A 144179-nucleotide genomic window follows, 5' to 3' on the forward strand; every position below is an offset into this window, starting at 1 on the left:
CGTGGGCCATGGAGAGCCAATCGGAGCAGGGAATGCTCCATTCCTAAGTCTGACAGGAAGACCTGTCAAAACTTAGAAATACTACGGGCCCCAAAACATCACAATCTTCAAATAATTTTTTTTTTAAATCACATTTTTAAAATAAACTATAAATTACATGAAATAACTATTTTAAACAATAATTTACATTTTTGAAAAATTAATTTTATTTTCTAACGGGGCTAAAACTAAACTTACCTTTCTTTAAAGTATTTAAAAATAATAAACCTGTGGAAAAAATGTTTTAATTTTAATTAATTCACCACTTACCTTGTAAAAAGCAGGCCTTGCGACTGCTTTTTAAAAGTGTAAATTCTGGAGGCTTACCCTCCCGGGAAAACCTGCCAAAAAAACTAATTTTGATGCGCACGCGCTGCCTCTCCCGCGCACGCGTTCGAACTCTGAACCCCTGCTTTCAGGGGATCGGAAGTGCCGGTTTCTCGCGCATGCGCAGTGCATGCAGGAAACCGGCACTTCCATTGGGCCTACGGGTGAGTACTCCGTGGACCCTAGGAAGTACAGAGGGTCAGAGGGACCTTGGTGTACATGTACATAGATCCCTGAAGGCAGCGGAGCAGGTAGATAAGGTGGTTAAAAAGGCATATGGGATACTTGCCTTCATTAGCCGAGGCATAGAATATAAGAGCAGGGAGGTTATGATGGAGCTGTACAAAACGCTGGTGAGGCCACAGCTGGAGTACTGTGTGCAGTTCTGGTCGCCTCACTATAGGAAGGATGTGATTGCTTTGGAGACGGTGCAGAGGAGATTCACCAGGATGTTACCTGGGATGGAGCGCCTCAGCTATGAAGAGAGGCTGGACAGGCTGGAGTTGTTTTCCTTGGAGCAGAGAAGGCTGAGGGGGGACCTGATTGAGGTGTACAAAATAATGAGGGGCATAGATAGGGTAGATAAAGAGGAACTTTTCCCCTTAGTGGGGGGGTCAATAACAAGGGGGCATAGATTCAAGGTAAGGGGCAGGAGATTTAGAGGGGATTTGAGGAGGAACTTTTTCACCCAGAGGGTGGTTGGAATGTGGAACTCAATGCCTGAAAGGGTGGTAGAGGCAGGAACCCTCACAACATTCAAGAAGCATTTGGATGAGCACTTGAAATGCCATAGCATACAAGGCTACGGACCAAGTGCTGGAAAATGGGATTAGACTGGACAGGGATGGATGGGCGGCGCAGACACGATGGGCCGAAGGGCCTCTTTCTGTGCTGTAAAACTCTATGACTCTATGACTCTATGAGTCACCCGTCGCCCCCGATTTCTAGGCCAATGTTTCCCTGAAAACAAGTATACCAAAACAATTCACATTCCAGGGTGATTATCTGCCCGTAACACAGGACCAAGTGAAACAGTAAGAATTTAACAGACCAGGTGTAAGGTTCTCAAAATTAACAGATCCCCCAAAATGGGAATAAAACCCTTGAAGAAAATGACTTTGGACCCTTGCTAAAAACTTCAGGAGTGATAAAAGGGCACGTTGGGCCTAACAAGGAGATTCAAAGCCAGAAACAGACTTGGCATTTTAAAAGCATGTTTGGGAAAAGGCTGTTTGGGAAAAGGCTGTTACAGAATTTAGGACCTACCTCTGCAATAGACAGTTTGAGTATTGGAGTTACTCAGCTCGTCAAGCTGTCTGGGGGAACTGTAACCGTCACTCAGCCCCTATCAAGAAATTTACATGCTAACAATAGACCCACGGAAGAACAGCCTCACAGAACCCATCCAAAAACGTGCATAAAACAAATCGTTTCGCCAATCTGCAAAGAATCTCAGGCCCCACAGGAAGCTCAAACACTGAGGACATTTCACTACAATTAAATAAGAGCTCAACAGCTCAGGAAACCATCCCGAAACCACTTCTCACATTTTTAAACAACTTCAACAGCTCAGGGAGCCATCCCGAATAACAACAGAAAATGCTGGAAAAACTCAGCAAGTCAGGCAACATCCGTGGAGAGAAATTTGAGTTGACGTTTCGGGTTTGACCCTTCTTCAAAACTGGAGAGAAAAGGAACTAGATCGAAGGCAGGGCTGCGATCGGACAAAAGAATAAAAGAACCAAAAGAAGTAAAAGAGATTAGAAGCTAGACGAGATGGTAATAGGCTGGGATTAGGTGTAAAGTGTACTGGCAGGGCAAAAGATAGCTGCCAGGTGTGAGAGAGAAACAAAAGGAAAGGGGGGGGGGGGAAAGGAAAGGAGTGGAAAAATATAAGTGAAAATGAAATGGGGGCCGAGGTTATGATCTGAAATTGTTGAACTCGATATTGAGACCGGAAGGCTGCAGAGTTCCTAATCGGAAGATGAGGTGCTGTTCCTCGAGTTTACGTTGAGCTTCCGTGGAACAGTACAAGAGGCCAAGGACGGTGAGGTCCGAGTGGGAATGGAGCGGTGAATTGAAATGACAGGCGACCGGAAGCTCGGGGTCACCCTTACGGACTGAACGGAGGTGTTCCGCAAAGCGGTCACCCAATCTGCGTTTGGTCTCCCCAATGTAGAGGAGACCGCATCGTGAGCAGCGAATACAGTATACTAGATTGCGAGAAGTACAAGTAAATCGCTGTTTCACCTGGAAGGGGTGTTTGGGGCCCTGGACAGTGGGGAGGGGGGAGGTATAGGGGCAGGTGTTACATCTCCTCCGCTTGCACGGGAAGGTGCCAGGCAAAGGGGAAGGGCTGTTTGGGGTGATAGAGGAGTGGACTAGGGTGCCATCCCGAAACTGCTTAAACAATTTACACAACTCAATGGTAACGAGCCCGCCAAAATCTAACAATAAACCTAAACTGATTTGGCGCGCAGATTAGCAAGCCTCGATTAGTATAATTGGAGGCCTGTTCCAGAAGTAAAGTGTGTTCAAAGGTGTTCAGACAGCAACAGTTCCAAGTACAAGTTGAAGAGCCATCATCGAGTAACATCAAGATCAAGGAGCAAGCATCTCAAAGCTGTTCTCTCTCTCTCGAAGAAGTAACACACCATCGGCCACCTTGCGGCACCAAGGGCCGCACGAAACAACCAACCGAATATTACCCTCAGCCAACCGGGTAATATTGGGCCACCGCGACCAACGGAAAACCAACTCGGAAGAAACCGAAGATCCGCAAGTTTTTCCACTCTACAACCTATCCTGACTTACCCCTGGGTAAGATTTTATTCAATAAGACTCTAAGCCCTACTTCTAACAGAAGAAAATTGGGTACTCACCTGATAGATCCAATACGCACCCTACCACATCAGTGGACTCGTGAAGACTAACCAGATACGCAGGTGAAGTCCTCTATCGCATCCAGGGTACGGCAGGCCCCAACCGACACATCCAGCGAACCCCCGAAATCGCGAACCAGCTCAACTGTCAAGGTGTCATTTTGGTGAGCATTATCCCTGGTCCTTTTAGAGCCTAACTTAGCTAGTAAGGTGGGATTGGGAGGGGTGAGGTATTTGTCTACTGTAATTTTCCCTCATGTATGTCGAAGTGTTTCCCCATTTTAGTTAGAGTGTTATTATTGTGTTGTATTTTCTTTCTCAAATAAAATTCAAAGTTCTTGCACCAAAAACCAGTTGTCTGCTGCACTTTTATCACAATCCCCAAATAAGTCCGAGGTCTAGAACCAAGGGAGTGGGAGCGATTCGAACCGCTCAAGTGTAGGATTCGCAAAATTGAACTTTATATTATAAAGGGTCGAATGGCAGAAGAGGCCATGATTTTAAAGACTGTTTTAAAAGAAGCCTAGGAAAAAGGGGCATTCAAAATGGCCACCAGACCCCGTGACCAACTTATTGGGACATTTTAAAATGGTTCCTGCAGTCCTCAGACAGCTTTGTGGATTCAGCCCACAGTAAGTTCTGGAAGCCGTTTCTGAGAGAACGAAACCAGACACCCACAAATACATATAGATTGGATGCAGATCCAGTCAAGATCGGCCTGTAGATAAAGGCCATCTAAATGTTTACCCAGACAAAAGGGAACAGTTTCATATTCATGAGAAGAGCATCAAGGACCCGTTAAGGACATCACCAGGACATTAAAAACAATGAAGGTCATTCCAGACCAGAGATGGCCCGTTACCGGCCATCCAAGAACAGTTTAAAATATAATAACTACCCCGTTGTGCTCCCAGCCCGCCAAAACTAAAACAAAAGACTAACCTGATTTGGCGCGAGATAAGGGCTTCTGATGAGAAGTATATCTGGGAACCCAGGGGTAGAAAGAAAAGGGGTCATCGTGGTGCTACCATCGTATCGGTGGCGTCATCGCTAGAAGAAGGAGAAGAAGACGGTTCGAGCCGGCGTCCCACCCCGGGGTAAAACATCGGGAGATCATCGACCAACCCCGGGCCGTTGACGAAACGGGAGGCCATCGACCCACTCCGGCTCGGGAGAAGAGATAATAAAAAACGACAGAAGAAACGATGGGGGCCAGCCCGAGGCTCCTCTGACCGGGGTCGAGCAGACGATCCCCGACCCCGCCGACATCCAGGCCAGCCGGTGTCCAGCCGTCCCCGACCCCCACCTCAGGAGAGAGGTGTGGCGCAGCTCGCTGGAGCTCCAACAACCACGTGGAGACGGGACGCCTGAAAGGATCAAACGCAGACCTGTTTCAAAACCTTGCACTTCCTAGTTGGATTGGTGAGCATGTTTCTGGCCCTTCATAATCAGATCTAGATAGGTTTAAGGCGGTGGGCATTTAAGGGTATAATTAACATGAGTTGTTGCCCCTCGATGTTCCGTGTGTTTTCCCCATTTCATGATGATCTTTGTAGAGTATAATATGCCTGTATTTGCCTTAGTTAGTATTGTGTCGTTATGATTTGTTTGTGTTTTTCCCTCCCATGTACTCTCTTATTTGCTTGCATTTGATTTCTTTTACATTATGCAATAAAATTCCATTTCGTTTCATCAAACTTGGTCTATAAGAGCTTTCTCTACATTGTAGTTCCTGCCACAAAGTCCAGAGTACAGAATCTAAGGGGCGAGTGGGTCGAACCACTCACGGTTTACTGTGCAAGAGAGAGAGGCCTCTCACAGAATCACAGAATCACAGAAACCCCACAGTGCAGATAGAGGCCATTTCGGCCCATCGAGCCTGCACCGACACATATCCCACCCGATCCCCGTAACCCCACGTATTTAATCCCCCTAACACTAAGGGTCAATTTATCATAGCCAATCAACCTAACCCGCACATCTTTGGACTGTGGGAGGAAACCGGAGCACCCGGAGGAAACCCACGCAAACACGGGGAGAATGTGCAAACTCCACACAGACAGTCACCCGAGGCCGGATTCGAACCCGGGTCCCTGGCGCTGTGAGGCAACAGTGCTAACCACTAGAGAGAGAAACCTCTGCGGTCTAAAACCCCTTACAATAAGTCAGAGGCGAAGCTGACCCCAAACACCACCCCCTACACAGGGGACATTCACATTGAAAACCGATTACCCACGGGTTTTATTTAATTTCATAATTAAATATAACCTATAAAAATCACAGCGGCAAAACACGAAGCTAATTCATTAAAATCGGCATGCAACACCTTATCGAGCAGAGCTCAGCTGAGTAAGAAAGTTATAACATGAGAGGGGGGCTGCAGAAGAGCCCCAGCTGTAAGATGTAGGCCTTTTAGAATCTCCATTCAGTGACTGACACACTGGTCCATGCTGGCTAGCAAAGAAAGCAATGTGGATTTATCAGGCGAATGCTCGTGGCTCTTGTTCCCTTTCGGTTGCCGAAGAGAAACATAGAAACATAGAAACATAGAAGATAGGAGCAGGAGTAGGCCATTCGGCCCCTCGAGCCTGCTCCGCCATTCAATGAGATCATGGCTGATCATCCAAACTCAGTACCCTGTCCCTGCCTTCTCCCCATATCCCTTGAGCCTTAAGAAATATATCTAACTCCTTCTTGAATATATTTAATGAATTGGCCTCAACTGCCTTCTGTGGTAGAGAATTCCACAGGTTCACCACTCTCTGGGTGAAGAAATTCCTCCTCATCTCAGTCCTAAATGGCTTACCCCTTATCTTTAGACTATGACCCCTGGTTCTGGACTCCCCGACCATCGGGAACATCCTTCCTGCATCTAGTCTGTCTGGTCCTGTTAGAATTTTATAAGTTTCAATGAGATCCCCTCTCATTCTTCTAAACTCTAGCAAATATAAGCCTAATCGACCCAATCTCTCTTCATACGTCATTCCTGCCATCCCAGGTATCAGCCTGGTGAATCTTCGCTGCACTCCCTCCGTGGGCAAGAACGTCCTTCCTCAGATAAGGCGACCAAAACTGCACACAATACTCAAGATCCATCCCACTATCCCCCATGGGCCTGAGTGCATGCAATTGTAAGTGTGGGGCCCATTTTCTCTGCATTTCTGTGTCCTTTCTTCCACTCTCTCTCTGTCACCCTCTGCTGTGCCAAGTGCCACGTTCGAACGTGGGCACTAAAGGTGCCACGTTTGGTATTGGTTCTACTTTGGCACAAGGGAGGAACAGGAAAAACGACCTGACTGAAAAGCATGTGACGCATTGTGCTTTACCGTTATCAGCGAGATTATCAAAGGGACAAAGTGTCCCTTTCTCTCACGGAGCTGGGCTATTAATCAACACTTTGCTTTAATCAAGCATGTGGCAAGTCACTGGGCACTGGTGGAGCTGGTGGCAAGTACCTTGCTGGCAAGTGGGAATATTTTTAGAGGGTCCCTAAGCCAGGGCATTAGAGTCCCCTGTACCTCGCTAAGTGGGGACAGTGTAGTCATAGAAACATAGGGAGAGGAGGAGGCCATTTAGCCACCCGAGTCTGCTCCGCCATTCAATGAGATCAAGTTGATATGTGACCTAACTCCATGTACCCACTTTTGCCGCATATCCCTTAATACCTTTGGTTAACAGAAATCTATCAATTTGTGGAAGAGTTCCAAACTTCTACCACCCTTTGTGTGTCGACGTGTTTCCTAACTTCACTCCTGAAAGGTCTGGCTCTAATTTTTAAACTATACCCCTTAGTTCTGGACTCCTCAACCAGCAGAGAGAGTTTCTCTCCATCTACCCTATCTGTTCCCCTTAATATCGTGAAAACTTCAATCAAATCACCGCTTAATCTTCTAAATGTTTGTGTAATCTCTCCTCATAATTTAACCCTTGGAGTCCGGTATCATTCTGGTAAAAAAAATTATTCGTTTATGGGATGTGGGCGTCGCTGGGCAAGGCCAGCATTTATTGCCCATCCCTCACTGCCCCTTGAGAAGGTGGTGGTGAGCCGCCTTCTTGAACCGCTGCAGTCCGTGTGGTGAAGGTACTCCCACAGTGCTGTGAGGGAGGGAGTTCCAGGATTTTGACCCAGCGACGATGAAGGATCGGCCGATATATTTCCAAGTCAGGATGGTGTGTGACTTGGAGGGGGACTTGGAGGTGGCGGTGTTCCCATGCGCCTGCTGCCCTTGTCCTTCTAGGTGGAAGAGGTCGCGTGTTTGGGAGGTGCTGCCGAAGAAGCCTTGGCGAGTTGCTGCAGTGCATCTTGTAGATGGTACACACTGCAGCCACGGTGCGCCGGTGGTGGAGGGAGTGAATGTTTAAGGTGGTGGATGGGGTGCCAAACAAGCGGGCTGCTTTGTCCTGAATGGTGTCGAGCTTCTTGAGTGTCGCTGGAGCTGCACTCATCCAGGCAAGTGGAGAGTATTCCATCACACTCCTGACTTGTGCCTTGAAGGTGGAAAGGCTATGGGGAGTCAGGAGGTGAGACACTCGCCACAGAATACCCAGCCTCTGACCTACGCCTCACACCCTCCAAGGACAATGTCTCCTTTCTAAATGTGGTGCCCAGAACTGAACACGGTACTCCAGATGTGGTCTAACTAGGGCTTTGCACAGCTGTCGCTTAACTTCTACCCTCTTGTATTCTAGTCCTCTAGATAAAAGACTAGCATTCCACTGGCATTTTTGATTATATTCTGTTACTGTCCATGACATTTTAATGATCTATGTACAAGTCGCTTTGGAGCTCCACTGTGTCCAATCTTTAACCATTTAGAAAGTACTCTGTTCTATCCTTTTTAGGCACAAAGTGGATGATCTCCGACAGTGCAGCACTCCCTCAGTACTGCCCCTCCAACAGTGCATCACTTCCTCAGTACTGCCCCTCTGACAATGCAGCACTCCCGCAGTACTGTCCCTCCAACAGTGCAGCACACCCTCAGTACTGCCCTTCCAACAGTGCATCACTCACCCAGTACTGCCCCTCCGACAGTGCAGCGCTCCCTCAGTACTGCCCCCCGACAGTGCAGCACTCCCTCAGTACTGTCCCTCCGACAGTGCATCACTCACCCAGTACTGCCCCGCCGACAGTGCAGCGCTCACCCAGTACTGCCCCTCCGACAGTGCAGCAATCCCTCAGAACTGTCCCTCCGACAGTGCAGCACTCCCTCAGTACTGACCCTCCAACAGTGCAGCGCTCCCTCAGTACTGCCCCTCCGACAGTGCAGCGCTCCCTCAGTACTGCCCCTCCAACAGTGCAGCGCTCACCCAGTAATGCCCCTCCGACAGTGCAGCGCTCCCTCAGTACTGCCCCCGACAGTGCAGCGCTTCCTCAGTACTGCCCCTCCGACAGTGCAGCACACCCTCAGTACTGCCCTTCCAAAAGTGCATCACTCACCCAGTACTGCCCCTCCGACAGTGCAGCGCTCCCTCAGTATTGCCCCCGACAGTGCAGCGCTCCCTCAGTACTGCCCCTCTGAGAGTGCAGCGCTCCCTCAGTACAGCCTGTCCGACAGTGCAGCGCTCCGTCAGTACTGCCCCTCCGACAGTGCAGCGCTCCCTCAGTACTGCCCCTCCGACAGTGCAGCACTCCCTCAGTACTGCCCCTCCGACAGTGCAGCACTCCCTCAGTACTGCCCCTCCGACAGTGCAGCGCTCCCTCAGTACTGCCCCTCCGACAGTGCAGCACTCCCTCAGTACTGCCCCTCCGACAGTGCGGTGCTCCCTCAGTACTGCCCCTCCAACAGTGCAGCACTCCCTCAGTACTGCCTCTCCGACAGTGCGGTGCTCCCTCAGTACTGTCCCTCCGCCAGTGTGGTGCTCCCTCAGTACTGCCCCTCCAACAGTGCAGCACTCCCTCAGTACTGCCCCTCCGACAGTGCAGTGCTCCCTCAGTATTGCCCCCCGACAGTGCAGCGCTCCCTCAGTACTGCCCCTCCGACAGTGCAGCACTCCCTCAGTACTGCCCCTCCGACAGTGCAGCACTCCCTCAGTTCTGCCCCTCCGACAGTGCAGCGCTCCCTCAGTACTGCCCCTCCGACAGTGCAGCACTCCCTTAGTACTGCCCCTCCGACAGTGCGATGCTCCCTCAGTACTGCCCCTCCAACAGTGCAGCACTCCCTCAGTACTGCCCCTCCGACAGTGCGGTTCTCCCTCAGTACTGCCCCTCCGCCAGTGCGGTGCTCCCTCAGTACTGCCCCTCCAACAATGCAGCACTCCCTCAGTACTGCCCCTCCGACAGTGCAGTGCTCCCTCAGTACTGCCCCTCCGACAGTGCGGTGCTCCCTCAGTACTGCCCCTCCGCGAGTGCGGCGCTCCCTCAGTACTGCCCCTCCAACAGTGCAGCACTCCCTCAGTACTGCCCCTCCGACAGTGCAGTGTTCCCTCAGTACTGTCCCTCCGACAGTGCAGCGCTCCCTCAGTACTGCCCCTCCGCGAGTGCGGCGCTCCCTCAGTACTGCCCCTCCGACAGTGCAGTGTTCCCTCAGTACTGCCCCTCCGACAGTGCGGCGCTCCCTCAGTACTGCCCCTCCGACAGTGCAGCCCTCCCTCAGTACTGTCCCTCCGACAGTGCAGCGCTCCCTCAGTACAGTCCCTCCGACAGTGCAGCGCTCCCTCAGTACTGCCCCTCCGACAGTGCAGTGCTCCCTCAGTATTGCCCCCGACAGTGCAGCGCTCCCTCAGTACTGCCCCTCCGCGAGTGCGGCGCTCCCTCAGTACTGCCCCTCCGACAGTGCAGTATTCCCTCAGTACTGCCCCTCCGCGAGTGCGGCGCTCCCTCAGTACAGTCCCTCCTACGAAAAACAATAAGAATAAAACCGGACGGACCACTCGGCATCAACCTCGACACCAGAAACGACAACGACAACGGCAAACCCAGCCCTGTCGACCCTGCAAAGTCCTCCTTACCAACATCCGGGGGCTTGTGCCAAAATTGGGAGTGCTGTCCCACAGACTAGTCAAGCAACAGCCTGACATCGTCAAAATTACCGAATCATACCTTAAAACCAATGTCCCAGACACCACCATCACCATCCCTGGGTATGTCCTGTCCCACCGGCAGGACAGACCCACCAGAGGTGGTGGCACCATGGTATACAGTCGGGAGGGAGTAGCCCTGTAGAATTCGCAAAATTAATATTGTATTATAATGGTCCTCTGGCAGAAGAGGCCGTGATTTTCAAAAGACTGTTTTAAAAGAAGCCCAGAAAAGGGACACATAAAATGGCCGCCAGACCCCGTGACTGACTTTTGAAAACTTTAAAATTGTTCCTGCAACCCCCAGACAGCCTTTGTGGATTCAACCCACAGTAAGTTCTGGAAGCCGTTTCTGAGAGTACGAAACCAGACACATACACATACATATAGATTGGATGCAGATCCAGTCAAGATCAGCCTGTTGGCAAAGGCCATCTAAGTGTTTACCCAGACAAAGGGGAACAGTTTCATATTCATGAGGAAAGCATCAAGGGCCTGTTTAAGACATCAAGAAGACATTAAAACATTGCCAGATCATTCCAGACCAGAGATGGCCATCACCGGCCATCCCGAAAGCAGTTTAAATATAATAACTACCCCGCTGTGCTATAAGCCCGCCAAAAGTTAAACAAAGACTTACCTTGATTTGGCGGGAGATAGAGGCTTCTTCTGAGAAGTATAATTGGTGACACCCGGGGTAGCGATGAAATAGAATAGCGATCGTAGCGATCGGAATGCCATCAGAGCCATCACAGAGCGCCATCGTGGCCATCGTGGCGATTGAAGGAGAAGAAGATGGTTCGAGTCGACATCCCACCCTGGGGTATTTGTTGGGAGATCGTCGACAAACCCCGGGCCGTTTGATGAGACAAAACTACCGAAGAAACCTACATGAAAGCCGGCTAGAGGCTTCCAACCGTGGTCAAGCAGATGGTTTCTGTCCCGCCGACATCCAGGCCCGCTGAGATCCAGCCTGTCAGTGATCTTCACCTCGAGGAAGAGAAGGCGTGTCGCAGCTCGCAGCCCATAGCGCTGACCACGAGGAGACAGGACGCCTGAAAGGATCAAAACGCAGACCTGTTTCAAAACCTTGCAATTCCTAGTTGGATTGGTGAGCATGTTTCTGGCCCTTCATAATCGGATCTAGATAGGTTAAAGGGGGTGGACATTTTGGGTATAATTAACATGAGTTGTTGTCCCTCGATGTTCCGTGTGTTTCCCCATTTCATGATGACTTTTGTAAAGTATAATATGCCTGTATCTATTTTAGCTAGTACTGTATTGTTATGATTTGTTTTTCCCTCCCATGTACCCTCTCATTTGCTCGCGTTTGATTTGTTTTTCCATATGCAATAAAATTCCATTTCGTTTCATTAAACTTGGTCTATAAGAGTATTCTCTGCATTGTAGTTCCTGCACCTAAGACCAGTGTGTAGAACCTAAGGGGCGAGTGGGTCAAACCACTCAAGATTTTACTGTGCAAAAGAGAGAGAGAGGCCTCTGGCGAGAGAAACCTCTGCGATCTCGGAGAGAATACCCCTTACAGAAAATGGCGACTGCGGCAGGACACTGGCAGCAGGATTGTAATGTATGAGACCCAGGTTTGAATGGTCGAAATGCAATGGATGAGAGGACAGCAGATTATGTCTTTGGTAAGGTAAATCTCACTAAGCAGTGGATTTCCGATCTCTTACTGGATGGGCATCCGGTAGACGAAGCCATCAGGTGGACAGAGAGCAAGGAGCATAAGAAGTCAGTGGAAAAGGCAGTATGGCTGATGTGCTACAAGAAACAGGTCCAGATTTTGGAACGGGTCTTTGCAGCACAGGCAGCCAAGATCACTACCCAGGCAGCAGAGATAGAGGAAAAGGCCATGGGTGGGGAAAAACTCATCACAGCGCTTCACGTGCTGAATCAGGAACGCCAAGTTGTAGCTAGTCAACATCAGGCTAGAATAGAGTATCTGGAATGCCAGGTTACTGAGGCAAAGATCCATGAAGTGAGAATACGGGAGAAAAACGCCCGCCTCGCACAACAGCTAAGAGCGCAGGAGGAGAGAGTAGTGGAGGTCAAGGCAGCTTACAAGCAATCCCTTGAGCACGGGTTCGAGAGCGCAGACCATGGCCCCTGCCAAAAGACCATAGAGGACCTAAGAACGGCCTTGGTTAAGGCAAAAGGCATGGTATGCCTCGTAAGCCCAAAAGCAAGTCAGATTGACTTTTTACAGGAATCCAAACACTCGATTCCTTGCGAAGTAGTTGCGACACCAGCCACTGAGCCCTCAGCCCCACCAAGCTATAGTGAGGCTTGGCCCGAGAAGGGGGTGGTGGAAGAAAGGGTAGCCGAGATGGTGCAGGAGGAGGAACAACCCCTGGTAGCACAGCCGGAGCCGGCACCAATGTGTCCGACTCGGCACCAGAGGTTCGGTCCGAATGCCGACGATGGCACGGACGGACCCCACCTGAATCAGCTCGTGGTGCCCTGCGCTGCCCCACAACTAAGATCCATGGTGAGCTACCTCCCAAGACTCACAGTAAAGGGAGATCCCTCAGTCCATTTCAAGGAGGTAGAGGAGACAGCCGCCATCAATGATTGTGATGATCTTGAACAGGCAAAGATGCTGCTTATCTCCCCGGATAGCACAATCCTTCAGTGCCTCTCAGACGAGAGTAAGAGGGGGCGAAAAGGGTATACGGATCTCAGGGATGAGGTCTTGGAGGTTCTGGGAGTGGACGACGGTAATCCGTTCCAACGGGTGGAAGGGACTGTGCAGCTAACTGGAGAACCCCCACGGGTTTTCGCAGAAAGGCTGTGGCCAGTGTATCGACGCAGTTGTCCGGGCATACCTGAACGGGTTGCAATGAGCGCCGAACAGCGGGTTCATTGGCTCCGTTGCTTGGTTACCAACAGCTTGCCACAGATACAGGCCCGAGCCAAATCTTGGTTTGATCCCCAAGGTCCCGGTGTCACGGAGGAAACGGTGCTCCGCCAGCTCACCGTGGCAGACAAGAATTGTAGAGGTCAAGAGGCGCCTCCCTCTAAGGGAAAAGTGCATGAGGCAAAACCCGCAGCCCCAAGTAAGAAGGAGTGGCGTCAGGAGGGGAATCGCCCTGCCCAAGCCAAGCTCAATTGCTACGGGTGTGGGAAGGATGGACATTGGCGCAAGGACTGTTAAAATCCGTGGAAGGATAATAAGGGAAAAGCTCCCGCAGCCCAAACCCAAGCCCAGACCGCCGCCCCAGCACCAGCCCAAACACAAGCCGCAGCTCCTGTCCCAGCAAAGGGAGCCGGTGCGGCTATGGATCCCGCTGCGATAGAATCGATCATAGAGACAATGTGGTCGCTGATGATCTCACAGGGGAAGATAGCAGCCACCACCGGTGGGATAGTTCCCTCGGCCCCCTTTGACAACCCACAGAATTGACTAGAGCCAGCGCAGCCTGTCGACCTGTGTCCTCGAGAAAGACATGCACAGGAAGAGACCTCCTGTAAAATGGAGGAGTACCTGCGGTGCCAGGTTGCGGAGGCTAAGTTAGTTGAGCAGGATTTAAGGGAGGAGAATCTTATGTTTATTAATAAATAGACATTCTTATTATGAACACAGCTAGCTTTTGCTAGACACTTTATTGAGCACATGTGGACTAGGTACAGTATCTGTAGAGGCATCCATTTTGACTGCTGCCTTGTGGGTAGCCTAGTGCCTTATGGGTAATGTAGTCTTAATATACATACAGCTGGGTAGTGTAGTCTTATATACATACAGCTATATACAGCTCTACACAGCTCTACAGCTCCACCTAGTGTCCACTATAGAATGACATGTTATTGATCATTACAGAGAACGCTAGGTTAACAGCGAGGGCTGGCAGTTTAGAGGGTCAGCTAAGGGCTTGTAGATGGTTTCACATCAATCAGTGCAAACTGTTTAAGTCGGGTGCAAAAGAGCCAACAACTAAGACCAGGTCTAAAGGTGAAAATCCTCAGCCTGAGGCGTGCAACAAGTCACAGACCACACAGGCTGGAACCGCAGCCTGCCTAGAGGGAGAAACTGTCCCGCCCACCTGGGAGGTTTCCCCAATGGCCTGGGACTCGGACGAGGAGGAGCCCGAAGACCAAGGCCCTCCTCCTGATCCGAACGCTATCAGGGGGGAACCCGAACAGCAAGGCCCCGACACGATCCTGGAGGAGGTGGAGTCGGAGGACGGAGATCCCGCCCACGACTCAAACTTAGGGGAGGTAGAAATTGGGGGCGGAGATCCTCCACCTGTAGGGACAGGTGAGGAGGAGTCGTCTGCCACAGACCCAAATCCCAAAGGGGTGGAGCCTGAGGAAAGGGAGCCGAAGCCGGCAGTCGTGGAGGTGCCACGGGCTGTGAGGGCTAAAGTCCCAACCGAAGGTCCACTCGCTAAGGGAGCCACGCCCAAAGTACCTCTTCGCAGGTCGTCTCGAATGCCTCAGCCGGTAAAACCTTGGCCCGATTCCCCCGATTTCAGTAAACGCCGACTTGGGAAATCCCTGGCAAAACGCAGTCCCCAATTGACAGCAAAAGGCTGCAGGGAACCCAAGCCACAGGTCAGTGCAGCCCCGCCACAAGGAGCGGCGAGCTGCAGGACAATCAGGGATTAGGTAAACCGCCTGGGGACGGGCAGCGCTGTACATAAGTTAAGTTTAAGGTTAATTAAGTTTAAGGTGTGTGAATATTAAAGTGATTAGTGTTATAAGTAGTTTTGGAATCTGCCCAGTATGTGTGTTGTTTTGGATCGAGGTCGAAAGACCCGATCATGCCTTCACCTAAGCCAGAATTTCTCGGGAGCCTGGCTGTATCGTTTAATTTTGTTACAGGAACCAGAGAGATGAGAGGGATTCTCGTCGCGTTCACGGTGATCAGGTGGAGCTGGGCCTATCGGGGCCGTACCAAGGACTCCACGATCTACGGGTGCTCCGGAGACACAGCCCCCATCGCGACCGATGGGTCGGGCGCGCGGGGCGTTGAGGAGACAGCCACCTATTTCCACGAAGGGAGGTGGCCAGGATGGCTGGGGTCGAACTCTACGGAATACTCCAGCCAGTCCGGGTTTGCGTACCGAGAGACTTCTCTGATGTGCCCCCGAGTGAGGGTCATCGCACCCAGAGTCAGCGTCACCGTCGGGAAGAAGATTTGTCTGAACTGTACAGGACATGTTCCTTTGGACCGATGGTGGTGGCCGCGCAAGTTGAGCAAAACCATGAAGAACTCCACAGTCAAGTGGGAGAGACTGGGTAACAATACCCATCAGACTATTACGGGGACTCAAGGGGGGTTGAGTGTCTGTTGGGACAAATGGTGGGAACCAGATGAGGGAATCTACATCTGTATGTGGGGTTCAGAACGCGCCTGCCCCACAGGCGTCTCCATCTTTTCCCAAAGGCAGTGGCAGGATGCGGGGAAAGGAATGAGGTGGGACGTCAGCACACGGGCGTGCGGAGTCCCATACTCTCAGATCCCAGTAAACGCCACTGAGCTCATCACCCGCCCCTGCAGGCCCCTGCCCATGATTCCGGTAGCCAAAGCCCGCAAGGAAGGGTGCCCCACCACTACCAAGGGACCCGGGAACGGATTGGTATTAGCACCCACAGGTCAGGTGCTGTACCAAGGGGTGCACTACACGGTGGCCTCGGTGATTTTAAACCTCCGAGGTGCCCCAAGGAAACGGAGCAATTGTACCAGGTCCTGTTAACAAACATGTTCAGACAGTTTTATGAATTTTACTTTGCTGATGTAGACAGAGCCGGATTGAACACCACACCACATGAGGTTTTGGACAGGGTAGGGAGACAAAGAAGGGGTACAGTAAATGATATTTTTTACAGCTTTTAACACAGGGACTTCCGTCATCAACACTCTGGATGACGTGGAGCTGCAGACTCAGATCAATGGTTTGAAAACACAGTTAAGAAAGATACTGACGGATGAGAATAAGGTAGTGGGTTCTGAGTTACATGAGGACCAGGCCATGACACTACACTTAAAAGAAATTATTGCTGAGCTGGAGAAACACGCTAAAACAGTAAATGCTCTCATCAGGGAGGATCAGAATGTGTCCGATCAGGCTGCGCAGAATGAAGCTTGCGTGCTGTACGGGGCGTGGTTACTGGGCGAGGGCCGCAGTAATCTGGAGGATTTAAAACAAGGTTTAGTCCCCTCCTGGATCAGCAACAAGCACCTCGCAGCCCTCCACCCTTTTGCGAATGCATTAATTCCGTGCCAGCTCAGACTAGCTTCAGAGGCCTACCCAGTCCCAGTGGACTGTGGGCGGTCTAATCATACCATTATGGGTATAGTGATAAGAATGCTGGTGATGGGAAAGACAGCTAAACCTGCCCCGGTATACAGGGTGGAGAACATTGGAGTCATTCAAGGGGGTGCACACATTCGCTACACAGCGGTCCCACCGTACGTCATTCGATGGGAGCATGCAATGTCGGGTACCGACCTCTCGGGGTGCCGGAGCCGGGGAGCACACATCATCCTGTGCCCCCAGCACTTGAATGCCTATTCGAAACCACAGTGCGGGTTTAGAACTGCTGGCGCGAAGCCTATAAATTGCACCATGGAGGCAATGGCACAAGGCCATGTGCCCCCGCAGGTGGCATATATAGGAGGTGGGACATACTGTGTCACCACTGCAGCGCCCCACTACCAACATGGACAGCACGGCTGGTGTCCGGTGAGTGACAGCAGTTTCTGCTTCAAGCCCAAGGCAGAAGTTCAAGTGGCCCAAGAGCAAATTGTCCCCATTCCTGAATCTTCCACTGTTCATATTACTGTTAAAGAGAATTTCACCGATCTACAACGATTCGTTGCACATTTTGGATATATCATTCCCCCTCTCCCTGAACACCTCACCAGGATATTAAAAGCCGCTGTCGTTTCACAGAAACGTTTTTACACACTGGAGCAGAAGACTTTAGAGATAGGGGCAAACATATTGGATATAGTAACCCCACCATGGTGGGACATGTTCACTCATATAGAAGTCCCTTCTTGGATTAGGATAGCCTCTCACATCCTTGTAGTGTGTCAGGTTTTTATTGTGATTTATTTACTGTTTGTACACTGTAAAAAGGTCAGATATTCGCAGAAGTACGAGAACAGAGGAGAATGGAGAGAGCATTATGTGCGGGTAGAAGAAGAGACACCCATTTAGATTTTTGCTGCTATGTATAAAGTTAAAGTTTCTCTCCCTCCTTTTTGTTTAATGTTTGGTCATGTGTAATTTCGTGTGTGTACTTTATTTTTTTTTTAATATTGAAGTTCGTTAAGCGAGTTGTTGTTAATAAAAGATAATGTGTGTGAACCAGGTGGTGCAGGGGTATTAGGCCCCCCTCCACGCCTGGAAGTGAGTGTCAGATTTTAAATCCAATGTATTGCCATCTATAGATGCTTAATGTACACTGTAGGTTTTTCTGAAATGGGAAATACATGTGTCGTGGGATCATAGATAGGTAATTACAGGGGATGGTTTAATTATGGAGAGTCAGAAAATTTTGCTCACCCAGAATTATGATACTTCAAGCAAGTTATAGTATCATCAGGGGGGACTGTAGAATTCGCAAAATTAATATTGTATTGTAAGGGTCTTTTGGCAGAAGAGGCCTTGGTTTAAAGACTGTTTTAAAAGAAGCCCAGAAAAAGGGGCATATAAAATGGCCGCCAGACCCCATGACTGACTTTTGAAAACTTTAAAATGGTTCCTGCAGCCCCCAGGCAGCCTTTGTGGATTCAACCCACAGTAAGTTCTGGAAGCCGTTTCTGAGAAAACGAAACCAGACTTTAACACATACATAAAGATTGGATGCAGATCCAGTCAGAACGGCCTGTAGATAAAGACCATCGAAATGTTTACACAGACAAAGGGGAACAGTTCCATATTCATAAAGAACGCATCAAGGACCCGTTAAAGACATCAAGAAAACATTAAAACATTACCAGGTCATTCCAGACCAGAGATGGCCATCACCGGCCATCCCGAAAGCAGTTTACATATAATAACTCCCCGTTGTGATCCAAGCCCGCCAAAAGTTAAACAAAGACTAACCTTGATTTGGCGGGAGATAAAGGCCTCATCTGAGAAGTATAATTGGAGACAACCGGGGTAGCGATCGGAAGCCATTGTAGCAATCAGAAAGCCATCAGAGCCATCACAGAGCGCCATCGTAGCCATCATGGCGATTGAAGAAGAAGAAGACGGTTCGAGTCGACATCCCGCCCCGGGGTAACCATCGGGAGATCGTCGACAAACCCCGGGCCGTTTGATGAGACAAAACTACAGAAGAAACCTATATGAAAGCCGGCTAGAGGCTTCCAACCGTGGTCAAGCAGATGGTCTCTTCCCCCGCATCGACATCCAGGCTCGCTGAGATCCAGCCTGTCCGTGACCTTCACCTCGAGGAAGAGAAGGCGTGTCGCAGCTCGCAGCCCGCAGCGCTGACCATGAGGAGACAGGACGCCTGAAAGGATCAAAACGCAGACCTGTTTCAAAACCTTGCAATTCCTAGTTGGATTGGTGAGCATGTTTCTGGCCCTTCATAATCGGATCTAGATAGGTTAAAGGGGGTGGTCATTTTGGGTATAATTAACATGAGTTGTTGTCCCTCGATGTTCCGTGTGTTTCCCCATTTCATGATGACTGTTGTAAAGTATAATATGCCTGTATCTATTTTAGCTAGTCCTGTATTATTATGATTTGTTTTTCCCTCCCATGTACCCTCTTATTTGCTTGCATTTGATTTGTTTTTCCTTATGCAATAAAATTTCATTTCATTTCATTAAACTTGGTCTATAAGAGTCTTCCCTGCATTGTAGTTCCTGCACCCAAGTCCAGTGTCTAGAACCTAAGGGGCGAGTGGGTCAAACCACTCAAGGTTTTACTGTGCAAAAGAGAGAGAGAGAGGCCTCTGGCGAGAGAAACTCTGCGATCTCAGAGAGAAAACCCCTTACACGTCGTGATGTAGAGAATAAACAGTTCAAACATTTGAATGCTAAGCCAACAAGAAGCTTCAGTGTGGGACAGTCAGTTCTTGCTCGTGATTTCCAAACGGAAAAGTGGCAACCAGGGACAATATCCACAAGAGAGGGACCACTGATATGTACTGTGGATGTAGGAGAGAACGTTTTGAGACGTCATGTGGACCAAATTCTGGATGTTCAGGTGGAAGACACCCCTATACCTCGCCCAGACTCACCTGACATGGAAACAGACACTCCTGATTCATCAGCATCAGCACCAGCCTCATCCACAGCTGAGAGCTCTACCTGTGCTGATAGCTCACCTGATGCACCTGTACCTGTACAGTCTCATTCCCCAAAGCAAAAGAGTCTGGAGAGACGTTACCCAGAGAGGCAGAGGAGGCCTCCCCAGAGACTTGACTTGTAAAAGGGCTGTTGACAAAATAAAATGTTATGTTGGAATTTGAATTTTGTTACTGTAAAGACAGGTTCTATATGTTAATTATAGAAATTTTGCGTTAATATACTATTAAACTAAAGGGGGAGGAAGTGTAATGTATACCACATTTAAGGGACTACTTTGTTTTGCGGATGTACATCCTTAGTTGCGAGCGTATATAACAGACGCGTATCGATTTGTATGTTCAGTGCAGAAGTTCCAGTTACCCAGTAAAGATCACTTGGAGTTACTCTCAGTCTCTGCTACTTTATTATTTTATGTAGTTGTGTATAGCGGTACAAACACAACACTCCCTTTACCCTGTCCACTTATTCTGCAGTCTCTGAACTTGCTCGTCAATGCAGATTCTCAGTGACGATTCTCTCCCAGTCAAGAGAAGCACTTCGGTCACACGGTACATTTTCAGCAGGCTCTGAGCTGGACGCTTCAGTTAATAGTCAGATCCTGGATAATTAAAAAGTTCGAGCTGAACCTGACGAGTGGGTAGCAGAGCGTGGCGCCCTTGCACTCAATCGCATGATCTGCTCCACCGCATCGCAATGATTCTCAATAACAATGAATTTTAATAAGCTCTGATTGTGCTTTAGTCATAAACTGAAAATCTCGGCCAAACTTTCCTCGAGAAACATGATGGCATTTTTGAAAGTGGGACTTTCTCTCTGGATGAGCTAACAGTCCCCGTGAGCAGCATAGGCCACAGCCTGATCACAAAGAAACATAGAAGATAGGAGCAGGAGTAGGCCATTCGGCCCCTCGAGCCTGCTCCGCCATTTAACGAGATCATGGCTGATCATCCAAATTCAGTGCCCTGTCCCTGCTTTCTCCCCTATCCCTTGATCCCTTTAGCCTTAAGAAATATATCCAACTCCTTCTTGAATATATTTAATGAATTGGCCTCAACTGCCTTGTGTGGTAGAGAATTCCACAGGTTCACCACTCTCTGGGTGAAGAAATTCCTCCTCATCTCAGTCCTAAATGACTTACCCCTTATCCTTAGACTGTGACCCCTGGTTCTGGACTCCCCGACCATCGGGAACATCCTTCCTGCATCTAGTCTGTCTAGTCCTGTTAGAATTTTATAAGTTTCAATGAGGTCCCCTCTCATTCTTCTAAACTCCAACATCCTGGGGGTTACCATTGATCAGAAACTGAACTGGACCAGCCATATAAATACTGTGGCTACAAGAGCAGGCCAGAGGCTGGGAATTCTGCGGCGAGTGTCTCACCTCCTGACTCCCCAAAGCCTTTCCACCATCTACAAGGCACAAGTAAGGAGTGTGATGGAATACTCTCCACTTGCCTGGATGAGTGCAGCTCCAACAACACTCAGGAAGCTCGACACCATCCAGGACAAAGCAGCCCGCTTGATTGGCACCCCATCAACCACCTTCAACATTCACTCCCTCCACCACCGGCGCACTGTGGCTGCAGTGTGTACCATCTACAAGATGCACTGCAGCAACTTGCCAAAGCTCCTTCAACAGCACCTTCCAAACCCGCGACCTCTACCACTTAGAAGGACAAGGGCAGCAGACGCATGGGAACATCACCACCGACAAGTTCCCCTCCAAGCCACACACCATCCTGACTTGGACCTGTATCGCCGTTCCTTCACTGTCGCTGGGCCAAAATCCTGGAACTCCCTTCCTAACATCATTGTGTGTACCTACACCATATGGACTGCAGCGGTTCAAGAAGGCGGCTCACGACCATCTTCTCAAGGGCAATTAGGGATGGGCACTAAATGCAGGCCTAGCCAGCGATGCCCACATCCCATCAATGAATAAAAAAATAAATAAATAAATAAAAATCGACCCAATCGCTCCTCATACGTCATTCCTGCCATCCCAGGTATCAGTCTGGTGAATCTTCGCTGCACTCCCTCCATGGCAAGAACATCCTTCCTCAGATAAGGCAACCAAAACTGCACACAATACTCAAGGTGTGGTCTCACCAAGGCCCTGTACAACTGCAGCAAGACATCCTTGTTCCTGTACTCAAACCCTCTCGCTACGAAGGCCAACATACCATTTGCCTTCTTAACCGCCTGCTGCACCTGCATGCTTACCTTCAGCGACTGGTGCACAAGGACACCCAGGTCTCGTTGCACTTCCCCTTCTCCCAATCTATTGCCGTTCAGATAATAATCTGCCTTCCTGTTTTTGACACCAAAGTGGATAACCTCACATTTATCCACGTTATATTGCATCTGCCATGCTTCTGCCCAATCACCCAACCTGTCCAAATCATCCTGGAGTTTCTCGGCATCCTCCTCACAGCACACACGCCCACCCAGCATTGTGTTGTCTGCAAATTTGGAGTGCAAAAAAGAGTGGGAGAATTTCAAACTCAGTTTGAGCGTGAGAAACTTGGGTCTGAAACTAGTGTCCTAAACTTAAATAAGGGCAATTACAAAGATATGAAGACAGAGTTGGCTAAAGTGGACTGGGAAAATCGATGAAAGGGTAAGATGGTAGATAAGCAGTGGCAGACATTTAAGGAGATATTTCGTAACTCTCAGCAAAGGTTTATTCCAGTGAGAAAGAAAGACTTTACGAGAAGAATGAACCATCCGTTGCTAACTAAGGAAGTTAAGGATGGTATCAAATTGAAAGATGTTGCAGAGGATTGAGAAATGTTTAGAAACCAGCATAGGATGACTAAAAAAAAATAAAGAGGGAGAAGATAGATTAAGAACATAAGAACATAAGAAATAGGAGCAGGAGTAGGCCAATCGGCCCCTCGAGCCTGCTCCACCATTCAATAAGATCATGGCTGATCTGATCCTAACCTCAAATCTTCTATCACTCTGCATCCACCCGAACCCATGTGATTATGAGAGTAAACTAGCAAAAAATATAAAATCAGACAGTAAGAGCTTCTACAGGTATATAAAAAGGAAGAGAGTAGCTAAAGTAAACATTGGTCCCTTAGAGGATGAGACTGGGGAATTAATAATGGGAAACAGGGAAATGGCAGAGACTTTGAACAAATATATTGTATCGGTCTTCACGGTAGAAGACACAAAAAGCATCCCAATAATAATTGATAATCAAGGGGCTATAGGGAGGGAGGAACTTGAAACAATCACTATCACTAGAGAAAAAGTACTAGGCAAACTAATGGGACTAAAGGCTGACAAGTCCCCTGGACCTGATGGCTTTCATCCTAGGGTCTTAAAAGATGGCTGCAGAGATAGTGGATGCGTTGGTTGTAATCTACCAAAGTTCCCTGGGTTCTGGAACGGTCCCAGCGGATTGGAAAACCGCAAATGTAACGCCCCTATTCAAGAAAGGAGGGAGACAGAAAGCAGGAAACTATAGGCCGGTTAGCCGAACATCTGTCATTGGGAAAATGCTGGAATCCATTATTAAGGAAGTAATAGCAGGACATTTAGAAAATCATAATAGAAACATAGAAGATAGGAGCAGGAGTAGGCCATTCGGCCCTTCTCCACCATTCAACGAGATCATGGCTGATCATCCAAACCCTAGCACCCGGTCCCTACACCGACAGCCCTATCCCCATAACCCCATAACCCCACGTATTTAATCCCCCCTAACACTAAGGGTCAATTTTTATCATGGCCAATCAACCTAACCCGCACATTTTTGGACTGTGGGAGGATACCGGAGCAAACCCATGCAAACACGGGGAGAACGTGCAAACTCCACACAGACAGTCACCCGAGGCCGGATTCGAACCCGGGTCTCTGGCGCTGTGAGGCAACAGTGCTAACCACTATGCCACCGTGCTGCCCTTGCTAACCACTATGCCACCGTGCTGTCAATCAAGCAGAGTCAACATGGTTTTATGAAAGGGAAATCGTGTTTGACAAATTTACTTTGAGGATGTAACGAGCAGGGTGGATAAAGGGGAACCAGTAGATGTGGTGTATTTGGATTTCCAGAAGGTATTCGATAAGGTGCCACATAAAAGGTTACTGCACAAGATAACAGCTCACGGGATTGGGGGTAATACATTAGCATGGATAGAGGATTGGCTAACCAACAGAAAACAGAGAGTCGGGATAAATGGATCATTTTTAGGTTGGCAAACTGTAACTAGTGGCGTGCCACAGGGATCAATGCTGGGGCCTCAACTATTTACAATCTACATTAATGACTTGGATGAAGTGTACTGTAGCCAAATTTGCTGATAATACAAAGATAGGTGAGAAAGCAAGTTGTGAGGAGGACCCATAGTCTGCAAAGGGATATAGATAGGTTAAGTGAGTGGGCAAAAATGTGGCAGATGGAGTATAATGTGGGAAAATGTGAGGTTATCCACTTAGGTAGGAAAAATAACAAAGCAAATTATTATTTAAATGGAGAAAGACTACAGAACGCTGCGGTACAGAGGGATCTGGGGGTCCTCGTACATGAATCACAAAAAGTTAGCCTGCAGGTACAGCAAGTAATTAGGAAGGCAAATGGAGTGTTGGCCTTTATTGCAAAGGGGATGGAGAATAAAAGTAGGGAAGTCCTGTTACAACTGTACAGGGCGTTGGTGAGACCACACCTGGAGTACTGCGTACAGTTTTGGTCTCCTTATTTAAGGAGGGATGTATTTGCATTGGAGGCCGTTCAGAGAAGGTTCACGAGGTTGATTCCGGAGATGAAGGGGTTGTCTTCTGAAGAAAGGTTGAGCAGGTTGGGCCTATACTCATTGGGGTTTAGAAGAATGAGAGGCGATCGTATTGAAACATGTAAGATTCTGAAGGGGCTCGACAGGGTAGATGTAGAGAGGATGTTTCCCCTCGTGGGGGAATCTAGAACTAGGGGGCATAATTTCAGAATAAGGGGGCACCCATTTAAAACGGAGATGAGAAGGAATTTCTTCTCTCAGAGGGTCGTGAATCTTTGGAATTCTCTTCCCCAGAGAGCTGTGGAGACGGAGTCATTAAATATATTCAAGGTGGAGATTGACAGATAGTTCAGCTACAGGGGAGTCAAGGGTTACGGGGAGCCGGCGCGAAAGTGGAGTTGAGGCCAAGATCGCATCAACCATGATCTTATTGAGTGGCGGAGCTGGCTCGAGGGGCCAAATGGCCGACTCCTGCTCCTATTCCTTATGTTCTTATGTTCGTATCTGTAACCTCATGGCCTGCTGACATATCCCTCAGTCTACCATTACCTTCAAGCCAGAGGACAACCCTGGTCCAGTGAGTGTAGAAGAGCATGCCAGGAGCAGCAGCAAACATACCTGAAAATGAGGTACCTGAAGCAACCATCTTCAGCCACAAGGGCCAACCTGTTGAAGCTACAACATGGACTACATGCTAATCGGCAGAAGCAGTGTGCTATAGACAGAGCTCAGCGATCCCACAACCAACAGATCAGGTCAAAGCTCTGCAGTCCTGCCACATCCCCGTGAATGGTGATGGACAATTAAGCAACAAATGGGAGGAGGAGGCTCCATGAATGTCCCCATTCTCAATAATGGTGGAACCCAGCACGTGAGTGCAAGAGACAAGGCTGAAGCGTTTGCAATGTAAGATTCGCAAAATTCAGCAGATTCCCCAAAACCAAAAAGATTACCATAAAGAAGGGATTTTTGGACTGTTACTAAACCATGTCAGAATGGTATAAGCATATTGGGCCTAAGGGAGATTTAAAGTCAAAGACCCCAGGATTTTGGTTTTATTTTTATAAGCATGTTGGCAGACACGGTGGCATAGTGGTTAGCACTGTTGCCTCACAGCACCAGGGACCCGGGTTCGAATCCGGCCTCGGGCGACTGTCTGTGTGGAGTTTGCACATTCTCCCTGTGTTTGCGTGGGTTTCCTCCGGGTGCTCCGGGTTCCTCCCACAGTCCAAAGATGTGCGGGTTAGGTTGATTGGCTATGATAAATTGACCCTTAGTGTTAGGGGGATTAAATATGTGGGGTTACGGGGATAGGGTGGGATATGTGTCGGTGCAGGCTCGATGGGCCGAAATGGCCTCTATCTGCACTGTGGGGTTTCTGTGATTTCTGTGATGTTCGAGCCTGTGGAAGGAAAAAGGGGCTGCAACAAAGGAATTGGGATTGGCCTCTGTAAACGGACAGCTTTGGGTATTGGCATTAACCGAGCTGTCTGGGGACTATCTAGACTGTCTCAGTCATTTTACATACTGACAATAGACCTACGGAAAAGCAGTTCCCACCAAAATTACAGAACCATCCAAAACCTTGCATAATGCAAAGCATGCCACCAACCAACAAAAGAATCTCAAGGCCCCCACAGGAAACTCAAAGACTAAGGACAACACTGACAATTAAACAAGAGTTTAAACAATCGATGGGACCATCCCGAAACCACTTCACATGTTCTTCAACAACTTAAGCAAGCGATGGAACCATCCCGAAACCAATTAAACAATTGAACAGATCAATATTAATGAGCCCGCCCAAAATCTACCAATTAGCAGGAAATAACAACAGAAAATGCTGGAAAAACTCAGCAGGCCAGGCAACATCCGTGGAGAGAAATTTGAGTTGACGTTTCGGGTCGAACCCTTCTTCAAAACTGGAAAGAAAACAAAATAGATCGAAGGCAGGGCTGCGATCGGACAAAAGAAGTAAGAGACAATAAAAGGTATTCGAAGCTAGACGAGACGGTAATAGGCTGAGATTAGGTGTGAAGTGTATTGGCAGGGCAAGAGATAGCTGCCAGGTGTGAGAGAGAAACAAAAGGAAAGGGGGGGGGGTGAAAAGGAGTGGAAAAATTACAAGAAAAAATGTAATAGGGGCCGAGCTTATGATCTGAAATTGTTGAACTCGATATTGAGTCCGGAAGGCTGCAGAGTGCCTAATCGGAAGATGAGGTGCTGTTCCTCGAGTTTACATTGAGCTTCCATGGAACAATACAAGAGGCCAAGGACGGTGAGGTCCGAGTGGGAATGGAGCGGTGAATTAAAATGACAGGTGACCGGAAGCTCGGGGTCACGCTTACGGACTGAACGGAAGTGTTCCGCAAAGCGGTCACCCAATCTGCGTTTGGTTTCCCCAGTGTAGAGGAGACCACATCGTGAGCAGCGAATACAGTATACTAGATTGCGAGAAGTACAAGTAAATCGCTGTTTCACCTGGAAGGGGTGTTTGGGGCCCTGGACAGTGGGAAGGGGGGAGGTATAGGGGCAGGTGTTACATCTCCTCCGCTTGCACGGGAAGGTGCCAGGCGAAGGGGAAGGGCTGTTTGGGGTGATAGAGGAGTGGACTAGGGTGTCTCGGAGGGAGCGGTCCCTACGGAATGCTGAAAGGGGAGGGGAGGGTAAGATACGTTTGGTGGTGGGATCACTTTGGAGGTAGCGGAAATGCCGGAGGATGATCCGTTGAATGTGAAGGCTGGTGGGGTGAAAGTTGAGGACAAGGGGAACCCTATCGTGGTTCCGGGAGGGAGGGGCAGGGGTAAGGGCAGAAGTGCGGGAGATAGAACTGACACGGTCGAGGGCAGTGTCAACCACGGTAGAGGGGAATCCTCGGTTGTGGAAAAAGGAAGACATGTCGGAAGCACTGGTGTGGAAGGTGGCATCGTCGGAGCAGATACGGCGGAGACGGAGAAACTGGGAGAATGGAATAGAGTCCTTACAGGAAGCGGGGTGGGAGGAAGTGTAGTCCAGGTAGCTGTGGGAGTCAGTGGGCTTGTAGTGAATATTGGTCGATAACCTATCCCCAGAGATGGAGACGGAGAAGTCGAAGAAGGGAAGGGAAGAGTCAGAGATGGACCATGTGAAGGTGAGGGAAGGGTGGAAATTGGAGGCAAAGTGAATTAAATTGTCAAGTTCGGGGCGAGAGCAGGAAATGGCACCGATACAGTCATCAATGTATCGGAAAAAGAGGTGAGGGAGGGGACCCGAGTAGGACTGGAACAAAGATTGTTCCACATAGCCCATGAAAAGGCAGGCATAGCTAGGACCCATGCGGGTACCCATGGCAACACCTTTGATTTGGAGGAAATGAGTGGAGTTAAAGGACAAGTTGTTCAATGTGAGAACAAGTTCAGCCAGGCGGAGGAGGGTGGTGGGGGATGGGGACTGGACGGGCCTCTGTTCAAGGAAGAAGCGGAGCGCCCTCAGGCCATCCGGGTGGGGGATGGAGGTGTAGAGGGATTGTACGTCCATGGTGAAAAGGAAGCGGTTGGGGCCAGGAAACTGGAAACTGTTAAAGTGGCGGAGGGCGTCCGAAGAGTCGTGGATGTAGGTGGGAAGAGACTGGACAAGGGGAGAAAAGATAGAGTCAAGATAGGAAGAGATAAGTTCCGTGGGGCAAGAACAGGCTGAAACGATGGGTCTACCAGGGCAGTCCTGTTTGTGGGTCTTGGGAAGGAGGTAGAAGCGGGCTGTGCGAGGTTGGGGAACTATGAGGTTGGTGGCAGTGGGGGGAAGATCTCCAGAGGAGATGAGGTCAGTGACAGTCTTGGAAACGGTGGTTTGATGTTCGGTAGTGGGGTCATGGTCCAGGTGGAGGTAGGAGGAGGTGTCGGAGAGTTGGCGTTCAGCTTCCGCTAGGTAGAGGTCAGTACGCCAAACAACAACAGCACCACCCTTGTCAGCGGGTTTAATGACAATGTCAGGGTTGGATCTAAGAGAATGGAGTGCTGCAAGTTCAGAGGGAGGTAGGTTGGAGTGAGTGAGGGGAGCAGAGAAATGGAGACGGCCGATGTCACGGCGGCAGTTAGCGATGAAAAGATCTAGAGAGGGTAAGAGGCCGGGGGGGTTGGGGGGTCCAGGTAGAACGGAAATTCTGCAAGCGGGAGAAAGGGTCAGTTGTGCGGGGGGAAGACTCCTGGCCAGTGAAGTGGGCACGGATACGAAGGCGGCGGAAAAAGAGCTCAACATCGTGCCGAGCTCGAAATTCATTGAGGTGGGGGCGTAAGGGAATGAAGCTCAGGCCTTTGCTGAGGACTGATCGTTCAGGGTCAGAGAGTGGAAGGTCAGAGGGGATAGTGAAAACGCGGCAGGGGGTGAGATTGGGAGAAGGGGGGGTCAGAGGAAAGTGAAGGGGAAGAAGGTCCCGGAGGGGCGTTGATGTCCAAGAGTTGATGAAGCTTGCGATCCTTGACATCGGAAAGGAAGAAGAAAAGTTTTTTGTTGAAGCATCGGATGAGTCGAAGGATGAAATTGAACTGTGGACCTGGACAGCTTTGAGATAGAGTGCGCCGGTGTTGCTGAAGAGAGAGGTCGAGTGTGTTCATGTGGCGCCGCATGGCGTTGAGCGTGGATCTCAGGATGCGGTGAGAGCAGTAGTTCGAGGAACGATGAATATCTTGGAGATATTCGTAATCCTGGGTGGATCCGAAACACGAAGGGTGGAAGTTTAGTTGGAGTCCACGTGGAATAAGTCGGAACCGGAGACAGTTGCTGAGGAAAATGATGTGGCTGTGAAACCGAGTCTTGGCAGATACCTGATCAAACACGAGAAGGGAGACTGAAAGTAATGAAGATGAACAAGGTTGAAGAGCCAAACGGAGATCCCGTTTAAGAGAAGAGCAGAACTTCTTCAAGGTAGGCATTCCTAGAAGAGGTGTGGCAGTGAACCAAACACTAGTACGATAGCAAAATACTGCGGATGTTGGAAATCCGAAATAACAACAGAAAATGCTGGAAAAACTCAGCAGGTCAGGCAACGTCCGTGGAGAGAAATTTGAGTTGACGTTTCGGGTCGAACCTTTCTTCAAAACTGGAAAGAAAAGAAAATAGATCGAAGGCAGGGCTGCGATCGGACAAAAGAAGTAAGAGACAATAAAAGGTATTCGAAGCTCCGATCGCAGCCCTGCTTTCGATCTATTTTCTTTTCTTTCCAGTTTTGAAAAAGGGTTTCGACCCGAAACGCCAACTCAAATTTCTCTCCACGGATGTTGCCTGACCTGCTGCGTTTTTCCAGCATTTTCTGTTGTTATTTCGGATTCCCAGCATCTGCAGTATTTTGCTATCGAATTAGCAGGCCTCGTTTAGTATAATTGGAAGCCTGTTTTTACAAAAAAGCAGTTAGTTCATCGAGGGGAGTTCATCAAGGACATCATCAAGAAGCCGTTCCAGCAGTTCTCTCTCTCTACACAGTTCGCTCTCGAGTTCGACACAGGAGTTCTCTCTCTCTGGAAGCAACAGTTCACAGCCTCTCTTTCTGAAAGCACCAGTTCTCCACAGAAGTTCTCAACAGTGTCAGCGATCCAGAACATCACCAGACACGCAATCGAAGTCCTCTCCTGTGTCCGAGGTACGGCAGGCACCAAGCAACACATCCAGCGAACCCCGAAACCGCGAACCGGCTCAACTGTCAAGGATTTGTTTGGTGAGCATTATCCTTCGTCCTCTGGAGCCCAACTTAGCTAATGAAGTGGGATTGGGAGGGGTGAAATATTCTGTCTATTGTCATTTTCCCTCGTATATTCCGAAGTGCTCCCCCAATTTAGAGTGTTAAGATTATTGTGTTGTGTATTTTCTTTCTCAAATAAAGATCAAAGTTCTTTCACCAAAATTCAGTTGTCTGCTGCAATTTCATTACAGCCCCCAAATAAGTCCGAGGTCCAGAACCAAGGGAGTGGGAGCGATTCGAACCGCTCATAAGTCAGAGGCGAAGCTGACCCCAAACACCACCCCCTACGGCAACCATCTTCAGCCAGAAGTGCTGAGTGTATTATCCTTCTTGGCCTCCTCCTGAAGTCCCCACAGATGCAAGTCTTCAGCCAATTCTATTTGCTCCACATGAAATAAAAAATGGCTGAGTGCACTGGACCCAGCAAAAGCTGCCGGCACCGATGACATCCCGACTGTAGTGCTGCAGACTAGGGCTCCAGCCACGCCTCTAGCAAATCTGTGCCAGTGCAGCTATAATACTGGCATCCACCGACAAAGTGGGAAATTGCCCAGCTTCGTCCTGTCCACAAAAAAGCAGCACAAATTCAACCCAGGTTCCGCCAGGACCACTCAGCTCCAGATCTCATTCCAGCCTTGGTCTAAACATGGACACAAGAGCAGAGTTCTAGGGGTGGGGTGAGAATGACTGCCCTCGACATCAAGGCAGTATTTGACTGAGTGAGACACCAAGAAGCCTTAGAAAAACCGAAGTCAATGGGGATCAGCAGGAAATCTCTCCAGTGGCTAGAGTGATACTAAGGCTGTGGTTGTTGGAGGCCAATAATCTCAGCCCCAGGACATCGCTGTAGGAGTTCCTTAGGGCAATGCCTTAGGCCCAACCATCTTCAGCTGCTTCATCAATGACCTTCGCTCCATCATAAGGTCAGAAGTGGGGATGTTCACTGGTGATTGCACAGTGTTCTGATCCATTCGCAACTCCACAGATAATGAAGCAGTCCGTGCCCGCATGCAGCATGACCTGGACAACATTGATAAGTGGCAAGAAACATTCGCGCCACACAACTGCCAGGCAATAACCATCTCCAACAAGCGAGTCTAACCACCTCCCCATGACATTCAACGGCATTACCATCGTAGAATTTCTTTTTATTCGTTCATGGGATGTGGGCATTGCTGGTAGGACCAACATTTATTGCCCATCCCTAATTGCCCTTGAGAAGTTGGTGGTGAGCCGCCTTCTTGAACCACTGCAGTCCGTGTGGTGAAGGTGCTCCCACAGTGCTGTTAGGGAGGGAGTTTCAGGATTTTGACCCAGCGACGATGAAGGAACGGCGATATACTTCCAAGTCAGGATGGTGTGTGACTTGTGTTTTGTTTTCTTTTTGGGTTCAATAAAGACTCATTTCTGAAAGAGAATGTTGTTTAATCTAAAGTCTTGTTCAAGACTTTCTACAGCTTTTTACAGAACACACTATGCTGTGATGCATCTAGAATGAAACTGAAAGTAAAACTCCTCTGGACTGCTTGTCTCTCACATGACCTCTGCTGGTCAGGCACAAGTAATCAAAAACACAGACAAATATGCTGTAAGGCATAAGTAATCAAACACAGACAAATATCATCACTATTTGCTGATATCATTACATCTCCCTTTCTTAAAACAAAAGTATTTTACTTTTAACTAACAACATTTAATGAACTTACATTATCATTATCATGATCAAGCTTTTTTACCCTTGCTTTGTGTGTTCACATGAAATATGTCAATACACTAGAACTTGAAGAAAGAATAAGATAACATTACTTCCTTCTATAACAATAGTCCTTAAATTTGCTCAATGAGTCTCTCAGGAGGCTTCACGTGTCTTGAGGATTTTCTGATTGATTGTCCTTGAATCTGAGTTGTTGCCTCAGATGATTGGTTCTCAGCTGTGTGATCAGGTTGTTCTTTGAACTTCCTCACTTTCTCCCCCTCTTTTGTTTTCAGGAGGTTCTCCGGGATGGGTAGGTTTGACCTTAGCCGACGTCCCATCAGGAGTTGGGCTGGTGACATACCACACTCGAGCGGCGTTGTGCAGTATACAAGCATGCTCTGGTCGAAGTCAGTTCCACTGTCTTTTGCCTTGTACTTCAGTCTTTTCACTGTGTTTGCGGGCTCTCCTGGGTCAACAGCTCTGGACAACGTGTCTGCTGTATACATCAGCTTACCCGGTGTGTACGCAACATTCAGTTCATCATAGGCTGTCTCTCTTTCGCTTTCCACAACGAGGACTCTCTTTACCAGGTTCAGTCTCTCACAGGCTTTTAAACCTAGTATGGCTTGCACATCCTTTGGCACCACGATTAATGCTAGCGTGTGCTCTCTGTCCTTGTGTGTTACTTTGACAATGCATTTTCCTTTCACTGGTATATCAGTACCTGAGTATCCGGTCACTTTCACTTGTATTCCATGTAACTTTGGTCTGGGTCTAATTCTCTTAAAATCGGTCTCTGATATCACATTAACTTGTGCTCCAGTATCCAATTTAAATGGAATGTGTATGTCATTCACTTTTAGTGTCAACATCCAGTCTCTTTCTTCTTTTTTGTTTTCAGACACAACATCTACATTGAATTCCTCTATTTCGCTTTCATCTACTGTATGGACCTTGCTTTGTTGCGCTTGGTTCTTACAGCAACGGGCATAATGGTTGTTTTTGTTGCATCTATTGCATGTTTTACCATATGCTGGACACTTTCTTGGTGGATGCTGTGTACCGCATCGATTACATGACTTCCGATTGTCCCTTTCATTTTCGTTCGCTGGCCACGCCTCTTTTTTCACATTGGCGCTCTTTTTGTTAAACGGTTTGTATCCGTTCTTTCTCACTGCATCCACGTTGCAGCTATTGTCACTGAACAGCTCCTTTGCCTGCAACTTCACAGTCTCTGTAGCCCTACACAGTGCTATGGCTTTTCCCAGGTCTAGATCTTGCTCTCGTAGCAGTCTTTCCCGTAAACCATTATCTGGAATACCGCACATCAGTCTGTCTTTTATCAGCGAGTCTGTCAGTCCCCCAAATTCACACGATTTGCTTCGGTTTCTCAGTTCAGTCACATACTGATCAATAGTCTCGCCGATTTTCTGTACACATGTGAAAAATTTGTGCCTCTCAAAGGTCACGTTGCATTTAGGTATGCAGTAGGCCTCAAGCTGTTCCATTATTTTATCTAGCTTCATTTTGTCTCCATCAACAGCAAATATGAAATTATTATATACCTCCAGCACTTCATCACCCACGACATGTAAGAACAGTGACGATTTCTGTTTATTACTTTTCTTGTCAGCTCCGATTGCCGCTAAATACAACTCTAAACGTTGTTTGAACCTTCTCCAATTTTCAGCCACATTACCTGACAACTGAAGCGTCACCGGTGGGAGTAAACCTTCCATTTTTCACTTCGTTAGCTATTCTCTAATGGTAAGCAATGATGTTCTCTTCTGGCTTGCTAATATGTGGAGAGCTGATTTCGCTTACTTGCCACAACTCCTTTCACTGTCCCATCGAGTTGCTAACTTCAGATGTTTTCTCTTTCAGCCACTTCTGACATCATGTTTTGATTTCTTCGTGGGTTCAATAACGACTCATTTATTGAAAGAGAATGAGTTTTAATCTAAAGTCTATTCAACTCTTTTTAACAGCCTTTACAGAACACACTATGCTGTGATGCATCTAGAATGAAACTGAAAGTAAAAGCTTGTCAGTCTGCTTGTCTGTGTCACATGACCTCTGCTGCTCAGGCACAAGCAATCAAAAACACAGCCAAATATGCTGTAAGGCATAAGTAATCAAACACAGACAAATATCATCACTATTTGCTGATATCATTACAACTTGGAGGGGAACTTGGAGGTGGTGGTGTTCCCATGTGCCTGCTGCTCTTGTACTTCTAGGTGGAAGAGGTCGCGGGTTTGGGAGGTGCTGCCGAAGAAGCCTTGGTGAGTTGCTGCAGTGCATCTTGTAGATGGTACACACTGCAGTCACGGTGCGCCGGTGGTGGAGGGAGTGAATGTTTAAGGTGGTGGATGGGGTGCCAATCAAGCGGGCTGCTTTGTCCTGGATGGTGTCGAGCTTCTTGAGTGTTGTTGGAGTTGCACTCTTCCAGGCAAGTGGAGAGTATTCCATCGCACTCCTGACTTGTGCCTTGTAGATGGTGGAAAGGCTTTGGGGAGTCAGGAGGTGAGACACTCGCTGCAGAATACCCAGCCTCTGGCCTGCTCTTGTTGCCACCGTATTTATGTGGCTGGTCCAGTTAAGTTTGTAAGATTCACAAAATTTCTGCATTTCCCCGAAGGCTGTTATTAATAAACGGGACCCTGCGTGGACATTTTAAATTAAAGAGGGTACCCAAGATGGTGTCCGTGCCTCGTGGCAGAAAGCCTGTGGGATTTTAAAATGGATTCTGCAACGCAGACAGCTTGGGAGAAATCGAAACTAAGGCTGCAGTTTTCTGTGAAGAGAAACTTTGTATTTTGAAACCAGACAGGACTCTGAATTATGCATTAGACCGAATTGGAGACAAATCTAAATTCAGTTTTGGCCTATAGTTAAGGCCATCAAACAGTCTGCATATATTATCGGGAACAGATTAACACAGCCATCGAGGCTGGACAAGCCCATCAAGGAACTTTCATGACAATACAAGTCAATTATCGGGCCAGTAGATGTGATTACCGGCCACCTAAAGCCAGTTAGTATGGATTGCTACCATTATTTTAAACTAGCCCGCCAAAATTAAGACAAAGAACTAAACTGATTTGGCGCGCAGATAAAGCTTAATACCCAGTCTAAGATGGCCTGATCTCTAGTTGGTTCCTCGACATATTGGTCCAGGAAACCATCCCGTATACACTCTAGGAATTCCTCCTCCACAGTATTGTTACTAATTTGGTTAGCCCAATCTATATGTATATTAAAGTCACCCATGATGACTGCTGTGCCCTTATTGCACGCTTCTCTAATTTCCCATTTAATGCCATCCCCAACCTCAGCATTACTGTTTGGGGGTCTTACAACCCCCTGCCTCTTTCTGCCCCTTGGTATTTCTCAGCTCTACCCATACAGATTCCACATCAGCAGAGCTAATATCCTTCCTTACTATCGTGTTAATCTCCTCTTTAACCAGCAATGCTACCCCACCTCCTTTTCCTTTTTTCCTGTCCTTCCTGAATATTGAATACCCCTGGATGGTGAATTCCCAGACTTGGTCATCCTAGAGCCATGTCTCCATAATCCCAATTATATCATATCCGTTTACATCTATTTGCGCAGCTGATTCATTCACCTTATTACAAATGCTCCTCGCATTAAGACACAAAGCCTTCAGGCTTGAATTTTTAACAATCTTAGTCCTTTTAGAATTATTATTTAGTGTGGCCCTGTTTGATATACACCCTTGATTTCTCTGCCTTCCACTTTTGCTTTTCTCCTTCCTGTCTTTTGTTTCTATCCTTGCTTCCCTTTCCTCTGTCTCCCTGCACAGGTTCCCAACCCCCTGCCATTTTAGATTAAACCCTCCCCAGCAGCACTAGCAAGCACTCCCCCGAAGACATCGGTTCCAGTCCCGCCCAGGTGCAAACCGTCCAGTTTGTATTGATCCCACCTCCCCCAGAATCGGTTCCAATGTCCCAGGAATTTGATTCCCTCCCCCTTGCACCATTCCTCTAGCCACATATTCTTTGGAAATATCCTTCTATTTCTACTCTGACTAGCACGTGGCACTGGTAGCAATCCTGAGATTACTACCTTTGAGGTCCTATTTTTTAATTTATCTCCTAACTCCCTATATGAGACCACACCTGGAGTACTGTGTGCAGTTTTGGTCTCCTTACCTAAGAAAGGATATACTTGCCACAGAGGAAGTCCATCCAACGTTCACCAGCCTGATTCCTGGGATGGCAGGACTGTCATATGAGGAGAGATTGGGTCGACTAGGCCTGTATTCACTAGAACTTAGAAGAATGAGAGGGGATCTCATTGAAACAAATGCTGACAGGGCTAGACAGACTGGATGCAGGGAGGATGTTCCCCCTGGCTGGAGGGTCTAGAAAGAGGGGTCACAGTCTCAGGATACGGGGTAGGACATTTAGGACTGAGATGAGGAGACATTTCTTCACTCAGAGGGTGGTGAACCTGTGGAATTCTCTACCCCAGAGGGCTGTGGATGCCAAGTCACTGAATATATTTAAGAAGGAGATAGATCGATTTCTAGACACAAAAGGCATCAAGGGGTATAGGGAGAGAGCGGGAATATGGTATTGAGATAGAGGATCAGCCATGATCATATTGAATGGCGGAGCAGGCTCGAAGGGCCGAATGGCCAACTCCTGCTCCTATACTTCTATGTTTCGATTATCTATTATTATTGGAATGTTCAGTGTCTTCTACCATGAAGGCCGATCCAAAATAATTGTTTAGAGTCTCTGTCATTTCTCTATTTCCCAATATTAATTCCCCAGTCTCATCCTCTAAGGGACCACTGCCCCGCTCTCTCCCCATAGCCCTGTATCAATCCCAAACTAATCCCACTGCCCTGCTATCTCCCCATAGCCCTGTATCAATCCCAAACTAATCCCACTGCCCGCTCTCTCCCCATAGCCCTGTATCAATCCCAAACTAATCCCACTGCCCCGCTCTCTCCCAATAGCCCTGTATCAATCCCAAACTAATCCCACTGCCCCGCTCTCTCCCCATAGCCCTGTATCAATCCCAAACTAATCCCACTGCCCCGTTCTCTCCCCATAGCCCAGTATCAATTTCAAACTAATCCCACTGCCCCACTCTCTCCCCATAGCCCTGTACCAATCCCAAACTAATCTCACTGCCCCACTCTCTCCCCATAGCCCTGTATCAATCCCAAACTAATCCCACTGCCCTGCTCTCTCCCCATAGCCCTGTATCAATCCCAAACAAATCCCACTGTCCCGCTCTCTCCCCATCGCCCTGATTCATTCCCAAACTAATCCCACTGCCTCGTTCACTCCCCATAGCCCTGTCTCAATCCCAAAGTAATCCCACTGTCCCGCTCTCTCCCCATAGCCCTGTATCAATCCCAAACAAATCCCACTGCCCCGCTCTCTCCCCATAGCCCTGTATCAATCCCAAACTAATCCCACTGCCCTGCTCTCTCCCCATAGCCCTGTATCAATCCCCAAACTAATCCCACTGCCCCGCTCTCTCCCCATCGCCCTGTATCAATCCCAAACTAATCCCACTGCCCCGCTCTCTCCCCATAGCCCTGTCTCAATCCCAAACTAATCCCACTGCCTCGCTCTCTCCACATAGCCCTGTATCAATCCCAAACTAATCCCACTGCCCCGCTCTCTCCCCATAGCCCTGTCTCAATCCCAAACTAATCCCAATGCCACACTCTCTCCCTATACCCCTGTATCAATCCCCAAACTAATCCCACTGCCCTGCTCTCTCCCCATAGCCCTGTATCAATCCCAAACTAATCCCACTGTCCCGCTCTCTCCCCATCGCCCTGATTCATTCCCAAACTAATCCCACTGCCCCGCTCTCTCCCCATAGCCCTGTATCAACACCAAACTAATCCCACTGCCCTGCTCTCTCCCCATAGCCCTGTATCAATCCCAAACTAATCCCACTGCCTCGCTCTCTCCCCATAGCCCTGTATCAATCCCAAACTAATCTCACTGCCCCGCCCTCTCCCCATAGCCCTGTATCAATCCCCAAACTAATCCCACTGCCCCGCTCTCTCCCCATCACCCTGTATCAATCCCAAACTAATCCCACTGCCTCGCTCTCTCCCCATAGCCCTGTCTCAATCCCAAACTAATCCCACCACCCCGCACTCTCCCCATAGCCCTGTCTCAATCCCAAACTAATCCCACTGCCTCGCTCTCTCCCCACAGCCCTGTATCAATCCCAAACTAATCCCACTGCCCCGCTCTCTCCCCATAGCCCTGTATCAATCCAAACTAATCCCACTGTCCCGCTCTCTCCCCATAGCCCTGTATCAATCCAAACTAATCCCACTGTCCTGCTCTCTCCCCATAGCCATGTATCAATCCCAAACAAATCCCACTGCCCCACTCTCTCCCCATAGCCCTGTATCAATCCAAACTAATCCCACTGCCCCGCTCTCTCCCCATAGCCCTGTATCAATCCCAAACTAATCCCACTGACCCACTCTCTCCCTATACCCCTGTATCAATCCCCAAACTAATGCCACTGCCCCACTCTCTCACCATAGCCCTGTATCAATCCCAAACTAATCCCACTGCCCTGCACTCTCCCCATAGCCCTGTATTAATCCCAAACTAAGCCCACTGCCCCGCTCTCTCCCCATAGCCCTGTATCAATCCCAAGCTAATCCCATTGCCCCGCTCTCTCCCCATAGCCCTGTATCAATCCCAAACTAATCCCACTGCCCTGCTCTCTCCCCATAGCTATGCATCAATCCCAAACTAATCCCACTGCCCCGCTCTCTCCCCATAGCCCTGTATCAATCCAAACTAATCCCACTGCCCCGCTCTCTTCCCATTGCCCTGTATCAATCCCAAACTAATCCCACTGCCCCGCTCTCTCCCCATAGCCCTGTATCAATCCCAAACTAATCCCACTGCCCCGCTCTCTCCCCATAACCCTGTATCAATCCCAAACTAATCCCACTGCCCTGCACTCTCCCCATAGCCCTGTATCAATCCAAACTAATCCCTCTGTCCCGCTCTCTCCCCATAGCCCTGTATCAATCCAAACTAATCCCACTGTCCTGCTCTCTCCCCATAGCCCTGTATCAATCTCAAACTAATCCCACTGCCCCCTCTCTCCCCATAGCCCTGTATCAATCGCAAACTAATCCCACAGCCCCGCTCTCTCCCCATAGCCCTGTATCAATCCCAAACTAATCCCACTGCCTCGCTCTCTTCCCATTTCCCTGTATGTTCCTCTGCTTTTAATATTTCTTATATTTTCCCTTGAAAGAAGCAATGATCTTTGTCACAACCTGTGGCAAAGTATTCCATACCCCAACAACCCTCTGTGTGAAGTAATGTCTCTCGCAGTGACAATTTTAAATTAATGGGCCCATCATCACTGACTCCCCAACCAGAGTAAGTATAAAGTTCCTATTCACTTGATCAAAAGTCAGTGTAAATCTAAAAACCTTTAATAAATCTGCTTTTAGCCTTTTTCGCTCCAGTTAAACAGTCCCACTATCTTAAGTAAACAAATTACTGGAATGACTTGGCCTTCCAAAGCTTGCTGTTCCCTAAAGCACCTGCCACTCCTTCACCTCATATCGTACCTCAATCAGGTACACTCTTTCTTTCGCTGTTTGACCAGTGATCCACATCGCTGATGTTTAATGATTGGTCAGATAAGCAGACAGTTCGAGTCAGTCATCTCATGCTCAGCCTGTGATTTGTTTTAAATTGCAGCTCGTGATCTGACCTGCCATGTTGACGGCGGGCAAATGGGCAAAAAAGTCACGTTGTAGGAACGGAGGTTCCTATCAAAAAGACGGAGTTCGACTCAGGCAATTAAAATAATGAACTGTAATGAAACCAAACGAGTTTAAACTGGAAACTGCTAGAACACATCAATAACAGGTCTACACTCCTTGAGGGCTCCACGAGGACTGATCCTCTGGTCAGAAGACTGACGTCATCACGTCATCACGTTCTTCCCGCCATTGGGGCATCACGTGGCTAACGGCATGACGTCATCACGTTGAAACCGCACTGTAAAGGTAACTAGACATTGTACAGTCAAACAGTGTAATTTAAGGTACAGGCGCAGACAGTAACTACATTGCTGTTAAAGGAATTATGTACAACCGCTCTGAGTCCTTTGGAGGCTCCGCCAGAACGTAGAAATTACAGAATGCTTCAGAATTGAAGTGCTTGAGACATGCTGTGCAACATTCTGCCCCCAAATCTTCCAATCACAGTAAATTAATTTTTTGAAACAATGGCTTAAAACTTGGAAAGCGCAGTTTCATTGAAAGGCCAGAAAAAAAGAATTACGGCCGTCCTGTATCCTGTATACTGTGATAACTCTCCCCTTCACACACCCACCCCCCCCCCATCACCACCCCATGTACAGATGATGCGAGTTTGAAGTTGAGCTCAGGATCAGACACAGACATACCACTGTGCTGCAGCTAAGTGAGCAGCTGGATTGGGCGATTGTGTCGTGTATTTTTGAAACATGGAACGCTGGTAGACTGGCCAAATAGGTTCTACTCCGCGAATGATTCAATTGTGCTGTATTGTCGGCGCGCTCCACTCTTTTCCTTAAGAATCCCGAAGAATCCCATACTCTTTTGCGGGGAGCTAGTCTGTCCCTGGTGAGTGGCATTTGCTGCCCATCCCTTGTTGCCCAGAGAAGGTGGTGCTGGGCTTTCCTTTTGAACCGCTGGCAGCAATTTTGATATAACGGAGTGGCTTGACTCCAGAGGGCCGTTGAGAGTCAACCACGTTGGCCGGGTAAGGTCAACAGGTTTCCTTCTCTGTGAGGGGGATGCCGAGAAACTCCAGGATGATTTGGACAGGTTGGGTGATTGGGCAAAAGCATGGCAGATGCAGCATAATGTGGATAAATGCGAGGTTATCCACTTTGGTGTCAAAAACAAGAAGGCAGATTATTATCTGAACGGCAATAGATTGGGAGAAGGGGAAGTGCAACGAGGCCTGGGTGTCCTTGTGCACCAGTCGCTGAAGGTAAGCATGCAGGTGCAGCAGGCGGTTAAGAAGGCAAATGGTATGTTGGCCTTCGTAGCGAGAGGGTTTGAGTACAAGAACGGTGGCATAGTGGTTAGCACTGTTGCCTCACAGCGCCAAGAACCCGGGTTCGAATCCGGCCTCGGGCGACTGTCTATGTGGAGTTTGCACATTCTCCCCGTGTTTGCGTGGGTTTCCTCCGGGTGCTCCGGTTTCCTCCCACAGTCCAAAGATGTGCGGGTTAGGTTAATTGGCTATGATAAATTGACCCTTAGTGTTAGGGGGATTAAATACATGGGGTTACGGGGATAGGGTGGGATATGTGTTGGTGTAGGGGTTACGGGGATAGGGTGGGTTATGTGTTGGTGTAGGGGTTACGGCGATCGGGTGGGATATGTGTTGGTGTAGGGGTTACGGGGATCGGGTGGGATATGTGTCGGTGCAGGCTCGATGGGCCGAAATGGCCTCTATCTGTACTGTGGGGTTTCTGTGATTCTTCTGTGATTCTGAGTTGTACGGGGCCTTGGTGAGACCACACCTTGAGTATTGTGTGCAGTTTTGGTCGCCTTATCTGAGGAAGGATGTTCTTGCCATGGAAGGAGTTCAGCAAAGATTCACCAGACTGATACCTGAGATGGCAGGAATGACGTATGAGGAGAGATTGGGTCGATTGGGCATATATTCGCTGGAGTTTAGAAGAATGAGAGGGGATCTCATTGAAACTTATAAAATTCTAACAGGACTAGACAGACTAGATGAAGGAAGGATGTTCCCGATGGCCGGGTGAGTCCAGAACCAGGGGTCACAGTCTGAGGATAAGGGATAAGCCATTTAGGACTGAGGTGAGGAGGAATTTCTTCACCCAGAGAGTGGTGAACCTGTGGAATTCTCTACCACAGAAGGCAGTAGAGGCCAATTCATTAAATATATTCAAGAAGGGGTTGGATATATTTCTTGAGGCTAAAGGGATCAAGGGATATGGAGAGAAGGCAGGGACAGGGTACTGAATTTGGATGATCAGTCATGATCTCATTGAATGGCGGAGCAGGCTCGAGGGGCCGAATGGCCGACTCCTGCTCCTATCTTCTATGTTTCTATGTTTCTAAAGGACATTTGTGAATAGATCGGGTTTTTCCAACAATCCAATAGCTTTTTATTTAAAAAAAATTTTAAAAACTGGATTCAAATTCTCAAACTGCCATGGTGGGATTTAGACGCACATTCTCTTGATAATTAGTCCAGGCCTCTGGATTACTAGTCCAGTAACTTAACCTCTATGGCGGTGTCCCCGTTCCGACAATGTCGGATGCCTATGTTGAAGTACAAGGGGAACCATGAGGTCATTCCGGGGCAGGGTGGTGGAGGGGATGGAACTGGGGGCATGATTTTCCCATTGGAGGCGGGTTTCGTTTTGGGTGGGTTCCAAACCCGCCTCCACTGTCAGGTGGGAAACATTTGCGATTTTCCCCTAATTGGCCAGTTACTTTTAGAGGCGTGGGTTCCCCTGGGCCAATGAGTCTTTCAGGACTGAAACTCGCCTCTGCTGACGCCACTTATCCAGCTTCATTTAAGGGCTGCGTGCTGCCTTGGTTCATTCCACTGGTTTTTGGTCGATGGTGCACCACCTCCAAGCTGCTATCTCCTTGAAGAATGGCCAGCTCCGAGGCAAGGGCCTCCCCGAGGTTCTCGGATGAGGCGCTGGGAATGCTGGTTGAGGGGGTGAGAACTAACAGGGAGGTGCTCTTCCCCTCATCTTGGAGGAAGAGGCCTCCCAAAGAAACCAAGGCTGTGTGGGTCCAGCTGGCAGGGGGTATCGCCTCCAGATCTGTGTGCAGCAGAACATGGCTGCAGTGCCGTAAAAAGTTCAGTGACCTTGTACGATCAGGCAGTGAGTATACCTTCAGCTTGACCCTCCTTCTGTTCCCCTTCTCCTCTCATCACCAGCACTCTGCATTGTCAACCTCCTCCTCCACATCCCACTTTATCCTTACAACCCTTGCACCCTTCGCCATCCCTCTCACTCTATGAACCCATCACTTCACTATTCCACTATCTTGTGTTAAGAAGGAGCCAAGCACATGTGCCACAATGGGAAACCTATGCAAATCTGGCCAGGATGAGTTCATCCCTTGCATCACGGGCAGCCATGTGCTCGCGTGCTGCCACTGCTGCTGGTCGATACACCGCCGCTCGGTCCTCCTCCTCCTCCTCATCCTCCTCCTCCTCCTCCTCATCTGAGGAGGCTATGAACTGAGCCACTTGCTCACCAGGAAGCTGCAAGCCACGATTCTGTGCCATGTCGTGCAGTGCACAGCAGACCACGACTATTCTGGAGACCCTGGCTGCTGTATACTGCAGGGCTCCACCGCATCTGTCAAGGCATCGGAATCGCATCTTCAGCAAGCCAATGGTTTGCTCTATGATGGACCTGGTCGAAGTGTGGCTGGCGTGGTAGCGCTCCTCAGCCTCGTTAGCTGGCCTCCTGATCGGCATCATTAGCCACTTCTTCAGGGGGTAGCCCTTGTCTAGAGTTCCGCAGGCAACTACTACAGAACTTGGCACAAACATGCAAAATCTCCTTCTTGTGGTTACACACAAGCTGTACATGAGGGCGTGGAAGCCCTTGCGGTTGACAAAGATAGCTGGGTTGTGATGGGGTGCCCTAAGGGCCACGTGTGTGCAGTCTAGGACGCCCTGCACCCTTGGCAAGCCTGCCATATTTGCAAAGTCAACTGAACGCGCGGTTACACTTGCTTGATTCCCTTGAGAAGCGGATGTAATTGTGCGCCTTTACGAAAAGGGCATCGGTAACCTGCGTGATGCAACTGTGTGCGGCCGCCTGGGAGACGCCGCTGATGTCTGCTGATCATCCCTGGAAGGAGCCCTAGGCAAAAAAGTTGAGTGCGGTGGTGACTTTGACAGCCACTGGAAAGGGATGTCCACTCGCTCCTCTGGGCTCCAGGTGTTGGTGCAGCAGTGCGCAGATGTCTCCGACAACCTCTTGCGAAAGTCTCAGCGTCCTCTGGCACTGCTGCTCAGTCATGTTGAGGTAGCTCATCCTCTGTAAACCCGGAGAGTGGAGTATCTCTTGCGGCGATGTGCTTCCATGCGCTGGCGCCTTTTGCCCTGTGCAGTATCAGGTGGGTGAGCAGGGGGTTGGAGCGCCTGCTGCCGTTGCTGCTGAGCTGCCTGGTTCTGCTGCTGTCGTGGCTGCTCCTCATCCGAATCTGTGCTCCATGGCGAAAGGAAATAAATGGTTTCCAAGCTGCTGGCAGATAACTCCGTTGGGGAAGCGCTCAGTCCAAGCTGGGAGAGGGTCTTCCAAGGAGGTCCCACAGAAGCTGCAACACCTCCGACTTCTGTAGACCTGCTAAAAGTGCTGAAAGACCTGTGGATCAAAAGTTTTGCCACCTGCAACTGCTCCCTGATGAAAGCTCCGTTTTAATGGTGGAGCTGCGGCTGTGAGGAGGACACCCGCTTGTCAACCTGCCAGGATTAGCTGGCGTGGTTTAGGAGGGCCGTGCAACACGCACAAAATGTGGTAAAATATCAAAGGCCTGTCAAAATAGGATTATAGAGGCCCAAACAACCTGACGACATCTGGTCTGCACTCAAGGCCTCCATAATCAGCACATGTGAAGAGGCGCTCGGTCACTCGACCAGGAAACACCAAGACTGGTTCGACGAGAATGACCAGGAGATCCAGGAGCTAATAAGCCGCAAGCGCAAGGCATTCCTGATCTGGAAACAGCAACAGAGCTCGCGAGCAAGAAAGCAGCTCTACAGAAGCCTGAAGGCCGAGGTCCAACAAAAAACTCGCGACCTAAAGAACAGGTGGTGGGTGGAGAAAGCGCAGGAGATCCAGCAGCTAGCCGACAACCACGACGTGCGTGGATTCTTTAGCGCAGTCAAGACCATCTACGGCCCAAGCACCCAAGGTCCTACCCCACTGCGGGCCAAGAACGGAGAGGTACTCATCAAGGACAGGGAAGCAGTCAGTGCCCGCTGGAAGGAGCACTTCGAAGATCTCCTTAACCATGACTCTGTCTTCGACACGAGTGTCCTCAACTCCATCCCACAGCATGCTACCCGCCACCATCTCAGCACAACCCCAGCCCAGCATGAGGTTGAGAAGGCCATCCGACAACTGAAGAACAACAAGGTCTCAGGAGCAGATGGAATCCCCGCCAAGGCACTAAAGCATGGCGGAGAAGCACTACTGGTACGAATTCATGAACTCATCTCTCTTATCTGGAAGGAGGAGAGCATGCCAGGGGATCTCAGAGATGCTGTAATTGTGACCGTCTTCAAGAAAGGTGACAAGTCCGATTGCGGTAATTACAGAGGAGTTTCCCTGCTAACTGCCACAGGGAAAGTCACCGTAAGAATCCTCCTCAATCGCCTTCTCCCAGTGGCTGAAGAGCTCCTCCCAGAGTTGCAATGCAGATTCCGCCCACTAAGGGGCACAATGGACATGATCTTCACTGCAAGTCAATTACAAGAGAAATGCAGGGAACAGCACCAACCGCTGCACATGGCCTTCTTTGAACTCACAAAGGCCTTCGACACTGTCAACCGTGAGGGATTATGGAGTGTCCTCCTCAAATTCGGCTGCCCTCAAAAGTTTGTCACTATCCTCCGCCTGCTTCACGATGACCTGCAAGCCGTGATCCTGACCAACGGTTCCACCACAGACCCAATTCACGTACGAACCAGGGTCAAGCAAGGCTGTGTCATCGCACCAACGCTCTTCTCGATCTTCCTTGCTGCAATGCTCCATCTCCCCCTCAGTAAGCTCCCCACTGGAGTGGAGCTAATCTACAGAACAAACAGGAAACTGTTCAACCTCCGTCGCCTCCAGTCCAGATCCAAGGTCGTCCCATCCTCTGTCGTCGAATTACAGTATGCAGACGATGCTTGCGTCTGCGCTCACTCGGAGGTCGAACTCCAAACCATCGTAAATGCCTTCACCGAAGCATACGAGAGCATAGGCCTTACACTAAACATCCGTAAGACAAAGGTCCTCTACCAACCTGCCCCCACCACACAGTGCTGCCCCCCGATTATCAAAATCCACGACAAGGCCTTGGACAACGTGGACCACTTTCCATACCTCGGGAGCCTACTGTCAACAAGGGCAGACGTCGACGATGAAGTCCAACACCACCTTCAGTGTGCCAGTGCAGCCTTCGGTCACCTGAGGAAGAGAGTGTTTGAAGACCAGGACCTCAAACCCGGCACTAAGCTCATGGTCTAAAGGGCAGCAGTGATACCTGCCCTGCTGTATGCCTCAGAGACATGGACCATGTATAGCAGGCACCTCAAAGCACTGGAGAGGTACCACCAATGCTGCCTCCGCAAGATCCTGCAAATCCATTGGCAGGATAGGCGCACCAACGTCAGTGTTCTTGCTCAGGCCAACATCCCCAGCATCGAAGCTCTGACCACGCTCGATCAGCTCCGATGGACGGGTCACATTGTCCGCATGCCCGATACGAGACTCCCAAAACAAGCGCTCTATTCGGAGCCCCGGCACGGCAAGAGAGCCCCAGGTGGGCAGAGGAAATGCTTCAAGGACACCCTCAAAGCCTCCTTGGAAAAATTGTAACATCCCCAGCGACACCTGGGAATCCCTGGCCCAAGACCGCACAAAGTGGAGGAGAAGCATCCGGGAAGGCGCCGAACACCTCGTGTCTCTTCGCCGGGAGCAAGCGGAAGCCAAGTGCAGGCAGCGCAAGGAGCGCACGTCAACCCAAGCACCCCACCCACCCGCCCCTTCAACCACCGTCTGCCCCACCTGTGACAGAGACTGTAGGTCCCGCATTGGACTCATCGGTCACCTGAGAACTCAGTTTTAATGTGGAAGAAAATCATCCTCGGTATCGAGGGACTGCCGAAGAAGAAGATAGAGGCCCTTCACGACTATTTAAGGGTCTTAACTGTAGGGGGTTTCTCTTGCTCGTTCTGGTCTCCTGCCAGGCTTTGTGCAATGATGTGCCTCAATAATTCCGAGACTCGAAGTTAGCAGGACAAAAACAAGGCTTTTATTAACTTAGAACGTAACACGTAAGAGAGAGAGATGTCTTCCTTCTGGAGACTGAGGCCAGACTGAACTAGCTTACAAACGGGGCCAGGTATGGGCGGAGCCCTACACACAGCACATTCCAGCACATTCCAGTATACAATACAGCACATTCCAGTACACAATACAATGAGGTCTGGGGGAAGGGAAATGACACTGAAACCGATCTCAGTCACAGGCAGTGATGAATGGAATATTTCATCACATGCAATAATTACCCTTGAGTGGTTCGACCCACTCTCCCCTACGGTTCTAGACCTTGGACTTAGATGCAGAGAACTGTAGTGCAGAGAAAGGACTCAATAGACCAGGTTGAATAGCACGAAATGGATGCTTTTATTTTTAAACAGTTTGAAGCATTACAAAATACATGTCATAGGCACAGATTAAAGTAACTACAATCATGCACAAATTTATGAACTTGACTCTATGGAAATGGGGAACACACGGCACGTCGTAAAAGGGGAAACACATTACGATTTAACCTTACTCCCTCCCCTATACCTAAACTAAGTTTCGATTTGAGGAACTCGGGATCATGCTCACCACTATCAGAATCGCAAAAAGGGGTTCGCAATCTTTTAGCACAGCTTTCCGTCGTCACGTGGATCTGGAAACTTCTGGCGCAGTCGATATTCTCTCTCTCTCTCTCTCTCTCGAGGCGGCGGGGTAGACACAGCCTCGATGAGCGCTCGTCAAGGTTGAGATCCACTATTGTGGATTTGGGTTCATGGAGCAGTCCCTGCCACCAATGTGATATTGAAGAATTGGATGCACGTGTCGAGGCCTTGCCTGGCTAGGCTCGGAATGTCCTTTTTATCCGACCTGGATCGTCGGTTTTTTCCCGAGGGTGTCTTCTCCTTCGGCCTGGGTCGTCGATGATCTCCCGACAACAGCACCCGGGCCACCCTCGTCGTCTTCCCGTCGTGGCCAAGCCTTGTCTGGCTGAACACCGATCGTGTCCCGAAATCGAAGTGCTGCCTTGCACTGAAAAGTCCGTCCGAAGCATCCTCGAAAAGAAGAAACGTCTTGGTCGAATTCCGAAGAAGTGAAACGTGAACTTGATCCTGGATCTGTGTAACCGTAACTTTGATGGACTTTCAATCCATAGTTATACCCTTTTGGGACAGTCTTATCTCCCGCCAAATCATAGTCCTGTCTTTGTATTAATTTTGGCGGGCAGAAATCTCTGCAGGGGCGCTTTGTCTTGTAACGGGAGCCGGTGATAACTTAACTGGCCTTCCTGGCCGATAATGTCTTTTAATATCTTTTACATTGTCACCGTGACTCGGTTCGCATATTGATCGGTCTGGAGATTTCCCTTGATGGCTGTTAAACGGTTTCTCCTTTGTACATTAAATGGGTATAAGTGTTCATGCATTGTCCGCCCATATCTTGATGGGCCCCATCCTGTTTGCCTGAAACTGTCCTGTACTTAGAATCCATTGAATATGTATGCTGTTTCCCTGAGTTTCGGTTCCCGATACTGTCTTTCGCGGGCTTACTGTTTTCAATCCACAAGCCTGTCTGGCTTGCAGTAACAGAAATCAAATGGTCCAGAAACTGATCACGAGACCCGGCGGCCATTTTGTATGCCCTTTTATCAAAGGTTTTTCTGTGCAAGCTTACTTTGGTCAATAAACTGTCTTATTTTATCCGGTTTTCTTGCGTGATTATTGCTGAAAATTTCGAATCTTACAAACTACCTCTCCCGACTGATGGAGGCGGGACTGAGTCACACCCAGGAAACCCACCTCCGGCAAAATTGCGCAGAGGCGGGTTGGAGGCGGGTTCCAAAACCGCCCTCACTTTTTTGCGATTTTGCCAACTGTCCTGCCTCCAGACCCGCCTCCTCGGGGCGGGGAAAATCGCCCCCTGGGGTTTGGGACGAAGGTGGGAAATTAGATCAGTGGGGATGGAAACAGGTTGGGATGGGGCACTGTAAGGGGATGACACCTTGGCAAATGGTATGTTGGCCTTCGTAGCGAGAGGGATTGAGTACAGGAACAAGGATGTCTTGCTGCAGTTGTACAGGGCCTTGGTGAGACCACACCTTGAGTATTGTGTGCAGTTTTGGTCGCCTTATCTGAGGAAGGATGTTCTTGCCATGGAGGGAGTGCAGTGAAGATTCACCAGACTGATACCTGGGATGGCAGGAATGACGTATGAGGAGAGAACATAACATAAGAACATAAGAAATAGGAGCAGGAGTAGGCCAATCGGCCCCTCGAGCCTGCTCCACCATTCAATAAGATCATGGCTGATCTGATCCTAACCTCAAATCTTCTATCAATCTGCATCCACCCGAACCCATGTGATCTCCCGGGAGAGGCAAAAAACCAGATAAAGACCCAATGGCCAATTTGGGAGAAAAAAATCTGGGAAATTCCTCTCCGACCCATCTAGGCGATCGAAATTCTTCCAGGAGATCACTCTGTCCCTATATTTTCTACAGTACTTATCTTCTGTAAAGGCGATCTCCACCCCAGCCAGGAACAGGAATAAAACCATCTCCTGAAATCTAACAGAATTAGAACACAGTAGGAGCAGAACAAGGCTACACGGCCCCTGGGCCCGCTCCACTACCCATAGGGCCATGACCATTCCGAACCCAGACTCATGTCCAATTTCCTGCCCGCTCCCCGTAACCCTTAATTCCCTTTACTTCTAGGAAACTATCTATTTCTGTTTTAAATTTATTTAATGATGTAGCTTCCACAGCTTTCTGGGGCAGCAAATTCCACAAACCTACCACCCTCTGAGTGAAGAAGTTTCTCCTCATCTCAGTTTTGAATGAGCAGCCCCTTATTTTAAGATTATGCCCCCTAGTTCTAGTTTCACCCATCATTGGGAACATCCTCACCGCATCCACCCGATCAAGCCCCTTCACAATCTTATATGTTTCAATAAGATCGCCTCTCATTCTTCTGAACTCCAATGAGTAGAGTCCCAATCTACTCAACCTCTCCTCATATGACCACCCCCTCATCCCCGGGATTAACCGAGTGAACCTTCTTTGTACTGACTCGAGAGCAAGTATGTCTTTTCTTAAGTATGGACACCAAAACTGTATGCAGTATTCCAGGTGCGGCCTCACCAATACCTTGTACAACTGCAGTAATACCTCCCTGTTTTTATATTCCAACCCCCTAGCAATAAAAGCCAACATTCCATTGGCCTTCTTAATCACTTGCTGCACCTGCATACTAACTTTTTGAGTTTCGTGCACCAGGGCCCCCAGATCCCTTTGTACTACAATACTTTCCAGTTTCTTGCCATTAAGATAATAACTTGCTCTATGATTTTTCTTGCCAAAGTGCATAACCTCACACTTTCCAGTATTGTATTCCATCTGCCAAATCTCTGCCCACTTACTTAGCCTGTCTATGTCCATTTGCAGGTTTTTTATGTCCTCCTCACTCACTACTTTCCGTCCCATCTTTGTATCATCTGCAAACTTTGATATGTTACACTCGGTCCCCTCCTCCAAATCGTTAATATAGATTGTAAAGAGTTGGGGACCCAACACTGACCCCTGCGGAACACCACTAGTTACTGGTTGCCAATCTGAGAACGAACCATTTATCCCAACTCTCTGCTTTCTGTTAGAGAGCCAATCCTCCACCCACGCCAGAATATTACCCCCAATCCCGTGATTTTTTATCTTGAGCAATAATCTTTTGTGTGGCACCTTGTCAAATGCCTTTTGGAAGTCTAAATACACTACGTCCACTGGTTCCCCTTTATCCACCCTGTATGTTACTTCCTCAAAAAACTCAAGCAAATTTGTTAAACATGACTTCCCCTTCATGAAACCATGCTGAGTTTGCCCTATTAAATTATGTTTATCCAAATGTCCCGTTACTGTCTCCTTAATAATGGACTCTAACATTTTACCAACCACAGATGTTAGGCTAACAGGTCTATAGTTTCCAGCCTTCTGCCTACTATCCTTTTTAAATAAGGGTGTTACATTAGCAGTTTTCCAATCTGCCGGGACCTTTGCTGAGTCCAGTGAGTTTTGGAAAATTATTACCAATGCATCCACAATCCCTACCGCTACTTCCCTCAAGACCCTGGGATGCAAGCCATCAGGTCCCGGGGATTTATCCGCCTTGAGTCCCATTATTTTACCAAGTACCACTTCCTTAGTGATTTTAATTGTATTTAGTTCCTCCCCCCCTAGAGCCCCCTGTTTGTCCAGTGTTGGGATATTCTTAGTGTCCTCTACTGTAAAGACTGATACAAAATAATTGTTCAGTGTTTTTGCCATCTCCATGTTTCCCACCATTAATTTCCCGGTCTCATCCTCTAAGGGACCAACATTTACTTTAGCCACCCTTTTTCTTTTTATATAACTATAGAAACTTTTACTGTCTGTTTTTATATTTTTTGCTAATTTACTTTCATAATCTATCTTCCCTTTCTTAATCAATCTTTTTGTTATTTTTTGCTGTCTTTTAAAGACTTTCCAATCTTCCATCCTCCCACTAGATTTGGCTACCTTATATGCCCTTGTTTTTAGTCGGATACTACCCTTAATTACTTTACTTAGCCACGGATGGCTATCTTTTCTTTTACACCCTTTTTTCCTCAGTGGAATATATTTTTTTGGAAGTTGTAAAATAACTCCTTAAATGTACACCACTGGTCATGTACCGTCTTACCCTTTAATCTATTTTCCCAGTCCACTCTAATTAATTCCGCTCTCATACCTTGAGATTGGGTCGATTGGGCTTATACTCGCTGGAGTTTAGAAGAATGAGAGGGGATCTGATTGAAACTTATAAAATTCTAACAGGACTAGACAGACTAGATGCAGGAAGGATGTTCCTGATGGTGGGGGAGTCCAGAACCAGGGGTCACAGTCTAAGGATAAGGGGTAAGCCACTTAGGACTGAGATGAGGAGGAATTTCTTCACCCAGAGAGTGGTGAACCTGTGGAATTCTCTACCACACATGGCAGTTGAGGCCAATTCATGAAATATATTCAAGAAGGAGTTGGATATATTTCTTAAGGCTAAAGGGATCAAGGATATGGCAGGGACAGGGTACTGAATTTGGATGATCAGCCATGATCTCATTGAATGGCGGAGCAGGCTCGAGGGGCCGAATGGCCTACTCCTGCTCCTATCTTCTATGTTTCTATGTTTCTATGTTTATTCCCTTCTCCCTTATATTCTTACCTAACCGCCCCTTAAATGCATCTATACTGACATGAATCTTGCCATTCATGTGGAAATGACTTATGAAATAATACTGGGCGGCCTGCTGGTGGTGCTGTCCAGGGAGAGTATAAATACTCATGCTTACCTTCAGCGACTGGTGTACAAGGACACCCAGGTCTCGTTGCACTTCCCCTTCTCCCAATCTATTGCCGTTCAGATAATAATCTGCCTTCCTGTTTTTGCTACCAAAGTGGATAACCTCACATTTATCCACGTTATATTGCATCTGCCATGCTTCTGCCCAATCACCCAACCTGTCCAAATCATCCTGGAGTTTCTTGGCATCCTCCTCACAGCACACACGCCCACCCAGCTTTGTGTCATCTGCAAATTTGGAGATATTACATCTAATTCACTTGTCTAGATCATTAATATATATTGTGAACAGCTGGGGTCCCAGGACCGATCCCTGCGGTACCCCACTAGTCACTGCCTGCCACTCGGAAAAAGACCCGTTTATTCCAACTCTTTGCTTTCTGTCTGCCAACCAGTTCTCTATCCAAGTCAGTACCTTGCCCCCAATGAGATCCCCTCTCATTCTTCTAAACTCCAGCGAGTATAAGCCCAATCGACACAATCTCTCATACGTCATTCCTGCCATCCCAGGTATCAGTCTGGTGAATCTTCGCTGCACTCCTTCCATGGCAAGAACATCCTTCCTCAGATAAGGCGACCAAAACTGCACACAATACTCAAGGTGTGGTCTCACCAAGGCCCTGTACAACTGCAGCAAGACATCCTTGTTCCTGTACTCGAACCCTCTCGCTACGAAGGCCAACATACCATTTGCCTTCTTAACCGCCTGCTGCACCTGCCTGCTTACCTTCAGCGACTGGTGCACAAGGACACCCAGGTCTCGTTGCACTTCCCCTTCTCCCAATCTATTGCCATTCAGATAATAATCTGCCTTCCTGTTTTTGCCACCAAAGTGGATAAGGTTTGCCACCAAATAGAGGGTTATGCTGATAGAGTTAGTTGAGGTTGCTCGAATGGAGCATAAATGCCGGCATGGACTGGTTGGGCCGAATGGCCTGTTTCTGTGCTGTATATCCTATGTAATCCTATGTAAATACCCTATCTGGAGCAACTGCATTCAGTTCTGGGCACTGCACCTCAGGAAGAATATAATATTGGCCTTGGAAGCGGTGCAGCGCAGATTCACTACAGTTTTCTTTAATTGATTGTGGGGATGTGGGTGTCGTGGCAAGGCCAGTGTCTCTTGAGAAGGTGGTGGTGGACCTGCTTCTAGTGGTTTGATAAAACAAAGCAGTTTAACTAAGCCACTTAAAAGGGAAGTTAAGAGTCAACCACGCTGGTGTGGAACTATAGTAACAAACAGGAAACATAGGAACATTGGAAACAGTAGGAGGCCATTCCGCCCCTTGAGCCTGCTCTGCCATTCCATTAGACCATGGCTGATCTGCACCTCTAGTTCACTTACCCGCCTTTGCTCCATGTCCCTTAATAACCTGACGCAACAAAAATCTATCGACCCCAGTCTTGAAAGTTTCAATTATCCCCCAACATCCACAGCCGTTTGGGGGAGAGAGTTCCAGATTTCTACTACACTTTGTGTAAAAAGGTGCTTCCTAATTTGACTCCTAAATGGTTTCGCTGTACTTTTGATATTGTGCTCCCTTGTTCTGGATTCCCCCACTAGAGAAAATAGTTCCTCGATATCAACCCTATCGAATCCTTCTAACATTTCAAACAGCTCGATTTGAGGGAATGCAGACCAAGTTTATGCAACCCGCCCTCATAATTTAACCCTCTGTCCAAAACGGACAAGGCCCGAAAGTGGTGCAAAGAAATACATTTGTCTGTGTCATCAAAAGAACTTATTAACACTAACATTTTTTCATACACCCACGTGCATACCCTTGTGCATCTACTTTTGTGTCTTTTTACTTTTCCGAGTGCTTCTACGAGGCGCTACCCCTGTGGCTTCAGCAGAGGTAGAGGCCGGCTGCTCACATCCCTGCTGCAAATCGTTGTACACTTTTGGCAGACGCCCTCTGGGATTTGGAGCCCAAGTCGGGGCTCTTTAGCGCCCCGAAAAAGTTCGCGCCCCCTCCACTGTAAATTCAGTACTAGCGCCCCAAGCAGGAGGTGGGGGGGGGGGGCAGCTACTGGAAATAACGTAGCGCCGCATCATTGCAGGCCTGATTAAAGTGGAGGAGCCTGCTGGACCACCGGGGAGCAGGGTACCATGAAAACAGCGCGGCATTCAAGAGGAGTGCCGGGCTGAGCGATCGCGGCCAGCACCCCGCCTATAAAAGTGAAAGGGGGAGACGTTATTTGTGCCGTACCCGGGCGCTAGGGGATTCAGAAACATAGAAACATAGAAGATAGGAGCAGGAGTAGGCCATTCGGCCCCTCGAGCCCGCGCCATCATTCAATGCGATCATGGCTGATCATCCAAATTCAGTACCCTGTCCCTGCCTTCTCCCCATACCCCTAGATACCTTTAGCCTTAAGAAATATATCTAACACCTTCTTGAATATATTTAATGAATTGGCCTCTACTGCCTCCTGTGGTAGAGAATTCCACAGGTTCACCACTCTCTGGGTGAAGAAATTCCTCCTCATCTCAGTCCTAAATGGCTTACCCCTTATCCTTAGACTATGACCCCTGGCTCTGGATTCCCCGACCATCGGGAACATCCTTCCTGCATCTAGTCTGTCCAGTCCTGTTAGAATTTTATAAGTTTCAATGAGATCCCCTCTCATTCTTCTAAACTCCAGCGAGTACAAGCCCAATCGACCCAATCTCTCCTCATACGTCATTCCTGCCATCCCAGGTATCAGCCTGGTGAATCTTCGCTGCACTCCCTCCATGGCAAGAACATCCTTCCTCAGATAAGGCGACCAAAACTGCACACAATACTCAAGGTGTGGTCTCACCAAGGCCCTGTACAACTGCAGCAAGACATCCTTGTTCCTGCACTCAAACCCTGTAACTAGTAAGATGGATAAGGGGGGGACCAGTGGATGTGGTGTTTATGGATTTTCAAAAAGCTTTCGATAAGGTGCCACACAAGAGGTTATTACACAAAATTAGGACTCATAGGACTGGGGGTAATATATTAGCATGGATTGAAGATTGGTTAATGGACAGAAAACAGAGTAGGAATAAACGGGACTTTTTCGGGTTGGCAGGCGGAAACTTGCGAGGTATCACAAGGATCAGTGCTTGGGCCTCAGCTATTTACAATTTATATTAATGACTTAGATGAAGGGACTGAGTGTAAAGTATCCAAGTTTGCTGATGATACAATGTTAGAAAGGAAAAAAAGAAAGACTTGCATTTATATAGCGCCTTTCATGACCACGGGACGTCTCAAAGTGCTTTACAGCCAATGAAGTACTTTTGAAGTGGAGTCACTGTTGTAATTTGGGAAACACGGCAGCCAATTTGCACACAGCAAGGTCGCACCAACAGCAATGTGATAATGACCAGATCATCTGTTTTTGATATGTTGGTTGAGGGATAAATTTTGGCCCCAGGACACCAGGGAGAACTCCCCTGCTCTTCTTCAATGTAGTGCCGTGGGATCTTTTACATCCACCTGCGAGAACAGACGGGGCCTCGGTTTAACATCTCATCCGAAAGACGGCACCTCCGAAAGGTGGGAAAGTAAGCTGTGAGAATGACGCAAAGAGGCTGCAGAGAGATATTGGCCCAGAAATTCGGGTCGGAGGCTTCCCGCGGGTGCAAGCCCCCGACCTGCACTTACCTAGCGCGCCGGCCGTTGAGCTGTGGGCCCGCGTGGAATTGCGATCCTGGGCCTCCTCCAACTGCCGGCGCGCAGTGCTTGCGTATCCCAGGGGCGCAGTTAGTTCGAAGCGTCCCCTGGAATCACGTGGGCTATGGAGAGCCAATGGTAGCAGGGAATGCTCCATTCATAAGTTTGACAGGAAGAACCTATAAATGCTACAAGCCCCAAAACATCACTAAATCTTGAAATAAATTTTTAAAAAACTATAAATTACATGAAATAACTATTTTAAACAATAATTTAAATTTTTGAAAAAATTAATTACATTTTCTAACAGGGCTAAAAATAAACTTACCTTTCTTTAAAGTATTTAAAAATAATAAACCTGTGGAAAAAATGTTTTAATTTTAATTAATTCACCACTTACCTTGTGACTGCTTTTTACATGTCAAACTTCTGGAGATTTACCCTCCCAGGAAAACCTGCAAAAAAGACGTAAGTTCGATGCGCACGCGCAGCCTCTCCCGCGCACGCGTTCGACCTCTGAACCCCTTCGTTCAGGGGATCGGAAGTGCCGGTTTCCCGCGCATGCCCAGTGCATGCAGGAAACCGGCACTTCCATTGGGCCTACGGGTGAGTACCCCGTGTGTACTCACCTGTGGAGACCCGAAATTCCGGGCCTATATAGACAGGTTGACTGGGTCCGGGCAAGAACTTGGCAAATGGAATACAATGTGGGGAAGTGTGAAGTTATCCATCTTTGGTCGGAAAAACAAAAAAGGCAGAGTATTTTTTGAATGGTGAGAGATTGGGAAATGTTGGTGTTCAGAGAGACCTGGGTGTCCTTGTACACAAATCACTGAACGTTAACATGCAGGTACAGCAAGCAATTAGGAAAACCAATGGTATGTTGGCCTTTATTACAAGAGGATTTGAGTAGAAGAGTAAAGACGTCTTACTGCACTTATATAGGGCCTTGGTGAGACCACACCTGGAGTATTGTGGGCAGTTTTGCTCTCCTTACCTAAGGAAGGATATACTTGCCATAGAGGGAGTGCAACGAAGGTTCACAGACTGATTCCTGGGATGGGGGGATTGTCCTATGAGAACAGATTGAGTAGACCAGGCCTATATTCTCTAGAGTTTAGAAGAATGAGAGGGGATCTCATTGAAACATACAAAATTCTTACAGGGCTTGACAGGGTAGATGCAGGGAGGATGTGTCCCCTGGCTGGGGAGTCTAGAACCAGGGGTCACAGTCTCAGAATAAGGGGTCGGCCATTTAGGACTGAGATGAGGAGAAATTTCTTCACTCAGAGGGCGGTGAATCTTTAGAATTCTCTACCCCAGAGGGCTGTGGAGGCTCAGTCGTTGAGGATATTCAAGACAGAGGTCAATAAATTTTTGGGAATTAAGGGAATTAAGGGATATGGGGATAAGGCGGGAAGGTGGAATTGAGGTAGAAGATCAGCCGTGATCTTGTTGAATGGCGGAGCAGGCTCGAGGGGCCAAATGGCCGACTCCCGCTCCTATTTCTTATGTCCTTATGTTCCAGTCAAGAGAGCGTTGGATTTATCAAACCCGGAGGTCATGGATGAGAATTTCAGCAGCTGAGGTAGGGTGCCGGCCGATGATTAACGGTCAGTTCGTCCTGAACCTAGTGAGGTGTTAAAAATGAGAATAGGATTCGATAGGGTAGATCCAGAGGAACCCCCATTTCCTCTGGTGGACGAATTCAGAACAATGGGACACAATCTTAAAATTCGAGCGAGGCCATTCACGAGTGAAATCAGGAAGGACTTTGTGCACGCAGAGGATAATAGAAATCAGTAACTCTCTCCACCAAATGGCTGTGGCTGCTGGGGGTCAACGGGAACTTCTAGGGCTGATGGCGATAGGTTTTTGTTGGGTAAGGGTTATTGCATCTTGACCGAACAGTAATGAATAGAGGAGACGGAATGTACCTTTTACTATTTACTGAGTAAATGGGTGGACATTACAGCACATTGTCGGCATGGCAGAACCCGAAACTGAAAGTGAAAGACAACGTAAAACCGAGCCCCCCCAGCACCCACTTCAGGTAACACCCAGGAACTGGGACAAACTTAATTGAAGCAAAACTCAAAACACAACGATGGTGTTATGGGATATGGAGCAAAGGCTGTGGCCTGGAGGCTTGGAAAGGATTCTTAGCGCTGTTGCCTCATTGGTGGGTGAATCCTAAATCAGAGCGCTGAGATCTGTGAGTGTCAGCCATTTTAAATTTCTGGGAATTGGTGAGAACAGGAACATCACTGGTCCCCAAATCTCAATGGGTGGTCCACCAAGAGACTCTTGCAGTAATAATGTATATAATTGCCTTTAACAGGGGCTTGTTACCTTTAAGTGTTTGCTCTGTATAAACAGCGCGGGTTCGGTAAAATGGCGATCCAGCGCGATGACGTCATCACGCAGGTCACGTGACGTTCCCAATGGCGGGAAACGTGATGATGTCATGACGTCGGAGGGGAGGGGCGTTCCCTCTCAGTCCTCGTGGAGCCAGTTGGTGTACAGACCTGTATAGAGTTTCTCCTGCGTTTTTGTTTGTAACTTTTACGAGTGCATTAAACCACGTTTGGTTAACTGCTAGTTTCAGTCTCAGTACTTTCGTTAGGAGTTCAAGCACTCCTACATTGGTGACCCCGAATCCTCGCGGACGTTCTTCACGGCGGAAACGGAACGCGGGGCCATGATGGAAGCCAACGCAGTGGCTTTGAAACTCCCCCAATTTTGGGAACAACAGGCGGCCTCCTGGTTCGTACAAGCGGAGGCGCAATTCGAGCTCTGCAATGTCGTGCAGGATCAGACCCGTTATCTTTACGTGGTCTTCGCACTCGACAGCTCGACGGCGTCGAGGATCATCAGCCTACTGGAGAACCCCCCGGCCACCGACAAGTATGTCGCCATTAACATAGAAACATAGAAACATAGAGATAGGAACAGGAGTAGGCCATTCGGCCCTTCGAGCCTGCTCCGCCATTCAATGAGATCATGGCTGATCTTCGTCTGAGATCATAGCTGATCTTACCAGTTCAGTACCCCGTCCCCGCCTTTTCTCCGTAACCCTTAATCCCCTTAGCCTTCAGAAATATATCCAATTCTCTCTTGAAAATATTTATTGAATTAGCCTTCACAGCCCTCTGTGGCAGGGAATTCCACAGGCTCACCACTCTTTGAGTGAAGAAATTCTTCCTCATCTCTGTTTTAAATGATTTGCCCGCTATTTTTAGACTGTGGCCCCTGGTTCTGTGCTCCCCGGCCATTGGAAACATTCTCTCTGAATTCAGCCTGTCCAGGCCTGCCATAATTTTATATGTTTCAATGAGATCCCCTCTCAATCTTCTAAACTCCAGTGAGTACAAGCCCAAACTATTTAATCTCTCTTCGTAGGTCATTCCCGCCATTCCAGGTATCAGCCTGGTGAATCGCCGTTGCACTCTTTCCATGGCAAGAACATCCTTCCGCAGATGGGGCGACCAAAACTGTACACAATACTCCAGATGCGGTCTCACCAGCACCTTGTACAGCTGTAGTAAGGTATCCCTATTCCTATACTCGAACCCCCTTGATATGAAGGCCAACATACCATTTGCCTTCTTAATCGCCTGTTGCACCTGCATGCTCTCCTTCAGTGACTGGTGCATAAGAACACCCAGGTCCCTCTGCACTTCCCCATCTCCCAATCTATTGCCATTTAGATAATAATCTACCCTCCTGTTTTTACCCCCAAAGTGGATAACCTCGCATTTATCCACATTATAGTGCATCTGCCACGTATCCGCCCATTCCCCCAACCTGTCCAAATCGCATTGTAGCCTCCTGACATCCTCATCAGAGCCCACCCCTCCTCCTAGTTTAGTGTCGTCAGCGAATTTGGAAATATTGCATCCAATTCCCTGATCCAGATCATTTATATATATTGTGAACAGCTGGGGTCCCAGGACAGATCCTTGCGGCACCCCGCTGGTCACTGCCTGCCACTCCGAAAACGAGCCGTTTATTCCAACTCTCTGTTTTCTATCCGCCAGCCAGTTCTCTATCCACGTTAATACTTTGCCCCCAATCCCATGAGCCTTAATTTTGCATGATAATCTTTTGTGTGGAACCTTATCGAAGGCTTTCTGGAAGTCAAGGTACACCACATCCACTGGCTCTCCCCCATCTATTTTACCAGTTACTTCCTCAAAAAATTCCAGCAGATTAGTCAAACACGATTTACCCTTTGTAAATCCATGTTGACTCTGTCCGATCCTTTCCCCATTTGTCAAGTGCTCCGCTATTTTATCCTTAATAATGGACTCTAGCATTTTGCCCACAACCGATGTAAGGCTTACTGGTCTATAATTCCCTGCTTTCTCTCTACCCCCCTTTTTAAATATTGGGGTAACATTAGCTACCCTCCAATCCACGGGTACTGTTCCCGAGTCAATGGAGTTCCGGAAGATGATCCTTAGAGCATCTGCTATCTCCAGGGCCACCTCCTTAAGTACCCTAGGATGTAGTTTATCAGGCCCCGGGGATTTGTCGGCCTTCAGTCCCCTCAACTTACCCAACACCATATCCCTAGAGATACTAATTTCTGTCAGCTCCTCCCTCTCATTAGTCCCTATGTTTGTCGATATTCCTGGGAGGTTATTTGTGTCCTCCTTTGTGAATACAGAACCAAAGTATGGGTTTAATTGGTCTGCCATTTCCTTATTCTCCATTATATATTCTCCCGAATCGGACTGCAAGGGACCGACTTGGGATTTTACCAGTCTTTTCCTCCTGATATACCGATAAAAGCTTTTGCAGTCTGTCTTTATGTTTGCTGCAAGTTTACTTTCGTATTCTATTTTCCCCTTCCTGATTAATCCCTTTGTCCTCTTTTGCTGTATCCTGTACTGCCCCCAATCTTCCGGTCTGGTGCTTTTTTTTGCCAGTTGATATGCCCTTTTTTTTGATTTTATGCTGTCCCTAATTTCCCTCGTTATCCACGGTTGAGTCACCTTTTTAGGTTTATTTTTTTGCCAAACCGGTATAAACATGTTCTGGAATTCTTCCATTCTATCTTTGAATGCTTGCCATTGTCTATCCACTGTCAATCCCCCCAGAAACACCACCCAATCAATCTTACCCAATTCCCGTCTCATACCCTCGTAATTCCCTTTATTTAAGTTCTGGACCTTAGTCTCTGATTCAATTTCCTCACTCTCCATCTCGACTGAGAGCTCGATCATATTATGATCGCTCTGACCCAAGGGGCCTCGTACAAGAAGATTGCTGATAAGTCCCTTCTCATTGCACAATACCCAGTCTAAAATGACCTGATCTCGAGTCGGCTCCTCGACATATTGGTCCAGATAACCGTCCCGAAAACATTCCAGGAATTCCTCCTCCTCAGAATTTTTACTAATTTGGGTAGTCCAATCAATATGTAAATTAAAGTCACCCATGATGACAGCTGTGCTCTTATCGCACGCTTCTCTAATTTCCCTTTTTATGCCTTCCCTCACCTCCATATTACTATTTGGAGGCCTATATATCACACCCACTAACGTTTTCCTCCCCTTGCTATTTCTCATTTCTACCCATACAGATTCCGTTTCATCCGAGTTAATATCCTTCCTTTCCATTGCATTAATCCCCTCCTTTACCAGCAATGCTACCCCACCTCCCCTACCTTTTTGCCGATCCTTCCTAAATATTGTATATCCCTGGATGTTAAGTTCCCAGCCTTGCCCACCCTGCAGCCACGTTTCTGTAATCCCAATCAAATCATACTTGTGCTAATGCAGGTATTCGGCCTTACGAAGGCAGAGCGCGCACGCCGCCTACTCACGCTGCCCGGGTTAGGAGACTCCAAACCTTCGGCGTTGATGAGCCAGATGCTCACACTCCTGGGGTCTGAACCGCAATGTTTCCTGTTCCGCGAACTGTTCCTCAGTCAACTGCCCGAACAGGTGCAGGCGGCCCTCGCCAGATCGGACGCCGGGGATTGCATAGCGCTCGCCGAAGAGGTGGATAAAATATACGCGGTCCGACAACAACATTGCGTCGTCGCGAGACGCCCCGCCCCAAAGGGCCCTGCCTCGACGCCTCCAACAACCGGTTTCTGCTATTACCACGCTCGGTTTGGCATGAAGGCCAGAAGCTGCCGTCTGCCTTGCAGTTTCGCGCCCAAGGCAATGAACAAGCAACTGCGCGTCAAGAGCACCGGATCCGGGGCGTGCCCCGCGGCCACGATGGCGATTCCGGGAAACTACTTTATTTAACCGACTCCATCTCGGGCCGTCATTTTTTGTGCGACACAGGGGCGCAGTGCAGCATCCTTCCCGCGTCAGTCCTCGACCTTCGGTCCGGCAGGCGTGGTTCTCCCCTCCAAGCTGCCAATGGGGGTGCGATTCGTATTTGCGGGACACGATGGGTCCAGGTCTGCTTCAGTGGCCAACGCTTTATATAGGACTTCGCCACCGCCAAAATTTCACAGGCACTCCTAGGCGCCGACTTTTGATGTGCCAACGGCCTGTTGGTTGATTTAAAAAATCGTCGGCTCGTTCATGCCGCCACGTTCGACTGTATTCCCTGTGTGCGCGGCACGGTCGCACCGCACTCGGTCTCCTGCGCTCGGCCACCCCCCGACATTTTCTCCCGCCTCCTCGGGGACTTTCCAGAGCTGACTAAGCCCACCTTCTCGGCTTTGACCGCCAAACATAGGGTGGAGCACCATATAACGATGACCGGCTCTCCCGTCTACGCCAGGGCACGGCGGCTAGAGCCCAGCAAGCTCGCGGCTGCTAAGGCGGAGTTCGCCGCCATGGAAAAGTTGGGGATTATTCGCCGGTCGAATAGTCCCTGGTCCTCGCCTCTCCACATCGTCCCTAAGCCCGGGGGTGGATGGCGGCCCTGCGGCGACTACCGCCGCCTCAATGATGTCACGACCACCGACCGGTACCCCATACCGCACATACTGGATTTCTCCGCGCATTTGGCGGGGAATTCGATCTTCTCCAAGGTCGACCTCGTCCGTGGGTACCATCAGGTACAGGTGCATCCCTGGGACGTCCAAAAGACAGTGGTCATCACCCCTTTTGGCCTGTTCGAGTTCTTCCGCATGCCTTTCGGACTTAAAAACGCGGCGCAGGCATTCTAATGCCTAATGGATTCGGTGCTGCGGGATCTCAAATTTTTGTTCGTCTATCTGGACGACATACTGATCGCCAGCGCCACAAAGGAGGAACATCTCCAGCATCTGCGCATTCTCTTCCGTCGCCTTCAGCAGCACGGCCTCATTGTCAACCCGGCCAAATGCCAGTTCAGCCTGCAGCAAATCGACTTCTTAGGCCACCGCATCACTTCAGAGGGGGCAATGCCGCTTCGGGCTAAGGTGGAGGTGATCGCCGCATTCCCGCGGCCGCAGTCCGTGAAGGCACTCCAGGAGTTCCTGGGTATGGTAAATTTTTACCATCGTTTTGTTCCCAGGGTTGCACAGCTCATGCGACCGCTCTACGAGGCCCTCAGAGGGAAGCCGGGATAGGAGCCCGTAGTTTGGACGCCGGAAATGGACCGCGCTTTCGGAGACACGAAGACCGCCCTCGCGAATGCGACAATGTTGGCACACCCCCTGCCAGGAGCCACCACCGCTCTCACGACTGACGCGTCGGACTACGCCATAGGGGCTGTCCAAGAGCAATGGGTCGACGGCACGTGGCAACCACTGGCGTTTTTTAGGCGCCAGCTGCGACAGCACGAACGCCAGTACAGTACCTTTGACAGGGAGCTGTTGCCGTTGTTTTTGGCCATTCGCCATTTTCGTTTTCTGCTCGAAGGGCGCCACTTCACTGCGTTTGTCGACCACAAACCGCTGACATTCGCGATGGCCAAGACTGCCGAACCGTGGTCGGCTCGACAGCAGCGACAGCTTACATTTATTTCTGAATTTACCACCGACATCCGGCACGTGGCCGGCAAGGACAACGTGGTAGCGGATTGCCTTTCCCGCGCCACCGTCCAAGCCGTGCAGTTGGGGATCGATTATGCGAGAATGGCGGCCGACCAAGCTGCCGACCCGGACACTCAAGCCTTTCGTTCTGACTCCACCAGCCTTCAACCGAAGGATGTGCCATTCCATTCGGCGGGCACCACTTTACTCTGCGACGTCTCCTTGCGAGACCCCCGTCCGATTGTTCCGTCCACCTGGCGTCGGAAAGTTTTCGACGCCATACACGGAATTTCACATCCTGGTGTGAGGGCATCACAGAAGTTACTAGCATCCAAATTCGCCTGGAGAGGGATGCGCAAGGACATCCGTGACTGGGCGAACACATGTGTGGTTTGTCAACGAGCCAAAGTACAACGACACGTCAGGGCCCCCTTGGCCACCTTCGAGGTACCGGAACGTTGGTTCGACCACGTCCACGTCAACCTTGTGGGGCCGCTCCCGCCGTCGTGGGGTTTCACACACCTTCTGACGATGGTAGATCGCACCACGAGATGGCCAGAGGTGGTTCCCCTGACGTCTACCACCTCTGCGGATGTCGCTCGAGCCTTTATCTCATCATGGGTAGCACGCTTTGGGGTTCCGATGGATATTTCGTCCGACCGCGGTCCACAATTCTCACCTGAGCTTTGGAACGCGATGGCCTCAGCCTTAGGCACCAAACTCCATCGCACCACGGCCTACCACCCGCAGGCGAATGGGCTGTGTGAGCGTTTTCATCGTTCATTGAAGGCGTCGCTCAGGACCAGCCTCCTGGACGCGGCACGGGTCGATAAACTGCCTTGGGTTATGCTGGGGTTGCGCACGGCACCAAAGGAGGACCTGCAGGCTTCGGCCGCAGAAATGGTTTACGGCCAGCCGCTCCGGGTACCAGGCGAGTTCCTGCCATCCCCTACACAGCCGTGGTCTGCAGCCACTCAGCGGGAAGCCCACCAGGAAGCAGCCCAGTGCTTCCGGCCAGTTCCGACGTCGCAACACGGTTTTCCTGCCTCCCATATTCCAGTGGAGTTGATGAAGGCCAAATTTGTGTTCGCTCGTCAAGACGCCCATCGTAGCCCGCTCCAGCCTCCGTATACGGGTCCTTTCGGGTTTTACAGACAGGGGCTAAGACTTTTTTGGTCGACCTCGGGGGCAGGCCGGACCACATCTCCGTCGATTGCCTCAAGCCCACGCACTTTGACCTTGAACAGCCAGTCGAGCCCGCTCAGCCACCGCGTAGGGGTCGACCGCCGGCTGCTGCCGCACCTGACCAGGCCGCTATCCCATCCAGCTCACCAGCTGCTCAGCGTTTTCCTCTCCGGGAATTTAGGAGCCGTTCAAACAGGCTTGTCCGACCTCCTCTGCGATTGACTTTCCTTATTAAAGACAATTCTGGGGGGGCGTATGTGGCAAAGCCACCAAGAGACTCTTGCAGTAATGTATATAATTGCCTTTAACAAGGGGCTTGTTACCTTTAAGTGTTTGCTCTGTATAAACAGCGCGGGTTCGGTAAAATGGCGATCCAGCGCGATGACGTCATCACGCAGGTCACGTGACGTTCCCAATGGCGGGAAACGTGATGACGTCATGTCGTCAGAGGGGAGAGGCGTTCCCTCTCTGTCCTCGTGGAACCAGTTGCTGTACAGACCTGTATAGAGTTTCTCCTGCGTTTTTGTTTGTAACTTTTACTAGTGCATTAAACCACGTTTGGTTAACTGCTAGTTTCAGTCTCAGTACTTTCGTTAGGAGTTCAAGCACTCCTACAGGTAGCCCTAATACTCAATGGGTGGCCTCAAGGCTCCATGGGTGGCCCCAAGCTTTCATGGGTGACCCCAAAGACTCAATCAATCAAATCAAATCAAACCAAATCAACTTTAATGTCATTGTTAGTGCACAAGTGCAGTACAACGAAATGTAGGCTTGCGGCTCCCGAGAGTGTACATTTAGATTAAGACATTTAAACATTTCAACATACATTTGGCTTGTAATACATTAACATAAACATCTGCCCTCAATTCCCGTATCAGCAGAGTCCAGAAGAGACTCATAGCCTCAAGGCTCCGTGGGTGGCACCAAGGCTCCACCAGTGGCCCCAAGATGCCATGGACACCTCTAAGGCTATACAGACCAGCCCTGAGGCTTTAGGTCTGGCCTAAGTATTCCATGAGTTGCCTCAGGATTTGAGCAGCCTATAAGCTCCATGGTACCCCCGAGGCTCTATGATGTATCCCAGAGCTTCTACGGCATATCCCAAGATGGCATGGGTGGATTCTAGGCTCTCGAGGTCATCTCGAAGCCCCACAGGTTGTCCGCATGGCTCCATGGTACCACCTATGTGGCTCACAAAGGTAATGTTCCAAAGTTTTTTGACCTAGATTCTCAACTGAAGTAGATATCTTGTAGATATCCAGCCCATGGAGGCAAGAGTGTTAGCTACTGGGCCAAACCTGCAAACATAGAAAAAAAACCCATAGAAACATAGAAGATAGGAGCAGGAGTAGGCCATTCGGCCCCTCGAGCCTGCTCCGCCATTCAATGAGATCATGGCTGATCATCCAATTTCAGTACCCTGTCCCTGCCTTCTCCCCATATCCCTTGATCCCTTTAGCCTTAAGAAATATATCTAACTCCTTCTTGAATATATTTAATGAATTGTCCTCTACTGCCTTCTGTGGTAAAGAATTCCACAGGTTCACCACTCTCTGGGTGAAGAAATTCCTCCTCATCTCAGTCCTAAATGGCTTACCCCTTATCCTTAGGCTGTGAACCCTGGTTCTGGACTCCCCGGCCATCGGGAACATCCTTCCTGCACTGGTCTGTCTAGTCCTGTTAGAATTTTATAAGTTTCAATGAGATCCCCTCTCATTCTTCTAAACTCCAGCGAGTATAAGCCCAATCGACCCAATCTCTCCTCATACGTCATTCCTGGCATCCTAGGGAACAGTCTGGTGAATCTTCGCTGCACTCCTTCCATGGCAAGAACATCCTTCCTCAGATAAGGTGACCAAAACTACACACAATACTCAAGCTGTGGTCTCACCAAGGCCCTGTACAACTGCAGCAAGACATCCTTGCTCCTGCACTCAAACCCTCTCGCTACGAAGGCCAACATACCATTTGCCTTCTTAACCGCCTGCTGCACCTGCATGCTTTCCTTCAGCAACTGGTGCACAAGGACACCCAGGCCTTTCTGTGAGGATAGATATTGACCTGAACATTTTAAAACCACAGGCCAGAATTCTCAGTGAAATATCACGGATCCCCTTCCCGATCCCCTTCCCCTCCCTTGCCTTCAAGGCACAACAATAAACTGCTTAAAACGAATCCCCATTCTCACATGGTTCTGTTTCCATGTCACTCCAAGCCGTGGAGTGAGGAAGGCTCCATTCCTGCTCGGTGCTGAGCTACTGCAGTGGGGGATTAAGAAGCACTCAACAGGCCTCAGTGACCCTGAGCTAGGAAGGAATAAATTCAGCCCTGCCCTCTGCTCTGAATTGCTGTCCAGTCACTCCAGTGTCTGTCTATGGCCCGGGCAGGATCAGGCTGGGGTTGCGAGTGTGCCAATCGTCAATAGCCAGACAGCCTCCAATGAATGCACTCTAACCATAGAGAGCTTCGATAAGGTCCCACATAAGAGATTAGCGTGTAAAGTTAAGGCACATGGGATTGGGGGCAAGGTATTGACTTGGATAGAGAACTGGTTGGCAGACAGGAAGCAAAGAGTTGGAATAAACAGTTCTTTTTTCGAGTGGCAGGCAGTGACTAGTGGGGTACCGCAGGGATCGGTGCTAGGACCACAGCTATTCACAATATACATTAATGATCTAGACGAGGGAACTAGATGTAATATCTCCAAGTTTGCAGACGACACAAAGCTGGGTGGGCGTGTGTGCTGTGAGGAGGATGCTGAGAAACTCCAGTGTGATTTGGACAGGTTGGGTGATTGGGCAGAAGCATGGCAGATGCAGTATAATGTGGATAACTGCGAGGTTATCCACTTTGGTGGCAAAAACAGGAAGGCAGATTATTATCTGAATGGCAATAGATTGGGAAAAGTGGAAGTGCAACGAGACCTGGGTGTCCTTGTGCACCAGTCGCTGAAGGTAAGCATGCAGGTGCAGCAAGCGGTGAAGAAGGCAAATGGTATGTTGGCCTTCGTAGCGAGAGGGTTTGAGTACAGGAACAAGGATGTCTTGCTGCAGTTGTACAGGGCCTTGGTGAGACCGCACCTTGAGTATTGTGTGCAGTTTTGGTCGCCTTATCTGAGGAAGGATGTTCTTGCCATGGAGGGAGTGCAGCGAAGATTCACCAGGCTGATACCTGGGATGGCAGGAATGACGTATGAGGAGAGATTGGGTTGATTGGGCTTATACTCGCTGGAGTTTAGAAGAATGAGAGGAGATCTCATTGAAACTTATAAAATTCTAACAGGACTGGACAGACTAGATGCAGGAAGTCTGTTCCCGATGGCCGGGGAGTCCAGAACCAGGGGTCACAGTCTAAGGATAAGGGGTAAGCCATTTAGGGCTGAGATGAGGAGGAATTTCTTCACCCAGAGAGTGGTGGACCTGTGGAATTCTCTACCACAGAAGGCAGTAGAGGCCATTTCATTAAATATATTCAAGAAGGAGTTAGATATATTTCTTAAGGCTAAAGGGATCAAGGGATATGGGGAGAAAGCAGGGACAGGGTACTGAATTTGGATGATCAGACATGATCGCATTGAATGGCGGAGCAGGTTCGAGGGGCCGAATGGCCTACTCCTGCTCCTATCTTCTATGTTTCTATGTTAACTGTTATTTCCATGAAGCCTGCAGGTGGCCAGAGACCAAACCCAGACAGAAAGCACCTTCACCAGGTGTGTAAAACAAAATACATTCTTTAAAACATTATTCCACTATTAATTTATCTCACAGTCCCCAACAACCTTCAGTGACTTTTTGTCCGAATCTTACTTTGGGCTCTCTTCACCCCCCTCTCATCATGTTTCACTCCGCACACACACACCTGCTCCACACTGTGCCAGATGCCACGTCTGACAATGGGCACTCTCAAACAAGTCACACTTTGGCAAGAGAGGGACCCATAAAGCAAACTGAAGCCCATTAAATGACACGGTGTGCTTTATTTTATCGAAGAGAGTACCAGAGGGCAGTTTGTCCCTTTCGCTGATTTTTGCTCGAATCAATTACATTAAAAATTAACTGGGTCGGGCCAAACTCGCACATGCAGAGAAGAATGAAACTAATTTATCAGGGAAACAACTCTCTCAGCAGAAAGCAACTGAAATGTACGGCACCCATTCCAATGTCAAGAAGCAGCACCACTTTCCTCCGTACTAGATAGCAACCTTAGAGTAGCAACATAGGGTTGTGGTGGAAAGGGTGGACAGCTTTAAGTTCCTCGGAGTCCACATCACGGAAGACCTCTCCTGGTCCCTCAATACCTCCTCTCTGGTGAAGAAGCCCCAGCAGCGCCTATATTTCCTAAGGAGGCTGAAGGGATGTAACCTGTCACCCCTGATCCTCTCTAACTTTTACCGCTGCACAATAGAGAGCATCCTGACGAACTGTATCACAGTATGGTATGGCAGCTGTAGCTACTATGACCGGAAAGCCCTGCAGCGGGTAGTCAAAACTGCCCAACGCATTACCGGCACCCGGCTACCGACCATAGAGCACATATACCAGAAACGCTGTTTACGGAGGTCACGGTCCATCATCAAAAACCCTACCCACCCCAGCCACAGTCTGTTCACCCTCCTGCCATCTGGGAGACGCTACAGATGCATTCGCACCCGTACGACCAGATTTAGGAACAGCTTCTTTCCCAGGGCTGTCATCCTACTGAACTCCACAAATAAACTCTAAAGCCTGCACATCTGCCAATGCACTTTATTATGGTTATGTTTATGTTAATGTATTACAAGCCAAATGTATGTTGAATGTTTAAATGTCTTAATCTAAATGTACACTCTCGGGAGCCGCAAGCCTACATTTCGTTGTACTGCACTTGTGCACTAACAATGACAATAAAAGTTGATTTGATTTGATTTGAATACAAAAGGAGGCCATTTGGCCCATTGCCCCCTGCGATCTCTCTGAAAGAGCTCTCTCCTTAGTTCCATCCCACCACCTTTTCTCCATTCACGCCATCACCCCTGTGCCCTCTCCCTGAAATAGTTCTCCTCTCAGACCCATTCCCAGACCTATTTAAGTTTTTCTTTTTCAAATATTTCTCCACTTTGTAAGATTCGCAAAATTAATATTGTCAGATGAGGGTCCTGTGGCAGAAGAGGCCTTTACTTTTAAAGACTGTTTTAAAAGAAGCCCAGAAAAGGGACACATAAAATGGCCGCCAGACCCCGTGACTAGCTTTCTGGACACTTTAAAATGGTTCCTGCAGTCCCCAGACAGCCTTTGTGGATTCAACTCACAGTAAGTTCTGGAAGCCGTTTCTGAGTAAACGAAACCAGACACGAACCCCATACATATAGATTGGCTGCAGATCCAGTCAGATCGGCCTGCAGATAAATGTTTACCCAGACAAAGGGAAACAGTTTAATATTCATATAAGGGGAGCATCAAAGACCCATTAAAGACATCCAGAAGACAATTCAAGGTCATTCCAGGCCAGAGATGGCCATCACCGACATTCCCGAAAGCAGTTTAAATATAATAACTACCCCGCTGTGCTACAAGCCCGCCAAAAGTTAAACAAAGACTAACCTTGATTTGGCGGGAGATAAAGGCTTCTTTGAGAAGTATAACTGGAGTCCCGGGGTAGCCATCGGGGGCTATCAGGAAGCTAGCAGGAGGCTCATCATCCTCCTCCACAGATCACCAGCTCGGAAGGATTGAAGAAGAAGAAGAATGAGGCAGCCATCAAGAAGGTGATTCGAGTCTGCGTCCCGCCCCGGGGTAACCATCGGGAGATCGTCGACAAACCCCGGGCCACTGACGAGACAAAAGGGCAGCAGCCCTACAGAGGAAACCTATATGAAAATGGTAACCAGCTAGAGACCTCTCCAACCGTGGTCAAACAGATGGTCTCCGTCCCCGCCGACGTCCAGGTCTGTCAGTGTCCAGCCTGCCCGTGACCTTCACCTCGAGAGAGAGAGAGAGAGAGAGAAGTGTAGCGCAGCTCGCTGTGGCTCCACTGACCACGCGGAAACAAGACGCCTGAGGGGATCAAACGCAGACTTGTTTCAAAACTCTATAATTTTCCAACTGGATTGGTGAGCATGTTTCTGGCCCTTCATAATCGGATCTAGATAGGTTTAAGGGGGTGGGCATGTTGGGTATAATTAACATGAGTTGTCCCTCGATGTTCCGTGTGTTTCCCCATTTCATGATGATGTTTGTAGAGTATAATATGCCTGTATCTATTTTAGTTAGTACTGTATGTTGATTTGTTCTTCCCTCCCATGTACCCTCTTATTTGCTTGCATTTGATTTGTTTTTCCTTATGCAATAAAATTTAATTTTGTTTCATTAAACTTGGTCTAAAAGAGTATTCTCTGCATAATAGTTCCTGCATCTAATTCCAGTGTCTAGAACCTAAGGGGTGAGTGGGTCGAACCACTCAAGGTTTTACTGCGCAAGAGGGAGAGAGAGGCCTCTAGAGAGAGAAACCTCTGCAATCCAAAGAGGAGAACCCCTTACAACTTCCACTTGTAAACCTACTCTGGATTCTGCTACCCCATTGTTTCTGGTGGATATTCCACATATAAACACGAGATTGAGGGACACCAGTCAATGTACAGATATCTCCCTGAGAGAGAGGGACTGAGAGACACCAGTCAGTGTACAGATATCTCCCTGAGGGAGAGGGGACTGAGAGACACCAGTCAGTGTACAGATATCTCCCTGAGGGAGAGGGGGACTGAGAGACACCAGTCAGTGTACAGATATCTCCCTGAGAGAGAGGGGGACTGAGAGACACCAGTCAGTGTACAGATATCTCCCTGAGGGAGAGGGGACTGAGAGACACCAGTCAGTGTACAGATATCTCCCTGAGGGAGAGGGGACTGAGAGACACCAGTCAGTGTACAGATATCTCCCTGAGGGAGAGGGGGACTGAGAGACACCAGTCAGTGTACAGATATCTCCCTGAGAGAGGGGACTGAGAGACACCAGTCAGTGTACAGATATCTCCCTGAGGGAGAGGGACTGAGAGACACCAGTCAATGTACAGATATCTCCCTGAGAGAGAGGGACTGAGAGACACCAGTCAGTGTACAGATATCTCCCTGAGGGAGAGGGGGACTGAGAGATACCAGTCAGTGTACAGATATCTCCCTGAGAGAGGGGACTGAGAGACACCAGTCAGTGTACAGATATCTCCTTGAGAGAGGGGACTGAGAGACACCAGTCAGTGTACAGATATCTCCCTGAGAGAGGGGACTGAGAGACACCAGTCAGTGTACAGAGAGCTCCCTGAGAGAGAGGGACTGAGAGACAACAGTCAATGTACAGATATCTCCCTGAGAGAGAGGGGACTGAGAGACACCAGTCAGTGTACAGATATCTCCCTGAGGGAGAGGGGACTGAGAGACACCAGTCAATGTACAGATATCTCCCTGAGGGAGAGGGGACTGAGAGACACCAGTCAATGTACAGATATCTCCCTGAGGGAGAGGGACTGAGAGACACCAGTCAGTGCACAGATATCTCCCTGAGGGAGAGGGACTGAGAGACACCAGTCAATGTACAGATATCTCCCTGAGGGAGAGGGGACTGAGAGACACCAGTCAATGTACAGATATCTCCCTGAGGGAGAGGGACTGAAAGACACCAGTCAGTGTACAGATATCTCCCTGAGGGAGAGGGGACTGAGAGACACCAGTCAGTGTACAGATATCTCCCTGAGGGAGAGGGGACTGAGAGACACCAGTCAGTGTACAGATATCTCCCTGAGGGAGAGGGGACTGAGAGACACCAGTCAGTGTACAGATATCTCCCTGAGAGAGAGGGACTGAGAGACACCAGTCAGTGTACAGATATCTCCCTGAGAGAGAGGGGACTGCGAGGCACCAGTCAGTGTACAGATATCTCCGAGAGAGGGGACTGAGAGACACTAGTCAGTGTACAGATATCTCCCTGAGAGAGAGGGGACTGAGAGACACCAGTCAGTGTACAGATATCTCCGAGAGAGGGGACTGAGAGACACTAGCCAGTGTACAGATATCTCCCTGAGAGAGAGGGGACTGAGAGACACCAGTCAGTGTACAGATATCTCCCTGAGAGAGAGGGACTGAGAGACACCAGTCAGTGTACAGATATCTCCCTGTAACAGAGGGACTGAGACACCAGTCAGTGTACAGATATCTCCCTGAGAGAGAGGGACTGAGAGACACCAGTCAGTGTACAGATATCTCCCTGAGGGACTGGGACTCAGAGACACCAGTCAGTGTACAGATATCTCCCTGAGAGAGAGGGACTGAGAAACACCAGTCAGTGTACAGATATCTCCCTGAGGGACTGGGACTGAGAGACACCAGTCAGTGTACAGATATCTCCCTGAGAGAGAGGGATTGAGAGACACCAGTCAGTGTACAGATATCTCCCTGAGGGACTGGGACTCAGAGACACCAGTCAGTGTACAGATATCTCCCTGAGAGAGAGGGACTGAGAGACACCAGTCAGTGTACAGATATCTCCCTGAGAGAGAGGGGACTGAGAGACACCAGTCAGTGTACAGATATCTCCCTGAGGGACTGGGACTGAGAGACACCAGTCAGTGTACAGATATGTCCCTGAGAGAGAGGGACTGAGAGACACCAGTCAGTGTACAGATATCTCCCTGAGAGAGAGGGACTGAGAGACACCAGTCAGTGTACAGATATCTCCCTGAGGGACTGGGACTCAGAGACACCAGTCAGTGTACAGATATCTCCCTGAGAGAGAGGGACTGAGAGACACCAGTCAGTGTACAGATATCTCCCTGAGAGAGAGGGGACTGAGAGACACCAGTCAGTGTACAGATATCTCCCTGAGGGACTGGGACTCAGAGACACCAGTCAGTGTACAGATATCTCCCTGAGAGAGAGGGACTGAGAGACACCAGTCAGTGTACAGATATGTCCCTGAGAGAGAGGGACTGAGAGACACCGGTCAGTGTACAGATATCTCCCTGAGAGATAGGGACTGAGAGACACCAGTCAGTGTACAGATATCTCCCTGAGAGAGAGGGACTGAGAAACACCAGTCAGTGTACAGATATCTCCCTGAGAGAGAGGGACTGAGAGACACCAGTCAGTGTACAGATAGCTCCCTGAGGGACTGGGACTGAGAGACACCAGTCAGTGTACAGATATGTCCCTGAGAGAGAGGGACTGAGAGACACCAGTCAGTGTACAGATATCTCCCTGAGAGAGAGGGACTGAGAGACACCAGTCAGTGTACAGATATCTCCCTGAGAGAGGGGACTGAGAGACACCAGTCAGTGTACAGATATCTCCCTGAGAGAGAGGGACTGAGAGACACCAGTCAGTGTACAGATATCTCCCTGAGAGAGAGGGACTGAGAGACACCAGTCAGTGTACAGATATCTCCCTGAGAGAAAGGGACTGAGAGACACCAGTCAGTGTACAGATATCTCCCTGAGGGAGAGGGGACTGAGAGACACTGTGGCGGAGCCACTAAAGGACTCAGATCGTTTGTATGTAATTCCCTTTAACAACATGTTAGCTGCAGCCTGAGTCTGTATCTTTATTTATAATGTTTACTTTTACAGAGCGTGATTACTTTAACAGCGCGGGTAAACGCGATGACGTCGTGCCGTACATCACGTAATCCCCCACTGGTGGGAAGAACGTGGCCACAGGACCGCCCTAGCAGTCCTCGTGGAGCCTCTGAACTGAAGAGACCTACACTCGATGTTCTCCTGCAGTTACTTGTTTAAACCTGTTTGTTTCCATTAAACTTCGTTTTGTTTGATCGCCTGAGTGGACCTCAGTCTTTGGATAGGAACTAGACATTCCTACAACACCAGTCAGTGTACAGATATCTAACTGAGAGAGAGGGACTGAGAGACACCAGTCAGTGTACAGATATCTCCCTGAGAGAGAGGGACTGAGAGACACCAGTCAGTGTACAGATATCTCCCTGAGAGAGAGGGACTGAGAGACACCAGTCAGTGTACAGATATCTCCCTGAGGGAGAGGGACTGAGAGACACCAGTCAGTGTACAGATATCTCCCTGAGAGAGAGGGACTGAGAGACACCTGTCAGTGTACAGATATCTCCCTGAGAGAGAGGGACTGAGAGACACCAGTCAGTGTACAGATATCTCCCTGAGGGAGAGGGACTGAGAGACACCAGTCAGTGTACAGATATCTCCCTGAAGGAGAGGGGACTGAGAGACACCAGTCAGTGTACAGATATCTCCCTGAAGGAGAGGGGACTGAGACACCGGTCAGTGTACAGATATCTCCCTGAGAGAGAGGGGACTGAGAGACACCAGTCAGTGTACAGATATTTCCCTGAGGGAGGTGATTAAGGGATCTAAGTCAATGTACAGATATCTCCCTGAGAGAGGGGACTGAGATAACAGTCAGTGGACAGTTATCGCCCACAGAGAGAGGGACTGAGAGACACCAGTCAGTGTACAGATATCTCCCTGAGAGGGGGGACTGAGAGACACCAGTCAGTGTACAGATATCTCCCTGAGAGAGAGGGACTGAGAGACACCAGTCAGTGTACAGATATCTCCCTGAGAGAGGGATTGAGAGACACCAGTGTACAGATACCTCCCTGAGGGAGAGGGACTGAGAGACACCAATCAGTTTCCAGATATCTCCCTGAGGGGGAGGGGACTGAGAGACACCAGTCAGTGTACAGATATCTCCCTGAGAGAGGGGAATGTGAGATTCCAGTTAGTGTACATATATCTCCCTGAGGGAGGGGGGATTAAGAAAAATCAGTGTACAGATACCTTCCTGAGAGAGAGGGACTGAGAGACACCAGTCAGTGTACAGATATCTCCCTGAGTGAGAGGGGACTGAGAGACACCAGTCAGTGTACAGATATCTCCCTGAGAGAGAGGGGACTAAGATAAACCAGTGTACAAATACCTTCCTGAGGGAGAGGGGACTGGGAGACACCAGTCAGTGTACAGATATCTCCCTGAGTGAGAGGGGACTAAGAAAAACCAGTGTACAAATATCTTCCTGAGGGAGAGGGGACTGAGAGACACCAGTCAGTGTACAAATATCTCCCTGAGTGAGAGGGGACTAAGAAAAACCAGTGTACAACTATCTTCCTGAGGGAGAGGGGACTGAGAGACACCAGTCAGTGTACAAATATCTTCCTGAGGAGAGGCGACTGAGAGACACCAGTCAGTATACAGATATCTCCCTGAGGGAGAGAGACTGAAAGACCGCAGTCAGTGTACAGAATTTGGGACAGTTGAGGTTCCGGAGATTGCTCCTGCCCTAACACCCAACAGTCTCCTAGTTTGTACCCCTCACTTGCTTTGCCGTCTACACTGAGCTCACCAGTGAATGCACTTTTTCAGTACAAGTGATAAAATTCTGGACAGTTCAGCATTGTGGATGCCCACATTTCCAAAATAAAGTTCTGGGTGAAGCTGAGCATTTGAAACCGGGGTGGTTTTAGAATAAAGCCAAGTGTACTGAAGCATATCGGAATCTGATACAATCAGCGAAGCTATCAGCAAAATCAGAGGTTGTGATGCAAGCTAAGATTGTGACGAGCATGCCCAGATGTGACCGTTACAAGCATAAATGCCCAGGGTTTGAGAGATGAAGTTAATTCAGCTTCAGACTCAGAAGGCAGCGCAATGATGAACTTTCAGAGAGTCCTGTTCTTGCTCTGTGGGCTGTTTGCAGGTAATGAACGGCGACAGTACCCATGGGTTGGCGGGTAGCTAATGTTACCCCACTATTCAAAAAAGGTGGTAGAGAGAAAACGGGGAATTACAGACCGGTAAGCCTGACATCGGTAGTGGGGAAAATGCTAGAGACCATTATAAAAGATGTAATAGCAGAGCACTTGGAAAACAGTGACAGGATTGAACAAAGTCAACATGGATTTACAAAAGGTAAATCGTGCTTGACTAATCTACTGGAATTTTTTGAGGATGTAACTGGTAGAATCGATGAGGGAGAACCAGTGGATCTGGTGTATTTGGACTTTCAGAAGGCTGTCGATAAGGTCCTGCATAAGAGATTAGCGTGTAAAGTTAAGGCACATGGGATTGGGGGCAAGGTATTGACTTGGATAGAGAACTGGTTGGCAGACAGGAAGCAAAGAGTTGGAATAAACGGGTCTTTTTCCGAGGGGCAGGCAGTGACTAGTGGGGTACCGCAGGGATCGGTCCTAGGACCCCAGCCATTCACAATATATATTAATGATCTAGACGAGAGAACTAGATGTAATATCTCCACGTTTGCAGACGACACAAAGCTGGGTGGGCGTGTGTGCTGTGAGGAGGATGCCGAGAAACTCCAGTATGATTTGGACAGGTTGGGTGATTGGGCAGAAGCATGGCAGATGCAGTATAATGTGGATAACTGCGAGGTTATCCACTCTGGTGGCAAAAACAGGAAGGCAGATAATTATCTGAATGGCAATAGATTGGGAGAGGGGGAAGTGCAACGAGACCTGGGTGTCCTTGTGCACCAGTCACTGAAGGTAAGCATGTAGGCGCAGCAGGCGGTTAAAAAGGCAAATGGTATGTTGGCCTTCGTAGCGAGAGGGATTGAGTACAGGAACAAGGATGTCTTGCTGCAGTTGTACAGGGCCTTGGTGAGACCACATCTTGAGTATTGTGTGCAGTTTTGGTCGCCTTATCTGAGGAAGGATGTTCTTGCCATGGAGGGAGTGCAGCGAAGATTCACCAGGCTGATACCTGGGATGGCAGGAATGACGTATGAGGAGAGATTGGGTCGATTGGGCTTATACTCGCTGGAGTTTAGAAGAATGAGAGGGGATCTCATTGAAACTTATAAAATTCTAACAGGACTAGACAGACTAGATGCAGGAAGGATGTTCCCGATGGTCGGGGAGTCCAGAACCAGGGGTCACAGTCTAAGGATAAGGGGTAAGCTATTTAGGACAGAGATGAGGAGGAATTTCTTCACCCAGAGAGTGGTGAACCTGTGGAATTCTCTGCCACAGAAGGCAGTTGAGGCCAATTCATTAAATATATTCAAGAAGGAGTTGGATATATTTCTTAAGGCTAAAGGGATCAAGGGGTATGGGGAGAAAGCAGGGACAGGGTACTGAATTTGGATGATCAGCCATGATCACATTGAATGGCGGAGCAGGCTCGAGGGGCCGAATGGCCTACTCCTGCTCCTATCTTCTCTGTTTCTATGACAGTCATACCAGATGCACCGAAGACTTTCGCACTCGCTTGAAGCATGTGTAACAAATGGTTGGGGAGGTTTGTCCTTGGTGGCACTGGGTATAAGTTCTTGAGAAGCTCAAGTTCTTGTCGCGAAATTGAGCACAGGGGCCCGACTATTTCCTGTTCCTTCACAATAGAAAATTGAGAACAGCTCATGCTGATTTTCAGCCAGCTAACCTCTGAAAGCTGGCCAAAATGCAGAAAATTGACCTCGATCTAGGATATTTGTCACGATTCAATTGGGCTGCCTACGGGTTTGTAACTCTGGAGAGACAGCTAGGAGCTGGGAGTGGGTCAGATACTGACTTTTCACCCTCTGAGACCCCGGGCTCAAATCCAGCCCGAACAGAGGGGGATGAAGAGCTTCTCTCTCTCTGATGGGGGTGCGGGGCGGGGGGGTTTCTGGGTGGGTCAAACACTGACCTCTCATCCTTTGGGACCTTGGATTCAAATCCAGCCCGAGACAGAGCAAGAGGAAAGAAAGCGTGGCATTTCTATCGACCTCAGGACGTCCTAAAGCAGTGTACAACCAATGAAGTACTTTTGAAGTGTAGTCACTGTTGTAATGCAGGAAACGCAGCAACCAATTCGCGCACAGCAAGCTCCCACAAACAGCAATGAAATAAATGACCTGGAAATCTGATTTAGGTATTGGTTGATGGATAAATATTGGCGAGACACAGTGAGAGCTCCCCAGCTCGTCTTTCAATAGTGCTGTGGGATCATTGACGACCACCAGAGAGGGCAGACGGGGCCTTTGTTTAACATCTCATCCGAAAGACGGCCCCTCCGACACTGCAGCACTCCCTCAGTACTGCGCTGAAGTGTCAGCCTGGATTATGGGCTCAACTCTCTGGATTTGGTGTTGAATCCACAAGCTGCGAACTCAGAGAGGGGAGAGTGCTACCACTGAGCCAAGACTAACACCTTAGACGACAAGGAAGCAGGTGATCTAGTTTAGAAAACATGAAGGCCGAAAATCTCCCAGTGGTGTAAGAGTGGATAAATGATATAGATGTTCGTAACGTCATTCTCTGTCCAAGACACAAATCCAAGTAAATTGGTTAACGCCCGAGTTGACACAGCAAACACTTGGAAATGTAACTGTCACTAATCTACACAAGGGGATCAGAGTCTCAGGTTAGACTTAGCAAAACGGAAGGTAAAAAGAAACTGGTGCTAACACTAGAAATGAAATTTCTGAAGATGTCTGCTTTGGTAAACCAAAGAAGCTCCCGATATCAGGAGAAAACCATCATCAAAGTACAAGCAACGGCACTGCACATAGTCATCAGAGGAAATCTGAGCCCATTGAGGGGACAGTGTAGAGGGAGCTTTACTCTGTATCTAACCCGTGCTGTACCTGCCCTGGGAGTGTTTGATGGGACAGTGTAGAGGGAGCTTTAATCTATATCTAACCCGTGCTGTACCTGCCCTGGGAGTGTTTGATGGGACAGTGTTGAGGAATCTTTACTCTGTATCTAACCCGTGCTGTACCTGCCCTGATGTTTTTGATGGGACAGAGTAGAGGGAGCTTTACTGTGTATCTAACCCATGCTGTACCTGCCCTGGGAGCGTTTGATGGGACAGTGTAGAGGGAGCTTTACTCTGTATCTAACCCCATGCTGTACCTGCCCTGGGAGTGTTTGATGGGACAGTGTAGAGGGAGCTTTACACTGTATCTAAACCATGCTGTACCTGACCTGGGAGTGTTTGATGGGACAGTGTAGAGGGAGCTTAACTCTGAATGTAACCCCATGCTGTACCTGCCCTGGGAGTGTTTGATGGGACAGTGTAGAGGGAGCTTTACTCTGTACCTAACCCGTGCTGTACCTGCCCTGGGAGTGTTTGATGGGACAGTGTAGAGGGAGCTTTACTCTGTATCTATCCCCGTGCTGCACCTGCCCTGGGAGTGTTTGATGGGACAGTGTAGAGGGAGCTTTACTCTGTACCTAACCCGTGCTGTACCTGCCCTGGGAGTGTTTGATGGGACAGTGTAGAGGGAGCTTTACTCTGTATCTAACCCATGCTGTACCTGCCCTGGGAGTGTTTGATGGGACAGTGTGGATGGAGCTTTACTCTGTATCTAACCCGTGCTGTACCTGCCCTGGGAGTGTTTGATGGGACAGTGTAGAGGGAGCTTTACTGTGTATCTAACCCATGCTGTACCTGCCCTGGGAGTGTTTGATGGGACAGTGTAGAGGGAGCTTTACTCTGTATCTAACCCCATGCTGTACCTGCCCTGGGAGTGTTTGATGGGACAGTGTAGAGGGAGCTTTACACTGTATCTAAACCATGCTGTACCTGACCTGGGAGTGTTTGATGGGACAGTGTAGAGGGAGCTTAACTCTGAATGTAACCCCGTGCTGTACCTGCCCTGGGAGTGTTTGATGGGACAGTGTAGAGGGAGCTTTACTCTGTACCTAACCCGTGCTGTACCTGCCCTGGGAGTGTTTGATGGGACAGTGTAGAGGGAGCTTTACTCTGTATCTATCCCCGTGCTGCACCTGCCCTGGGAGTGTTTGATGGGACAGTGTAGAGGGAGCTTTACTCTGTACCTAACCCGTGCTGTACCTGCCCTGGGAGTGTTTGATGGGACAGTGTAGAGGGAGCTTTACTCTGTATCTAACCCATGCTGTACCTGCCCTGGGAGTGTTTGATGGGACAGTGTGGATGGAGCTTTACTCTGTATCTAACCCGTGCTGTACCTGCCCTGGGAGTGTTTGATGGGGCAGTGTAGAGGGAACTTTACTCTGTATCTAACCCCGTGCTGTATCTGGCCTGGGAGTGTTTGATGGGACAGTGTAGAGGGAGCTTTACTCTGTATCTATCCCGTGCTGTACCTGCCCTGGGAGTGTTTGATGGGACAGTGTAGATGGAGCTTTACTCTGTATCTAACTCGTGCTGTACCTGCCCTGGGAGTGTTTGATGGGACAGTATGTAAGAGGGGGGGCTTCTTTTAACTGGCTTATGGTAATTTACCTCACCAGCAGCCTTTGCCTCTGAGCTCTGACCAATTCCAACATTTTACCTGGTTTACGGTAATTCACCTGGTCAGCAGGCTTTTGCTGCTGCACTCTAAACCAATTTACAAACAGCAGTTTCGAATCGCTACCCCTCCTTCAGTTCTGAGTGGAGGAACTTATAATTAATGATTTTAAAGTGGTTGGATTTGAGAAAAATGATGTTTTATTACCTAAATAGACTACAATCAAAAGAATAAACTATACCACACGAACACAGTAATTACAGTAAAACTATATAACAGGGGGTTGCAGACGGCGAAAACGAGGGATAAAATGGCTCCAATGTTACTGAAACAACCTTAGCAATTACCCTCAAATCACCACCCCTTAACTCCTGCTAGGTTGCCTTGTCGAGGAGTCAGAAACTCTGCTCACCTGTGGTCGAGTGAAGTAAAGAGAGAGAGATAGCTTCTCAGCAGCTATCTTTTACCTGGTCAGGTCCTGCCGTTCTGCCCTGCAAGGGCTGTGTGCAAAATTCCCCGCCCAAAGGGTCCAGTACACAAGAGAAAGCTGTGATTGGCTAACTCAGAGTGGTTGGACTGGGTTAATGTGCCTTCCGGAGCTGCCTGGCCTGGAAGAAAAGGGAAATACAACTGCTCTGTTGTCCAGAATGCTAGGTGATTTAGACCCGTTCAATTCTTAAACAGATCCCATTCAAGAAACAAAAGTCTCTTCTGCAGTTTAGATGTATCCACTCGATATACAAACAAATGCGAATAGCATTCAATTGCTTTGTAAACAAAGCATTGTCCTTTGTCTTCGGCCATGTGGTGACAGCCATTTTTATCCCTGGAAATTTAAAAGCACAACGCCCAGGGATTCTTTCATCAAAAAAATTAATCTTCAGAACTGTAAATTATTGCGAATTCTTACAAGTGTAGAGGGAGCTTTACTCTGTATCTAACCCGTGCTGTACCTGCCCTGGGAGTGTTTGATGGGACAGTGTAGAGGGAGCTTTACTCTGTATCTAACCCGTGCTGTACCTGCCCTGGGAGTGTTTGATGGGACAGTGAAGAGGGAGCTTTACTCTGTATCTAACCCGTGCTGTACCTGCTCTGGGAGTGTTTGATGGGACAGTGTAGAGGGAGCTTTACTCTGTATCTAACCCTGTGCTGTACCGACCCTGGGAGTGTTTGATGGGACAGTGTAGAGGGAGCTTTACTCTGTATCTAACCCATGCTGTACCTGCCCTGGGAGTGTTTGATGGGGCAGTGTAGAGGGAGCTTAACTCTGTATCTAACCCGTGCTCTACCTGCCCTGGGAGTGTTTGATGGGACAGTGTAGAGGGAGTTTTACTCTGTATCTGACGCGTGCTGTACCTGCCCTGGGAGTGTTTGATGGGACAGTGTAGAGGGAGCTTTACTCTGTATCTAATCCGTGCTCTACCTGCCCTGGGAGTGTTTGATGGGACAGTGTAGAGGGAGCTTTACTCTGTATCTGACGCGTGGTGTACCTGCCCTGGGAGTGTTTGATGGGACAGTGTAGAGGGAGCTTTACTCTGTATCTAACCCGTGCTGTACCTACCCTGGGAGTGTTTGATGGGACAGTGTAGAGGGAGTTTTACTCTCTATCTAACCCCGTGCTGTATCTGCCCTGGGAGTGTTTTTTGGGACAGTGTAGAGGGAGCTTTACTCTGCATCTGACCGGTGCTCTACCTGCCCTGGGAGTGTTTGATGGAACAGTGTAGAGGGAGCTTTATTCTGTATCTAACCCATGCTGTACCTGCCCTGAGAAAGTTGGATGAGACAGTGGAGAGGGAGCTTTACTCTGTATCTAACCCCGTGCTGCACCTGCCCCGGGAGTGTTTGATGGGACAGTGTAGAGGGAGGTTTACTCTGTATCTATCCCCGTGCTGTGCCTGCCCTCAGAGTGTTTGATGGGACAGTGTAGAGGGAGCTTTACTCTGTATCTAACCCGTGCTGCATCTGCCCTGGGAGTGTTTGATGGGACAGTGTAGAGGGAGTTTTACTCTGTATCTGACCCGTGGTGTACCTGCCCTGGGAGTGTTTGATGGGACAGTGTAGAGAGAGCTTTACTCTGTATCTAACCCGTGCTGTACCTACCCTGGGAGTGTTTGATGGGACAGTGTAGAGGGAGTTTTACTCTCCATCTAACCCCGTGCTGTATCTGCCCTGGGAGTGTTTTTTGGGACAGTGTAGAGGGAGCTTTACTCTGTATCTAACCCTGTGCTGTACCTGCCCTGGGAGTGTTTGATGGGACAGTGAAGAGGGAGCTTTACTCTGTATCTAACCCTGTGCTGTACCGACCCTGCGAGTGTTTGATGGGACAGTGTAGAGGGAGCTTTACTCTGTATCTAACCCGTGCTGTACCTGCCCTGGGAGTGTTTGATCGGGCAGTGTAGAGGGAGCTTTACTCTGTATCTAACCCGTGCTCTACCTGCCCTGGGAGTGTTTGATGGGACAGTGTAGAGGGAGTTTTACACTGTATCTGACCCGTGGTGTACCTGCCCTGGGAGTGTTTGATGGGACAGTGTAGAGGGAGCTTTACTCTGTATCTAACCCGTGCTGTACCTACCCTGGGAGTGTTTGATGGGACAGTGTAAAGGGAGTTTTACTCTCTATCTAACCCCGTGCTGTATCTGCCCTGGGAGTGTTTGATGGAACAGTGTAGAGGGAGCTTTATTCTGCATCTAACCCATGTTGTACCTGCCCTGAGAGAGTTGGATGAGACAGTGTAGAGGGAGCTTTACTCTGTATCTAACCCCGTGATGTACCTGCCCCGGGAGAGTTTGATGGGACAGTGTAGAGGGAGGTTTACTCTGTATCTATCCCCGTGCTGTACCTGCCCTGGGAGTGTTTGATGGGACAGTGTAGAGGGAGCTTTACTCTGTATCTAACCCGTGCTGTACCTGCCCTGGGAGTGTTTGATGGGGCAGTGTAGAGGGAGCTTTACTCTCTATCTAACCCGTGCTCTACCTGCCCTGGGAGTGTTTGAAGGGACAGTGTAGAGGGAGTTTTACTCTGTATCTGACCCGTGGTGTACCTGCCCTGGGAGTGTTTGATGGGACAGTGTAGAGGGAGCTTTACTCTATATCTAACCCGTGCTGTACCTGCCCTGGGAGTGTTTGATGGGACAGTGTAGAGGGAGCTTTACTCTGTATCTAGCCCATGCTGTACCTACCCTGGGAGTGTTTGATGGGACAGTGTAGAGGGAGTTTTACTCTCTATCTAACCCCGTGCTGTATCTGCCCTGGGAGTGTTTTTTGGGACAGTGCAGAGGGAGCTTTACTCTGTATCTAACCCGTGCTCTACCTGCCCTGGGAGTGTTTGATGGGACATTGTAGAGGGAGCTTTACTCTGTATCTAACCCCGTGATGTACCTGCCCCGGGAGTGTTTGATGGGACAGTGTAGAGGGAGGTTTACTCTGTATCTATCCCCGTGCTGTACCTGCCCTGGGAGTGTTTGATGGGACAGTGTAGAGGGAGCTTTACTCTGTATCTAACCCGTGCTGTACCTGCCCTGGGAGTGTTTGATGGGACAGTGTAGAGGGAGCTTTACTCTGTATCTAACCCATGCAGCACCTGCCCTGGGAGTGTTTGATGGGACAGTGTGGATGGAGCTTTACTCTGTATCTAACCCGTGCTGTACCTGCCCTGGGAGTGTTTGATGGGGCAGTGTAGAGGGAACTTTACTCTGTATCTAACCCCGTGCTGTATCTAGCCTGGGAGTGTTTGATGGGACAGTGTAGAGGGAGCTTTACTCTGTATCTATCCCGTGCTGTACCTACACTGGGAGTGTTTGATGGGACAGTGTTGATGGAGCTTTACTCTGTATCTAACTCGTGCTGTACCTGCCCTGGGAGTGTTTGATGGGACAGTATGTAAGGGGGGGGCTTCTTTTAACTGGCTTATGGTAATTTACCTCACCAGCAGCCTTTGCCTCTGAGCTCTGACCAATTCCAACATTTTACCTGGTTTACGGTAATTCACCTGGTCAGCAGGCTTTTGCTGCTGCACTCTAAACCAATTTACAAACAGCAGTTTCGAATCGCTACCCCTCCTTCAGTTCTGAGTGGAGGAACTTATAATTAATGATTTTAAAACGGTTGGATTTGAGAAAAATGATGTTTTATTACCTAAATAGACTACAATCAAAAGAATAAACTATACCACACGAACACAGTAATTACAGTAAAACTATATAACAGGGGGTTGCAGACGGCGAAAACGAGGGATAAAATGGCTCCAATGTTACTTAAACAATCTTAGCAATTACCCTCAAATCACCACCCCTTAACTCCTGCTAGGTTGCCTTGTCGAGGAGTCAGAAACTCTGCTCAACTGTGGTCGAGTGAAGTAAAGAGAGAGAGATAGCTTCTCAGCAGCTATCTTTTACCTGGTGAGGTCCTGCCGTTCTGCCCTGCAAGGGCTGTGTGCAAAATTCCCCGCCCAAAGGGTCCAGTGCACAAGAGAAAACTCAGAGTGGTTGGACTGGGTTAATGTGCCTTCCGGAGCTCCCTGGCCTGGAAGAAAAGGGAAATACAACTGCTCTGTTGTCCAGAATGCTAGGTGATTTAGACCCGTTCAATTCTTAAACAGATCCCATTCAAGATACAAAAGTCTCTTCTGCAGTTTAGATGTATCCACTCGATATACAAACAAATGCTAATAGCATTCAATTGCTTTGTAAACAAAGCATTGTCCTTTGTCTTCGGCAATGTGGTGACAGCCATTTTTATCCCTGGAAATTTAAAAGCACAACGCCCAGGGATTCTTTCATCAAAAAAATTAATCTTCAGAACTGTAAATTATTGCGAATTCTTACAAGTGTAGAGGGAGCTTTGCTCTGTATCTAACCCTGTGCTGTACCTGCCCTGGGAGTGTTTGATGGGACAGTGAAGAGGGAGCTTTACTCTGTATTTAACCCTGTGCTGTACCGACCCTGGGAGTGTTTGATGGGACAGTGTAGAGGGAGCTTTACTCTGTATCTAACCCGTGCTGTACCTGCCCTGGGAGTGTTTGATGGGGCAGTGTAGAGGGAGCTTTACTCTGTATCTAACCCATGCTGTACCTGCCCTGGGAGTGTTTGCTGGGACAGTGTAGAGGGAGCTTTACTCTGTATCTAACCCGTGCTCTACCTGCCCTGGGAGTGTTTGATGGGACAGTGTAGAGGGAGTTTTACTCTGTATCAACCCGTGCTGTACCTACCCTGGGAGTGTTTGATGGGACAGTGTAGAGGGAGTTTTACTCTCTATCTAACCCATGCTGTACCTGCCCTGGGAGTGTTTGATGGGACAGTGTAGAGGGAGCTTTACTCTGTATCTAACCCGTGCTCTACCTGCCCTGGGAGTGTTTGATGGGACAGTGTAGAGGGAGTTTTACTCTGTATCTGACCCGTGGTGTACCTGCCCTGGGAGTGTTTGATGGGACAGTGTAGAGGGAGCTTTACTCTGTATCAACCCGTGCTGTACCTACCCTGGGAGTGTTTGATGGGACAGTGTAGAGGGAGTTTTACTCTCTATCTAACCCCGTGCTGTATCTGCCCTGGGAGTGTTTTTTGGGACAGTGTAGAGGGAGCTTTACTCTGTATCTGACCGGTGCTCTACCTGCCCTGGGAGTGTTTGATGGAACAGTGTAGAGGGAGCTTTACTCTGTATCTAACCTAAGCTTTACCTGCCCTGGGAGTGCTTGATGGGACAGTGTAGAGGGAGCTTTACTCTCTAACTAACCTGTAATGTATGCACCTTTAAGGGGAGAACTACTTTTGACAGCTCCTTTATACTGTAGTACCGGCAGTGACCACACCTGTATATAAACCCTGAGTAGGGATCTGTATAGTTTGTTCTAGAGCAACCCTCATTCAGTAAACACCTGTTGATCGTTCCCTGCAGTCTCTTGTCTAATTATTGAAGGACACAACATCAAGATACACGGATCTAACATTGGCGACGAGCAGATTCGAACCTACCTGCAACTCTGCATCACCTCCCAGGGATTCGCTCCTGGAGAACAGTGGAAGAAGGCCGAGTCCAGAAGCACGGGCGTCGACCACGGGAAACCCCCCAGTCATCCAGCGGAGATTTGAGCATCGCAGGGAAGGCTGTCGAGAGCCAGGCTTGGCTTTCCAGCCACGGTGGTCCAGCAAAACGGGCTGGCAACAGGTACTGCGCAGACCCTTCCTGGACAGCGGCGGCTAGAGCCGACCGACGGCACAGAAAAAGACCGAGCAGCGTCGACGGGGGAGAGAGAGAGGGTAGAGCACACAGGGCGCAGCCGGTGCTCAGGACCGAGCGGCGTCAACGTGGGAGAGAGGCGAGAGAGAGCAGAGCGCAGCCGGTGTTCAAGGGCCGAGCAGCGTCAACGGGGAAGAAAGGAAAGCGCGGGAGATGCCATTTTAAGTCGCAGCGGGGAAGAAAGGAAAGCGCGGGAGACGCCATTTTAAGCCAGTCTAACCACACCCAAAAATGCCGAAGAGTGGCAGTACCACAGCGTTCGACAATGAAGTCGAAGATTGGATGACATATGTCGAACGCATACAAGTATACTGCAAGGCAAATGAAGTGCCAGATGACAAGAAAGTGCTGGTATTGTTGAATTCAATGGGTGCAAAAACATATGGCTTACTACGAAACCTAGTAACCCCAGAGAAGCCAGTAGAAAAGGATTTTGAAAACATAGTGTCAATCCTACAGGACCACTTAAACCCCACACTGCTGCTGATAGCAGAAAGATTTAAGTTTCACAAAAGGGACCAGCATAAAGATGAAAGTAATGCTGAGTATTTAACGGAACTGTGCAAGCTATCGAAACACTGCCAGTATGGAACGGAACTAGCAGATACTTTAAGGGACAAGTTTATGTGTGGACTTCAAAGTGAAGGAACCCAGAAACAGCTTATATCAGAAAAGGATCTTACGCTGGACAAGGCTTTCAGCATTGCAGTATCACACAAAGCAGCAGCACGGGGTGCGGCAGAGATACAACGGAGACCGCAAGAATATGGCACAAATGAAATGGCATACGGGATAGTGAAGTGCTATCGCTGCGGCAGAACAACACACGACCATAAGGATTGCTGGTTCAAGGACAAAGTGTGCAGACAGTGTGGAAAAGTAGGACACATAGCAAGAGTCTGCAGGTCGGGAAAGAAAACCAGCAGCAAGAAATCTCCACAGGAGAAGTACAAGAAGGTACGTAAGGTGACGGAGAGTAGTTCAGATGAACAGAAAAGTGATACAGACTCCGGAAGCAAGGAGCTGGGTTGTCTGAAACTACATAATGTGATCAAAACGGAGGATCACCAAACTATCTGGGTCACGCTCAAGATAGCAGGAGTCCAAGTGAAAATGGAATTGGACACAGGATCAGCCCTAACAGTCATAAACCGAAGGGACTACAAGCGGCTATTCTCACATATACCCTTGAGAGATACAAAGATTGTCTTGAAGACGTACATGGGGCAAAAAGTCTACCCCAAAGAAAAAATAAGGGTGAACGTTATATATAACGGCAAGGAAACACCAAAAATGGACCTATATGTATTGCCAGATGGAGGACCACCACTATTAGGGCGTGAATGGATCCGGAAGATACAGCTAGATTGGCATTCCATACAAGCACTGACTGTAGATGCCAAAAAGGATGACGACGTCACACCTGGGCGACTGTCAAAAATGCTAACTGATGCACAAGAAGAGTTCCAGCAGGGACTCGGAAAACTAAAAGGCATAACAGCGAAGATCAAAATAGAGGAAAATGTAAGCCCAAAGTTTTTTAAGGCCAGACCGGTACCTTATGTGATCCGCCTAGCCTTCGAAGCAGAGCTGGAAGGTTTGGAACGTTCAGGAGTACTGTCCAAAGTGGACTGGAACGAGTGGGCTACACCCATCGTTCCTGTAATGAAGAGGTCATTGAGTAATACGCCCGGGGAACCAAAGACGTTTCGCATCTGTGGGGACTTTAAGGTGACAGTGAACCCAGTCCTTCACACTGTACAATATCCACTTCCGCGGATTGAAGATATTTTCGCCTCGCTATCTGGAGGGAAACGCTTCACTAAGATTGATCTGGCCCAGGCGTACCTGCAAATGGAGGTAGAAGAAGCCTTGAAATAATACCTCACGATCAACACTCATAAAGGTCTCTACCAATTCAACCGGCTGGTGTTCAGGGTAGCATCAGCTCCGGCTATTTGGCAAAGGGCAATGGAACAAGTCCTGCAAGGGATTCCAGGGACCCAGTGTTATTTGGACGACATCCTGGTCACGGGTGAAAATGACAGTGATCACCTCGCCAACCTGGAGCAGGTGCTCACTAGATTGAAAGAATATGGGCTCCGAGCTAATCGCCACAAATGCGAGTTTTTCCAGAAGCAGATCTCGTATTGTGGCCACGTTATTGATAAAGAGAGGTTACATAAGTCCCCTGAAAAGATTGAGGCAGTAGTCAAGGCTCCAGCACCGGAAAATGTGTCACAACTGAGGTCGTTCCTCGGGCTGGTGAACTACTACCATAAGTTCTTGCCGAATTTGTCTACCGTACTACACCCACTGAACACCCTACTGCAAACGGGGGTACCATGGAAGTGGAGTGACGAATGTAAACGAGCTTTCCAGAAGAGCAAAGCATTGATCACATCAAAAGAGGTGTTGGCTCATTTCAACCCAGCACTACCAATTCGGTTGGCGTGTGATGCATCACCCTATGGCATTGGAGCTGTGCTGTCGCACAAATTCCCAGACGGCTCGGAGAGGCCAGTAGCCTTTGCGTCTCGGTCACTAACCTCAGCCGAGCGTAACTACGCCCAGATTGACAGGGAGGCCCTCAGCCTAGTGTGGGGAGTGAAAAAGTTCAATCGCTATCTGCACGGGCAGAAGTTCACCTTGCTGACTGACCACCAACCACTTGTCTCCAGCTTTAACCCAAAGAAGGGCGTTCCGGTGAGGACTGCGCAACGGCTACAAAGATGGTCCCTTTTTCTAGGGGCGCACCAATATGAAATCGAGTATAAGGGCACGAAACAGCATGGAAACGCTGATGGGCTATCACGCCTGCCACTGCCTACTGCGGAGGAAGCACCAGCAGTGGATCCTGTCGAAATATTTCATTCGACTATAATTGAATGCTTGCCAGTAACTAACGCTGGTATAGAGAAGGAGACCCGAAATGACCCGACACTGTCTCAGGTATATGATTTGACGGTGAAGGGATGGCCAGCACATGGCGACTCACTGTTGCCAGCATTCTCATCCAGAAGAGAACAGCTGTCAGTATGCCAGGGGACCTTGATGTGTGGATCCCGAGTGGTAATTCCACCCAAGTTAAGGGAGAGAGTGCTCAATGAGCTTCACGAAGGTCATCTGGGAGGGGTGAAAATGAAAAGCCTTGCTAGGGCTTATGTGTGGTGGCCGGGGATCGATCAGCAAATCGAGGACCTGACAAAGAGCTGCTCAGGATGCCAGAAGGTGCAAAATGCACCACCACATGCCCCTCTACACCCATGGGAGTGGCCCTCATCTCCATGGCAACGGGTGCATATTGATTTTGCTGGTCCATTCATGGACTCAATGTTTTTAATAGCCGTGGATGCGCACTCGAAATGGCCTGAGGTGATCAAAATGTCCTCCACCACCACGGAGAAAACTATTGCAGTCCGACAGACCATTTTTGCCAGGAACGGCTTGCCAGAGCAGATTTGCTCTGATAACGGACCACAGTTTGTGTCCGAAGAGTTTCGAAGATTTATGAAAAGGAATGGGGTGAGGCATTACACATCCGCCCCGTATCATCCAGCCACAAATGGATTGGCTGAGAGGTTCGTACAAACCTTTAAAAAAGCAGTAAAGGCCATGTGCGATGACGACATTCCACTGCAGCATAAGGTGGACAATTTCCTGTTAGCCTACAGAAATGCGACACATGCAGTCACCAACCAGGCCCCGGCCATGATGTTCTTTAACCGAAGGTTGAGATCTCGTCTGGATTTGCTCAGACCAAATGTACGAAGAGATGTTGAGAATAAGCAATTCCAGCACATCAATGAGAAGCCGACAAGGAGCTTCAATGTAGGGCAACCAGTCTTGGCCCGCGACTACCGAACAGAGAAATGGCAACCAGGAACGATATGCACACGGCAGGGGCCACTAATGTACACAGTGGATGTTGGGGAGAACATTGTGAGACGCCATGCTGACCAGATCCTAGAGTCACAGGAACGAGTCAACCCCATGTCTCGGCCTTACGTACCGAGTGAGGTACCCGGCGTACAGGTCACATCTATCCCAGAAACAGTAGCAGCGGAAGCTGATGAACCAACCGACGACAGGGGGCCAGAATTGCCTCCGCACCAAGAGCAAGACACTCGGGAAAGGCGCTATCCAGAAAGGATCAGGAAGCCTCCCCAAAGACTGAATTTATAAATAGGCTATTTTCAGTTAATGTTGCATGTTAAAAGTGTTAATTGTAATTAGTTTGATATTTCATTGTTAAATGAGTGTTATGGTACTGTTAATCTAAAAGGGGAGGAATTGTAATGTATGCACCTTTAAGGGGAGAACTACTTTTGACAGCTCCTGTATACTGTAGTACCGGCACTGACCACACCTGTATATAAACCCTAGGTAGGGATCTGCATATTTAGTTCTAGAGTAACCCTCATTCAGTAAACACCTGTTGATCGTTCCCTGCAGTCTCTTGTCTAATTATTGAAGGACACAACATCAAGATACACGGATCTAACATAACCCATGCTGCTCCTGCCCTGGGAGTGTTTGTTGGGGCAGTGTAGAGGGAGCATTACTCTGTATCTAAACCGTGCTGTACCTGCCCTGAGAGTGTTTGATGGGACAGTTTAGAGGGAGCTTTACGCTGTATCTAAACCGTGCTGTACCTGCCCTGGGAGTGTTTGATGGGACAGTGTAGAGGGAGATTTACTCTATATCGAACCCGTGCTGTACCTGCCCTGGGAGTGTGTGATGGGACAGTGTAGAGGGAGCTTTACTCTGTATCTAACCCATGCTGTACCTGCCCTGGGAGTGTTTGATGGGACAGTGTAGAGGGAGCTTTACTCTGTATCTAACCCGTGCTGTACCTGCCCTGGGAGTGTGTGATGGGACAGTGTAGAGGGAGCTTTACTCTGTATCTAACCTGTGTTGTACCTGCCCTGGGAGTGTTTGATGGGACAGTGTAGAGGGAGCTTTACTCTGTATCTAACCTGTGCTGTACCTGCCCTGGGAGTGTTTGATGGGACAGTGTAGAGGGAGCTTTACTCTGTATCTAACCCGTGCTGTACCTGCCTTGGGAGTGTTTGATGGGACAGTGTAGAGGGAGCTTTACTCTGTATCTGACCCATGCTGTACCTGCCCTGGGAGTGTTTGATGGGACAGTTTAGAGGGACCTTTACGCTGTATCTAACCTGTGCTGTACCTGCCCTGGCTGTGTTTGATGGGACAGTGTAGAGGGAGCTTTACTCTGTCTCTAACCCGTGCTGTACCTGTCCTGCGAGTGTTCTGGTCTCCTTACCTAAGGAAGGATGTACTTGCCATAGCGGGAGTGGAAACTAGGTTCACCAGACTGGTTCCTGGGATGGGGAGATTGTCCTATGAGGACAGATTGAGTAGACCAGGCCTATATTCTTGATACGCTTATCAATTACTCCATAAAAGACGATGAATCAGGAAGGTGATGAAAAGGCTTTTATTAACTAGGGAACAGAGCATGCCTCTCGTGGGTGGCTGGTTCCAAGAAGGAAGTGAGTCGGCGAAACCCCCACCTTTATACCTGGTCATGTGGGCGGAGTCAGCTGAGGCATGCCTTGGTACACAGCGCCACCCAGAGGTAACAATATACAATAACAGTGGTTTACCACATTCACCCCTTGTTTAAAATTAAGTCCGGCGGGGTGAAGGGTACTAAAAGTTCGTGTAGTTAAGTCTATCAGGAGGCCTTGTCTGACGTCCTGATCGTCGTGGTGGCGGCGGCGGTGTTGCAGCATCCAACGTCGGATCTGGTGTCTGGGTGGTCAACGAAGGGTCCTGGGGCTCCGGCATGTCGTCTACAGGGGTTGGATTGGGAGGGGTGGTGGGGGATAACGGTGGTAGTTCAGGGGTACCCGAGGGTGCGAGGTCTCGTATGGAGACCGTGTCCTCCCGCCCGTCTGGGTATGTCACCCAGGCATACTGGGGGTTGGCGTGTAGGAGGTGCACCCTCTCGACTAGGGGGTCCGTTTTATGGGTCCTTACGTGCCTCCGCAGTAGGACGGGCCCAGGAGAAGTCAGCTATGCCAGTAGCGAGGTTCCCGATGTGGACTTCCTGGGGAAAACGAACATTTGCTCATGGGGGGGTGGCATTAGTGGCAGTACAAAGCAGTGACCGGATGGAGTGGAGCGCCGCAGGGAGGACCTCCTGCCAGCGAGGGGTCGGAAGGCCCTTAGGTTTTAAGGCTAAGAGGACGGCCTTCCAAACCGTCGCGTTCTCTCTTTCCACCTGGCCGTTCCCCCGGGGGTTATAGCTGGTGGTTCTGCTCGTAGCAATACCTCTCGCGAGCAGGTACTGTTGAAGTTCGTCGCTCATGAAAGATGAGCCCCTGTCGCTATGTATATAGCTAGGGAACCCGAACAAGGCGAAGAGGTCATTCAGACATTTGATGACCGTGGTACTGGTCATGTCTGGGCAAGGGATGGCAAATGGGAAACGGGAGTACTCATCAATTATGTTGAGGAAGTACACATTGCGGTCAGAGGAGGGGAGGGGCCCTTTAAAATCGACGCTCAGGCGCTCGAAGGGGCGAGTGGCCTTGATCAGGCTTGCTCTGTCCGGCCTATAAAAGTGCGGTTTGCACTCGGCACAGATTTGGCAGTTCCTGGTCATGGTCCTGACCTCCTCGATGGAGTAGGGCAGGTTACGGGATTTTATGAAATGGAAGAACCTGGTGACCCCCGGGTGGCAGAGGTCATTGTGGAGGGTCTGCAGTCTATCAACCTGCGCGTTGGCGCATGTACCACGTGATAGGGCATCTGGGGGCTCATTTAGTTTCCCGGGCCGGTACAAGATATCATAATTGTAGGTGGAGAGTTCGATTCTCCACCTCAAGATCTTGTCGTTCTTGATTTTGCCCCTCTGCTTATTATTAAACATAAAAGCTACTGAACGCTGGTCAGTGAGCAGGGTAAACCGTTTTCCGGCCAGGTAATGCCTCCAGTGACGCACCGCTTCCACAATAGCCTGGGCCTCCTTTTCGACAGAGGAGTGTCGGGTCTCGGGGCCCTGGAGGGTCCTTGAGAAAAAGGCCACGGGTCTGCCCGCCTGGTTAAGGGTCGCAGCTAGGGCGAAGTCGGATGCATCGCTCTCCACTTGGAAGGGGATCGACTCATCCACTGCGTGCATTGTGGCCTTCGCGATATCGCTCTTGATAAGAGTGAAGGCTGCACACGCCTCTGGTGTCAGGGGGAAGGAGGTGGATTTGATGAGGGGTCTAGCTTTGTCTGCATAGTGGGGCACCCACTGAGCATAGTAGGAGAAAAACCCCAGGCATCTCTTCAGTGCTTTTTGGCAGTGGGGGAGGGGTAGCTCCATTAGGGGGCGCATTCTGTCGGGGTCGGGCCCGATGACTCCGTTCTCCACCACGCAGCCGAGAATGGCGAGGCGTTTGGTGCGAAACATACATTTCTCTTTATTGTACGTTAGGTTCAGCCGTTGGGCCGTACGGAGGAATTTTTCTAGATTAACGTCATGGTCCTGCTGATCGTGGCCACAGACGGTGACGTTATCCAGATAGGGAAAGGTGGCCTGCAGCGCGTTCTCGTCAACCATCCGGTCCATCTCCCTTTGGAAGACCGAAACCCCGTTGGTGACGCCGAAGGGGACCCTAAGGAAGTGGTAGAGGCGGCCGTTTGCCTCGAAGGCAGTATACTGGCGGTCCTCATGGCGGATGGGCAGCTGGTGGTACGCTGACTTAAGGTCAATGGTGGAGAATACTTTGTATTGCGCAATCTGGTTGACCATATCAGATATGCGAGGAAGGGGGTACGCGTCCAGCTGAGTGTACCGGTTTATGGTTTGGCTGTCGTCAATGACCAGGCGGCGTTTATCAGTGGTTTTAACGACTACAACCTGGGCTCGCCAGGGGCTAGTGCTCCCTTCGGTAATGCCCTCCTTCAAGAGCCGCTCCACCTCAGAGCTAATGAAAGCTCTGTCCCCGGCGCTGTACCGCCTGCTCTTGGTAGCGATGGGTTTACAGTCGTGGGTGAGGTTAGCGAACAAGGAGGGGGGGGGACTTTTAGTGTGGAAAGGCTGCAGGTGGTTTGCGGCGGGCAATTTAAAAGGTGTTGGTTGCAGACTGTGAGTGGGGGGAGGGGTCCACCGTATGCTAATGTGACACTTTTAAGGTGGCACTGAAAATCCAACCCTAGCAGCACGGCAGCGCAGAGACGGGGCAGGACTAGAAGTTTAAAATTTTTATATTCTGTGCCCCCAACCGAAAGGGTCACCACACAGTAGCCGCCGACGTCCATTGAATGGGACTTGGATGCCATAGAAATCCGATGGCGCGTCGGCAGGACCGTGAGGGAGTGGCTACGTACCATGTCTGGGTGAATAAAACTCTCTGTGCTCCCGTTGTCGATTAGGCAAGTGGTGGCGCGGCCGTTTACCGTGATATCCATCATGGAGCTGGATAGATGATGAGGGAGGGCTTGATCCAGCGTAACGGAGGCCAGTGTATGGCTTAGTGAGTCGGTATGGTCGTCCGACGAGACGGTGGTCGAGTCCGGAGACGAAGTGGCGGTTGAGTGCGGCGAATAAAATGGCGGCGGCCATGCGGCCGGAGGTGCACAAAATGGCGGATAAGATGGTTGCCCCCATGGTTCGCACGCGGCGCTGCTGGCGTTCGCTGGTTTCCCCCTGCAGGCATTGGCGTAATGGCCTTTCTTCCCGCAGCCCGAGCAGGTAGCGGTCTTAGCCGGGCAGTGCGCTCTAGGGTGTTTTAACTGGCCACAGAAATAGCATTTTTGGGCCTGGTCACGGGGCATCGCTGCGGTTCTTACCGGGGGCGGCTGTCCCAGTTGATTTCGGGACATCGCTGCAGCAGTTGGTGCCGGGGGCGGCGGTCCCATGTCCCACGGTCGCGATGGCCATGGCGCGGCGCCGTTACGTGAGTATGCTTCGAGGTTTCGGTGGGCCGCATCTAGCGAGAGCGCAAGGGCTACGGCCGTCTTCAGGTCGAGCTCCTTGCTTTCGAGCAGTCTCTGCCGGGAGTAGTCGGACTGGAGGCCCCTGACGAAGGCATCACAAGTAAGTCCCTCCGCGTGCCCCGCAGCCGTTACCTCCTTACTGTCGCAGTCTCTGCAGAGTGTCTGTAACGCCCGTAAAAATGCCTCTACCGATTCCCCCGGTTGCTGCCTGCGGGATCCCAAGAGGTGTCTGGCGTAAATCGTGTTCACTCGGCGCGTGTATTGCCCTTTTAGTAGTTCGAGGGCCGCCGTGTACGTAGTAGCGTCCCGGATGAGCGTATATACTTGAGGGCTCACCTGGGCGGTCAAAACTTTTAGTTTGTTCTCCTCCGATGTCATGGCGGAGGCTCCTAGGAAGGATTCAAAGCAGCTCAGCCAGTGTTCGAAATTGGTTGATGAACCCGCTGCTTGAGGGTCGAGGTCCAGGCATGCCGGTCTGAGGGCTCGCAGCAACGCCTGCTGTTGTTGCTGTTCAGGTGTCGCCATTTTACTTCTAGTTAATAAAATTGATACGCTTATCAATTACTCCATAAAAGACGATGAATCAGGAAGGTGATGAAAAGGCTTTTATTAACTAGAGAACAGAGCATGCCTCTCGTGGGTGGCTGGTTCCAAGAAGGAAGTGAGTCGGCGAAACCCCCACCTTTATACCTGGTCATGTGGGCGGAGTCAGCTGAGGCATGCCTTGGTACACAGCGCCACCCAGAGGTAACAATATACAATAACAGTGGTTTACCACAATTCTCTAGAATTTAGAAGAATCAGAGGTGATCTCATTGAAACATACAAAATTCTTACAGGGTAGATTTAGGGCGGATGTTTCCCCTGGCTGGGGAGTCTAGAACCAGGGGTCACAGTCTCAGGATAAGGGTTCGTCCATTTCGGACTGAGATGAGGAGAAATTTCTTCACTCAGAGGGCGGTGAATCTTTGGAATTCTCTGCCCCAGAGGGCTGTGGAGGCTCCGTCGTTGAGGATATTCAAGACAGAGATCGATAGATTTTTGAATATTAAGAGAATCAAAGGATATGGAGATAGTGCAGGAAAGTGGAGATGAGGTAGAAGATCAGCCATCTTGTTGAATGGCGGAGCAAGCTCCAAGGGCCAAATGATCTTCTGCTGCTCCTATATCTTATGTGTCAGGGTTGGGGAGCCACGGGGCCGTGTAGATACGGGGCCGTGCTCTCCGGGCAAGGTAGGTTCTGGACCCAAGTGCAGAAACCAGGCTAGAGGCAGGTATACAATCTTTAAGGTACTTTACTAGATTCACACATAACTAGATTCATACAAGAAACACAACAATATACATAGAACTCGAGACAAGTTACAAAACGGCTAGTCAAGAATAGGAACTCAGGACAGCTTCCATGAGGCAACCTATTTGTCCATACTGAGCTGGGATAAGCTTACCACAAGCGCAACCAGCTTGCCGAGACGAGACTCGAGACAAGCTATCATGAAGGGCTGCCACAGGGGTAACAGGCTTATCAATGAGCTCAAGACAAGCGCCAACATGGCAACACGCTAGTCCAGCCCAGCACCTTATCAAGACTAAGAACAACAAGAACACAGACTTAGATACATCTTAAAATACAGAGCTCGAGATACACCTTAAATACAGAGCTCGGGATACATCTTAAATACAAAGCTCGAGATACACCTTAAATACAGAACTCGAGATAATCTTAAATACAGAGCTCGAGAGAACCATGGCAACCAGCTAATCAAAGCCAGGAGCCACAGAGCAAAGGCTAGTCCCCAGTTACCCGGTTAGGACTGAGCAAGGAAGGAAACAACCACAGAACTTATATACCAAGAAAACCAGGTAAAACCCATGAACAGCTAACAGGCTGTTAAGAATTAACACAGGAGGCTAGGAACAATTAACAAAGGGCTAAAAGCAAACAAGTGAAGGTGCCATCTAGAGGCTACAGAAAAAACTGACTGGCACCCTCACATTATGTTCTTATGATCCTTGCAATACCCCACTAGTTACAGCCTGCCAACCCGAAAATGACCCGTTTATTCCTACTCTCTGTTTTCTGTCGATTAACCAATCCTCAATCCATGCGTATATTACCCCCAATCCCATGAGCCCTAATTTTGTTTCATAACCTCTTGTGTGGCACCTTATCGAATGCCTTCTGAAAATCCAAGTACACCACATCCACTGGTTCCCCCTTATCTATACTGCTCTAACAAATTTGTCAAACACGATTTCCCTTTCATAAATCCGTGTTGACTCTGCCCAATTCTATTATTATTTTCTAAGTGCCCTGTTACCACGCCCTTAATAATAGATTCTAGCATTTTCCCTGCGACTGATGTCAGGCTAACTGGTCGGTAGTTCCCAGTTTTCTCTCTCCCTCCTTTCTTAAATAGTGGGGATACATTTGCTACCTTCAAAACTGCGGGAACTGTTCTAGAATCTATGAAATTTTGGAAAATGATAAGCAATGCATCCACTATCTCTATAGCCACCTCTTTCCAAACCCTAGGATGCAGGCCATCAGGTCCAGGGGATTTATCGGCTTTCAGTCCCATTCATTTCCCCAGTACTATTTTTTTTACTAATCCTAATTTCTTTCAGTTCCTCATTCTCGCTAGACACTTGGGGCTAGATTTTCAGTTGCTTGCGCCAGCAGTTAGCGCCTTAAGAGAAGTGATTTTTGGGCGCAATGCGTGTAGCGCCTGGGCGCAGCGCAGTTTGCGCCCCGCCCCAAATTAAGTTGCCCGTTAGCGCCGGCGCAAAGTTTAGCGGCCGCCCGGATGCGCGCGCAGAAAATGACGTCACATCCTCGTGCAACGCCCTTTGGCCGCCCCGAATCCAAACTTCAGTCGGACTGCCCCATTGTGCGGCTGGCGTCCAGAGCGTTTGTAAAATGGAACGCAACACACCCTGGGGAGCGCAAATTAAAGGGCACTCCTCCTGCACTATAAACGGCAGTCTGCATGTGTTGTGTGGAAGGATCCAGTGTGTTGTTGTGAATGGTGTATTTATATTTCCGGCCACCACCACCACCTCCTCGTCCTCGTCCTCGTCCTCCTCCTCCTGTTTTCCCCCCAGACCCTGCCTTTGAAAAAAACACATACACCCTTCCCCTTTAAGAGCTCACTGGCACCAGAGTGTCTGCCGTGCGCTGCGCCCGAGCTCGGGTGTTGCGCTCTGCACCGCCGGCTTAGCGCCTAAAGATAGTAGTGGAACGCCTCTTTTAGCGCTCCACCAACCTCTTAGGGCGAAGCCACTGAATTTCCGGCAACGGGGCGCTACTTTGGGGCGGGCGCTAACTTCGGCCGGGCGCTAAGGTTAGCGCCCCAAAACTGTCTATACTGAAAATCTAGCCCTTGGTTCTCCGTTATTTCTGGGAAGTTTTTTGCATCTTCTTCCGTGAAGACAGACACAAAGTATTTGTTTAGTTTCTCAGCCATTTCCTTATTCCCCATTATTTCTCCTGTCTCAGCCTGTAAGGGGCCCACCACATTTACTTTCGCTAACCTTTTCCTTTTTACATCCCAATAGATGCTTTTACAAATTTAATTTGGTAGAAATATCGGGGGAGAAATTCGGTATTGCGCCGTTTCGGGTGCAATTATCAGCCGGGCACAAAGTTTGAGGCCTGGTGCTAATTATCGCCTTCGACTGCAAACCTGGCTTCTATTGCCCCTGGAGGTGGTTGGAGCGCTGAATGAGGTGCTCCACGCTTCATGCCGAGGAGCGAGGCGCTACCTCAGGGCACTGGCGGAGCTCAAGTGATGTCAGTCAGCAATGGAACACGGACACACTGGCGCCGGCCAGTTCTTAAAGGGGAGGGTCGATCTCGCTCTCCAGCCCCATCTTGTTCATTGCAGCCTTGAATCTAGGCCTGGAGAGACCTGTACATCAAATCTGCTGGAAAGAACAATGGAGAGGCCCAAGGAAAGAGCTCAGAGTGCAGTCCCCACAGTCTCTTCTAAATCGATGCAAGGGAGGTCAAATCAAAATGAACCTGCAAAGTGCTGCTCAGTACCCAAAACTCCTTCACACAGCGTTGAATCTCTCCAGAAGTCTCTCTCTCTCTCTCTCAGAATGTGTGGTGCAAAAATGTCGCCGACAAAAAAAGGCAGGAAGCGGCCGCCTTTAAATAGCGCTCCCCCAGTCCCTTCTCGACTGAAAAACGCTCCCCTCTACCTGTCGCTGCTGGCGGCAGGTGGTAAGGCAGGGGGCGCCACTCAATATCCAGTCCAGGGCGCTACCGGGGCGTTGCACGCTCGACTGATGTCACGATCTAGAAATATAGAAACATAGAAGATAGGAGCAGGAGTAGGCCATTCGGCCCCTCGAGCCTGCCCCGCCATTCAATAAGATCATGGCTGATCATCCAAACTCAGTACCCGGAACCTGCCTTCTCCCCATATCCCTTGATACCTTTAGCCTTAAGAAAAATATCCAACTCCTTCTTGAATATATTTAATGAATTGGCCTCCACTGCCTTCTGTGGTAGAGAATTCTACAGGTTCACCAATCTCTGGGTAAAGAAATTCCTCCTCATCTCTATCCTAAATGGCTTACCCCTTATCCTTAGACTGTGACCCCTGGTTCTGGACTCTCCGACCATCGGGAACATCCTTCCTGCATCCAGTCTGTCCAGTCCTGTCAGAATTTTATAAGTTTCAATGAGATCCCCTCTCATTCTTCTAAACTCCAACGAGTACAAGCCCAATCGACCCAATCTCTCCTCATACGTCATTCCTGCCATCCCAGGTATCAGTCTGGTGAATCTTCGCTGCACTCCCTCCATGGCAAGAACATCCTTCCTCAGATAAGGGCGCAGGAGATTGTGGCGATAGTGTTTAGCGCTGCCGCAAAATGTCTGATCAATTTTACGAGTGGCGCAAACATCGCTGCGCCCGGGCGCTAGTTGCTATGTGCCCCAATATGAGAGGCGCAAAGCAACCGAATTTTTCCTCCATCATGTCTATGTTTTGTTTGAAAGAGCCTGCTGAAAAGCTTGTGTTGGCCAATTACAAGTGTGATGCTCGGTGCAGTGAGTAAGTAAGTGGAATTTTTACACTGTGCTCAGTGAATGCAAAGTTAAATCCACTGTGTTTCTTCCTCAGATCATGTTTCTGCCAGACCTATAGGTAAGGTGAAGAATTCCAACTATTCGATTGCCGCGCATATTATTTTTCCATTCAGATCCTTGATGTAACTTTTAACAATTTAAATTTTGACATCACTGTGATATTTCGAATGAGCCCAACTGACTAACTTTAACTGATCCTCCTGTTGCAATTCATTTCTAGATCTTTTACACAACCCCACTTCACCAGCTCCCCTGGCACTGTGTGTTCCAAGACCATGATTTTGCACATGTCCTTGGCTATTCTGCTAGATTCCTGCTGTAACGCCAGTCTGTCTAACAGAATGCCTTCAAAAGAAACAGAATTACTACCTCGATCCACCCCTGAAAAGGTCATTCATGTCAATGGGGCTGGTGCACTGTGTCAAAACAGGTGCAGAAGGGTGTATGTGGGCCCTCCCCTCCAAGGAGTCCAGGGCAGGGAAGGGACATAAATTCCTGAAGAGGAGCTACTCTATTTTGTAAATTGTTCAGTATTGGCCCCCTTACCATGGCGGGTGGTAGGATCAAGAAATCAGCAAATGGAATCTCTAGCGAGGGGGTACTGGGTAACCCGCTGGACAGCCAGTGTGCACCAGAGATTCATAGAAACATAGAAGATAGGAGCAGGAGTAGGCCATTCGGCCCCTCGAGCCTGCTCCGCCATTCAATGCGATCATGGCTGATCATCCAAATTCAGTACCCTGTCCCTGCCTTCTCCCCATATCCCTTGATCCCTTTCGCCTTAAGAAATATATCTAACTCTCTCTGGAACATATTTAATGAATTGGCCTCAACTGCCTTCTGTGGTAGAGAATTCCACAGGTTCACCACTCTGGGTGAAGAAATTCCTCCTCATCTCTGTCCTAAATGGCTTACCCCTTATCCTTAGACTGTGACCCCTGGATCTGGACTCTCCGACCATCGGGAACATCCTTCCTGCATCCAGTCTGTCCAGTCCTGTCAGAATTTTATAACTTTCAATGAGACCCCCTCTCATTCCTCTAAACTCCAACGAGTGCAAGCCCAATCAACCCAATCTCTCCTCATACGTCATTCCTGCCATCCCAGGTATCAGTCTGGTGAATCTTCGCTGCACTCCCTCCATGGCAAGAACATCCTTCCTCAGATAAGGGCGCAGGAGATTGTGGCGGTAGTGTTTAGCGCTGCCGCAAAACGTCTGATCAATTTTACGAGTGGCGCAAACATCGCCGCGCCCGGGCGCTAGTTGCTTTGTGCCCCAATATGAGAGGCGCAAAGCAACCGAATTTTTCCTCCATCATGTCTATGTTTTGTTTGAAAGAGCTTGCTGAAAAGCTTGTGTTGGCCAATTACAAGCGTGATGCTCGGTGCAGTGAGTAAGTAAGTGGAATTTTTACACTGTGCTCATTGAATGCAAAGTTAAATCCACTGTGTTTCTTCCTCAGATCATGTTTCTGCCAGACCTATAGGTAAGGTGAAGAATTCCAACTATTCGATTGCCGCGCATATTATTTTTCCATTCAGATTCTTGATGTAACTTTTAACAATTTAAATTTTGACATCACTGTGATATTTCGAATGAGCCCAACTGACTAACTTTAACTGATCCTCCTGTTGCAATTCATTTCTAGATCTTTTACACAACCCCACTTCACCAGCTCCCCTGGCACTGTGTGTTCCAAGACCATGATTTTGCAAATGTCCTCGGCCATTCTGCTGGATACCTGCTGTAACGCCAGTCTGTCTGACAGAATGCCTTGAAAAGAAACAGAATTACTACCTCGATCCACCCCTGAAAAGGTCTTTCATGTCAATGGGGCTGGTGCACTGTGTCAAAACAGGTGCAGAAGGGTGTATGTGGGCCCTCCCCTCCAAGGAGTCCAGGGCAGGGAAGGGACATAAATTCCTGAAGAGGAGCAATTTTATTTTGTAAATTGTTCAGTATTGGCCCCCTTACCATGGGGGGTGGTAGGATCAAGAAATCAGCAAATGGAATCTCTAGCGAGGGGGTGCTGGGTGACCCGCTGGACAGCCAGTGTGCACCAGAGATTCATAGAAACATAGAAGATAGGAGCAGGAGTAGGCCATTCGGCCCCTCGAGCCTGCTCCGCCATTCAATGCGATCATGGCTGATCATCCAAGTTCAGTACCCTGTCCCTGCCTTCTCCCCATATCCCTTGATCCCTTTAGCCTTGAGAAATATATCTAACTCCTTCTTGAATATATTTAATGAATTGGCCTCTACTGCCTTCAGTGATAGAGAATTCCACAGGTTCTCCTCTCTCTGGGTGAAGAAATTCCTCCTCATCTCTGTCCTAAATGACTTACCCCTTATCCTTAGACTGTGACCCCAGGTTCTGGACTCTCCGACCATCGGGAACATCCTTCCTGCATCCAGTCTGTCCAGTCCTGTCAGAATTTTATAACTTTCAATGAGATCCCCTCTCATTCCTCTAAACTCCAACGAGTACAAGCCCAATCAACCCAATCTCTCCTCATACGTCATTCCTGCCATCCCAGGTATCAGTCTGGTGAATCTTCGCTGCACTCCCTCCATGTCAAGAACATCCTTCCTCAGATAAGGGCGCAGGAGATTGTGGCGGTAGTGTTTAGCGCTGCCGCAAAATGTCTGATCAATTTTACGAGTGGCGCAAACATCGCCGCGCCCGGCGCTAGTTGCTTTGTGCCCCAATATGAGAGGCGCAAAGCAACCGAATTTTTCCTCCATCATGTCTATGTTTTGTTTGAAAGAGCTTGCTGAATAACTTGTGTTGGCCAATTACAAGTGTGATGCTCGGTGCAGTGAGTAAGTAAGTGGAATTTTTACACTGTGCTCAGTGAATGCAAAGTTAAATCCACTGTGTTTCTTCCTCAGATCATGTTTCTGCCAGACCTATAGGTAAGGTGAAGAATTCCAACAATTCGATTGCCGCGCATATTATTTTTCCATTCTGATCCTTGATGTAACTTTTAACAATTTAAATTTTGACATCACTGTGATATTTCAAATGAGCCCAACTGACTAACTTTAACTGATCCTCCTGTTGCAATTCATTTCTAGATCTTTTACACAACCCCACTTCACCAGCTCCCCCGGCACTGTGTGTTCCAAGACCGTGATTTTGCAAATGTCCTTGGCTATTCTGCTGGATTCCTGCTGTAACGCCAGTCTGTCTAACAGAATGCCTTCAAAAGAAACAGGATTACGACCTCGATCCACCCCTGAAAAGGTCATTCATGTCAATGGGGCTGGTGCACTGTGTCAAAACAGGTGCAGAAGGGTGTATGTGGGCCCTCCCCTCCAAGGAGTCCAGGGCAGGGAAGGGACATAAATTCCTGAAGAGGAGCAATTCTATTTTGTAAATTGTTCAGTATTGGCCCCCTTACCATGGGGGGTGGTAGGATCAAGAAATCAGCAAATGGAATCTCTAGCGAGGGGGTACTGGGTGACCCGCTGGACAGCCAGTGTGCACCAGAGATTCATAGAAACATAGAAGATAGGAGCAGGAGTAGGCCATTCGGCCCCTCGAGCCTGCTCCGCCATTCAATGCGATCATGGCTGCTCATCCAAATTCAGTACCCTGTCCCTGCCTTCTCCCCATGCCCCTTGATCCCTTTAGCCTTAAGAAATATATCTAACTCCTTCTTGAATATATTTAATGAATTGGCCTCAACTGCCTTCTGTGGTAGAGAATTCCACAGGTTCACCACTCTGGGTGAAGAAATTCCTCCTCATCTCTGTCCTAAATGGCTTACCCCTTATCCTTAGACTGTGACCCCAGGTTCTGGACTCTCCGACCATCGGGAACATCCATCCTGCATCCTGTCTGTCCAGTCCTGTCAGAATTTTATAACTTTCAATGAGATCCCCTCTCATTCCTCTGAACTCCAACGAGTACAAGCCCAATCAACCCAATCTCTCCTCATACGTCATTCCTGCCATCCCAGGTATCAGTCTGGTGAATCTTTGCTGCACTCCCTCCATGGCAAGAACATCCTTCCTCAGATAAGGGCGCAGGAGATTGTGGCGGTAGTGTTTAGCGCTGCCGCAAAACGTCTGATCAATTTTACGAGTGGCGCAAACATCGCCGCGCCCGGGCGCTAGTTGCTTTGTGCCCCAATATGAGAAGCGCAAAGCAACCGAATTTTTCCTCCATCATGTCTATGTTTTGTTTGAAAGAGCTTGTTAATAGCTTGTGTTGGCCAATTACAAGTGTGATGCTCGGTGCAGTGAGTAAGTAAGTGGAATTTTTACACTGTGCTCAGTGAATGCAAAGTTAAATCCACTGTGTTTCTTCCTCAGATCATGTTTCTGCCAGACCTATAGGTAAGGTGAAGAATTCCAACTATTCGATTGCCGCGCATATTATTTTTCCATTCAGATACTTGATGTAACTTTTAACAATTTAAATTTTGACACCACTGTGATATTTTGAATGAGCCCAACTGACTAACTTTAACTGATCCTCCTGTTGCAATTCATTTCTAGATCTTTTACACAACCCCACTTCACCAGCTCCCCTGGCACTGTGTGTTCCAAGACCGTGATTTTGCAAATGTCCTTGGCTATTCTGCTGGATTCCTGCTGTAACGCCAGTCTGTCTAACAGAATGCCTTCAAAAGAAACAGAATTACTACCTCGATCCACCCCTGAAAAGGTCATTCATGTCAATGGGGCTGGTGCACTGTGTCAAAACAGGTGCAGAAGGGTGTATGTGGGCCCTCCCCTCCAAGGAGTCCAGGGCAGGGAAGGGACATAAATTCCTGAAGAGGAGCAATTCTATTTTGTAAAATGTTCAATATTGGCCCCCTTAGCATGGCGGGTGGTAGGATCAAGAAATCAGCAAATGGAATCTCTAGGGAGGGGGTACTGGGTGACCCGCTGGACAGCCACTGTGCACCAGAGATTCATAGAAACATAGAAGATAGGAGCAGGAGTAGGCCATTCGGCCCCTCGAGTCTGCTCCGCCATTCAATGCGATCATGGCTGATCATCCAAATTCAGTACCCTGTCCCTGCCTTCTCCCCATATCCATTGATCCCTTTAGCCTTAAGAAATATATCTAACTCCTTCTTGAATATATTTAATGAATTGGCCTCTACTGCCTTCTGTGGTAGAGAATTCCACAGGTTCACCTCTCTCTGGGTGAAGAAATTCCTCCTCATCTCTGCCCTAAATGGCTTACCCCTTATCCTTAGACTGTGACCCCTGGTTCTGGACTCCCCCGACCATCGGGAACATCCTTCCTGCATCTAGTCTGTCTAGTCCTGTTAGAATTTTATAAGTTTCGGTGAGATCCCCTCTCATTCTTCTAAACTCCAGCGAGTACAAGCCCAATCGACCCAATCTCTCCTCATACGTCATTCCTGCCATCCCTGGTGAATCTTCGCTGCACTCCCTCCATGGCAAGGACATCCTTCCTCAGATAAGGGCGCAGGCGATCGTGGCGGTAGTGTTTAGCGGTGCCGCAAAATGTCTGGTCAATTTCGCAAGCGGTGCAAACATCGCTGCGCCCGGGCGCTAGTTGCTTTGCGCCCCAATATGAGAGGCGCAAAGCAATCGAATTTTTCCCCCATCATGTCTACGTTTTGTTTGAAAGAGCTTGCTGAATAGCTTGTGTTGGCCAATTACAAGTGTGATGCTCGGTGCAGTGAGTAAGTAAGTGGAATTTTTACACTGTGCTCAGTGAATGCAAAGTTAAATCCACTGTGTTTCTTCCTCAGATCATGTTTCTGCCAGACCTATAGGTAAGGTGAAGAATTCCAACTATTCGATTGTTTGACCTGCATCTGACTGCCAGCATTGAACATAGGAACAGGAGGAGGCCATTGAGCCCCTCGAACCTGTTCCGCTGTTCAATTAGATTATGGCTGATCTGTATTTTAAATCCATTTACCCACCTTTCCTCCACCTCTACAGACAGGAGGAATTATAATGGGGATTAAGGAAATGGCAGAGAAATTAAACAAATTCTTTTGTGTCTGTCTTCACGGAAGAAGACGCAAAAAAATTCCCGGAAATAGTGGAGAACCAAGGGTCTAGCGAGAATGGGGAACTGAAAGATGGTAGTATTAGTAAAAACGTAGTACTGGAGAAATTAATGGGACTGAAAGCTGATAAATCCCCTGGACCTGATGGCCTACATCCTAGGGTTTTGAAAGAGATGGCTACAGAGATGGTGGATGTATTAGTTGTCATTTTCCAAAATTCCATAGATTCTGGAACAGTTCCTGCGGATTGGAAGGTAGCAAATGTATCCCCACTATTTAAGAAAGGAGGGAGAGAGAAAACTGGGAACTACAGACCAGTTAGCCTGACATCAGTCGCAGGGAAAATGCTAGAATCTATTATTAAGGACATGGTAACAGGACACTTAGAAAATAATAATAGAATTGAGCAGAGTCAACACAGATTTATGAAAGGGAAATCGTGTTTGACAAATCTGTTAGAGTTTTTTGAGGTTGTAACTAGCAGAATAGATAAGGGGGAACCAGTGGGTGCGGTGTATTTGGATTTTCAGAAGGCATTCGATAAGGAGGCATTCGATAAGGTGCCACACAAAAGGTTATTAAACAAAATTAGGGCTCATGGGATTGGGGGTAATATACTAGCATAGATTGAGGATTGGTTAATCGACAGAAAACAGAAAGTAGGAATAAACGGGCCATTTTTGGGTTGGCAGGCTGTAACTAGTGGGGTAACTGCAAGGATCGGTGCTTGGGCCTCAGCTGTTCACAATCTATATCAATGATTTGGATGAAATGTAATATATCCAAGTTTGTTGATGATACAAAGCTGGGTGGGAACGTAAGTTGTGAGGAGGATGCAAGGAGGCGTCAAGGGGATGTGGACAGGCTAACTGAGTGGGCAAGAACATGGCAAATGGAATATAATGTGGAGAAATGTGAAGTTATGGAAAAATAGAAAAGCAGAGTATTTTTTAAATGGTGAAAGATTGGGAAATGTTGGTGTTCAGAGAGACCTGGGTGTCCTTGTACACGAATCACTGAACGTTAACATGCAGGTACAGCAAGCAATTAGGAAAACCAATGGTATGTTGGCCTTTATTACAGGAGGATTTGAGTATAAGAGTAAAGACGTCTTACTGCAGTTATATAGGGCCCTGGTGAGACCACACCTGGAGTATTGTGGACAGTTCTGGTCTCCTTACCTAAGGAAGGATATACTTGCCATAGAGGGAGTGCAACGAAGGTTCACCAGACTGGTTCCTGGGATGGTGGGATTGTCCTATGAGGACAGATTGAGTAGACCAGGCCTATATTCTCTAGAGTTTAGAAGAATGAGAGGTGATCTCATTGAAACATACAAAATTCTTACAGGGCTTGACAGGGTAGATGCAGGGAGGATGTTTCCCCTGGCTGGGGAGTCTAGAACCAGGGGTCACAGTCTCAGAATAAGGGGTCGGTCATTTAGGACTGAGATGAGAAATTTCTTCACTCAGAGGGTGGTGAATCTTTGGAATTCTCTGCCCCAGAGGGCTGTGGAGGCTCAGTCGTTGAGTATATTCAAGACAGAGATCGTTAGAGTTTTGAATATTAAGGGAATCAAGGGATATGGGGAGAGTGCAGGAAAGTGGAGATGAGGTAGAAGATCGGCCATGATCTTATTGAATGGCGGAGCAGGCTCGAGGGGCCAAAGGGCCAACTCCTGCTCCTATTACTTATGTTTTTATCCCATGATACCTTTACCCAGCGAAAATCTATCTATCCCAGTCTTGGAAATTTGAATTGACCCCCAGAAACTCTACTGGTCATGTATTTTCCATCCGCCAATGTATTATTGAATTTTTACCACTGTAACTGTTCTTTCAACCAAGGGACTGAATGTCCTTGGGACATCTCCGAAATGGCTGCCGTACATTCTCCGGCAAATGGGTGGAAACCAATGTTCTCGCTAAGTTGCACGCGTGACTGTGCAGTAATCTGAAAGGTCCCGCGCAGGCCACTCACCAGCTTTTACATTGTCCCATGCATGCGCCGAAATTTAAAGGGACCGCCTATTTAAAGAAACAGGCCACACAGAAAGCGCTGCTTACAGGGAACTCTGGGTGAAACCACAATTGGGTGTGTAAACTGGGTTTCTCCCAATCTTCCAACGAAGTTATGAAGGAAAAATTCATTTGCATCCAGAAACGGGCGGGCACTGGAAATGAACACCTAATATTGGCCTCAGTCCTCATTACTATCAATATACTGGTTTTAATATTCCAATTCCTAACCAGTACACTACAGCACTCATGAGCAGTGCTGGTAATATCATAAAAACCCTCAATCTTCCTTCCAGACAGCTGTCACCCCCACCACCTGGCTCCAGTGCCGAAAGGAGCTTCACGACCTCAGACCACTGGTCAAGTTCAGTGAATGCATCTTCAAAAGCCGTCTCCTACCAACTGAATCACTAGCCTCGCACGCTGCTCAATGCACGACTCCCCTACCCCAATCACTCACCTACCAACAATCTGTATCAAACAGGAGGCACACCTCCCATTCCTAGTTTCACCTCACCCCCTTGGAGGAGACGGTGCTGGCCATTCTTGGCAGGGGCACGGCTGAACCCTAGGCCAGTGGTGAGGCTGAAAGGATACAACATGCTGTTATCTTCCTTCTGGCATGCACATCTTGCTTTCCCACTCTCCCCTCACCACAACTCCACCCTTGTGACTTCCTCTTTTCACACACCCAAGAAATGCAGCCTGCCCAGCCAGTGGTTGACCAAGAAGAGGGAGGAGAGAGTGAAGATGAAGAACAGAAGAACATAAGAATTAGAATTGGAGTCGGCCATACGGGCCTTCGAGCCTGCTCTACCATTCAGTAAGATCATGGCTGATCTTCAACCTCAACTCCACTTTCTCGCCCGATCCCCATATCCCTTAGTTCCCCTAGAGTCCAAAAATCTGTTGATCTCTGTCTTGAATATACTCATGTCTCAGCGTCCACAGCCCTTTCACTGGAGAATTCCAAAGATTCACAACCCTCTGAGTGAAGAAATTCCTCCTCATCCCAGTTTTAAATGGCCGACCCCTTATCCTGAGACTATGCCCCCTAGTTCTAGGCACTCCAGCCAGGGGGAAACAACTTCTCAGCATCTACCCTGTCAATCCCCTTCAGAATCTTATATGTTTCAATGAGATCACCTCTCATTCTTCTAGACTCCAGAGAGTATCGGCCCAATCCACGCAATCTCCCCTCAGAGGGCAATCCCCTCATCCCAGGAACCAGTCTAGTGAACCTCCGTTGCACTCCCTCGAAGACAAGTATATCCTTCCTTAGGTAAGGAGACCAGAACTGTGCCCAGTACTCCAGGTGTGGTCTCACCAAGGCCCTGTACAATTATAGCAAGACTTCCTTACTCTTATACTCCAACCCCCTTGCAATAAAGTCCAACATGCCATTTGCCTTCCTAAATGCTTGCTGTACCTGCATGCTAACTCTCTGTGTTTCCTGTATGAGGACGTCTAAACCTCTCTGAACACCAACATTTGAAAGTTTCTCACCATTTAACAATTATTCTGTTTTTCTATTCTTCCTACCAAAGTGAATAACCTCACATTTCACCACATTGTGCTCCATCTGCCACCTTATTGCCCACTCACTTAACCTGTCTATACCCCTTTGCAGGCTCTTTGTGTCCTCCTCACAGCTTATTTTCCCACCTAGCTTTATATCGTCAGCAAACTTGGATACATTAAACTCGGTCCCTTCGTCTAAGTCATTAATATAGATTTTAAATAGCTGAGGCCTGAAATAAAGAGTAGATTGCCTTTCAAAAGCTAGGCTTTATTAACCTTAAAAAGCCAGCAGTACATGTTGAGCGCCCAGTCTCAACCAAACTGAAGAAAACTGAATTTAAGATGGCCACCACAGGTCACATGGAATCAACTAACCAATAAGTTTACAGCATATATCTCAAGGCAGGAAAACAGGCAACCAATTACAATGCTTCTTATAAAACAAGAATAATCACCACATTCACCCCTCCTTTTAAAATATACTTCAACCTAGGTAGCCTTTACAGTTTACAATTAGTTATTTATGACTAGAGCAATACATGTATAATGCCTTCAACAATTACTATTAAATTATTAATTATTTTAAAAGTCCATTTTTAATCGGTCGACCGGATATCTTGTTCGTGTCGACCTTCTTAACCTTGGTGAAGTTCCTTGCCCTCCCACACCCGGAGACACAGAAATATCTTCTGCAGGGAGGCTATCAATATCCCGATTATCAACGGTTTCCGGATTGGAAGTCCCATTAGAAGGTAGACTGGGAGGGTCATGAACATCCATCGGGGGCAGACTAAGGGAATTGTAAGTGTCTGCAATAGGATTGGAAATGTTCGTAGTATCTGTGACGACATCAACATTATCTGAATTATGGCTATTGTTAATGTCCTCAGGAGAAGGCTGGCCATCACAAGGAGCTAAGTCTTTAACTGAAACCGTACTTTCTTTCCCATCTTGGAATCGAATGTGAGCATATTGGGAATTTGCCTCCAATAGCTCCACCTCCTCCACTAAAGGATCATACTTTGACAGTCTAACATGGCGTCGGAGCAGCACAGGTCCCTGCATAGTAAGCCATGAAGGTACCGAATATCCCGTAGTGGATCTCCGCAGATAGTTGAAGAGCCTTTCATGGGGGATCACATTAGTAGCCGTTGAAAGCAATGATCTAATGGAATGCAGGGCATCAGGCAGTACCATTTCCCACTGTGTATTCTTAAGGTTCCGGGATGTCAAAGCCAACATAGCTGCCTTCCAGATCACCCCATTGTATTGTTCGCACTGTCCATTACCCTGGGGATTATATGGGGTAGTTCTGCTAGTAGAAATTCCCCGACTCTGGAGGTATTCCTTCAACTGGGAAGACATAAAAGAACTTCCCTGATCCGAATGGATATACGCAGGCATCCCAAAGATGACAAAAAGTTGAGTCAGACATTTAATAACTGTAGCAGCTGATACATCTGCACAAGGAAAAGCAAAAGGGAACCTTGAAAACTCATCCACAACAGTAAATATATATCGATTCTGAGTCGTTGAAGGAAGAGGCCCCTTAAAATCAACGATACCAATGTTTCCATTGATCATCCACTCCTGCAGAATTAGGGTCAGCATTAAATCGTTCCGGTCGAAGATATCGTTCCATTATAGCAAAAGGTTAATAAATTGAAATAAAGAGTAGATTGCCTTTCAAAAGCTAGGCTTTATTAACCTTAAAAAGCCAGCAGTACATGTTGAGCACCCAGTCTCAACCAAACTGTAGAAAACTGAATTTAAGATGGCCACCACAGGTCACATGGAATCAACTAACCAATAAGTTTACAGCATATATCTCAAGGCAGGAAAACAGGCAACCAATTACAATGCTTCTTATAAAACAAGAATAATCACCACAAGGCCCAACACTGATCCTTGCGGCACCCCACTCGTGACAGCCTGCCAACCGGAAAATGACCCGTTTATCCCGACTCTGTTTTCTGTCCGTTAACCAATCCTCTATTAATGCTACTATATTACCCCCAATCCCATGAGTCCTTATCTTGCACAGCAACCTTTTATGTGGCACCTTATCGAATGGCTTTTGGTAATCCAAACAGACTACATCCACTGGTTCCCCTTTGTCTGCTCTGCTAGTTACATCCTCAAAAGCTCTAATACATTTATTCAACACAATTTCCCTTTCATAAAACCATGTTGACTCTGCCTAACCATAATATGATTACCGTCACTCGATTTCACACCGCCAGCTACCAGCTCCTCAAGGTCCCCTGCTCAAAATCAGCAGCCTTCCACCAGCCATGTTGCAGCCATTGGGGTAACACTACATGACATCAATAGGATAGAAACATAGAAACATAGAAACATTGAAGATAGGAGCAGGAGTAGGCCATTCGGCCTCTCAAGCCTGTTCCGCCATTTAATGAGATCATGGCTGATCATCCAAATTCAGTCCCCTGTCCCTGCTTTCTCCCCCTATCCCTTGATCCCTTTAGCTTTAAGAAATATATCCAACTCCTTCTTCAATATATTAATGAATTGGCCTCTACTGCCTTCTGTGGTAGAGAATTCCACAGGTTCACCACTCTCTGGGTGAAGAAATTCCTCCTCATCTCTGTCCTAAATGACTTACCCCTTATCCTTAGACTGTGACCCCTGGTTCTGGACTCCCCCGCCATCGGGAACATCCTTCCTGCATCTAGTCTGTCTAGTCCTGTTAGAATTTTATAAGTTTCAATGAGATCCCCTCTCATTCTTCTAAACTCCAGCGAGTATAAGCCCAATCGACCCAACCGCTCCTCATACATCATTCCTGCCATCCCAGTTATCAGCCTGGTGAATCTTCGCTGCACTCCCTCCATGGCAAGAACATCCTCCCTCAGATAAGGCGACCAAAACTGCACACAATACTCAAGATGTGGTCTCACCAAGGCCCTGTACAACTGCAGCAAGACATCCTTGCTCCTGTACTCGAATCCTCTCGCTATGAAGGCCAACATACCATTTGCCTTCTTAACCGCCTGCTGCACCTGCCTGCTTACCTTCAGCGACTGGTGCACAAGAACACCCAGGTCTCGTTGCACTTCCCCTTCTCCCAATCTATTGCCATTCAGATAATAATCTGCCTTCCTGTTCTTGACACCAAAGTGGGTAACCTCACATTTATCCACGTTATATTGCATCTGCCATGCTTCTGCCCAATCACCCAACCTGTCCAAATCATCCTGGAGTTTCTCGGCATCCTCCTCACAGCACACACGCCCACCCAGCTTTGTGTCATCTGCAAACTTGGATAGGCAAAGGCACACACAAGACAGTTACTAAAGGAATGGATAATAATAATAATCAACTTTATTGTCATTGTTAGTGCACAAGTGCAGTACAACGAAATGTAGGCTTGCGGCTCCCGAGAGTGTACGTTTTGATTAAGACATTTAAACATTCAACATACATTTGGCTTGTAACATAAACATAAACATAATAAAGTGCATTGGCAGATGTGCAGGCTTTAGAGTTTATTTGTGGAGTTCAGTAGGATGACAGCCCAGGGAAAGAAGCTGTTCCTAAATCTGGTCGTTCGGGTGCGAATGCATCTGTAGCGTCTCCCAGATGGCAGGAGGGCGAACAGACTGTGGCTGGGGTGGGTAGGGTCTTTGATGATGGTCAGTGACCTCCGTAAACAGCGTTTCTGGTATATGTGCTCTATGGTCGGTAGCCGGGTGCCGGTAATGCGTTGGGCAGTTTTGACTACCCGCTGCAGGGCTTTCCGGTCATAGTAGCTACAGCTGCCATACCATACTGTGATACAGTTCATCAGGATGCTCTCTATTGTGCAGCGGTAAAAGTTAGAGAGGATCAGGGGTGACAGGTTACATCCCTTCAGCCTCCTTAGGAAATATAGGCGCTGCTGGGCCTTCTTCACCAGAGAGGAGGTATTGAGGGACCAGGAGAGGTCTTCCGTGATGTGGACTCCGAGGAACTTAAAGCTGTCCACCCTTTCCACCACAGCCCCATTGATGTGGATGGGGGTGTGACTTCCGCCTTTCGACCTCCTGAAGTCCACAATGATTTCCTTGGTTTTCTTGATGTTAAGGGCCAGGATGTTATCAGCGCACCACTTCACGAGATGCTGGACCTCCTCCCTGTAGGCTGACTCATCATTGTTGGTGATCTGGCCTACTACCGTGGTATCATCCGCAAACTTGATGATGGTGTTGGAACCATGAACAGCCACACAGTCATGGGTGAAGAGGGATTAGAGGAGGGGGCTCAGCACACAACCTTGTGGGGCCCCCGTGTTCAGGGTCAGGCGGGGGGGGGAGGTGTGGTTACCTAATTTGACAGACTGGGGTCTGTTAGTTAGGAAGTCCAGGGTCCAGTTGCAAAGGGATGAGTTGATTTTTAGATGTGATATTGGATGCATATATGGATAATGTCCGTCTGGAAAGTTTGCTTTGTGCTGGCTTTTATTTCAGCACTGTGGCCAAGAGGACAGTGTGATGGTCAGTAACAGAGGGAAGGTAAGGTGTGGGACTAATGTTGAAAGGGATATTGGGATTGTGGTCACTGGTACCGCAGGTGGATGATTCCTTCCCAGATATCCCAGCCAGATAGGGGCTGACTGGGTTGCATCCTTCCTTCTGCCTCCTCCTCTTCTGTGTCTTCCGCTTCTGTGTCTTCCGCTTTCCTCTGCGAGTGGATGCTGGAATTCTGAAATAAATGCGGAAAATGCTGGAAATACTCCACAGGTCAGGCAGCATGTAAACCTGAGACATGAAGTCTGTTTCTCTCTCCACGGATGCTGCCTGACCTGCTGAGTATTTCTAGCATTTTCGGTCTTCTCAAAGGCCTTCCTTTAACATCCGAAGCCTTGCAATTATCCAGCAGCACTCCCTGCACACTTAAAAAAAACTTTTAACATCTATTGCACCAAGTCACGACATCAATAAGTTACAAAAAAAAATCCGGTCCAAAAGGCTTAATGCAAACTTACCTGAAAGATGTGTATGCATCTCCATCAATCTGTTGAATGCTCGCTTTTCAGAGTGAGCTTAGAACCCAGCGCATCAACGCTGAGGCCGAAGTTCGCAGAGCATGATGTTAAGTCGGCATTGCACACCAACTGACGTCACGCCAACAAGCACTGTTGCCTCACAGCGCCAGGGACCCGGGTTCAAATCCGGCCTCGGGTGACTGTCTGTGTGGAGTTTGCACATTCTCCCCGTGTTTGCGTGGGTTTCCTCCGGGTGCTCCGGTTTCCTCCCACAGTCCAAAGATGTGTGGGTTAGGTTGATTGGTCATGATAAAAAAATTGGCCCTTAGTGTTAGGGGGATTAAATACGTGGGGTTACGGGGTTACGGGGATAGGGCTTGGGTGGGATGGCTGTCGGTGTAGGGACCGGGTGCTAGGGTTTGGATGATCAGCCATGATCTCGTTGAATGGCGGAGCAGGCTCGAAGGGCCAAATGGCCTACTCCTGCTTCTATGTTTCTATGTTTCTATGTTTATGTCCCCATGGCCAGCACTGCAATGGGCAGCGCTAAGCCCCACACCATAATGGCGGCCACCGAGTCCCACACCAGAGAAGGGCGCTAGAGTGGTGGCTGCCATTTTTCGCCATGATTCCAGCGTTAACGGGTAGTGCTAAGGTAGGAAATTTCTAGACCTGTGAGTGCTGAACTCCAACAAAGACAAGGCTTATTCTCATCGCTGATACATCCCTTTCCTTATTGCCTTCCATTCACTGGTTTACAAAGTATCTGAATTATACTTTACAAGTTGTAGAAAGGAAATATGGGGGAGAAATTGGGCTCGCAAGGGCCCATTTTTTTAGGTGCTACAAGGCCCCTTAAGGTTCCAAAATGGCGCCCGTGCCATACACGTGCACAATTCTGATGCGACCAGGCGCCATACTGGTAAAGGGGCTCGCAGGGCCCATTCCTCAATTCCGACTCATGGCCTTGTTGGGATCTGACAGATTTCATGCTCATTTTTCCTCCCACAATTGGGCACTGATTTTTGTGTCATTCCGGTGACGAAATTCGATATCGGCGGGAGCGTTAAAACGGTGATAGCGGATTGGCCTCCCATTACAAATCCCACCTAAGTTTGCTCTCTATTGACTTGAATGGAATGGAAAACCAGACGGGATGTATATCACATCGGATATGCGGCACAGAAACAGCCCATTCGGCCCAGCCAGTCCATACCGGTGTTTATGCTCCACTCGAACCTCCTCCCGTCTTTCCTCATTTAAATCTATCTGCGTAACCCTCTATTCCCTTCTCCCTCATATGCTTGTCTAGCCTCCCCTTAAATGCATCGATACTATTCGCTTCCACCACTCCCTGTGGCAGCGAGTTCCACATTCTCACCACTCTCTGGGTAAAGAGGTTCCTCCTGAATTCCCTATTGGATTTCTTGGTGACTATCTTATATTGAGGCCTCTAGTTATGCTCTTCCCCACAAGTGGAAACATTCTCTCTGTATCCACTCTATCAAAGCCTTTCATAGTTTTAAAGACCTCTCTTAGGTCACCCCTCAGCCTTCTTTTTTCAAGAGAACAGACACCCAGCCTGTTCATCCTTTCCTGATATGTCTACCCTCACATTTCTGGTATCATCCTTGTAAATCTTCTCTGCACCCTCTCCAGTGCCTCTATATCCTTTTTATAATATGGCGACCAGAACTGTACGCAGTACTCTAAGTGTGGTCTAACCAAGGTTCGATACAGGTTTAGCATAACTTCACTACTTTTCAATTCTATCCCTCTAGAAATAAACCCTAGTGTTTGGTTTGCTTTTGTTATGGCCTTGCTAACCTGTGTCGCAACTTTTAGTGATTTGTCTGTTTGTACTCTGAGATCGCTTTGTTCCTCTCCCCCACCCAGACTCGCACCCTCCCAGTGATAAGTGACCTCCCCATTCTTCCTACCAAAATGTAATACCTCACATTTATCTGTGTTGAACTGCATTTGCCAATTGTTTGCCCATTCTGCATGTTTATTAATGTCCTCCTGTAACTTGTTGCAGTCCTCCTCAGTATTGACTATCCCCCCAATTTGGTGTCATCCGCAAATTTAGAAATTTAGAAATTGTGTTTTTGATTCCAAAGCCTAAATCGTTAATGTAAATTGTGACCGGCAGTGGTCCCAGCACTGATCCTTGTGGAACACCACTACCCACTTTCTGCCACTGTGAATAGCTACCCTTTACTCCCACTCTCTGCTTTCTGTCTTGAAGCCAGCCAGCAATCCATTCAGCTACTTGTCCCCTGACTCCACATTCTCAGACATTATTCATTAGTCTATTATGGGGTACCTTATCGAAGGCCTTTTGAAGATCTAGATAAATTACATCTACTGCATTAGATGTAATTTATCTAGAAGTGCTGAAGGCTTGTGCTCCAGAACTAGCCGCACTTCTAGCCAAGCTATTCCACTATAGCTACAACACTGACATCTGTGTGGAAAACTGCCCAGGTATGTCCTGTCGACAAAAAGCAGGACAAATCCAATCAGGCCAATTACCGCCCCATCAGTCTACTCTGAATGATCAGCAAAGTGATGGAAGGTGTCGTCGACAGTGCTATCAAGTGGCACTTACTCACCAATAACCTGCTCACTGATGCCCAGTTTGGGTTCCGCCAAGACCACTCGACTCCCGACCTCATTGCAGCCTTGGTCCAAATATCGACAAAGGACCTGAATTCCAGAGGTGAGGTGCGAGTGACTGCCCTTGACATCAAGGCAGCATTTGACCGAGTGTGGCATCAAGGACCCCTAGCAAAACTGAAGTCAATGGGAATCGGGGGGAAATCTCTCCACTGGCTGGAGTCATATCCAGCACAAAGGAAGATGGTTGTGGTGGTTGAAGGTCAATCATCACAGCCCCAGGACATCGCTGCAGGAGTTCCTCAGGGCAGTGTCCTAGGCCCAACCATCTTCAGCTGACTCATCAATGACCTTCCCTCCAACATAAGGTCAGAAATGGGGATGTTCGCTGATGACTGCACAGTGTTCAGCGCCATTCACAACTCCTCAGATAATGAAGCAGTCCATGCCCGCATGCAACAAGACCTGGACGATGTTCAAGCTTGGGCTGATAAGTGGCAGGTAACATTCATGCCACAGAAGTGCCAGGCAATGACCATCTCCAACAAGCGAGAGTCTAACCACCTCCCCTTGACGTTCAAGGGTATTACCATCACCGAATCCCCCACCATCAACATCCTGGGGGGTCACCATTAACCAGAAACTTAACTGGACCAGCCGCATAAATACTGTGGCAACAAGAGCAGGTCAGAGGCTGGGTATTCTGCGGTGAGTGTCTCACCTCCTGACTCCCCAAAGCCTTTCCACCATCTACAAGGCACAAGTCAGGAATGTGATGGAATACTCTCCACTTGCCTGGATGAGTACAGCTCCAACAACACTCAAGAAGCTCGACACCATCCAGGACAAAGGAGCCCGCTTGATTGGCACCCATCAACTGAACGATGGCTCCTCCCACAATTTATCAGTTCCTCAGTATTGTACTGGAGTGTTAACCTACATTATATGATCAAGTCCCAGGGTGGGGTTTGACACACAACCTCCTAACACAGCTAAGAGAGTGCTACCAATCGAGGCAAGCTGCCACTCACCATCAAATTCTCCATTGGAGGGAATCTCAGCTGTAAGTCAGTGGAGGAACCATGATGCTGCAGTCCAACACAGACAAGGACTATTCCATTAATTGATACGTCCCTCTGTTTATTGTCTACCACTCACTGGTTATCAAAAGTACCTCAGTTATACTTTGTGAGTTGCTCTGATGAACCGTACACCAGGAGGCACTAAAAGTTCGCCATCTCCTTTGGGACTGGGGACATGTTAATCCCAGACCAGTAGAGGGATGGCAGGGTCCATTCCTCAATTCTGATTTGTGACCTTGTTGGGATCTGACGGATTTCATGCTCATTTTCCCTCCCACAATTTATTACTGATTTTTTGCCATTCCGGTGGTGAAATTCAACATCGATGGGCGCACTAAAAGGGTGATAGCGGATTGGCCGCCCATTCCAAGCACCGCCTAATTTTGCCCTCTATTGATTTGAAACGGAATGGAAAACCAGGCGGGGTCTAGAACAGGCAGCCATTCCGTTAACGCCCGTTTTGTACCCCTGCCACAGTTGAATTTCACTCCCAAAGAGCTGTACACTACTGATCTCATGTTCACTGGTCCAGTGCCTAACCAAACTGCTTTTAATATTCCAATCCCTAACCAGTGCACTACAGCACTCAGGGGCAGAGCTGGTAATATAATAAAAACCCTCAATCTTCCTTCCAAACAGGAGGCCATCCAGGTCCCTTTGAAGATGTCACTAGGCACTAATCAGCTTCCTTCTCTAATGATCCAAAACTATGTGATGGGGGAGCTGTTGCTATTTGTGGCCTTGTGGAACAACCCCCCTGGGTCTGAAGTTACACCATGTGATACTAATCACCAAACATCACCTCAACCACCCATTTATCTTACAATAGTTTTATTTCTCCACTAATATAGTGGAGAGAAGTGATTTGCTCCATTGTGTAAAGGATTTGTACACTGCTATTCAAACAGTCCGAATTTAAAAGCCTTCAAATAGGTCAAAAGCAGAGAAGGAAACTGATGGGTGTCAATGGATACTTTTCAGGGTGTTTTGAATGGATATTTTTACTGAGTGAGGTTTGTGTTTCAGAGATATTAACAGCACGCTCTGAATATTTTTCACAGGTGATGTTGGGAGAGGGAATTTTCGGAAGAGTAGACAATGTTAGACTCCGTGTGCTGGATTTAAAGTGTTGAATGGGCTTTTCGCTCCGTGTAAACCCTGATCACTGTGCCTATTAATACATGTGTTTTGTATCCACAGAAGATGGCACACAACTTGTTCCTCTGCCTGCACCAGGTAAAGAAATAGATTCATTTTATTCAACAGTAGATGGCCATTCCCAAACAATCCAATCCTCTGTAGTAATGACAAGTAAACACAACATAGAAACATAGAAGATAGGAGCAGGAGGAGGCCATTCGGCCCCTCGAGCCTGCTCCGCCATTCAATGCGATCATGGCTGATCATCCAAATTCAGTACCCTGTCCCTGCTTTCTCCCCATATCCCTTGATCCCTTTAGCCTTAAGAAATATATCCAACTCCTTCTTGAATATGTTTAATGAATTGGCCTCCACTGCCTTCTGTGGTAGAGAATTCCACAGGTTCACCACTCTCTGGGTGAAGAAATTCCTCCTCATCTCAGTCCTAAATGGCTTACCCCTTATCCTTAGACTGTAACCCCTGGTTCTGGACTCCCCCACCATCGGGAACATCCTTCCTGCATCTAGTCCGTCTAGTCCTGTTAGAATTTTATAAGTTTCAATGAGATCCCCTCTCATTCTTCTAAACTCCAGTGAGTACAAGTCAACCCAATCTCTCCTCATACGTCATTCCTGCCATCCCAGGTATCAGTCTGGTGAATCTTTGCTGCACTCCCTCCATGGCAAGAACATCCTTCCTCAGATAAGACAACCAAAACTGCACACAATACTCAAGGTGTGGTCTCACCAAGGCCCTGTACAACTGCAGCAAGACATCCTTGTTCCTGTACTCAAACCCTCTCGCTACGAAGGCCAACATACCATTTGCCTTCTTAACCGCCTGCTGCACCTGCACGCTTACCTTCAGCGACTGGTGCACAAGGACACCCAGGTCTCTTTGCACTTCCCCTTCTCCCAATCTATTGCCATTCAGATAATAATCTGCCTTCTAGTTTTTGACACCACATTTTGACACTCACATTTATCCACATTATATTGCTTCTGCCCAATCACCCAACCTGTCCAAATCATACTGGAGTTTCTCGGCATCCTCCTCTCAGCACACACGCCCATCCAGCTTTGTGTCATCTGCAAACTTGGAGATATTACATCTAGTTCCCTCGTCCAGATCATTAATATATATTGTGAATAGCTGGGGTCCAAGGACCGATCCCTGCGGTACCCCACTAGTCACTGCCTGCCACTCAGAAAAAGAGCCATTTATTCCAACTCTTTGCTTTCTGTCTGCCAACCAGTTCTCTATCCAAGTCAATACCTTGCCCCCAGTCCCATGTGCCTTAACGTTACATGCTAATCTCTTGTGCGGGACCTTATCGAAAGCCTTTGAAAGTCCAAATACACCACATCCACTGGTTCTCCCTTATCTATTTTACCAGTTACATCCTCAAAAAATTCCAGTAGATTAGTCAAGCACAATTTACATTTTGTAAATCCATGTTGACTTTGTCCGATCCGGTCACTGTTTTCCAAGTGCTCTGCTATTACATCTTTTATAATGGACTCTAGCATTTTCCCCACTACCGATGTCAGGCTTATCGGCCTGTTTTCTCTCTACCACCTTTTTTGAACAGTGGGGTAACATTAGCTACCCTCCAATCCATGGGAACAGTTCCAGAGTCTATCGAATTTTGGAAGATGACCAGCAATGCATCTACTATTTCTAGGGCCACTTCCTTAAGTACCCTAGGATGTAGATTATCAGGCCCTGGGGATTTATTGGCCTTCAATCCCATCAATTTCTCTAACACCGTTTCCCTACAAATACTGATTTCTATCAGTTCCTCCCTTTCATTAGACCCTATGTTCCCCGACATCTCTGGGAGGTTATTTGTGTCCTCCTTTGTGAAGTCAAAACCAAAGTATGCATTTAAGTGGTCTGCCATTTCTTTGTTCCCCATTATAAATTCCCCTGATTCTGACTGTAAGGGACCTACACTTGACTTCACCAATTCGCACCCAGTACAGTGCCAGAACTAATACAACTGGCTAGTTTATCTGCTTTTTTATGCTTTTGGTGAAGATGGAATACTGAGCAAGACACTGGGGAGAAAATGCCTGTTCTTGTTCAAACACTTCCAATGGGATCTTTTACCTCTCCCCAACAAGACAGATGAGACCTCGGTTTAATATCTCAACTGAACGATGGCACCTTCCCACAATTTATCAGTTCCTCAGTATTGTACTGGAGTGCTAACCTACATTATATGATCAAGTCCCAGGGTGGGGTTTAACACACGACCTCCTAACACAGCTAAGAGAGTGCTACCAACCGAGGCAAGCTGCCACTCACCATCAAATTCTCCATTGGAGGGAATCCCAGCTGTAAGTCAGTGGAGGAACCATGATGCTACACTCCAACACAGACAAGGACTATTCCATTAATAGATACATCCCTCTGCTTATTGTCTACCACTCACTGGTTATCAAAAGTGCCTCAGTTATACTTTGTGAATTGCAGAAAGGAACCATAGGTGTTCAGCTCCCAGTTCCCACCGTTCCTGGGCTGGAACACTGCCACAGAAAGTCAACGCTTAGGGTTAATGATACATCGTTAGCCCATCCAAATGGACCCCGGTTATCCTGAGGATGATAATCTAAAGAGTAACATTCAAAGCAATTGACCAATTTTCGTATTCATACTTTTGTCCTTGAGATAATACATTCAGACCCTGCTCTAATAATCACCATTCAATCTTTAAACTACCGTGAGACAGAGAAACCTCTCCAGTTTGATGTAACATGCACATTACCCACAGATTTACACACCCAGCGTACAAAGTAAGAAGCCATGGTCACATTTATTGTCCATCCTCTGTTACTCTGATGAACCGTACATCAGGAGGCACTAAATGTTCGCCATCTCCTTTGGGACTGGAGACATGTGTACCCCAGACCGGTAGAGCAGTTGGCAGGGTCCATTCCTCAATTCTGATTTGGGACCTTGTTGGGATCTGACAGAATTCACGCTCATTTTGCCTCCCACAATTGAATACTGATTTTTTGCCACTCCGGTGGTGAAATTCAACATCGACGAGGGCGCTAAAAATATAATAGCGGATTGGCCGCCCATTTGAAACAACAGCACTCAGGGGCAGAGCTGGTAATATAATAAAACCCTCAATCTTCCTTCCAAACAGGAGGCCATCCAGGTCCCTTTGAAGATGTCACTAGGCACTAATCAGCTTCCTTCTCTAATGATTCATGTGATGGGGGAGCTGTTGCTATTTGTGGCCTTGTGGAACAACCTCCCTGGGTCTGAAGTTACACCATGTGATACTAATCACCAAACATCGCCTCAACCACCCATTTATCTTAAAATAGTTTTGTTTCTCCACTAATATAGTGGAGAGAAGTGATTTGCTCCATTGTGTAAAGGATTTGTACACTGCCATTCAAACATTCTGAATTTAAAAGCCTTCAAATAGGTCAAAAGTAGAGAAGGAAACTGATGGGTGTCAATGGATACTTTTCAGGGTGTTTTGAATGGATATTTTTACTGAGTGAGGTTTGTGTTTCAGAGATATTAACAGCACGCTCTGAATATTTTTCACAGGTGATGTTGGGAGAGGGAATTTTTGGAAGAGTAGACAATGTTAGACTCCGTGTGCTGGATTTAAAGTGTTGAATGGGCTTTTCGCTCCGTGTAAACCCTGATCACTGTGCCTATTAATACATGTGTTTTGTATCCACAGAATATGTCATGCAACCTGCTTATCTGCCTGCACCAGGTAAAGAAATAGATTCATTTTATTCAACAGTAGATGGCCATTCCCAAACAATCCAATCCTCTGTAGTAATGACAAGTAAACACAACAACCAATTCGCACCCAGTGCAGTGCCAGAACTAATACAATTGGCCAGTTCATCTGCTTTTTCATGCTTTTGGTGAAGATGAAATCTTCTTCTTCTTAGGCAGTCCCTCATTGAGTTCTCAGGTGACTGATGAGTCCAATGCGGGACCTACAGTCTCTGTCACTGGTGGGGCAGACGGTGGTTGAAGGGGCGGGTGGGTGGGGTGCTTGGGTTGACGTGCGCTCCTTGCGCTGCCTGCGCTTGGCTTCCGCTTGCTCCCGGTGAAGAGACTCCAGGTGTTCAGCGCCTTCCCGGATGCTTCTCCTCCACTTTGTGCGGTCTTGGGCCAGGGATTCCCAGGTGTCGATGGGAATGTTACACTTTTTCAAGGAGGCTTTGAGGGTGTCCTTGAAGTGTTTCCTCTGCCCACCTGGGGCTCTCCTGCCGTGCCGGAGCTCCGAGTAGAGCGCTTGTTTTGGGAGTCTCGTATCGGGCATGCGGACAATGTGACCCGTCCATCGGAGCTGATCGAGCGTGGTCAAAGCTTCGATGCTGGGGATGTTGGCCTGAGCGAGAACACCGACGTTGGTGCGCCTATCCTGCCAATGGATTTGCAGGATCTTGCGGAGGCAGCGTTGGTGGTACCACTCCAGTGCTTTGAGGTGCCTGCTGTACATGGTCCATGTCTCTGAGGCATACAGCAGGGTGGGTATCACTACTGCTCTGTAGACCATAAGCTTAGTGCCGGGTTTTAGGTCCTGGTCTTCAAACACTTTCTTCCTCAGGCGACCGAAGATGAAATAAGGAGCAGGGCACTGGGGAGAAAATGCCTGTTCTTGTTCAAACACTTCCAATGGAATCTTTTACGTCCACCTAACAAGGCAGATGAGACCTCGGTTTAATATCTCAACTGAACAATGACACCTCCCACAGTTTATCAGTTCCTCAGTACTGCACTGGAGTGTTAACCTGCATTATATGATCAAGTCCTAGGGTGGGGTTTGACACACAGCCTCCTAACAGAGCTACGAGAGTGCTACCAACCGAGGCAAGCTGCCACTCACCATCAGGATTCTCAATTGGAGGGAATCTTGTTTCACTGTCAGCTGTGAGTCAGTGGAGGAGCCATGAGTGCTGAACTCCAACACAGACAAGGCCTATTCCCATCACTGATAAATCCATTGGCTTATTGTCTTCCACTCACTGGTGTACAAAAGTACCTCAGTTATACTTTCTGTGAATTGCAGGAAGGAAGCCTAAGTTTTCAGCTCCCAGTTCCCACAGTTCCTGGAAATTCAAGGAAAATGCTTAGGGTTAATGGGACTTCTTTAGTCCAAACAAACAGACCCCAGTTATCCTGAGGTCGATAAAAACTTGGAGCAAAATTCAAAGAACTTGACCGATTTTAGTATTTTGTCCTCGAGATAATATATTCAGACCCTGCTCTAACATTCACCATTCAACCTTTAATCTACCCGTGAGACAGAGAAAAGGCCCCGGTTTGATGTAACATGCTCTTTACCCATAGATTTGCACACACATCATACAAAGCGCCGGGGACCCGGGTTCGAATCCGGCCTCGGGTGACTGTCTGTGTGGAGTTTGCACATTCTCCCCGTGTTTGCGTGGGTTTCCTCCGGGTGCTCCGGTTTCCTCCCACAGTCCAAAGATGTGCGGGTTAGGTTGATTGGCTATGATAAGTTGACCCTTAGTGTTAGGGGGGGATTAAATACGTGGGGTTATGGGGATAGGGTGGGATATGTGTTGGTGTAGGGGTTACGGGGATCGGGTGGGATATGTGTCGGTGCAGGCTCGATGGGCCGAAATGGCCTCTATCTGCACTGTGGGGTTTCTGTGATTCTGTGATCTGTGAAAGCAAGAAGCCATGGTCACATTTATTGCCCATCCCCTGTTTCTCTGATGAACCGTACATCAGGAGGCACTAAAGATTCGCCATCCCCCTTGGGACCGGAGCCACGTGTACCCCAGACCAGTAGAGGGATGGCAGGGTCCATTCCTCAATTCTGATTTGGGACCTGACAATTTTCGTGGTCATTTTTCCTCCCACAATTTAGTCCTGATTTTTTGCCATTCCGGTGGTGAAATTCAACATCGACGAGAGCGCTAAAAGGGTGATAGCGGATTGGCCGCCCATTACAAGCACCGCCTAATTTTGCCCTCTATTGACTTGAAATGGAATGGATAATCAGGCGGGATGCATAACTTGCGGCTTTTCTGCTACCATCAGTGTCCTATCCCTGCCAAAGTTGAATTTCACTTCCACGGATTTTAAACTACTGAGTTCACGTGCACTCATTCAGTGCCTAATATTCCAACCCCTAACCAGTGCACTACAGCACTCATGAGCAGTGCTGGTAATATAATAAAATCCCTCAATCTTCCTTCCAGACAGGAGTCCATTCAGGTCCCATTGAAGATGTCACTAGGCATTAATCAGCTTCCTTCTCTAATGATCCAATACTGTGTGATGTGGACCTGTTGCTGATCGTGGCCATGTGGGACAACCTCCCTGGGTCTGAAGTTATGTGATACCATGTGATGCTAATGACCAAACAGTTCATGGGTCACCTCAACCACCCATTTATCTTAAATAATTTGGTTTCTCCACTAATATAGTGGAGAGAAGTGATTTGCTACAACGTGCAAAGGATTTGTACACTGCCATTCAACCCTTCTGAATTTCAATGCCTTCAAATAGGTCAAAAGCAGAGAAGGAAACCGATGGGGGACACTTTACGAAGAAAAATTCGAAATATTTGACTGGTTTTAGTATTCATGCTTTTGTGCTCGAGAGAATATATTCAGACTCTGCTCTAACAATCATCATTCATTCTTTAAACAGCATGAGACAGAGAAAAGGCCCCGGTTTGATGTAATATGCACTTTGATAGAGGTGTTCAAAATCATGAGGGTGTGGCGTACCGATCACAGAAAGGACACAATCCGCTTTTCGGTCCGCAGACTATAAATCAGGCGTCATGCCTTTAAGGAGGATCACACCTTTAAGAAACTCGATCTGCAACATAGTTAAGCCCAGAGCGGGGGAGGAGCAGTCGAAGCTGTGGACTGATGAAAGGCAGTCGGACTTGGTGTCGTCTCTGACGCCATTTTTGTGTTCAACATGCAGTCTCAACAACTAAACCTTTTCTGTTGAACCTCTCCGAGTTCAGTATTTTTTGCTAGGAGTACGTAGACTCCTACAAGGGTCTAGACAGACTAGATCGAGAGAAATTGAACTTGTTGTCGGAAGGGTCGAGAACCAGAGGACACAGATTTAAGGCGATTGGCAGGAGAATCAAAGGCGACATGAGGAAAAACTTTTTACACAGCGAGTGGTTAGGATCTGGAATGCACTGCCTGAGAGGGTGGTGGAGGCAGATTCAATCGCGGCTTTCAAAAGGGAGTTGGATAAGGTTCTGAAGGAAAACAATTTGCAGGGCCACGGGGAAAGGGCGGGGGAGTGGGAGTAGCTGAAGTGCTCTTGCAGAGAGCCGGCACTGGCTCGACGGGCCGAACGGCCTCCTTCCGCGCTGTAACCATTCTATGATTCTATGATTACCCACAGATTTAGACACAGAGTACAAAGCAATAAGCCATGGTCACATTTATTACCCATCCCGTTTCTCTGACAAACCGTATGTCAGGAGGCACTAGAGATTAGCCATCTGCTTCGGGACTGGAGACACGTGTACCCTAGACCAGTCGGAACATAGGAACAGGAGTAGGCCATTGAGCACCTCGAGCCTGTTCCGCCCTTCAAGGGGAACATGGCCAACTAACTCCCTATTCTCGCCTTTGGCCCATATCCCTTAATACATTAGATTGATAGCTTTTTGCCAACCGATGATTTAAAATTAACAATTGATTTCGCATCATTTGCTGTTTGCAGAAGCGAGTTCCAAACTTCTACCACCCTTTGTGTTTAGAAGTGTTTCCTAATTTCACTCCTGAAAGGTCTGGCTCTAATTTTTAGACTATGCCCCCAGTCCGAGAATCCCCAACCAGCGGAAATAGTTTCTCTCTATCTACCCTATCTGTTCCCCTTAATATCCTGAAAACTTCGATCAGATCACACCTTAATCTTCTAAATTCTAGGGAATACAACCCTAGTTTGTGTAATCTCTCCTTGAAACATAACCCTTGGAGTCCGGGTATCATTCTGGTAGACCTATGCTGCACTCCCTCCAAGGCCAATATATCCTTCCTAAGGTGTGGTGCCCAGACCTGCTCACAGTACTCCAGGTGTGGTCTAACCAGGACTTTGTATAGCTGCAGCATAACTTCTACACCTCTGCATTCTAGTCCTCTAGATATAAAGGCCAGCATTCCATTAGCCTTTTTTGATTATTTTCTGTACCGCTTCATGACATTTTAATGATCTATGTAGCTGGACCCCAAGTCTCTTTGGACCTCCACTGTTTTTAGCTGTTCACCATTTAGAAAGTATCCTGTTCTACCCTTTTTAGGTCCAAAATTGATGACCTCACATTTGCCTATATTGAAATCCATTTGCAACAGTTTTGCCCATTCACATAATCTGGCGATATCCCTTTGTAATTTTATGCTTCCGTCCACACTGCCTGCATTGACGCCTACCTTTGTGTCTTCGGCACATTTGGATATGTGACTTTTTATGCCATCATCTAAGTCATTAATAAATACTGTGAATAGTTGAGGCCCCAACACAGATCCCTGCGGGACACCACTAGTCACATCCTGCCAGTTAGGGTACCTGTCCATTATCCCTACTGCGTATCTCCTGCCGCTCAGCCAATTTCTTAACCAGGTCAATAATTTTCCCTCAATTCAATGGGCTTCTACCTTAGTTAACAGTCTCTTATGTGGGACTTCATCAAATGCCTTCTGGAAGTCCATATCAATTACATCTCTAGACATTCCCCTGCCCACTACTTTAGTCACCGCTTCAAAAGATTCAATCAGGTTTGTCAGGCATAACCTCCCTTTCACAAATCCATGCTGGGTCTCTCTGATCAGTTGAAATTTGCGAGGTGTTCAGTCACCCTATCCTTCATTATAGACTCGAGTAATTTCCCAACAACAGATGTTAGGCTAACTGGTCTATAATTCCCTGATTTCCCTCTCATAAGAACATAAGAAATAGGAGCAGGAGTAGGCCAATCGGCCCCTCGAGCCTGCTCCGCCATTCAATAAGATCATGGCTGATCTGATCCTAACCGCCAATCTACTATCACAGAACCATCTCATGAATCTAACAGAATTAGACACACGAAATAGGAGCAGGATCAGGCTACACGGCCCCTGGGCCCGCTCCGCTACCCACAGGGCCATGACCGATCCGAACCTAGACTCATGTCCAAATTCCTGCCCGCTCCCCGTAACCCTTAATTCCCTTTACTTCTAGGAAACTGTCTATTTCTGTTTTAAATTTATGTAATGATGTAGCTTCTACAGCTTTTTGGGGCAGCATATTCCATGGACCTACCACCCTCTGAGTGAAGTAGTTCCTCCTCATCTCAGTTTTGAAAGAGCAGCCCCTTATTCTAAGACTATGCCCCCTAGTTCTAGTTTCACCCATCATCGGGAACATCCTCCCCGCATCCACCCGATCCAACCCCTTCACAATCTTATATGTTTCAATAAGATCGCCTCTCATTCTTCTGAACTCCAATGAGTAGAGTCCCAATCTACTCAACCTCTCCTCATATGTCCATCCCCTCATGCCCGGGATTAACCGAGTGAACCTTCTTTGTACTGACTCGAGAGCAAGTATGTCTTTTCTCAAGTATGGACACCAAAACTGTACGCAGTATTCCAGGTGCGGTCTCACCAATACCTCGCCATTCTTAAATAGCGGAGTGACATGCGCAATTTTCCCATCTAAAGGAACGGTTTCCGAATCGACAGAGATTTGGAAGATTATAGTTCGGGCATCTGCAATGTGCTCACCGACTTCCTTTAACACCCTGCGATGGAAACCAACTGGTGCTGGGGATTTGTCACTCTTCATTACTGTTATTTTACTTACATTAATTTTATTGAGTCCCTGTCCCTGATTCAATATTAGTTTCCTTGGGGTTTCCAGCATGTTATCCTCTTCTACAGTAAATACTGACACAAGGTCCGCCATTTCCTTATTATCATAAACAATATTACCGCATTCAGGGGGAAAAATTCATTTTTTTGGTTTTTTTATTCATTGATGGGATGTGGGCGTCGCTGGCTAGGCCTGCATTTAGTGCCCATCCCTAATTGCCCTTGAGAAGATGGTGGTGAGCCGCCTTCTTGAACTGCTGCAGTCCATATGGTGTAGGTACACCCACAATGCTGTTAGGAAGGGAGTTCCAGGATTTTGGCCCAGCGACAGTGAAGGAACGGCGATACAGGTGCAAGTCAGGATGGTGTGTGGCTTGGAGGGGAACTTGTAGGTGGTAATGTTCCCATGCGTCTGCTGCCCTTGTCCTTCTAAGTGGTAGAGGTCGCGGGTTTGGAAGGTGCTGTTGAAGGAGCTTTGGCGAGTTGCTGCAGTGCATCTTGTAGATGGTACACACTGCAGCCACAGTGCGCCGGTGGTGGAGGGAGTGAATGTTGAAGGTGGTGGATGGGGTGCCAATCAAGCGGGCTGCTTTGTTCTGGATGATGTCGAGCTTCTTGAGTGTTATTGGAGCTGCACTCATCCAGGCAATTGGAGCGTATTCCATCACACTCCTGACTTGTGCCTTGTAGATGGTGGAAAGGCTTTGAGGAGTCAGGAGGTGAGACACTCACCGCAGAATTCCCAGCCTCTGGCCTGCTCTTGTAGCCATAATATTTATATGGCTGGTCCAGTTCAGTTTCTGATCAATGGTAACCCCCAGGATGTTGATAGTGGGGGATTCAGCGATGGTAACATAGAAACATAGAAACATAGAAGATAGGAGCAGGAATAGGCCATTCGGCCCATCAAGCCTGCTCCGCCATTCAACGAGATCATGGCTGATCATCCAAACCCTAGCACCCGGTCCCTACACCGACAGCTATCCCACCCAAGCCCTATCCCCGTAACCCCAGTAACCCCACGTATTTAATCCCCCCTAACACTAAGGGCCAATTTTTATCATGGCCAATCAACCTAACCCGCACATCTTTGGACTGTGGGAGGAAACCGGAGCACCTGGAGGAAACCCACGCAAACACGGGGAGAATGTGCAAACTCCACACAGACAGTCACCCGAGGCCGGATTTGAACCCGGGTCCCTGGCGCTGTGAGGCAACAGTGCTAACCACTATGCCACCGTGCTAACCACTATGCCACTGTAATGCCATTGAATGTCAAGGGGAGATGGTTAGAGTCTTGCTTGTTGGAGATGGTCATTGCCTGGCACTTGTATGGTGCGAATGTTACTTGCCGCTTGTCAGCCCAAGTCTGAATGTTGTCCAGGTCTTGCTGCATATGGACACGGACTGCGTCAGTATCTGACGAGTCGCGAAGGGTGCTGAACAGTGTGCAATCATCAGCGAACATCCCCACTTCTGACCTTATGATGGAGGGAAGGTCATTGATGAAACAGCTGAAGATGGTTGGGCCTAGGACACTGCCCTGAGGAACTCCTGCAGTGATGTCATGTGATTGAGATGAATGACCTCCAACAACCACAGCCAACTTCCTTTGTGCTAGGTATGATTCCAACCAATGGAGAGTTTTCCCCTTGATTCCCATTGACTTCAGTTTTGCTAGGGCTCCTTGATGCCACACTCGATCAAATGCTGCCTTGATGTCAAGGGCAGTCACTCTCACCTCACCTCTTGAGTTCAGCTCTTTTGTCCATGTTTGGACCAAGGCTGTAATGAGGTCAAGAGCTGAGTGGCCCTGGCGGTACCCAAACTGGGCGTCAGTTAGCAGGTTATTGCTGAGTAAGTGCCGCTTGATAGCACTGTCGACGACACCTTCCATCACTTTGCTGATGATTGAGAGTAGACTGATGTGACGGTAATTGGCCGGGTCGGATTTGTCCTACTTTTTGTAGACAGGACATACTTGGGCAATTTTCCACATTGCCGGGTAGATGCCAGTGTTGTAGCTGTACTGGAACAGCTTGGCTAGGGGCGCAGCTAGTTCTGGAGCACAAGTCTTCAGTACTATTGCCGGAATGTTGTCAGGGCCCATAGCCTTTGCAGTATCCAGTGTCTTCAGCCGTTTCTTGACATCACGTGGTTGCTTTGCACCTCCCGTTAGTGCCCTAAGAGGGCGCTAATGGGGCGCAAAGCAACTAGCGCCCAGGCGCGGCGATGTTTGCGCCACTCGCGAAATTGACCAGACATTTTGCGGCGGCACTAAACACTACCGCCACGATCTCCTGCGCCCGCAGATCATGACGTCAGTCGAGCATGCAACGCCCCAGACCGGATATTGAGTGGCGCCCCCTGCCTTACCGCCTGCCACTAGCAACGACAGGTTGAGGGGAGCGTTTTGCAGTCAGGAAGGGACTGGGGGAGCGCTACTTAAAGGCGACCGCTTCCTGCTGTTTTTTGTCGGCGACATTTTTGCACCATGCATTCTGAGAGAGAGAGAGACTTCTGGAGAGATTCAACGCTGTGTGAAGGAGTTTTGGGGACTGAGCAGCACTTTGCAGGTTCATTTTGATTTGACCTTCCTTGTATCGATTTAGAAGAGACTATGGGGGCTGCACTCTGAGCTCTTTCCCTGGGACCTCTCCATTGTTCTTTCCAGCAGATTTGATGTCCAGGTCTCTCCAGACCGAGATTCAAGGCTGCAATGAGCAGGGTGTGGATGGAGAGCAAGATTGACTCTCCCCTTTAAGAACTGGCCGGCGCCAGTGTGTCCGTGTTCCGTTGCTGACTGACATCACATGAGCTTCGCCAGCGCTCTGAGGTAGCGCCTCGCTCCTCGGCCTTTGCGCCTTAAGACAGGTGTGTAGCGCCTGACTTAGCGCTCCAATCACCTCCAGGGGCGACAGAAGCCAAGTTTGCAGTCAGAGGTGATAATTAGTGGCAGGTGCTAAACTTTGCGCCCGGCCGATAATTGCGGACTAGACGGGGCGATACCGAATTTCTCCCCCTCAGTTTTTAAGGGGCCAGCATTGCTCCTGACTACCCTCTTTTTCCTAATATAATTGTAATAATTCTTGGTGTTGATTTTGATATCCCTTGCAAGTTTCTTTTCATACTCCTGTTATGTTCATTAATAACTAGACATTCTTATTATGAACATTCTAGCTAGTCATTTATTCAGTACACGTTCTCTAGGTACAGCATCTGTAGAGATTCAGCATGTGTGCTTCTGTGTGCAGGCTTCCATCTTGACTACTGCCTTCTGGGTAGCCTAGTGCATCGTGGGTAGTGTAGTCTTAAACACATTCAACTAAACACACAGCAGTATACAGCTCTACAGCTCTATAGCTCCACCTAGTGTACTATCACAGAATGACATGTTATTGATCATTACAACTCCCTTTTTGTAGCTCTTATTATCTGTTTTAGGAACATAGAAGATAGGAGCAGGAGTAGGCCATTCGGCCCCTCGAGCCTGCTCCGCCATTCAATGAGAGCATGGCTGATCATCCAAATTCAGTACCCTGTCCCTGCCTTCTCCCCATACCCCCTGATCCCTTTAGCCTTAAGAAATATATCCAACTCCTTCTTGAATATATTTAATGAATTGGCCTCAACTGCCCTGTGTGGCAGAGAATTCCAAAGGTTCACCACTCTCTGGGTGACTCTTGTGACTCTTTGCTGTTCTTTGTATCTTTCTCATTCTCCAGGATCTGTGTTATTTTTGTATGCTTTTTATTTTAGCTTTATGCTGTCCCTTACCTCTTTAGTCGTCCATGGCTTTTTTTTTTGGGCAAGTAGACCTCTTACCCCTCAGGGGTATAACCTGGTTCTGTATCACCTTAAATAATCTTTTGAACATCTCCCACTGACCTTCTGTCATTTTACACATTAACAGATTTGGTCAGTTTACTGTGGACAGTCTCTGTCACATCCCATTGAAGTCGGCCTCACCGAAATCTAGAATCTAGAATCATAGTAGCTGTTTTGCGTTTTTCCCTTTCAAATGCTACGTTGAACGCAATGATGTTATGATCGCTATTGGATAAATATTCACGCACAGTTAGGCTGTTAACTAAATCTGGCTCATTATTCATTACTAAATCTAACATGGCCTACACCCTTGTCGCCTCTGGGACATATTGTTGTAGAAAACTATCCCGGACACTCAAGAAATTCACTACCTTTCTGAAAGGTGCGAGTCTGCTTATCCCAATCTTTATGAAAGTTAAAATCCTCCATTAAAACCACTCTGCCTTTGCTACATGCTTGTCTAATCTCTGCATTTATACAATCTAGCACTTCACAGCTGCTACCGGGGGGGACAATACACAACTCCCACTACAGTCCTAAATCCTTTCCTATTTCTTAATTCTACCCATAAAGTCTCCACTGCCTGCTTATCTCTCATTATATCCTCTCCTATCATTGAAGTGATTTCATCCTTAGTCACTGAGGCTACTCCTCCCCCTCTGCCATTTCCCCTAACTTTCCTGTAGACCTTATAACCTGGTATATCTAGTTCCCAGTCCTGACCCTCTTGCAGCCATGTCTCAGTAATGGCTACCATGTCATACCATCCAATTGGAATTCACGCCTACAGTTCATTTAATGTATTCCCTATACTCTGTGCGTTTGTATAAAGAACGCTTATTTGGGCCACACACCCTAACCTCTGCTTCTGCTCTAACTTTTTACTCACTTGTTGCTTATTTCTCTCTCCTGGTTTAATCACTTTACATCTTTTAATTTTCCCTTTACCTGTAGTGCCTAAAGCACAATTTCTGACAGTTACTCCACTCTCTTCCCTATCATTTGTTTTTGAACTAATGTATATACTGTAGGAATGCCTAGTTCCTATCCAAAGACTGAGGTCCACTCAGGCGATCAAACAAAACGAAGTTTAATGGAAACTAACAGGTTTAAACAAGTAACTACAGGAGAACATCGAGTGTAGGTCTGCTCAGTTCGGAGGCTCCATGAGGACTGCTAGGGCGGTCCTGTGGTTGACGTCATGACGTCATCACGTTCTTCCCGCCAGTGGGGGATCACGTGATGAACGGCGTGACGTCATCGCGTTTACCCGTGCTGTTAAAGTAATCACGCTCTGTACAAGTAAACAGTATAAATAAAGATACAGACTCAGGCTATAGCTAACATGTTGTTAAAGGGAATTATATACAAACGATCTGAGTCCTTTAGTGGCTCCGCCACAATACTACAATTTTCACCTGAGCCCCCCCCCGCCATCTATTAGTTGAAAGTTCTTGTGATTGTCCTATTTAACCTTTCCGCTAGAAACCTGGTCCCAGACCGGTTCAGGTAGAGCCCGTCCCAACAGTACAGTTCCTTCCTGTTCCAATACTGGTGCCAGTGCCCCATGAAATGGAATCCCTCTTTCCCACACCACTCCTTTAGCCACGTGGTCACTTCCCTAATCAGCTTATCCCTACGCCAATTTTGTACATGGCTCAGGTAATAATCCAGAGATTATAACCCTTGATGTCCTGTTCTTTATTTTAGCTCCTAGTTCCTGGTACTCCCCAGACAGAACCTCTTGCCTACTCTTCCCGATGTTGCTGGTCCCAACATTGTACTAGATCCTCCCCCTCCCTCTCTAATATCCTTTCAGGCCAGTTCGAGATGTCCCTCACCCTGTCACCAGGTAGGCAACATACCATGTGGCACTCTCGATCATGCTTACAAAGGATGCTAGATGTCCTGCTAATTATAGAATCCCCTACAACTGCCACATTATGCTTCCTCTCCTCCCCCTGCTCCGCTCTTAGGGGCAGTCTTCTGCTCCAAAGTGCCATGGTCTGCATTCTGGCTGTCCTTCCGACAGGCTTTATCCTTATCCTCACAGATAGCAAGTACATTGTACGTGTTGAACAGGGCCAGTTTCTGTGGATCCTCGTTCCCTTTCTTACCTGGGTTCCCCTTACTCTGCACACCATCGGTCACAACAACCTCATTCTGGGAAGTGGCAGGGTTCATTCCTCAATTCTGATTACATAGAAACATAGAAGATAGGAGCAGGAGTAGGCCATTCGGCCCCTCGAGCCCGCTCTGCCATTCACTGAGATCATGGCTGATCATCCAAATTCAGTACCCTGTCCCTGCCTTCTCCCCATATCCCTTGATCCCTTTAGCCTTAAGAAATATATCTAACTCCTTCTTGAATATATTTAATGAATTGGCCTCTACTGCCTTCTGTGGTAAAGAATTCCACAGGTTCACCACTCTCTGGGTGAAGAAATTCCTCCTCCTCTCTGTCCTAAATGGCTTACCCCTTATCCTTAGACTGTGACCCCTGATTCTGGACTCCCCGACCATCAGGAACATCCTTCCTGCATCTAGTCTGTCTAGTCCTGTTAGAATTTAATAAGTTTCAATGAGATCCCCTCTCATTCTTCTAAACTCCAGTGAGTATAAGCCCAATCGACCCAATCTCTCTTCATACGTCATTCCTGCCATCCCAGGTATCAGTCTGGTGAATCTTCGCTGAACTCCCTTCATGGCAAGAACATCCTTGCTCAGATAAGGCGACCAAAACTGCACACAATACTCAAGGTGTGGTCTCACCAAGGCCCTGTACAACTGCAGCAAGACATCCTTGTTCCTGTACTCGAATCCTCTCGCTATGAAGGCCAGCATACCATTTGCCTTCTTAACCGCCTGCTGCACCCGCATGCTTACCTTCAGTGACTGGTTCATAAGGTCTCGTTGCACTCCCACTTCTCTGAATCTATTGCCATTCAGATAATAATCTACCTTCCTGTTTTTGCCACCAAAGTGGCTAACCTCGCATTTATCCACATTATACTGCATCTGCCATGCATCTGCCCAACCGCCCAACCTGTCCAAATCATCCTGGAGTGACCGTGTTGGGATCTGACAGCTTTCCTGCTCATTTTTCCCTCCCACAATTTAATACTGCAAGTACGGTGGTGAAATTCAACTTTGGCAGTAGGGTGATAGTGGAATAGCCGCCCATTACAAACCCCGCCTAGTTTTGCTCTGTATTGACTTCAATGGAATCGAAAATTAGGCGGGATGTATAACAGGTTGAATTTCATTCCCAAAGAGCTTTACACTACTGATCTCATGTATGCTCGTCCAATGCTGGTAAAATCATAAAATTTCCTCAAACTTCCTTCCAGACAGGTGTCCATCCAGGTCCCTTTGAAGATGTCACTAATCAGCTTCCCCCTCTAATGATCCAAAACTATGTGATGGGGGAGCTGTTGCTATTTGTGGCCGTGTGGGACTACCTCCCTGGGTCTGAAGTTACACCATGTAATACTAATGGCTAAACATCTGGGTGGGCATGTGTGCGGTGAGGAGGATGCCGAGAAACTCCAGGATGATTTGGACAGGTTGGGTGATTGGGCAGAAGCATGGCAGATGCAGTATAATGTGGATAAATGTGAGGTTATCCACTTTGGTGGCAAAAACAGGAAGGCAGATCATTATATGAATGGCAATAGATTGGGAGAAGGGGATGTGCAACGAGACCTGGGCGTCCTTGTGCACCAGTCGCTGAAGGTAAGCATGCAGGTGCAGCAGGCGGTTAAGAAGGCAAATGGTATGTTGGCCTTTATAACGAGAGGTTTGAGTACAGGAACAAGGATGTCTTGCTGCAGCTTGCTGTCTGCGTGGAGTTTGCACATTCTCCCCGTGTTTGCGTGGGTTTCCTCCGGGTGCTCCGGTTTCCTCCCACAGTCCAAAGATGTGCGGGTTAGGTTGATTGGCGATGATAAATTGACCCTTAGCGTTAGGGGGATTAAATATGTGGGGTTACGGGGATAGGGTGGGATATGTGTTGGTGTAGGGGTTACGGGGATTGGGTGGGATATGTGTCGGTGCAGGCTCGATGGGCCGAAATGGCCTCTATCTGCACTGTGGGGTTTCTGTGATTTCTGTGATTCTGAGTTGTACAGGGCCTTGGTGAGACCACATCTTGAGTATTGTGTGCAGTTTTGGTCGCCTTATCTGAGGAAGGATGTTCTTGCCATGGAAGGAGTGCAGCGAAGATTCACCAGGCTGATACCTGGGATGGCAGGAATGACATATGAGGAGAGATTGGGTCGATTGGGCTTATACTCGCTGGAGTTTAGAAGAATGAGAGGGGATCTCATTGAAACTTATAAAATTCTGACAGGACTAGACAGACTAGATGCAGGAAGGATGTTCCCGATGGCAGGGGAGTCCAGAACCAGAGGTCAGAGTCCAAGGATAAGAGGTAGGCCATTTAGGACAGAAATGAGGAGGAATTTCTTCACTCAGAGAGTGGTGAACCTGTGGAATTCTTACCACAGAAGGCAGTAGAGGCCAATTCATAAAATATATTCAAGAAGGAGTTGGATATATTTCTTAAGGCTAAAGGGATCAGGGGATATGGGGAGAAAGCTGGGACAGGGTACTGAATTTGGATGATCAGCCATGATCTCATTGAATGGCGGAGCAGGCTCGAGGGGCCGAATGGCCTGCTCCTGCTCCTATCTTCTATGTTTCTAGCGCCTCAACCACCCATTTATCTTAAATAATTTGTTATCTCCACTAATATACTAGAGAGAAGTTCTTTGCTCCAATGTGTAAAGGATTTGTACACTGCTAATCACCCCCTCAGAATTTCAAAGCCTTCAAATAGGTCAAAAGCAGAGAAGGAAACTGATGGGGGTCAATGAACACTTTTCAGGGTGAGTCCCTTTGAAGATGTCAATAGGCATCTCTCAGTTTCCTTTTCTAATCATCTAAAGCTGTGTGATGGGCGAGCTGTTGTAAATCGTGGCCGTGCGGAACAAGCTCCCTGGATCTGAAGTTACACCATGTGATACTAATGACCAACCGTTACATGAGGCCGCCTCAACCACATCTCAAATAGTTTGGTTGCACCCCAAAAATAGCGGAGAGAAGTGATTTGTTGCAATGCGTAAAGGATTTGTGCACTGCTATTCACCCCCTCAGGATTTCAAAGCCTTCAAACAGGTAAAAAACACAGAAGGAAACTGATGGGGGGTCAAATGGAGGCAGATTCAATCACGGCTTTCAAAAGGGAGTTGGATAAGTAACTGAAGGAAAGACATTTTCAGGGTTATGGAGAAAGGGCGGGGGAGTGGGGCTAGCTGAAGTGCGCTTGCAGTGAGCTGGCACGGGCTCGATGGACCGAATGGTCTTCTTCCGTGCTGTAACCATTGCATGATTCTAATGAACCTTTTCAGTGTGAGTTGAATAGATATTTTTACTGAGGGTGTTTTGTGCTTCAGAGATATTAACTGCACTCTCTGAATATTTTTCGCAGGTGATGTTGGGAGAGGGAATCTTTGGAAGAGTAGATAATGTTAGACCGCGTGTGGTGGATTTAAAGAGTTGAATGAGCTTGTCTCTCTGTGAAAACCCTTATACCCGTATCACTGTGCCTATTAATAAATGTGTTTTGTATCCACAGATTACTACCTGCCAGCTCATTATGGATCTCCAACAGGTAAAGAAATACCTAAATTTTATACAACACTAGGAGGCCATTCCCAACCAATCAAATCCTCTGTTGCGAACGCAAGTAAACACAAACACCAATTCTCAAACAGTGTGGTGCCAGAACGAATACAATTGACCAGTTCATCTGTTTTTTTCATACTATTTGATCTTTTACATTTACTTAACAAGGCAGATGGGACCTCGATCTAATACCTCGAGTAAAAGAGGGTACATTCCACAATTTATCAGTTCCTCAGTACTGCACTGGAGTGTCACCCTGCATTATATGATCAAGTCCTAGGGTTGGGTTTGACGCACAACCTCCTCACAGAGCTACGCGGGTGCTACCAACCGAGGCAAGCTGCCACTCACCCTCAAGATATCAATTGGGGGGCGTACTGCTTCAAAATGATCTTGTTTCACTCTCAGCTGCGAGTCAATGGACGAACCACGACAGCTGAACTCCGACAATGACAAGCTCCATTCCCATCACCGATACATCCCTCCCCTTCTTGACTTCCACTCACTGGTTTGCAGAAGTACCTCAGTTATACGTTCTGTGAATTGCAGAAAGGAACCCTAAGTGTTCAGCTCCCAGTTCCCACAGTTCATGGGCTGGAACTCTGGATTACAAATTCAAGGAAAAGGCTTAGGGTTAATGAAACATCTTCAGACCAACCATTCAGGACCCCAGTTATCCTGAGTGCAATAAGTGACAACATAAGGAGAAAAATTCAAAGTATTTTACCGGTATTAGTATTCAGACCTTTGTCTCTGTGGAGAATATATTCAGACTCTTTGCTCTCACAATCATTGTTCAAGCTTCAAACCACTGTGAGGCAGAGAAAAAGCCCCGGTTTGATGTAACAAGCACTTTTCCAATAGATTTACACACCCAGCAAACTCCTGGGACTAGAAATCCGTCTCGGGCAGAAGTGCGAAATGGGTGGTATCGATTGGCCAGTCGTTAAATGCAGCGTCTGATATTCAGTTCTATTGCGGTCTGTGGAACTGAATGTCAGGTGCAGCGTGTAACGGGCGGGCGATCCAATACCGCCCATTTTGCCCCACCCCCTGAGTCGGATTTCTAAGCGCTAATCTCACATTCGCTAGTCCAGTGCCTAACTGTAGTAACCTGGGAGGTTATGAGTAACCTGATCCACCAGGTGGTGCTGTGGCAATTGCTCTCCTGAGTTAAGTCTGATCTGTACTGTTGTACTCTTTGTTTATGCTGCCTCATGGCAGAAGCTTTTATGTGCAAGAGTTGATTAAACCATGTTACGGAGTTAACCTGTGTCTGTCTCCATCTATGGCCCGCTCAAGATACCACACTAATCAAACTGGTTTTATATCCCAATCCCTAACCAGTACACTACAGCACTCATGAGCATTGCTGGCAATACCTCTACACCCCTCAATCCTCCTTCTAGACAGGTGTCCATCCAGGTCTCTTTGAAGATGTCAATAGGCATCTCTCAGCTTCCTTCTCCAATCATCTAAAGCTGTGTGATGGAGTGAGCTGTTGTTGATTGCGGCCGTGTGGAACAAGCTCCCTGGATCTGAAGTTACTCCATGTGATACATTACATGAGGTCACCTCAACCGCATATTTATCGTAAATAGTTTGGTTGCACCCCAAAAATAGCGGAGAGAAGCGATTTGTTGCAATGTGTAAAGGATTTGTACACTGCCATTCACCCCCTCAGAATTTCAAAGCCTTCAAACAGGTAAAAAACACTGAAGGAAACTGATGGGGGGTCAAATGGAGGCAGATTCAATCACATCTTTCAAAAGGGGGTTGGATAAGTATCTGAAGGAAATACATTTTCAGGGTTATGGAGAAAGGGCGGGGGAGTGGGAGTGGCTGAAGTGCTCTTGCAGTGAGCTGGCACGGGCTCGATGGACCGAATGGTCGTCTTCCGTGCTGTAACCATTGCATGATTCTAATTAACCTTTTCAGTGAGTTGAAGAGATATTTTTACTGAGGGTGTTTTGTGCTTCAGAGATATTAACTGCACTCTCTGAATATTTTTCGCAGGTGATGTTGGGAGAGTGAGTTTTTGGAAGAGTAGACAATGTTAGACCGCGTGTGGTGGATTTAAAGAGTTGAATGAGCTTGTCTCTCTGTGAAAACCCTTATACTCATATCACTATTAATAAATGTGTTTTGTATCCACAGATTACCACCTGCCAGCTCATTATGGATCTGCAACATGTAAAGAAATACATACATTTTATAGAACATTAGAAGACCATTCATAAGAACATAAGAAATAGGAGCAGGAATAGGCCACTCGGCCCCTCGAGCCAGCTCCGCCATTCAATAAGATCATGGCTGATCTTGGGCTCAAAGCCACTTCCCCGCCCACTTCCCATAACCCTTCACTCCCTTATCTTGCAAAAATCTGTCTATTTCCACCTTAAATGTATTTAATGACCCAGCCTCCACCGCTCTCTGGGGCAGAGAATTCCACAGATTTACGACCCTCTGAGAGAAGAAATTCTTCCTCATCTCAGTTCTAAAAGGGCGACCCTTTATTCTAAAACTGTGTCCCCGAGTTCTAGATTTCCCCACGAGGGGAAACATCCTCTCTGCATCTACCCTGTCGAGCCCACTCAGTATCTTATATGTTTCAATAAGATCACCTCTCATTTTTCTAAATTCCAGTAAGTATAGGCCCAGCCTGCTCAACCTTTCCTCATAAGTCAACCCCCTCATCTCTGGAATTAACCTAGTGAATTGTCTCTGAACTGCCTCCAAAGCAAGTATGTCCTTCCTTAAATAAGGAGACCAAAACTGTATGCAGTACTCCAGGTGTGGTCTCACCAATACCCTGTACAGTTGTAGCAGGACTTCCCCACTTTTATACTCCAACCCCCTCGAAATAAAGGCCAACATTCCATTTGCCTTTTTGATTACTTGCTGTATCTGCAGGCTAACTGTTTGTGTTTCATGCACAAGGACCCCCAGGTCCCACTGAACTGTAGCATTTTGTAATCTCTCTCCAGTTAAATAATAATTTGCTTTTTTATTTTTCCTGCCAAAGTGTATAACCTCCATCTGCCAAATGTTTGCCCACTCACTTAGCCTGTCTATATTCCTTTGCAGGTTATGAGTCCTCTGCACAACTTGCTTTCCCACCCATCCTTGTATCATCCGCAGACTTGGCTACATTACACTCGGTCCCTTCATCCAAGTCATTAATGTAGATTGTAAATAGTTGAGGCCCCAGCACCGATCCCTGTGGCACCCCACTAGTTACTGTTTGCCAACCGGAAAATGACCCATTTATCCCGACTCTCTGCTTTCTGTTAGTTAGCCAATTCTCTACCCATGCTAATATATTACCCCCAATTCTGTGAGCTCTTATCTTTTGCAGTAACCTTTTATGTGGCACCTTATCGAATACCTTCTGGAAATCCAAATACACCACACCCACTGGTTCACCTTTGTCCACCCGGCTCGTTACCTCCTCAAAGAATCCAGCAAGTTTGTTAAACAAGATTCCCCTTTCATAAAACCATGCTGACTCTGCTTGACTGCATTGTGATTTTCCAAATGCCCTGCTACTGCTTCCTTAATGAAGGACTCCAGCATTTTCCCAACGACAGATGTTAGGCTGACTGGTCTATAGTTTCCTGCTTTCTGTCTCCCTCCTTTCTTAAATAGGGGCATTACATTTGCGGTTTTCCAATCCAGTCCATAGAGTAATTACTTGGGATTACTCGTATCACTGTGCCTATTAATAAATGTGTTTTGTATCCACAGATTACTACCTGCCAGCTCATCATGGATGTGCAACAGGTAAAGAAATACATAAGTTTTATACAACGTTTGAAGGCCATTCCCAACCAATCAAATCCTCTGTTGCAAACACAAGTAAACTCAAACACCAATTCTCTCACAGTGCGGTGCCAGAACGAATACAATTGAACAGTTCATCTGTTTTTTTTCATACTATTGGATCTTTTACATCTACTTAACAAGGCAGATGGGACCTCGATTTAATATCTCGAGTAAAAGAGGGTACATGCCACAATTTAT

This window comes from Somniosus microcephalus, unplaced genomic scaffold, assembly GCF_052327205.1.
Source record: "Somniosus microcephalus isolate GS21.2 unplaced genomic scaffold, FLI_Smic_1.0 unresolved_chr3, whole genome shotgun sequence".
Lineage (NCBI taxonomy): Eukaryota > Metazoa > Chordata > Chondrichthyes > Squaliformes > Somniosidae > Somniosus > Somniosus microcephalus.